The following is a 140,511-nucleotide window of genomic DNA, read 5'->3' on the forward strand; positions in this document are numbered from 1 at the left end:
GATAATGCCCTCAGCCACCATCAGTGGTAGCAGCTGGAAGAAAAGTGCTGTGGTGAAAACAGAACTTGGACAAATAAAAGGGAAACATCAGAGGCATGACCCAGAAAAGGAGGAGCTTGGTGGTGGTGATGAGGCGAGGTCTGTTTCTTCCTAGTTCTAATTAGTTGGTGCGGAGGGAGGGGGATGGGGAGGTGTGTTCATAATCCCATTAAATCTGGTGGGGGAGGGGTTGCTCTACAGGAGGATTTTCTGTGTATCAACTTGGAACACCCTTGAATTACATTCTAAAAATAATTTCAGAAATGTTATCCAAGTAATATGTGTGGTTAATTAAAACAACTTCTTCAATGCTTTATAAATAGTTCAAGCACCAGAGTCGTCACAACCCTCTAAGGATATCGACAACAGACCCGGTCTCTGTTTTTCAAAGAGAACACGGTGGTCAGTCCCACTCCTGACATCTCCCTCGCAGCCCCAAGCCGCCCCCACCCCGCACTCGCGTCTCTGGGACACCAGCCACCGGCCTTCCTTGCCTCGGGGCTTCCACGCAGCTGCCAGGGTGCTCTTTCTGGAAAGCACATTTGCCCACACCATTCTCTGAGCTCTCCTCCTTCCTGGGCCGTCCCACCAGATCGAGCAAATCCCTGAGCCCAGCACTTCAGATGAAACCTTCAGACACCGGTCCCCTCCTTCCAGGATTACCAGCTGGCCCCTCGCCCTGTGCCCTCTGGCATCAGCCACAGCAGCTGCTTCCAGCAGCCTCTCCTCCTCCACCCATGCTCTCCTCTCTCTGGAAGCCCTTCCTTCCATTTCTCAGCCTCCGTGACCCTATGTGTCCTCGGCCTCTAACACTATCTCACCGAAACCTTCCCTTTAAACTCCTCATGCAGCTGATGGTGAATTCCTCCAAGTGATCAGACTGTATTGTCATCACCGCTATTAATGTGACTTTTTTTTTTTTTCCATTTCTGTATTCCCTAAGAGAATGTGAATTTGTAAAATCTTTATCTGATTTGTTGGTTTTTAATTATTCCCAGTCCCAGGCTCTGTGCAAAGCAAAAAGTAAGCATTTGATACCTGTTTCTTGGATGAACAAATAAATGAATGAATGAATGGTACCTGATCAATGGTACCCTGCAGTTGCCAGAATGCTCCTTCTGGAAAGCAGATCTGATCATCACTCCCTGAGCTATATCCCTCCTCAGGTGATGAGGTTATAGAGGGAGCTAGTAATAAACAGGGGGAGAAGGCAATGGCACCCCACTCCAGTACTCTTGCCTGGAAAATCCCATGGACGGAGGAGCCTGGTAGGCTGCAGTCCATGAGGTCGCTAAGAGTAGGACACGACTGAGCGACTTCACTTTCACTTTTCATTTTCATGCATTGGAGAAGGAAATGGCAACCCACTCCATTGTTCTTGCCTGGAGAATTCCGGGGACGGGGGAGCCTGGTGGGCTGCCGTCTATGGGGTCGCACAGAGTCGGACACGACTGAAGCGACTTAGCAGCAGCAGTAATTAACAGGAGGAGCAGACAAGGGGGCAAGGGAGGAAGAGAGGAAGAGACAGGAGAAGAAATGGAGAGGGAGGGGAGGAGGAGGAGAATAGGAAGAAGTCTATGTGACTTTGACAAATTACTCATTTTCCCTGAGTTTCGGTTTCCTCATTTGTATGATAAAACGGAAGTGCTGGCCAGATTACCTTTGAAGGGATCTTCCAGTTATCAAATTCCAGCCCTCTGGACTCCCAACTAGTCCTGAGTCCCTGGCGGCTATAACCCTGGTTTTAGCGCCATCTAGTGGTAAACAGAAGCAGCAGTGAGGAGAAAGGCAGAGGGGCTCGGTCATGTCCGACTCTTTGTGACGCCCCCGTCGACCGTAGCCCACCATGTTCCTTTTCCATGGAATTTTCCAGGCAAGAATACTGGAGTGGGTTGCCATTTCCTACTCCAGGGCTTGAAGCCACAGCTTCTGCGGCTCCTGCATTGGCAGGTGGATTCTTTACCACAGAGCCACCTCAAACTTAATTATTTTATGAGGCAGCAAGAAATGAGATCAAGTGAAAGTCGCTCAGTCACGTCTGGCTCTTTGTGATCCCATGGACTACACAGTCCATGGAATCCTCCAGGCCAGAATACTGGAGTGGGTAGCCATCCCCTCTCCAGGGGATCTTCCCAACCCAGGTATGGAACCCAGGTCTCCCGCATTGCAGAAGGGTTCTTTACCAGCTGAACCACCAGGGAAGTTTAAGAATACTGGAGTGAGTAGCCTATCCCTTTGCCAGCGAATCTTCCCGACCCAGGAATCGAACTGGGGTTTCCTGCATTGCAGGCGGGTTCTTTACCAGCTGAGCTATCAGGGAAGGGTATTAACCAGGGAATTCCATTAACCTGGTAATGGAATAATTAATTAACCTCAGAAAATATATGAAGCAGCCAATTAGGAGGTCTGAAATGAAGACAGCAACAAAACAATTCCTGCGTACTCCTGTTTTCTTTTTTAAAATCAGTTTACTGCTTGCCATCCTGATTAAATCTTTACTTTGGGAGGAAACATACTTTTGAAGCACCTGTGGTGTGGAACTCTAATACCTCAATTAACCACATGCTAAATATTTAATTTAAACTGTACTTGTTTCAAATTTCTTTTTTTACCTTCACTGAAGTGTGATAAGAAATGTCAAAATCCAAATATTACCAATTGACACTGTAGAAAATATTAGGGACAATTCTGAGCAAGGCAGCAGAATAGCAAACTCCAGGGTCTAAATAATGCTCATGTGTAAGTTCCAATAAAATACACTGACCTAAAATTTTTATCAACCTGGTATTTGGTTTCTAAATTACTTTCTAGTTGCCACAAACAAGAATCAACCAACCAACTTGAACTAATACATAATTTTTTTTAATTGAGCATATATTGAAGAATGACACTGAATTTTTCTATAATCTATCCCCAGAGCTATGCTCCTGAAATGACTTTCTGGGCAAAGCAAACATTTAAAAGCGTAGGTATTTTATAGACTCTTAAGTACATCTTTGAGTGGGAAGGAGACAAATTGGTCCTACATTTAAACCATCTCTAAAAGGGAGATCCCACTGCAGTGTGTAATTAGCTTTGCGAGTAATACTAACCTATATCTGCAGAGCACATTACTTTATAAACCTGTTCCTATTCATCCTACCTTATTGTGGTCTGATAGAATCTTGCTAACTGTTGATGAATACAATACACATGCAGGAATTATTTTTGTGTAACCCCAGAAATGCATATAGTATGACACTGAAACTGAGCCATTGCACTGCACTGACTATATTTTCCAAACGAAAATTCAGGCTGCTTGGATTTGTTTTTAACTTTTTATTTTATATTGGAGTATAGCAGGTTAACAAAGCTGTGATAGATTCAGGTGGACCACAAAGGGACTCAGCCATACGTATACATGTATCCATTCTCCCCCAAACTCCCCTCCCATCCAGGCTGCTACATAACATTGAGCAGAGTTCTCTGTGCTGTACAAAGGCCACTTGTACTGACAAGAATGTATGTGCCCATGGAGATGGAGGTGAAACTGGAACTGCCAGTATGTATCACCTGCAGACTACTGCTTCCTTGAAAAATTTATAATCTAGAAGTGTTCGAAATGATAAAAGCTACAGAAGTAAAGTCGGGCAGTCTTTTTATGACTAGAATCAGAATCCAAGTCTCGGAGACAGCTTTGAAGAAAGGTATGACTCTGGGTATTATTAATAACAACATGAAAGAATGTAGTGAGTTATGGATGATGGACTTATGAGGCAGGTCTGTGCCTGACTTCTATATTTTATCTGCCATTACATATATGCCTTAACCTGTAAGCTTAAAGATGTACCTCGTTTATGCCTGACATAGTTACATAAAGGAGGATATGTTTTGTTTGGATAGGCTCAATTTATTTGACAAAGTCCAAGAGAGTTTCAAACATACAGAGTTAAAAAACAAACTTGCCAGAAACAAAATGCTAATAATGCTTAAATGCTTCCCTGGTGGTTCAGTGGTAAAGAATCCACCTGCCAATGCAGGAGATAGGGGGTGGGGGTTCAATCCCTGGGTTGGGAAGATCCCCAGGAGAAGGAAATAACGACCCACTCCAGTATTCTTGCCTGGAGAAGCCCATGGACAGAGGAATCTGGCAGACTATAATCCATGGGGTCGCTAAGAGTTGAACTCAACTGAGCAACTGAGTGCACACACACACAATGCTTAAATAAGTAGCCAGAACACTTGGGGAGAAGGCCCGTTAGCCCAGTGAAAAGTCATCAGCTCCACAGTCAAAGCCAAACAAGGAAAACACCTGCGATTCATTTCATGGTGATTTAAAGCATATTAGGTGATTGCAAACAACTACCTTCCTGAATAGGGCTTCCCTGGTGACTCAGTTGGTGAAGAATCCGCCTGCAATACAGGAAACCTGGAGTCAATCCCTGGGTTGGGAAGATCCCCTGAAAGAGGGCATGGCTCCACTCCAGTAACCTTGCCTGAAAAATCCCTATAGACAGAGAAGCCTGGCGGGCTACAGTCCATGGGGTCACAAAGAGTCGGACAGGACTGAATGACTAAACACACACACCCCTTCTGAACTGGCATCCATTGAAATGTAAATATTTCTCATTCTCCCCCCTCCCCATTATTTTCCATCCTGAAATTCCATTTGGAAATCGTATACCCATACATGTCACAGTCGTTGCCTCTTCTTCGTTGATAAGGATGCTCTGCTTAGAGGTTTTTATAAGTGTTATTTTTCCTGTAATGAATCCTCAGCAATTCAAGCCTGTCTTTTCAGCTTGCTGCATGTAAGTGTCCCTTGATTAATGGACCTGTCACCTCCACGAGCTGATATCCAACAACAAAGGCTCAGCTGAAAAACATCATTTCTTATCCTGGTTGCCCAAGCACTTCTGGTTTCCAAGCTTTGTGCATATAACATATGTCCCCAGTATTTCATTCTGGGTTCTGTTAATAATAAGGAAAGTTACATTCACACAGATAATTGAATTGTTTAATTCAATAGAAATAATTTCTTTTCTTCAAATTATGTGCTTCATATGATGGAGGTTTATTTCCCCCTTTCTGTTTTTTCACTACCATCAACTGAACTGTGACGTAGCCATTTAAATCAATGTATAGGTCAATATAAACATTTTTTTTTTGCTTGATTCCCTCTGGAGGTAAAAACTTGCAAGAATAGAATTGTTTGAGGTGGGGGTGGAAAGTAAGTCTGTAAATAAAAATATTTTGCCTTAGTAACAAAGGCATCAGTTCAGTTTAGTCACCCGGTCATGTCTGACTCTTTGCGATCCCATGAACTGCAACGCACCAGGCTTTCCTGTCCTTTGCCAACTCCTAGAGCTTGCTCAAACTCATGTCCATCGAGTTGGTAATGCCATCCAACCATCTCATCCTCGGTTGTCCCCTTCTCCTGCCTTCAATCTTTCCCAGCATCAGGGTCTTTTCCAAGGAGTCAATACTTCGCATCAGGTGGCCAAAGTATTGAAGCTTCAGCTTCAGCATCAGTCCTTCCAATGAATATTCAGGACTGATTTCCTTTACGATTGACTGGTTTGATCTCCTTGCTGTCCAAGGGACTCTCAAGAGTCTTCTCCAGCACCACAGTTTAAAAGCATCAGTTCTTCGGCGCTCAGCTTTCTTTATAGTCCAACTCTTACATCGATACTGACCACTGGAAAAACCATAGCTTTGACTATTCAGACCTTTGTCTGTAAAGTAAAGCAAAGGCACAGACTCAGTTAAAAGTGAAGGCTGTATGCTTAGCCCATTTTGCTTGTGTTTTATGTTGTCAGATTCCATTTCAGTGGAAGAATCAGAACTCTCAGATTATAAACAAGCAGAATCATGGGCTACACCAAGCTTCTAGATAGACAACATCCTGAAAAATGACAGAATTTGGGGGGTAGGATAGATATCAAGGGGATTACCAAGACAAGTGGCCCCAAAGTTATAAACCAATGGACTACCTCAAAAAATGTATTTCATGATGTGAATGAAAAAAAGAAAGGACAGAATGCCATGCTGAAGCTCACTGCAAGTAGGAAAATGAAAAACTTCTTTGAATGCCTGGGGGTGGAGGGAATATATATAAAATGCAGGCCTCAAAGAAAACAAGGACCGGAGTATAGGTCCATGCACATATCATTTCTGTAGCCATAAAATCCTAAAACGTTTTCTAATAATAAGAAAGGAGGACTTCCCTGGTGGTCTAGTGGTTAAGAATCTGCCTTGCAATGTAGGGGATGCAGGTTTGATCCCGGGTCAGGAAACTAAGGTCCCACATGCCAAGGAGCAACTAAGCCCATGATCTACAACTAGAATCCTCCCATCTCAACAAAAGATCTGGCATGACGCAACAGATTCCTCCCGGGTGCTGCAACTGAGCCCCCGACACAGCCAAATTAATTAACTTTAAAAAAAGAAAAGAAAAGGGATGTAAACCTGGAGCGCAGATGGCTGGACACAACATCCAGGGGAAAGGAAGCAGAGGCTGGCATTCCCAGGGCTGGCAGGCACGCAAGGACAAGAAGGCTAAGATGAAGCAGCGACGCCCAGGAACGCACACACCACACCTAAGCAATACTAAGACCAAAGGCCAAACACCCAAGAAAGAACCAGTGGCAACGCAGGGGGCACAAGCGTTCGAATGGCACTGAGGTCAGCAGCTGTGTGCTAAGTATGAGTAATAAGACACTCAACTGATCACAGTATAAGAACGCCCATTGAAGATCCCGGAAATATGCAGCTTACTAACACATGGGATACAAAAAGAATTAAGGAAGCTTTCAGCCGAAACCGAAGTTTGGGATGAAACAAAACATGAAAGAAACACATGCATTTTCTATAGCTGACCACTTCCTTATTTTGTTCTCTTTTTCCAAAAGAGTAAATTGCCTCTTCTGTTTGATGCTCTTCAGTAGTAACAAGAAATCGCTGAGTAGAACAACTCCAAATCCCCAAGCAATACATAGCTTTGGGTGGTTTGTTAGTTGTGTCATTCAACATCATATCATTAGCTGACGAATTAAGAGAAATACCCTTTTTTTTTTTCATATTGGCAATCTCATGCAGGTATTATTAGGGTTCTGCCATTAAACGTGTGTGTGGGGGGAGTTGCCCTTAGACTTCCTTCTAACCACGTGTGAGAAATGCTGATTCAACAAGCATTATTATTTGTTTCAGTTTCTTGTTTTCAGGGCTATTACTCATATCTGGAAGAACTACCCTAGACTGAAATGAATAATTCAAATCTGAATCACGCAAAGTTTCTAATCTCCTTTTTCAGTCTTCAAAAATTTCTTTTCCACAGTCATCATGTAGTGATCCAAAGGAGTAACATTAAAAAGGATCTACCTACATCCTTAGCCCTATCCTTTTAAGTACATTTAGACTCTGATAGTGACTGCAGCCATGAAATTAAAAGATGTTTACTCCTTGGAAGGAAAGTTATGACCAACCTAGATAGCATATTCAAAAGCAGAGACATTACTTTGCCAACAAAGGTCCATCTAGTCAAGGCTATGGTTTTTCCTGTGGTCATGTATGGATGTGAGAGTTGGACTGTGAAGAAGACTGAGTGCTGAAGAATTGATGCTTTTTAGCTGTGGTGTTGGAGAAGACTCTTGAGAGTCCCTTGGACTGCAAGGAGATCCAACCAGTCCATTGTGAAGGAGATCAGCCCTGGGATTTCTTTGGAAGGAATGATGCTAAAGCTGAAACTCCAGTACTTTGGCCACCTCATTTGAAGAGTTGACTCATTGGAAAAGACTCTGATGCTGGGAGGGATTGGGGGCAAGAGGAGAAGAGGACAACAGAGGATGAGATGGCTGGATGGCATCACTGACTCAGTGGATGTGAGTCTGGGTGAACTCCGGGAGTTGGTGATGGACAGGGAAGCCTGGCGTGCTGCGATTCATGGGGTCGCAAAGAGTTGGACACAACTGAGCGACTGAACTGAACTGACTGAGACTCTGATAGAATACAAAGTATTACTTTTAGTACAAACTTTTGTGGCCCTTACTCCTTCCTGATGGCTTTCTATCCTGGTGAGTGCTATTTTGTTTTTGTTTTGTTTTCAAATTTGCCCAGTCATTTAACATAGTATTGAAATGTGGTGCTGGAGAAGACTCTTGAGAGTCCCTTGGACTGTAAGATCAAACCAGTCAATCCTAAAGGAAATCAGCCCTGAATATTCATTGGAAGGACTGATGCTGAAGCTGAAGCTCCAATACTTTCCCACATGATGCAAAGAGCCCACTCACTGGAGAAGACCCTGATGCTGGGCAAGACTGAAGGCAGAAGGAGAAGGGGGTGGCAGAGGATGAGATGGTTGGATGGCATCACTGACTCAATGGATATAATTCTGAGAAAATTCCAGGAGATGGTGAAGGACAGGGGAGCCTGGTGTGTTGCAAAGAATTAAACATGACTTAACACTGACAACAACAACATCCTCAGTCTATTTTAAGTAAATTTAGATTCTGATGGAGTGCCAAGTGTTACTTTTGGGTACAAACTTTCGTGGCTCTTACTCCTTCCTGGCAACTTTCTTTCCTAGTGGGTTGTTTCCTAGTTGTTTGTTTGTTTGTTTTACAGATTTGCTTCCAAATCATTTAATATAGTATCCTCCATGGAATTCAGGTCAGTTTGATTTTAAAACCTTTCATCACGTACTTTAGGCTGATAACATGGAAGCTTTCAGTACGATAGGAATTATTCATTTGGACTATCTGGGAACACTTCATGTTCTTTTTTCCCCTTTATTAAAGGAGCAAAACACTTTGAGTTTCAGAAATCTGGAGGTGTGAAAGGTGGGGTTGACTACCCCACTCTACAGGCACGTTTTTATAGAGACTATGGGGGCTTCCCTGATGGCTCAGTGGTAAAGAACTTGCCTGCCACTGTAGGAGATATAAGAGATTCGGGTTCGATCTCTGGGTCAGGACGATCCCCTGGAGGAGGGCCTGGCAGCCCACTCCAGTATTCTTGCCTGGAGAATCTCATGGATAGAGGAGCCTGGTGGACTATAGTCCATGGGGTCACAAAGAGTCGGACACAAATGAAGTGACCTAGCACACACACACACACACACACACACGTAGGGAAATAAAGCTACTCTGAATTTCTCAGGGCTCCAGGAAAAGCCCTGACTCCTGAGACTCTTCACATACCAGGATACTTAGATCTGTAGCCATTTGTCTAGTTAATTGCCCTCCTCTGAAAGGATGATCAAGTTCTTCTTATCTCAGGGAGAGGCCAAAGAGCTCCAGTTGGCCCAGACACCAAAGTTAAGCCCCTAGGTGCCAGGAGACACCAGGGCCTTCTCCCCAGGTATTTACTTGAAAATGGACACGTTCCAGAACTTGGAGACTGTATTAGATGATAAAAGCAGACACTAAGGGCTGTCTAGCTCAAGGAAAGACTTTTGGTATACAAAATGGTTGGAGTTAGGTTTCAAGCCCATATAAGTTTTCCAAGGAGAGTTTCAAGGGAGGGGGATAATGACCTCCTTCCTTCTTCTTTTTTAAAGCACAGAAAAATGCCTTACCTGTGGCATGTCCCGCTACAAGTGTGGGACTGCTGATCCGTGGCCAGAGGGGAGGCCTGGAGTAAGTGGGAGCCATGTGCTTATTTTTGTTTGTTGTTGTTTTAGTCAGTAAGTCATGTCCAACTTTTTGTGACCCCATGGACTGTAGCTCACCAGGCTCCTCTGTATGGGATTTTCCAGGCGAGAATATAGGCGTGAGTTGCCATTTTCTTCTCCAAGGGATCTTCCTGACCCAGGGATTGAACCATCTTCTGCTTGGCAGGCAGATTCTTTACCACTGAGTTACCTATTTATGCATGCATGCTAAGTTGCTTCAGTCGTGTTCAACTCTGTGTGACCCTATGGACTGTAGCCTGCTAGGCTCTTCTGTCCATGGGATTCTCCAGGCAAGAATACTAGAGTGGGTTGCCATTTCCTCCTCCAGGGGATCTTCCCAACCTAGAGGTCGAAGCTGCAACTCTTGTGTCTCCTGCAGGCGGATTCTTTACCACTGGCGCCATGTGGGAAGTTCCTAAACCAAAGATAAATGTATTCAAAATATGTAAGGTAGCTCTTGTCACTCGGGAAAAGCTGAAGACCAGGCCAGGGAGTAACAAGAACCTGAACAATCTTAAGTATCCATCAATGGATGAATGGATAAAAACTTGTGCTACATACAAATTGAGGTTTTGTGGTAAATTTTCATCAAGCAAATCTATCAGCACCATTTTCCAGCTACATTTACTCACTTTATGTCTCTGTTACATTCTGGTAATTCTTGCAATATGTCAAACTTTTATTGTTATATTTATTATGGTAATTTGTGATCAATGATCTTTGATATTTTGTAATGGTTTTGACTTTTTAGCAATAAAGTATCTTTTAATTTAAAAAAATCTTGTGATAAATATGATATATATATTCCATATAATGATGTGGAATATTATTCAACCATAAAAAAAAAAAAACAAGGAAATCCGACCACAACATGGGTGGCCTCTGAAGGCATTGTGCGAAATGAAATGTCAGACAGAGAAAGACAAATACTGTAAGATCTCAACGACTGAAGTGACTTAGCATAGCATAGCATAGCATAGGGAAGTAATGTACAATGCAATGACTAGGACTAACACTACTGTATGATACATAGGAAAGTTAAGAGGGTAAATCCGAATTTCCTTTCCTCTTTTTTAAATTGTATCTATACGAGAAAATGCATGTTCAGTTCAGTTGCTCAGTCGTGTCCGACTCTTTGCAACCCCATGAATCGCAGCATGCCAGGCCCCCCGTCCATCACCAACTCCCAGAGTCTACTCAAACTCATGTCCATCAAGTCGGTGATGCCATCCAACCATCTCATCCTCTGTCATCTCCTTCTCCTCCTGCCTTCAATCTTTCCCAGCATCAGGGTCTTTTCAAATGAGTCAGCTCTTTGCATCAGCTGCCCAAAGTATTGGAGTTTCAGCTTCAACATCAGTCCCTCCAATGAACACCCAGGACTGATCTCCTTTAGATGGACTGGTTGGATCTCCTTCCAGTCCAAGGGACTCTCAAGAGTCTTCTCCAACACCACAGTTCAAAAGCATCAATTCTTCAGGGCTCAGCTTTCTTTACAGTTCAACTCTCACATCCATACATGACTACTGGAAAAACCATAGCCTTGACTAGACAGATCTTTGTTGACAAAGTAATGTCTCTGCTTTTTAATATGTTGTCTAGGTTGGTCATAACTTTCCTTCCAAGGAGTAAGTGTCTTTTTATTTTATGGCTGCAGTCACCATCTGCATGATTTTGGAGCCCAAAAAAATTAAGTCTGCCACTCTTTCTCCATCTATTTGCCATGAATTGATGGGACCGTATGCCACGATCTTTGTTTTCTTAATGTTGAGCTTTAAGCCAACTTTTTCACTCTCCTTTCACTTTGTTCAAGAAGCTCTTTAGTTCTTCTTCACTATCTGCCACAAGGGTGTTGTGATCTGCATATCTGAGGTTGTTGATATTCTCCCAGCAATCTTGATTCCAGCTTGTGCTTCATCCAGCCCAGCATTTCTCATGATGTACGGAGAAGGCGATGGCACCCCACTCCAGTACTCTTGCCTAGAAAATCCCATGGATGGAGGAGCCTGGTAGGCTGCAGTCCATGGGGTCGTGGAGAGTCGGACACGACTGAGTGACTTCACTTTCACTTTTCACTTTCATGCATTGGAGAAGGAAATGGAAACCCACTCCAGTGTTCTTGCCTGGAGAATCCCAGGGATGGGGGAGCCTGGTGGGCTGCTGTCTATGGGGTCGCACAGAGTTGGACATGACTGAAGTGACTTAGCAGCAGCAGCAGCAGCACTCTGCATATAAGTTAAATAAGCAGGGTGACAATATACAGCCTTGACATACTCGTTTTCCTATTTGGAACCAGTCTGTTGTTCCATGCCCAGTCCTGACTGTTGCTTCCTGACCTGCATGCAGATTTCTCAAGAGGCAGGTCAGGTGGTCTGGTATTCCCATCTCTTTCAGAATATTCTGAACTGAACTGAACTGATCAGCATTGCAAGGAAGAAAGAGGGACCAAAGCACAGGGTGGGGTTCCTTTATTAGGGTGCCTGCCCATCATCCTTCCCTGTATACTCGTTGGTTAGGTTTGGCCCCAGTGAGCACCTCCAGCTGCAGGGGAGGCTGAGAGAGTGAATGTCTGGCATAAAGTGTCTGAAGAGCAGTGATTAGCTTACATGGGGGGCTTCATCCCCTGAGGCTGGACATGTTGCTGCCCAAAACTAAATCAGGGTTCTGCTAGCAAGGAGGATGGGGCAATAGCCCTCAAGATTCAGATTCCTGGGTAAGAGTCAATGGGCCTAGCCTGGGTCATCCTGCTTGAGTCAGGAAACATGATTGAAAGGTAAGCTTTTGAAGGGGAAGCAGGAAGAAGAAGCAGGAAGCTGAGTACAGAAGAGACACAGCTCCATCTCCCTCCTCACAGGTCTTTTCAGATAGCAGGACAGCCTACATAAATTGTGGAGCCCAGTACAAATAAAAGTGTGAGCCCTCTTGTTTACAAATTATTAAGAATTTAAATATGCTGACAAGCACAGGTCCATGTGTGACCGCATGGGTCATGTGCCAATGAAGGCTGCCCAGAATGGAGTGACCATCCCAAGAGAATCAGCCTTGGTTGGGTCTGTTTTTGTATGAGATTGTATTAAAGATGTTCAGGGATGGCGGGGGAAGCTGTGGTTGACATTGTTATAATTCACATATATCCAGGCTGTTGTACAAACTATTAGTTAAAGAGCAAAGAAAGAGGTGATCACACCCCTTCTGCATGTGTAATAACCACAAGCAGTGGAAGAATTCAGACAATACAGAGTTCTGAGGGGGCTTCTGATCTATTCCAACTGTGGCTGGGCAAGGGGGGATGGCACATCGGCTTTATTTCTTGTGCCCATGCAGACTTGACCATGCCAGTTTATTATTTGATCGTCTCAGTGGCCCTGTGCAGCGCAATGTATTATCTCCATGAGGTCACCGGGGCTCACAGAGGTACACGGTCAAGCTGGGATTAGAAGCTAGGCAGTGTGAATCTAGAATTCATGTGTGTCAGCTCTCTGAAGTGTCAGCATTCAGTTCAGCTCAGTCGCTCAGTTGTGTCCGACTCTTTGCGACCCCATGAACCGCAGCACGCCAGGCCTCCCTGTCCAACACCAACTCCCAGAGTCCACCCAAACCCATGTCCATTCAGTTGGTGATGCCATCCAACCATCTCATCCTCTGTCATTCCCTTCTCCTCCTGCCCCCAATCCCTCCCAGCATCAGGGTCTTTTCAAATGAGTCAGCTCTTCACATCAGCTGCCCAAAGTATTGGAGTTTCAGCTTCAACATCAGTCCCTCCAATGAACACCCAGGACTGATCTCCTTTAGGATGGACTGGTTGGCTCTCCTTGCAGTCCAAGGGACTCTCAAGAGTCTTCTCCAACACCACAGTTCAAAAGCCTCAATTCTTCTGTGCTCAGCTTTCTTTATAGTCCAACTCTCACATCCATACATGACTACTGGAAAAACCACAGCCTTGACTAGACGAACCTTTGTTGGCAAAGTAATGTCTCTGCTTTTTAATATGCTGTCTATGTTGGTCGTAACTTTCCTTCCAAAGAGCAAGCCTCTTTCAATTTCATGGCTGCAATCACCATCTGCAGTGATTTTGGAGCCCAGAAAAATAAAGTCAGCCACAGTTTCCCCATATATTTGTCAGCATTAGAACACATCTAATGAGGTTGGAGAAATTGTAAGGAGTGGGCTGTGTAAGACTGGACATAAAAGGGCTGTTTTTGAGGGACTTCAACTACTAGGGGCAGTTTCATAAGGGATATCAGTCCAGCAACAGAAATACAGGATAGATTATAGCCCCAAGGATGTCCACAGGAGATCAACTAGGGAGACTGAGCTGGAAAATAAACTTCATTTTTCTCATAAAAGTGTCTGTCATACTTGGTCACTTTCTGAAACGAATCCACAAGCCAGGAACATTTGTCTAAATACTTTTAATTAAAATGCATTATAATAGGATAAAAGCCAGAGTGCAAACACAATATTCATGTTTACTAAGAAAATGAATGAAAATATTCCAGGGAGCCGAATACATTGGGATAATGAAACTGCAAACAGCTTCTTGGTTTTCATCTTATTTAAAATATTTACGTGGTTAAAAAAAAAATTGATGTTCATTTTCTACCAAAATGCAGGAAATGTTGAAACATTTTAAATTAGTAAAGACAACACATATAAGTAAAAGTCCTGTTTCAGCTGCAGAATAACAGTATTCCTGATCTGTATCATCTATATCTTGGCAATCAGCCCATCTCATTCTATTTGGAGAATAAGGTCAGCCTCAAATTCAATTTATCTAATATCCAAAGTTGGTGAAAGTATCAAGTTTTATGAGATTTCTCAGTGAAATTAAGACACTGCTGGTCTCATTTCAAAATCAATTTTCTTTCCAGGACAATTCTTGGAAACCTCAAAAATCTCTCGCTTTATATAATAAGCAGTATACACTCAAGGGTTGATATCTAAAAGAATAAGCACATTTATATAACAAAGACTCCTTAGTAAGTAGAAGATAACAGTGAAGGTGCCTTTGAAACTTTTTGCCATCTACTGAAAGGCAATAAGCTGATTGATATATCTGAAATACTTGGTAAAGATGGAAGTACTCTCTATGCTTGGGTCGTAGAACATATAGTTCAAATATGATAAAGAGGAATGGGGATGGTAAAGAAAAAAATTAGCCCAAGCCTCCAGACTTCTCCTATTTAAAAAGTATTTACCAGTGAAATGGTATCTGTACAGTATTTTTAACTGCAGCATTATTTTTAATAGCTTATGACTGGAAACAATGCAAATGGCCATCAATGGGAGAGAGGTGAAGTGTTACGGTGCGTGTACGTGTTCTCTGCCTCTTCAGTCGAGTCTGACTCTTTGCAACCCCACGGATTGTAGCCCGCCAGGCTCTTCAGTCCATGGGATTCTCCAGGCAAGAATATTGGAGTGGGTTGCCATGCCCTCCTCCAGGGGAACTTCCCAATCCAGGGATCAAACCTGCGTCTCTCCTGCATTTCAGGCGGATTCTTGACTGCTGAGTCACAGAGGAAGCCCCTAAGCGTTAGGCTACATCCATACAATGGGCTAGGTTGCAGTCCAGAAAAAATAAGCAAGCCCTTTATGTTCTGATAGGAAACAATCTCCAAAATAAATCAACTGAAAAGTAACAGCAGCTCTAGTATGTTACCATTTGGAGGTGGGTAGGGAGGGAAGGCGGAGAAGGCAATGGCAACTCACTCCAGTACTCTTGCCTGGAAAATCCCATGGATGGAGGAGCCTGGTAGGCTGCAGTCCATGGGGTCACTAAGAGTCGGACACAACTGAGCGACTTCACTTTCACTTTTCACTTTCATGCATTGGAGAAGGAGATGGCAGCCCACTCCAGTGTTCTTGCCTGGAGAATCCCAGGGACGGGGGAGCCTGGTGGGCTGCCGTCTATGGGGTCGCATAGAGTCGGACACGACTGAAGCGACTTAGCAGCAGCAGCAGGGAGGGAAGGAAGGAAATCAGAGTGAATTTACATATTTCCTCGTGCAAGCTTAAAAATATCTCTGAAAGAATAAACAAGAAACTGATAATCATGGTTGCTTCCAGGAAGGGGACCAAGGAGGTTGGGAATCTGGGGTGGGAGGGAGAATTTTTAATGACTATCCTTTGTACATATGTAAATATGGTATTGGCTTCCCAGGTGGCGCTAGTGGTAAAGAACCTGCCTGCCAATGCGGGAAACATAATGAGACAGGGGTTCGATCCCTGGGTTGGGAAAATCCCCTGGAGGAAGGCATGGCAATCCACTCCAGTATTCTTGCCTGGAGAATCCCATGAAAAGAGGAGCTTGGTGGGCTACAGTCCATAGGGTCACAGAGAGTTGGACACGACTGAAGTGACTTAGTAAATAGGTTATTACCTTTAAAAATAAATAGAAGCTTTTTGAAAGGTCAGTTAATAACACTGCTCATCGCTATATTCAATAGAAAGATTACTACGATCACATGATACGACAGGGACTAGGGGAATCTGTTTGTTACCCTGGGATTTAGCAATACTTAGGCCAGTCTGGGAATTCCCATATTGTTTACTCTTCACAGGGAAGTGAATGCTGTGCTTTCATTGGATGGATTAAGAACACAACTTTGCCAGCCTTCAAAGGCCCCTTTCTGTAGTTCACCTGGTTTCTGTAATTTTATATGAAATGGGCAGGACCTTTTGGAATGCCAGGTCTTTTTATTCATTGTTGCTGATAGAAACAAATGGCCCAATCCTAGTTTTTGTTTTTAATCACCCACACCCCACAAAGAGCCATTTGGTATGCAAATATAATCCTCTCAATAAATATTCATTTGACTGAGTGACTCTTTTTCCTGTTTTCATTATAAAAGCAACATGACTTGTTCTGGAGAAAGCTCAGAAATTTCAGTGGTTGTTAGTCATGAGACCCCACCTTCTAGGCTTAGTGGAAATTGCTACCATTATCTCTTAGGGCTTCCCAGGTGGCGCTAGTGGTAAAGAACTTATGTGCCAATGCAGGAGACATAAGCGACTTGGGTTTGATCTCTGGGTTGGAAAGACGATCCCTGGGAGGAGGGCATGGTAATCCACTCCAGTATTCTTGCCTGGAGAATCCCACAGAGAAACCTGGCAGGCTATGGTCCATGGGGTCGAAAAGAGTTGGACACGACTGAAGTGACTTAGCACACATCATCATCTCTACAGCAAGGGTGTCAAAAACAAGTAATGAGTTAATCCCTGATGAAGAGGATTAGGTAACTGGCAGAGTGGATGCTCAGAAACGCTCACAACCTCTTGCCAGTAAACCATTTCCATTATATCTATTCTAAGGAAACAGCATCGCTGGGCACAATGGGATAATGTCTGCAGAAGTACTAACTGTCCTCTGGAGCACTTCGTTCCTAATGTGACTGCCCAGTAGAGAGACAGCACCAGACCACGGGTCTGATGCGTGTGCTATCTCCACGTCGTCGAAAGAACAGCATAGCTGTCTCCCACTTCTGCCAGAAATGTTTTCTCTTCTTGAAATGAGGGGAAGACAAATTCCTGAGGGGAAAATCCAAACTTTCAACAGCTCTTTGTTTCTCCAACAAGGCTTCCCATGTACTGAAGCCCTACAGAAAAGTATTTTGTTCTTAAATATAATTACAGGTGCAGAGGAGGCAGGGTTCTCTAGTGACGGTGGGAACTCACCCAGCACAGACACTATGAAGTTTGTTAATTTCAATACCAGCCCCGCGAGATGGAGAAACTGATGTCAGATCAGGACCACCGGCCGAGCACTTGAGGCCACTATCGCGGACCAGCGTCTTGGCCTTTGGGGAGCGGAGGGTGCGGGGTGCAGGGGGAAGGAGGGGGCGGGGGCTCGAGGTGGGGTGCCGGGTGGTGGGGAGCGGGCACCTGCTGGGGCTGGGGGAGCGGGTAGTGCACTAACTGCCGCCTTACTCCTCCTCTTTCTCCTTCCTCGCCTCCTCCCCTTCCTCCTTTTCCTCTGTCTCCTCCTCCTTTTTCTCCTCCTCCTGCTTCTCAGGGACCTCCACCAACAGGATCTGTTCGCTGGGATCCGGGCCCAGGGTCACGTGGATCCGCACCGGGTGCTCCTCTGGCCGCACCGCGGCCTCCTTGTCTCCCTCCGGCCTCTCCTGGGAGGCAGGTGGTGGAGAGCTTGGGGCCGGGGCCTCTGGGGCGGGGGCCTCTGGGGCCAGGGGCTCTGGGGCCGGCGGCTCTGGAGCCGGAGGCTGTTCTGGGGCGGCCGATCCCTCCTCTCCCACGGCGGCGTCTTCCGAGCTCTTGGCCTGGAATCCAGAAAGAGTGACTAGTGAGGCAGAGGGGTCTTGGAGGGGTCTCGGACACTTTCCTCATCCTCGGACCCCTGAGAAGACCATGGCACTCCGCAGGTGAAATCTAACAGCTGTAATGTTGGACGGAGATGCATCAGGTATTTGGTAGAAACATATATCGTGGGGAAGTTTAAGGATTCAAAGTCTGGGCAGCGTTTGGTGAAGGTCTTTGGGATATTTTAGGTGTCTGGAGCCATAGGGCTGGAAGCTGGAGTGAGGATGCGGAATGAAGGGCAGAGCCCTGCACTGAACTGTTGAGGGAGGAGAGAGAGGCTGTGACCAGGAGGGACCACCACCAAGGCCTCTGCAAAGCTTAGACGGCCTGCCCTGCCCAGTTAGCCTGGATGTGTGTTCGCTGGAGTATGAGAAAAACTCTAAGCAAATAAGGTAAAGACTGAGAATTCCCTGGTGGTCCAGAAGTCAGGACTCTGCACTTCCCCTGCCAGGGCTGAGTTCAATTTCTGGTCAAGGAACTAAGATCCCACAAACCAGAGGGTGCAGTCAAAAAAAGAGAGAGAGAGAGAAAGAGAGATAAGTAAATATAAGGTAAAGGCTGCTGAGAGCAGAAGCAGTTGTGATCTGCACATTTCTCGAACGGTCTCTAAGGTTGAGACCCCCAGGGAAGAATGGGCTGGGTACCACTGGCATTAGGCTGAACTGAGCCCCTGTGTTTGTGGACTTGGTGGCTATCTCCAGTCTCCAGCCTGCGGGGTTCTAAGGGACCCAGGTTCCTATGGGTGTAATTAGGGAAGTGAGTGAAAATCCAAGCCTTTGTGGATACCACGGCCCCTCCTGCTGTCTGACCCCATCTTTGAGTCGGAAGAAGCTGGGGAGGGAACAGCCCCCAGAGGAGAAGGCCCGATGGTTCTTAGGGAGTTTCACATGAGAGCAGTCAGTGTGCTTATGGGGACTAGAGACCCCCTGAAGAGTACTCAAGTGAGAGGGTGCTGCAGGAAGGGAATTGGGTAAAGGTGAGGTTATCCAAGAAGCTCCTAGATACTAAGGCAGTTCTGGGACCTGCAGCTCCCTGTCTTGGTGTTTCTGCATCTTTTGATGTGCCTGTTTCACCTCACCACCCCCAAACTCTGACAACATACTTCCAGGGCAGGATGCCTAGTGGGGCCCCTTGTGAGATCCTGCTGTGAATGGAGCCAGAAGGATCATGGGAAGGTTGACCAAATGTTTCACCTTGTTTAACGTGCTTTTATACAAGTATCCAAGGAAGTATCCTGCTCCATCTCTGTCACGCCATGTGACAGCCAGGAGAAATCTGGGTCCCAGAATGTCCTGGAGGAGCTTCCCCAGGACACAGGGTGACAGAGACAGGGTTTGGACCTGTGTATTTAGGCTGCTGTTTTAGAGTTCTTGCACTCCACCCTTTTGCCCTGGTTGTTCTAAAACTGTCTTTCATGAGCACACGCATGCAAATTTAATGCACATCTTCAAGCTGCCTGGGTGAAGAGCTAACACTTAGAAGCAACAAATTGCTAACCCGTTTCAGATAAAACCTTTCACTGTGCTGAGAACACTGTCGGAGCTCACGTTCACTCACTCCACACACGAGCCAGCACATAAGAGCCCAGCTTTAAAAACCAGCTTGGCCCTGCCCTTAACAGTTTGTGAGCCAGACAGTCACATCTCTTCTCAGTCTGGGGCCATTGGTGGATGTATCTGGAGAATGTCTTGGAACCCTGGGTGATTTGGGTGTCATTCCCTGACTCCTGCTGTCAAATGACCTCTGAACAGGTCTCCTGGACTCTGACACCAGCCTGGATTGAGACTGAGTTCACCAGGCTCCTTTGAATTCTGTCATGTAGACTGCCATCCGCCCCCCCATCCCCGTCACTGAGCTTCTGCCTAACCCCATCCCCCGCCCCTTTCCAGCAGCCTTCCTAAAGGACAGTTATGAACAACCATAATTAGTGCAATCATTCTAATTGGCATTCTTGGCATTAGTCACAGAAAAAAGTCCCAGAACTAATTTAAAAATTCCCTTTAGACTTAGGGGGTGGGGACTGTTGGCACTATGCCTGTTTCAAATCCTTTAAATTGTCACAGACACAACATTAGATATGAGACCATCACTGTCTGGGGAGGGACATTCCCTGCCCACACCCACTGCTCCTACCTCTGCAGCAGCACCCGAACTTCCATCTGGGGGAACACTCCTCACCCCAACCCCTCCCCACTGTCAGTCCAGGGGTGGGCACATGAGCCGGTCCTCCCCAGAGAGCATCACTTGGTGCTCCACACATCAGGAATTGACATGATTCCACTCAATTCTGTCCAGTGACTATGAACCCTGGGACTCCTTGTTGGGACTGCTGGGAAAGAGGTACTTTCTGTGGCAGCTGCTCAGCCAGGAGGATGTAACCTTAGGGGGTGTCATCTCAAGCCCCTGGGGCCCTGCCTGGGAATGGAGCCTCCCGCCAGGGAAGCAGAGGTGACAGAATGGCAGATCTCATCCTGTTGGCATCATTTGAACGTGTAGATCCAGGCTTGCCTGAACCTTTCAATGACCCGCTCCAGTAAACTCCCCGTTTTCTCAAGCTGATTCGAGCTTGCACTGTCAGTTGCCTTTCTGTCACTTGCAACCAAACGAATCCAGACGGATACAAAGAAGGAAAAATAGTCCTACAGTGGAACGCCTGGGTCCTGAGGCCTTTTCCCTGGCACATGGTTAAAATGGCCCAGGTGGCTGGGTCTCCAACTGCATTACCTGTTCCAGCAACTGCTGCTGTCTGGCGGCTGCCTCCAGCGCAGCCAGCTCCTTGAGTCGAGCCCTGAGGAGGGCAAGCCTGCCACCTCTGCCTCCCTTGGCACCCATCTTTCCTGCTGCGGCCAGGGCGGCATTGAAGAGCTTGGGGGTGCCTGCCCGCGGAGGGAGAATAAGCACGCTCTTCTCCTTGGGCTTGTTGTTATTTCTCAGCATTCGCCTGAAAGAAAGCAGCATCCGCTAACATCACTGGCAAGCTCTGGGAGAGAACGAAGCCTCACTCATTCGGACAGAGCCCTTTAGTTGAGTTGTGTGATGCAGGCTGGGTTGGCTGACAGTTTTGAAGTCCTTTTCTGAGCCCAGCGCAGTGATGCTTGGGACATCACATCTCACTGAACGATCAGAACAATCATAATGATGTGGGGTCTTACTGCCTGTACTTAATAGATGAGGCTCAGAGGGGTTGAGTGACTTTTCTGAGGGTACACAGGAAATGATGCAGGATACTTTAATATAAGGAATCGGAAATAGGATGCCCAGAGGAAGAAGAGCCCGAGCTTCTTGCTTCTCCTTTGGCTTTATTGTCATTTTACCATCATCAACACTGAGTGTCTATATGTGTCAGGCTGTGTGCTCAGACCTTAACAGGCAGGGATTCTCTGGTGATCCCTGTGATCCCCCTTCCTGGTGTTCACACCTCTGTGTGACCCCAATCCTTTGAGTGTGGTGGGACATGTGACTTGGTTTCAACCAACGGAATACAACCAGATGTTTTTGTGAACATAGGTCAAATGTCGTTTTTGTGAACGTAGGTCACATCGGATTGTGGCCTCTGTCCTGCAAGAAGACTCTTCCCCTGCTGGCTTTGATGAAGTAAGCAGTCATGCTGGGGGAGGCCTAAACCTGAGGGCGGCCACTGGCCAATGACTCACTAGAAGCTGCCCCCAGTCCCACAGCCACGAGGAACGGAATTCAATCAACAACTGTGGGACCCTGGAAGAAGATTCTTCCCCAGTTGAGACTTGAGATAAGACCCAGCTCTGGCCCCCATCTTGATGACTGCCTTGTACTGGACGCACCTAAACTGTCCCCAGACTTCTGACCCCTAGAAACTCTGAGATAATCAATATGCGTGGTTTTAAGCCACTCCATTTGTGGTAACAATAGATAACTGACCCGCTCTCTGTTCTTATCAGAATAATCCTCACACTAATCCTCGCAGGAAGGTCCTATTAGTCTCCCTCATTTCAAATGAAGATATGGAAGCCCAGAGAGAGTGAGTAATTTTCCCAAGGCCACACAGCTGGGAAGTAGCAGAGTTGGAACTCAAACCCATGCCTTTGACCCCAGTACCCCATGTCTTAATGATTACAAAGGAATATCACATTAATTATCTTCTTGGATGCTGACAATACTCCACAGGGTAGGTGTGAGTTTGGGGATCCCACAGAGGCCTTGCTTCTGGCTGTGCCTGCAGTGTGCTGGCCAGAGGGATTATTATACCTAAAAGAACTGGGGAAACTGAGGTTCAGTATGAAATGAGTGACATGCCCAAGGTTGCAAGAGGTGGCAGAGACAGAATTACAACCCAGATCTCAATGCAATATACCACTCTGCTTCTCTAAATAAGGAAAGAATGTTCCATCAAAGAGAGCTCTGGCCTTTTCTAAGGAATTGTTAAGGCTGCTGATATGTGGTGAGTGGTTTGGCTCAAGAACAAATGAGTTTCGCCTGCAGTCCAGCGGGCCTAGGCGACTAATTGGCAAATTCATTCATCAGGGTTCCAGCAAAACTTGTTTGTTTAAAAATGAAGCCATTACTAGCTGCTTATCTAATCAGATGCAATGGATTTAAATAGTGCATATTGATATTAATTGCCCGAGACTTGCATTGTCTAGCTGGGGCTCCCCCGGGAGGCCGCAAACACAATAATCTTGAGGGGTCTCTTCCAGGCCTGGCATTGCCACCTGTGTTATCTGAGTCCATAATTCACAGCACGGCGGTCCGTGGGAAGGCTCAGCGTGGTACTCAAATGACATGGAGGCAGCAGCTATGGGACCTTTGCTGATTGCTAATGGCTGTCTCTGTTTTGAAACATTGAGCTAACTTCTGGGACGTTTCCAGATTAAGGAAATTTATCCTCATTTTCAGCTGACATGCATTTCTCTATAATTACTGTATAATTCACCCCTGGAGACAGCAGCATGCGTGAGACCCTGTTGCCTCGTTTCTTGGAGTGGCCGAGTCAGAGAGGGGAGCATCTCACATCTTTGTGGCCTTGGGTCCCCCATCTGTAAAGTGGGCAGCTTGGACAGAATCCCACGCAGGGCTCTCACCAACTCAGACATCCCCAGGCCCTGTGGTTCTCAGCCCCATCTCTCCTTGGGTGGGCAGAGTTCATCTGTGACCCCCTGCCTCTCTCCTGAAGCTTGCCTGTCCAGAGAAGCAGCCTCTGAAGAGCCATGTCACTGCCCCCTCTGTGTGGCATGGCCCACCAGCCCCTCCTCCTTCCTCTGGTTGCCTCTGGCCAGCACACTGCAGGCACAGCCAGGAGCGAGGCCTCTGTGGGACCCCCAAACCCACACCTAAGCCCGGTAGAGGGATGGGATGGCAGCTCTAAGTATGGCTTTTCTGAGCCATGCTCCTCTTGCAGGGGGCAGGAAGGGAAGGGGAGGGGGAACCTGGTGCCCGTTCTCAGACTTAAAGTCAGTTCTCATTATCCGCGGTAGTTAAGCCCTGTCAAGCGTCTGCAGACACAGAATTAGTGACTACTGAGCAATGGCTTTTGGGAAAATACAGGATTTGGTTACTGTGAGCCTCTCAACACAACATTTTCATTAACTGATCATTTTGTAACCTTGTCTTATGTGTGTGTGTGGTCTCTTTTAAAGACATCTTATTTAATATTGTTGATTCATTTACAACGAACGTGTGGCTCTGTGACTCAGGCCTGCACGTGGAAACATGAGGCCTCACTTCAGCACTACACCTGGGGCCATTTTAATAGTGAAATCACCAAAAAAATTCACAAAAATGTGAAAAATATGGTACGAAGTGGACCACAGAAAGACACTTGTTTACAATCTGAGCTGAAATAAGAAGGCAGAGTGTCACCTTCTTCAATTTAGCTAGAAAGTGCACTTCAATGACTCAAATTTTTGCCACTGGGCACACGTCTGCGAATAGGGCACACGTCCCTATAAGCCTTTGAGTATTGATTTGGGGGTTATGAATAAATTTAATGAGTAGGTGAATTGCACATACAGAATCCATGAATAATGAGGGTGGATTCTCCCTCAGGAGGGTAGGATGAAGCAGGCAGACTTGGCAAAATTTGAATATGCTACTTATATGTTAATTGACTTTATTTTTATTTCCTGTTTCTTTGGCGGAAGCTCAGGTAGACCAGCCATTGGAAGGGCCCGGTGGCTGCTCTGTGAGCAGCCAGGTAAAATGAGTTACGGGGCAGCTTCCTTCCCCAGGAGACCCCAGTGCCTTGTCTGTATTATGCTCTAAGGTTGACACTGCTTCCACTCATCTGGGAGCTGCCAAAGGCATTTCATTAAAAACTCAAGTCACAGCAAGTTATTCTGCAGTATAAAACCCTGCATAGCTCCCGTCTCCCCCAGAATAAAAACTAAAGCTATAGATGAGACTTCCCCTACAAGGCCCTACCCAATCTCACCCCTTCCACTCCTCCCACCCCATAACAACCTATGCTCATTTTGTTGCTGGCCTCTGTGTAACACCAAGTCTGTGCCTCCTCTGAACCTTCGCACATGCTGTTCCCTCCCCTTGGCATGCTTTTCCTTGTAGGCAGCTCACTCCTTCACTCTGGGCAGGTCTCCACCTAAGTCCCATGTCCTCAGAATGACTCTTCCTGACCAACTTATCTCACATAGCTCCCTCCATCACCTCTGTCTCCTCAGGTGGCTTTATATTTCCTTATGGCCTTTATCTCCAGGTGACATATCACATAGTCACTCATTTCTCCACTGTTGGTCTCCCCAGCTAGAACATAAGCTTTGTTTGGTCTCTGCTGTGTCCCCAGGGCCTCAACATATCAGCTCAACAAATTATTGTGCTGTATGAATGGATACTGGTGAGTTTTTCCCCTCGATCATGATCACTCTCGGTGTAGTTTATTCATGGTGACTGAAGTGGAAAATATGAATATATGATAAAAGCTATGGGAGGAAATACCAGATAGGTGGATTAAAAAGATATTATCCCATGGAAAATTATAGAGAAAATTCAATGGATAAAGAGGAACAATCATTATTATTAACATACGTTGAGCTCTCTTGTGTGCTGGGCCCCCTGCTGGAGACATTCACGGACACTTTTTATTTAATTGGCTCCACAACAAAGTGATCACTCTTGTTTTCCAGTGGAGAAACTGAGACCAGAAGGGAAAGCACCTTTTCCGAGGTCACACAGCCAGTACTGCACACAGACAGCATTTGAATCCTACCACTCTCCCAAGTCTGTTTTCTACCACATCAAGCTGCATCCATTGCTCAATTTAAAACCTGATCTTCTGGGTTTGAAAGCAAAACAACTGCTTTTCTTGCCTATTCCAGGGGATTCCCTAGCAGTCCAGTGGTTAGGATTTCAGGCTTTCACTGCCGGGGGCAGGGTTCAGTCCCTGGCTGAGAAACTAAGATCCCACAAGTTGCACAGCACAGCCACAAAAAAACCTACCAATCCCCCAACAATACAAAATACACATGCATGAGTTTATTCATTGCAGTACTATCTATAATTGAAAACTATTGGAACTAGCCTACATGCCCATTCATAGGAATGTTTTGCAGTTGTTAAAAGGAACGAGGACTGTCTGTAGACTCAGAGAATGTTTTCCGGGATTTATTGTCACATGAAAAAAGTCAAGCGAGGTGCAAAAGAGAATCTACAGTATGCTACCCTTTGTGTAAGACAGAAAGGAAAATAACGAAACGGTCACGAATCTTCCTATTTTTGCAAAGAGAAACACAGGAAGAAAAAAGCAGAAACTAATGAGATTAGGCTCCTATAGAGGGTGAGTGGCAACAAGTGCAGGTATTTGGGACTCTGAGTGTACTGTTTTGTAGACTTCTGCCATGTTAATGTTCTACATATTCCAAACACTTAAAATCAACCAAGATCAAAGTGGGGAAACACTAAAATGAAATGAAAAATGAAACATATGAACCTAGCTGTACCTCAAATGAACAGAACAATCACAGTAAAGGAAACAGAGAATCAATCCAAACAACTCTGAATACAACACGTATATCATAGGTACTCAGGCCAAAGAACTACTCTCTACTTAAGGCTTTCTTCTTTCCAATAGTGTGGGATAGGAATTCTGGTACTACATTATACTGTAGGACAGAACAAACGAATAAATGTAATGAGGATAAAGGGAGTCAAATTTCTCAGTGTTGACAAAGAAATTTACAAATCTGGAAAAGGAGATTAGAATGGACTCTGTGATACTGGATCGAAATTGTTAGATGGAAATAGAGATATAGATAGACACAGACAAAAAAAAATGTTGATGTTTATGTATATGATGTACATATATGTATATATTTGCATTTATACACAAAAATATACATGTGGGTACCTTTTCCAGCTGTACATGTGGGCATATTTCCCAGCTCTATCCACTGTGAAGGCCTAGTAGCAACCCAGTAGCAATGAGTGAGTGAGTGAAAGTCACTCAGTCATGTCATACTCTTTGTGACCCCATGGACTATTCAGTCCATGGAATTCTCCAGGCCAGAATACTGGAGTGAGTAGCTGTTCCCTTCTCCAGGGATATTCCCAACCCAGGGATAGAACCCAGGTCTCCAGCATTGCAGGCAGATTCTTTACCATCTGAGCCACCAGGGAAGCCCAAGAATACTGAAGTGGGTAGTCTATCCCTTCTCCAGGGGATCTTCCCAACCCAGGAATTGAACCGGGGTCTCCTCCATTGCAGACAGACTCTTTACCAGCTGAGCTACCAGGGACTATTCAGACCTTAGTTTCTGAAAACCATTCCCCTCTAAAAGGAATCAAGCCTCCTTGGAGAAATGACCCTATCCAGGGACACAGCAGGGAAAGTATAAGATGAATCTAGGGCAACTTATTATGTCTGTAAGCAAAAAAGCGCTAAAATATAACAGGGCCGTAACAAAAGTTCACTATACCCAGCCTGAAGAGGTGGCCAGTGGCCAGTCTGGAACAGCTGGAGCATCAAAACCATGATTGTAACAGGATATTCATGGAATAAAGCAAATCTGTATCTTTATAAATAGATAAATAAATAAATGGGAAAGAAAAGAAAGTTCTTCCATATAGTAGGACACTAGTTAAATGTAGAAGGCAGGATGGAGATAGAAAATCACCATTTGCAACCATCATGGCAATCATTGCAAGGAACCTTCATTGGAGGCTGAAAGTAGTGAGTGAAAGCAAGGTGAGGAACAGGAAATCTAAATCATCTTGACTTCTCACTCATTACTTACTAATTTCAAAGAGAAAAATAGTAACTTTAATGTGTGGAAAATTTAACCAGTGATCAGAGTAAAAATCATCAGTATAGTGAGAAAGCAGCGCCACGTGCCTCTCAATATGCTGTACTGAGAAGGACACAACATCACTTCTCAGTAATTTCTGCCTCAAACGCAGAGCCTGAAGATAATGATGAGAAAACATTAACATCACGTAAACTTAAATGGAGGGGACTTCCCTGGTGGCTCAGTGGTAAAGAGTCTGCCTGCCAATGCAGGGGATGTGGGTTCAATCCCTGGCCCACATGCCATTAGCAACTAAGCCTGTGTGCCACAACTCCTGAGCCAGCACTCCAGCCCACGCTCTACAAGAGAAGCCACTGCCATGAGAAGCCTGAGCACTGCAAGTAGAGAGAAGCCCCCGCTGGCCACAACCAGAGGAAGCACGTGTGCAGCAGTGAAGACCCAGCACAGCCATAAATAAATAAATAAATCTTTTCCCAAAAAACTTAATGGAGGGGTATTCTGCAAAATAACTGGCCTGTCCTCTTCAGAGAAGTTAAGATCAATAAAGATCTGGGACTCTGGTCCCAGATCAAAGGAGACTAACATGGCAATGTCGTGCAAAGGGGATCCAGGAAGAGAAGAAAAGAAAAGCTATAAAAGACCCTCTTGGAACAATTAGGAAATTTAGATTATGGATTAAAGGTGAAATAACAGTATTGTTTCAATCTCCAATTTCCTAATTTTGAGAAAGGTACTATGGTTATGTAAAAGAAAGTCTGAGTCCTTAAGAAAAGTGCATATTAAAGTCTACATGGATTTTAATTTAAAAAAAAAATGTACCTGGCCTTCTTGCGGAGCAACTTCTGAGACTCGGGATAATGCACCAGAATTTCATTCAGGTCCTTCTTATCCAGAATGAAGAGGTTGGTAAACCCATGGGCCACCACGTTAGCTGTGCGCCGGTTCCCGCCCCCTACAGCCAGCAAGCTGGGGCAGAGATGAGAGGGAGGTGAGGCCCTTCAAGGCTGTGGTTTTGATCACACCAGCATCTTCATTTTCACCCCTGCCTGGAGCACCATGATGGCCTCAGGTGGGTGAGAGCTGGGCCTGAGACAGGCTGGGACCTGGGGCCCTTTACTTCAGGGCTGCAATGCTTGCACCTGGACAAACGTCTCCTCCTTGATAGCCTAGCCACCCCTCTGGCCCAACCCCTGAACACACCCCTACCTTGAGCCCATATAAGTAACCAGCTCACCCCCCCACCCCACCTTAGGGAGCAAGTGAGCAAGGGAAACTTTTGCTTGTTCCTTCTCCCTCTTGTGCGGCTGGGGCCCCAATAAAGCCTTGCCTGATTTCTTCTCTGGCCTCCCCAATTTCTACACCCTGGTCGGTATCAGGCCCACCTCTCTCACATGCCAGCAAGTGCCGGTGCTGCCTGCACCGTGGCTTCCTCAGACCCACCAAAGGGCCCTTGAGGACGTGGTCCCCCCGACTGGTCACACCCCCTTCCCCAGCCTTTGCCCAGGGCCCTCATCTCACCCCACTCTGACCTTATTTCTCCGAACACAGATCCAGCCTTCAGCGTCACCAGCACGGATTTCCCATCCGGGCCACCCAAGACCTGCACCTGCCCCGCCTGGATGATGTACATTTCCCGGCCTATCTCCCCCTGAAACAGAGAAGGGGCGGTCCCCCTGTCATCACCAAAGGCGACCACAGAAGCAGCAGGGCTGGGCCTGGACACTGGTGGCACAGCTCTGTGGACCAGCCCTTCAGCTGACTTGGCATGTGGTTCCCCTCGGGGGCCTCAGTCTCTCCATCTGTGGATTGGGCAGAGTGACCACCCCCACCCTGCCAGCCTGCCTAATTGGCAGGATTATGGTAGGGACTTAGTGGTATGACAGAAAGTGCTAGATAAGGAGGCCCAGGTGTAGGGGTATTTGACAGATTCCCAATTGTGCATACCATGGAGGGCCCCGAGGCATGGAAAAGCCCATACTGTTCACACAGTCGGCCGATACCTGTGACTCCCCCACATCCTACCAGGTCCTTGGGAGGCATTTGCTAACTGACATGGGAATGATAGCATGAACGAGAATGGCCAGCATTTACCTATCTCTTTTCTGTGCCAGGTGCTGCTCTAAGTGCTTTGTGTGGCTGAGACCACTTAGTCCTCAACAGCCCTCGAGGTAGGAACTCTGCCCAAGGTCCCAAAGTTCAGCAAGGCAGAGCCGGGATTTGAACCCAGGCAGTCTGGTTCAGAGCTCATGGCTGTTACTTGTTGAACTGAGTGCCCCCACAAATTCATATGTCGCTGTCCTAGCACCCAGCTCCTCAGAATGTGGCCTTATTTGGAAAAAGGGTCATCAGAGGTGTAAAGAATTAAGTGAAGATGAGGTCGTGCTGGAGTTGGGGGAGCCCCTAACCCAATAGGACTGGTGTCCTCATAAAGGGGCCTTTGGGTACAAAGTCAGGCACACAGGGAAGGTGGTGTGAAGAGACACTGGGAGGAGACCGTCAGGAGATCCTTCGCTCACTGTTCTCAGAAGGCACCGACCCCACTGACACTTGGACCTTGGACTTCTGGCCTCCAGAACTGTGAGTCAATGCGTTTCTGTCGTGCAAGCCATTGTGTTTGTGGTACTTTGTTATGGCAGCCCTAGTAGACTGATACAATTTAGTCTTAGTCCCAAATTAAACCAAAGGAATGAATGAATGACTTGCTTCAGACTACAATCAGAAATAGCCAGTCTGCCAAGCACCTTCTAATCCCCATGCCCTCAGGGGCCATCACCCTGGCCAGCTACCTATTGGTCATACCTGGCGTGTTTAAGGAGAGACAGAGACCAAGGACAGGTAAGTGGCTTTTGCTTTCGATTCATTTGACAAATGTTTCTTGGGCATCTCACACATGCATGGCCTTCTTAACAAAAAAGAATAAACTCTCCTTCCCCTGTTTCGGAGTCCAATTTGAAAAGGTGCTGAAATATGAGGTGTCTAAAGCACTCACCCTCATCTCACTAAGCAGCCCCGGGGTGGCCCAGGGGGTGTGTCTCAGTGAGATTGTCACAGAACAAAACCTGTCAGCAGAGGGCGCCATTCACACATGTTCACCAAGTGTTCGGCTTCCTCTGCAAACTCCCCAACAATCTGATTCACTCTCATCCAAAGTCAAGTCTACATTACCCACGAGGATACTAGCTACAGCAATGGCACCAACTCTGCCAGCCATGGTGCCAGACTCCATATGCTCATATATTTTAATTCTCACAACCACCCCATGAGGGAGATACTATTAATATCCATACTTTACCTATGAAAAGAGTCAGATTCAGAGAGGGCAAGCTGCTTCCCCAAGGCTGCACAGCTAGGAAGTGGCTCCAATGTCAGACAAATCACTCTATTGCTCCCAAACCTCTCTTGGCCTCGAAGGCTGCAGCTTTGAATTCTCATCCATTTACAGCATCCTTGTCCCTCTTCCTTCAGCTCTTTGCTTCCAACTGTATGCTGTTGTGCAGCATACACCTTGGAGTCAGGGCTTCTGGGGCTGGGAGTTCCTGAGTCTTACAGGGGGGGTTTGAGCAATATTTCCACCTCTGTACACACACTAAGCCTTATTAACAGCTCTGAAATCTGGTTCCTGCTCCCCTACCCTGACCACTCAGTCACCAAGTGACCTCAGTCTCACCTTAAATCCCAAAAAATGGAGCAGAAGGGGCCTTAGAGACTGTCTAGCCCTGGGATTCAAATCCATATGTTCCCCAGGATCAGGTAGGTGACGTAAAGGAGAGAAGGGAGCCAGTAGGGCAGTCGGGAGTGGTGGGGCATGGGGCATCTCTTCAGAGCCATTCCCTTCTCCACTCCAGAGGACTCTTGCTATTTGGGAAAGTGGGGCTCAGTGCTGGCCAATTCTCTGTTTTCAGCCAGGAATCTGGATTTTTATGTGAAACCTTCCCCCTTTTTTTTTTTGGCTGTACTGCACAGCTAACAGGATCCTAGTTCCCTAACCAAGGATTGAACCTGGGTCACAGCAGTGGAAATACCACATGCTAACCACTGGACCACCAGGGAATTCCTGAAACCTTCCCATTTTTTACAGGTTGGAGACTAATTCAAAACTTTATTTTTAGATTAAACCGGGTGTGTGGGAAGGAAACAATCCATGAGACATTGTGGGCTGGCTCCTTGGCAAGGACCATCAGTTTGCAACCTCTGACCTATCCCTCCCCTGTCCAGCCCCGTTTTCCTGACAGGAAGACCAAGACCCTGGAAGCAGTTCCATGTACACAGTCAAGACCCCGACCCTCTTTTGGCTCCTCACTTTCCTCTTCTGTAAAGTGGGGTTCCTCATCCTGGTCCCCGTGGTACCGTGAGGAAGGAGCCAGGCTGAGACGCATCTGAGCTTGTGCCCGGAGCTCCTCCTGCCAAGCAAGCCGGGAGCCCTGGGGTCAGCTTGCCACCCGCCTCTCCTCCCAGCAATTCCGCTCTGCCTGCACCTGCAAACCTCATCACCTTCCCAGGGGCCCCCTCCAGCCCAGCTCTGATGGGCAGGGGCTGCGAAACCCAGACTGCCTTGCAGCCGCCCTGGCCACTCACCTTCTTGCACACGTAGTCATTGGGCAGGTAGACTACAGAGCGCAGCCTCTTCAGCATGTCAAAGATCATCTGCCGGTCACAGCCCTGGCCCCGAGAGGAGGGGAAGGAGCCATTTAGAGGAAGGCATGGGCTCGGGGCCTTCCAGAGTCCTGAGAGTGGGGCACTGGGCAGGCCATACCTGGAAGAGTGCCACTTTGCTGACGATGGAATAGTTCACGTCGATGGCGAGGTCCAGCCGCATCTTGTCTGGAAGCTGCACCATCAGCTCTGACTCATCTGCAAATGAGACCCTGCAAGGGTCAGAGGCACGGCCAGGCCCCTCCTTCACACACACAGTGCCGAGCCCACGCTGCACTGGCTGGGCACCCGGCGTGCCATTCCTCTGCCACTCAGAATCACCCCTGATCGGGAGGGTATGCTCTCTGCCTCCAGGCCTTTGCCCATGCCGTTCCCTTTGCTGGGAACAACCCCCTTTGCTTTCCTGGCTAATCCCTACTCATGCTTCAGAACCCAGCACTCATGTCACCTCCTCCAGGAAGCCTTCCCTTGACATCCTCCCACCCAGCTATTATGTTATCAGTCCCTGTCCCATAGCACGTATCACACCCTTTACTGCAGTTGCTTGCTGAGGATCTGTCTTCTCCACTTACATTATAAGAACGGCATTTGCAAGAACTAAAGTACCTGGAGGATGTACTATGTGCCAGGCACTGTTTTACAGAGTGCTTTACCAAGATGATTTCATTAACTTCTCCCAGCAGCCCAAGAGGTGCCCACTACTAAAACCCACCTCACAGACAAATAAAGGACAGCTCAGGAGGTCAGTGACTTGCCCACAGCCACACAGCTTGGGGATGGAATCAGGGCCCCACTCAGGCCCGGTGACTTCAGAACCTATCCTGGAAGAGCAGTATGTCTGTCTACCATGGTGTCCGTGCTCACAGTGGAGAGCCTGGCACAGAGTGAAGGTTGGTAACTGGAGACAGAGATGCACCCCAGGACCCCAGTCCCATGCTCTGCCCACTGTACATTAGCTTAGGGCTCAAGTGCTGGGTCTGTGCAACCCTGGGCAGGTCAGAGCCCTCTCTGGTCTTTACCATGTGCCCCTGTGAAAAGGGCCAATGATATTGAATTCACAGGCTGTCCCTGGGATGGAATGAGGCAGTGGAAGTGAACATGCCTTGGAAACTACTATGATTAAGTGCATTGTCCACAGACTTGACAAAAACCCCAGCTCAGGAGACTGTGGGCCTCAAGTACGGCTTCTTTGAGACCAGACAGAACCCCATGGAGGTGAAGGGGGGCCTTTTCATTTTGCTGAGGGCCTTGGGGGACTCTAAGGCACTGTGCCAGTGGTCCACAAGCTTTTGAGAGCCTTCCCAAATGATGCCTAGGCTCTGAAAACAAAACTGTGTGCATGTGTGTACGTGTGCTCAGTTGTACCTGACTCTTTGTGACCCTGTGGACTGTAGCCCACCAGGATCCTCTGTCCATGGGATTTTACAGGCAAGAATACTGTAAATGTAAGTGGAAAGCATACAGACAGATGCTTTAATAGTAGGGCCACCTGGGAAGCACAAAAACAAAATTACTAACTCGGGTGGTGTTAGTGGTAAAGAAATTCCCCTGCCAATGCAGAAGACACAAAAGATGCAGGTTCAATCCCTGGGTCAAGAAGATCTCCTGGAGAAGGGCATGGCGACCCACTCCAGTATCCTTGCCTGGAGAATCCCACTGACAGAGGAGCCTGGAGGGCTGTAGTCCATAAATTCACAAACAGTCCAACACAACTGAAGCAACTTAGCACAAAGATAAAAAGGAAACAGGGGGGACAAAGGTCAATTAACATATAATTAGCATGTCAAATTTCCTTAAGGATTCCATTCAGAATCCGTAAGAACTTCACTACATTTGGAAACAATTTATGGGTAAGATTCTCCCACTTTGCAAGAATTACTGAGCATACCTCATCGCTGACAAGAAAGCTGAACCACAGTGAATGAACATGTGTTGTTTTAGCCAATTTCAGAAGCAAAGCATGACAAACAACTATAAAATTATTGTGATAAACTATAATGGAAAATGATCTGAAAAGAAATTTTTTTTAATTTATAAAATATATATTGTATGTATAGATGTATATGTATACATGCTTCTCTGATGTATACAGGCTTCTCTGATGGCTCAGTGGTAAAGAATCTGCCTGCAATGCAGGAGACCTGGGTTCAAACCCTGGGTCAGAAAGATGCCCTGTAGAAGGAAATGGTAACACACTTCAGTATTCTTGCCTGAAAAATCCCACGGATGGAGGAACCTGGCAGGCTACAGTCCATGGGGTCACAAAAGAGTCAGACCCGACTTAGCAACTTCTTGTATATGGAGAGCAAGAAATGTGAGAGAGACAGAGACAGACTTCTTCCTTTCCTGGTTCCAACTGCACGTCCAACTTTGAATGGGCACCTCCCAAGGCCTCCCCAGGCATCTCTCACTTACATGTTGGGGCTGCAGCCCCGAGAGGCCCCCAAGCTCAGGGCCCCAAGGACAGAGGACAAGGGCGGGGCCCAGGAGGGCGGGGCCCAGGAGGGCGGGGCCCAGGAGGGCGGGGCCCAGGAGGGCGGGGCCCAGGAGGGCGGGGCCCAGGAGGGCGGGGCCCAGGAGGGCGGGGCCCAGGAGGGCGGGGCCCAGGAGGGCGGGGCCCAGGAGGGCGGGGCCCAGGAGGGCGGGGCCCAGGAGGGCGGGGCCCAGGAGGGCGGGGCCCAGGAGGGCGGGGCCCAGGAGGGCGGGGCCCAGGAGGGCGGGGCCCAGGAGGGCGGGGCCCAGGAGGGCGGGGCCCAGGAGGGCGGGGCCCAGGAGGGCGGGGCCCAGGAGGGGCGTGTCTTACCCAGCATGCCTTGGGAGTGCCAGGTGTATTCGTACCAGGTCTTGACCCGGTTCTGCACGGACCTGGGGATCTTGTAGAAGTTCATATACTTCACGGTGCTGTCCATGCAGCTGCGGTAGTAGGTCTGTCCCGCGGTGGCGGCCCCCACTACGTCTCTCATCTGGGGGCCAGGGGGGTGGTGGTCAGGGCGGCCACTGGGTCAGGGTGGGGCCGGGCTTCAGGGACATGGGTTGTGGGCACATTAATGTAACACAGGCGTCCAGGTGCACGCTTGCAGGGCTGTTAGGAGATCAGGAGAGAGGGGAAACCCATGTCCACACTTAAAAGGTTTCGCTGACCCAGGATGTTCTGCCTTCAGGGCAGACGTGGAGGAGCGAGGCTCCTGGCCCTTCAGGTGGGCTTAGGTCTCTGGGGCCACTCAAGAAGGGCTGGTCTCTCTGGGCTGGGCTGATTCTGGTGCCAGTGTGACCCCTCAGAGGCCACTTTGACCACCCGCACGAGGAAATGTGAGCCAGGTGCGCTGGTCCTTGGGGCAGAGCCCCTCAAAGGCAACACTGAGCACCCCTGGTGTCACCTCATACACTGCTACAAGGTGAGCCTCACGCCAGGGCCCAGCACATTAGAATCCACCATGGGCTTCTCTCCAAGCGAACAGCCCAAATTCTCAGCCTCTGCAGAAAGCCACTGGCCCCAGCTCTCCAGATACCCCAGAGACTGACATTTCAAACGAGAAGAACCTTCAGTGAGGAAGTGGGACCTACGCCTCCATCACCACCCCTTCACCTCACAGGTCCCAGAGCTCCAGGCTCCTGACTCTCTGCCCAGTGCTCTTTCCTGGGCTTGGTCTGGAAGGAAGGGGCACAGATGGTGATGTTCCTGGCAGCGGCGGGAGGGAGAGGGGCCCTGCAGGCAGGTGGGTCGGGACAGACTAGTGGCCCAGCTACCTGTCCGATCATCACGGAGAAAGCGAAGACGCCCGTGAAATAGTTTAGACCCTGGAAGACAATTTCAAAGAGCGTCCTGGGGTCGGGCAGGCCGCCGATGGTGATGAGGGTCTTCACAGCCCAGTAGTAACAGCGAATGTAACTGGGGAGAGAAGAGGAAGGGGACCTCAGTCATCAAAACTCAGCCTGTGGATCCTAGGCAATCTGGCTTGAATATAAAGCTTTATAGCTCATGAGTGCAAAAAAAAAAAAAAAAAAGGAAAAAAATCCTTCTCCCAACTGCAGCACCCTCTGCAGCGTACAGAGCATGTCTGCAGGTGCTGTGTGGTTTGGTCATGACTCTGCCCTGACGCTGTAGAGACATGCTGTCATCCCCATTTACAGATGTGGAAACTGAGGCTTCCGGAGATTGCTTGGAATACTTGGCAAGAGAATAAACCAGGGTTTTCCGGTTCCTGATGCCTGGGATCCTTCAGTTTCCCTCCGTATGTTTTCAATGTCCACAGTCTCTGCTTTGCTCTCCCATCATGAGGTTCAAGAACAAGCTTAAAACTGGAAAATATCTCGAGGGTCACCTTTTCTGACCCTCCCCTCTCCTGTCCACTAACCAGACAGTGAAACTGAGGGCCACAAAAGGAAAGGGAACACCCATGGTCACCAGCTGGCAAGTTCCAGGGCTGGGACTGGAAAACAGGTGTCACCTTCTCTCTAAGCTGTTACCCACCGTCAGTAACCCCTTGACACAGGCGCATGAGCCATCAGGAAGGGAGGTGGCCAATGGGGTCCTGCTGTGTGGTACAAGGCATAGGAAATGCCCAAGCTTGTGTAATCACACAAAGTAGCAAGAGTCCCTCCCTCACTATTTTGAGTTTTAAAGGTTTGCATGTTTATTAATAATTACAAGTTTGCATTATTCCAACAGAGCAGCCTCACTGTTCTAATTCCTAGCCATTAAGTCCTACAAAAATAAACTTAAGCTTTTACAATAACTTAATCGATACAGAAGTAAAACCTTTATAGCTATTTAAACGGATTTAATTACCAAGGTGCTTATGTTCAGACCTTCAGACTGTGCCCTCCAAGGGGTCAGCAAGGTTGAGGTCAGCAGGGCCTAAACTCAGGGCATTCTCAGCAGGCTTTCCTGTACTTTCTGTCATCCTACCAGGGCACAGGAACTGCCCAGAGCCTGCCCTGTCCCCAGTGTCCTGATACATCCATGCTGCCAGGGTCCCTGCTTAGCCGGGAAATGGAGAACATCATCCAACTGGCCAATCATCTGGTCTGAGATTGATCCCAAACTGGTCCCCCCCTGGGCTCCACTCACCAGCTATTTATGCAGTATTGTGGTTAGATCATGGGCTCTGGCACAGACTGCCTGGGCTCAAACCCAGTCCTGACACTTTCTCACTGCATAAGTAACCCATCTCGCCAAGCCCCGGGGTCCTTCTTCTGGAAGGGGCATGGCCATAGACCGTCCTTCACAGGGAGACCATGAGGATGATGTGAGGTGAAAAGAGCGCCTGGCCCATGGTGGGCCCTCAGGAAGTGTCAGCTACCAGCACCTTCACTGTCACTGGTTCCAGCAGTGGAGAACAATAGACTGGCCTGTGCCCTCAGGAAGTTCACTATCTAGGGGAGGCAGGCAAGTCAGTGTGCAATGAGTACTGGGGGAGGGGTGGAGAAGGGAGTTGGGTAGTGGGGGTCTTGGCCTCTGCAAGACCTAGGGCAGGGCTCTCCCTAGGCCTTCCAGGCCCTCATTACCACCTGGTCCAAGAAAATCTCAGACCCACGGGCCAGGCCTGCCCTGTCAATCCCCCATCATACCAGTTCTGGCCACCAGGGGGCATGCTAAGCAGCCTTTCAGTTCAATTCCCTTCTGTCGCTCAGTCGTGTTGGACTTTGCAACCCCATGGACTGCAGCACGCCAGGCTTCCCTGTCCATCACCAACTCTGGGAGCTTCCTCAAACTCATGTCCATTGAGTCAGTGATGCTATCCAACCATCTCATCCTCTGTCCTCCCCTTCTCCTGCCTTCAATCTTTCCCAGCATCAGGGTCTTTTCCAAGGAGTCTGTTCTTTGTATCAGGTGGCCGAAGTATTAGAGCTTCAGCTTCAGCATCAGTCCTTCCAATGAATATTCAGGACTGGTTTCCCTTAGGATGGACTGCTTTAATCTCCTTGCAGTCCAAGAGACTCTCAAGAGCCTTCTCTAACACCACAGTTCAAAAGCATCAATTCTTTGGTGCTCAGCTTTCTTTATAGTCCAACTCTCACATCCATACATGACTACTGGGAAATCCATAGTTTTGACTGGACAGACCTTTGTTGGCAAAGTAATGTCTCTGCTTTTTAATATGCTGCCTGGGTTGGTCATAGTTTTTCTTCCAAGGAGCAAGCGTCTTAATTTCATGGCTGTAGTCACCATCTGCAGTGATTTTGGAGCCCAAGAAAATAAAGTCTGTCACTATTTCCATTGTTTTCCCATCTATTTGCCATGAAGTGATGGGACCAGATGCCATGATCTTAGATTTTTGAATGTTGAGTTTTAATCCAGCTTTTAAACTCTCCTCTTTCACTTTCATCAAGAGGCTCTTTAGTTCTTCTTTGCTTTCTGCCATAAGGGTGGTGTCATCTGTATATCTGAGTTTATTGATATTTCTCCTGGAAATCTTGATTCCAGCTTGTGCTTCATCCAGCCTGGCATGTCACATGATGTACTCTGAATATAAGTTAAATAGGCAGGGTGACAATATACAGCCTTGACGTACTCCTTTCTCAATTTGGAACCAGTCTGTTGTTCCATGTCTGGTTCTAACTATTGCTTCTTGACCTGCATACAGGTGTCTCAGGAGGCATGTCAGGTGGTCTGGTAGTCCCATGTCTTGAAGAATTTTCCACCGTTTGCTGTGATCTACACAGTCAAAGGCTTTGGCGTAATCAATAAAGCAGAAGCTTTTCTGGAATTCTCTTGCCTTTTCTGTGATCTAACAGATGTTGGCAATTTGATCTCTGGTTCCTCTGCCTTTTCTAAATCCAGCTTGAACATCTGGAAGTGTATGGTTCACATACTGTTGAAGCCTGGCTTGGAGAATTTTGAGCATTACTTTGCTAGCATGTGAGATGAGTGCAACTGTGCAGTAGTTTGAACATTCTTTGGCCCTGCCCTTCTTTGAAATGAAAACTGACTTTTCCAGTCCTGTGGCCACTGTTGAGTTTTCCAGATTTGCTGGCATATTGAGTGCAGCACTTTTGCAGCATCATCTTTTAGGATTTGAAATAGCTCAGCTGGAATTCCATCCCCTCCACTAGCTTTGTTTGTAGCGATGCTTCCTAAGGCCCATTTGACTTTGCATTCCAGGATGTCTGGCTCCAGGTGAGTGATCACACTATCATGGTTATGTGGGTCATGAAGATCTTTTTTGTATAGTTCTTCTGTGTATTCTTGCCACCTCTTCTTAATATCTTGTGCTTCTGTTAGGTCCATACCATTTCTGTCCTTTATTGTGTCCATCTTTGCATGAAATGTTCCCTTGGTATCTCTAATTTTCTTGAGCGTTAAGAAAATCAAGTCCCCTTTAGGGGGACTGAGTTGGGCACTGCCTGGGTGCCGGGTGCTGCTGGGCCACCAGCAGAATGAAGATGAGTGATCCATATAGCTCTGGCTTTCCCTGAAGCCCTTCCTGACTAGAGAAGCCAGCTACTGGCATGGATGGCACATCTTAGGGGTCTCTTCAATATTCCATGTGACTAGACCTGTGGAGACCTCTGCATACTGCCCCAGACCTGGCCAATGCAAAGCAGGATGAAGAAACCAAATATATAGGAGCTTAGGTCCTTAGGCCCCTCGGCCTATAGCAGGCATTCAAGAAATGCTCACTATTTTGAAAGTTATTATTATGAATGATATTGGATTTTTAGAGGAATTCTCCTTCACTAGTTGTGCTTTTGCACATCTTGGGTTTCACTGTAGGGTTTTATTTGGAAAAGGGTGATGCTGCCAGAAAGTGTGCCTCTCCATGGCACAGGGAAGCCCCAGAGGGCTAGCCCTGTCTTCCCCGCTCTGCCTGCCATCCGTGCAGGCCTGCCTGTGATGGGTGCCAGGCCCCGCCCTGGGAAATGGCTTCTTAGCCAGGTGGGATACAAACCCCTCTGAGAATTTGAGGACAGTTAGGAAGCTTCTCCTCAGAAGTCAGCATGCTCCCAAAATTCAGTTCCGATTTCAAGGGGGGTTTGTGACCCTAGGTTAGGTTCCTGGTGTGCTGGCTTCCCCTTAAGAGTGACCACAGCTAGGAAGTGGGGTCACTGACTCCTGTCCACGCATGGGCTGGATGTGTTACACACGTTAATTTATTTATTTCTCATGAGAAATCTGTGTGATCCCACCCCCATTTTATAGATGAGAAAACTGAGTCTCAGAAAGGCTAACGGCCTTACCCAAAGTCACAGAGCAAGATTTAATGAATAGCTTCTGTTCTTCCCTTTGCACAGAAGGCCTGTGAGTCCTCTCTCTGCCCCCTTGTGAGGGGATGAATGAATGAACGAGTGAGTGAGTGAATGAATGGTCTAGTCATGGTCTCTGGACCGGGGCTGTAGGTGGGTTCAGCTAAGGGGAACAGGAGCAGGGTCAGTGGTGGTGTCAGGGGGTTGGGCCCTGATCCCACCCCCGACACACAGCACCCCACAGCGGATGTCAGGTTCCCCCTCCTGCATGCTGGGCTGCCTTGGACCCTCAGACTCTCCCGGTGAGCTCTCCTCAGGCCACAGGCCCATCTCAGAAGGCGAAGGGTCACTGTGGCCAAGTACTGAGGCATTTGGCCCGAGAAGGAGACATTCTGGACCAACAGCCACTCTAAAGAAGCTACCTTGGGACCTCCCTGCTGGTCCAGTGGTCAAAAATCTGCCTGCCAATGCAGGGGACCCAGGTTTGATCCCTGAACCAGGAAAGTCCCACATGCTACAGAGTAACTAAGCCCGAATGCCTAGAGCCTGTGCTCGGAAACGAGAGAAGCCACCACAATGAGAGCCCTGCTCACTGTGACTAGAAAGTAGCCTCCAACTCACCGCAACCAGGGAAAGCCCGTGTGCAGCAACGAAGACCCAGCACTACCAAAAGCAAATAAACAAACCTTAAAAAAAAAAAAAAAAGAAACCACCTTGGATGCAAGTGACCACCTGCTCTAGCTCAAGCTAGAAGCAAGTGTGAGGAGGAGGTCAAAGTGTTGACAAGCTGGATGGAGAGCATTTTGCATCACTTGTGGGCACAGCCCAGGGTGAGGCAGGGCCTGCCTGAGGGGACTCGCAGCCCCCTGGGCCTGAACTCTTCCTCTGCCTCTGTCACCACAGCTGACCAAGTGCCCACTGCGGCCTGGCACTGATTCCTTGGGAACGAGGTGACCCGGCAACATGGCGGCAGCGGGACTCCTCTCTAGGAGTCTTGGTGCTTTGAATTATTAAGACACAGGAGGAAGACTGCAGCTCACCTGTTTCCCACGCCATCATAAACCCAGTGAGTGGAGCCGAGGCCCTCATAGGCCGACGCCCAGTAATAGAGACATGAGTTCAGATGTAAGCTGTAGAGCAGGTAGGCTGTGGTCCTGATAACCCTGCAGAAGAAGGAAGGCACGAACGCAGCAGTCGAAAAGGTGGCGATGATATCTCAGCCCAGGGGTGGGGACTGCAGGAAACAAGCTAGTCCTCACCCTCCCCAGCACCCTCAGAGATCCCCGTATCGGAGCCGCAAGGCCCTGCCCAGCTGCCTGGTGCGACAGACACTTGGCCTATGGGAACCGGTGGCTATACTACGGGGCCTACTGGCTGCTCTGCTGAGACTTTGCTGGCTAGGAATGGTGATTCTCCAACAGAAAGTTGTCAAGACTGGGTCCCAGAATTGGCACAGAGCTACATGTGCAGACAATTCTGGGGAAGTGGAGAAGCTGAGGAGGGAATGCGTGGGGTGGGGGCGGGGGGCAAAGAAAGGACATGCATGCAGAGAAGCGCTGCCCCTGAGAGATATCAAGAGGAGCCCTGTCCCCCAGCGTGGCCTGGCTTGTCCTGTATTCCAAGCCTGGGCATCCGCAAGATGGCCCACTGTGTCCCTACAGCCCACCACCCATGTTTGAGTGTTTGGGGGTCAGTTTCCTGAGCTGAAACCAAATCGAGGCCCAGCTCCCTGGATATGCAGGGGAGCCACACACGTCAGCCTGCATGTGCCCTCCTCACAATTGGGGGAAACGGGACATTCCTGGATCTTTAAAAAAACAAACATCCCTTCAAAAAAGGATGAGGAAGAGGCCTGGCTTCCGGTGGGTGGTAGTGGCTAGGGGGCCTGGGAGCCGGGGGATGCTGAAAGGGGAAGGGATTGGGTAGAGAATGTCTTGCTCTGTTCTTACTGCAAATATCCTGGGACATGTGTGTGCACGTGTCGGGGGTCTCACCTGTAAACGTAGGCTTTGCTGAGGATGGATTCCAGGCGGTTGTTAAACTCAAAGAAGGCCATATACTGGGAGGAAGAGCAAGGCATCAGGGGTGGCCCACTGCCCTCCCCTCCCCACCCACTCCCCACAGCTTCCAGGACCGAGGGTTCTCTCTGCAGCCCCCCAGTGGGAGGGGGAGCCAGGATGGATCTGAATGTGTGGCCGGACTCCTACGTCACCCTAAGTTGTTGCTAGTACTAATAACCCTCACCTCATGGAATTGAGGAGGCAGCACTTGTAAAGCCTCCAGAACAATATCTAACACACAGCACAGCTAAGAAGCACTAACAATCGTAAGGAATTTCCCATCATTCCTTGCAGCCACCCTTTCCTGATGCCTCACCAGTGCTGCTTAGACCAGGCATCAAGATGTTGGTGCCAGTACAGAGCACCAGAGGAGCTGCAGGCCTTGGATGGGGAAGTCCACTCGTCTTACCTTCAAACAGCGGGGCAAGCGCAGGAGGGGATTCACACCGAATTTCAAGTAGAGTAAGTCCAAGGGCAAGAGGCAGAGCATGTCCATCTGAAATGCCAGCAGGACACCACAGTGTATAAAACAGCGTGTAACTCCCAGGGTTGTGGGATGGGGTGAGTGGTGGGGTTCTCCACCTTCAATGGAAAGGCGAGGTCAGGATGCCCATGGAGGGGCTAAAACTACGGCAGCAGGTATCCTACCAACAAGCTCCAGCCTGTGCTGGTCCTGTGGGGGAAGCCACATCACACTGGCCTCAAAACACCCAGGCCCCCAGAGACACAGCCTCCTGAGACCCCTGGCACACACCTTAAAGCGCTGAGATTTCACGTAATTGTTGCGCATCTCCTTTTTGTCCGTCTGGAATAAAATGGAATAATGACTGTGAAATGGCATGAGAGCTTCCCCCTGACCCCATCAGAGCAGTGATGCAAATTCCCACCCAACCTCGACCTTCCTGTCCAAGTAACAGCCCCATGGGTGCAGAGCCATTGAATGGACCACCGAAGCCTGGTGAAAGCCTACAGATGGGGAGATCGAGCTCCCCAAGATGGAGTGGGGGTGTGTCATCCAAGGTCACTCAGCTTGATTCCAGCTTCTTAGATGGAAAGCAGGGATGCTGACCTTACTCTCTCAGTACGTTAGCCTCACCTGGATCATTTGCAACCTTATTCACTGCTCTGATCAGACCAGGAAGGAGGTTGCCCAGGGAATTCTTCCTGTGAATTATTTTAGCAGCTCAACTTCAACTTGTCTGCACACAGAGGAGACCCAGCTCCACCTGCATGGAATTTTGAAAAATGACCTACATAGGGAGATGGGGAGTTTGCCACATCCCAGTCAGGATTTTGGTTTCCTCCCCAGAAAGTGCACCAGAATATGGACTCCCCAACTGGTCTGAGGAGTGTGCTTTTTGCAGGAACCGCCCCCCCCCCCCGACTCAGGAAATGTCGATTGTCAGCAGTTACCTGTGCTGAGCACTCTGCATACATCACCTCCATGGAGCCTCACAGCAATGGTAAGAGGTGAGAACAATTACTATCCCCATTTTAAAGATGAGAAAACTGAGGCTCTGAGAGGTGACACAGTTAGTTCTCATACAGCCAAGATTTGAACCAGGTCTGCCTACTCTAAAGACCATTCTCTGGACTACTTCTTCAACTCCATCAGGTGGTCCAGGGACCATTTTACCCACACATGAAGATGTGTGTAATTCGAATGTATCAAAGATGTGTGAAACAAACAACCATGCTGTTGAATAGGCACGAGTGGATGTCCTGAGATTTCCCTGTTCATTTAGCTTCTTGTCCATCCCAGCATCAGGGGCTCTGGCGGCAGGGTCTGCCCCCAGCCACCCCCCAACCCGGCTGTGACTCACAATGATGTCCCCGCCTCTGACAAACTGTAGGCGCATCTGGAACACGGTGATGTCCAGGAGGTAGATGAGGTCACACAGGTAATCCATCAGCAGCCAGAGGTGGATGTTGTCTGGCGTCTGATAGGGGAAGGCCCAGCGCACGGGAATCAGCCAGCAGTTCCAGTTCCAGGCCAGCACCACGAAGAAGAGCCACAAGATGTACATCAGGTCTGCAGGGGTGGGGGAGGGAAGGTGCTAGAACCTCAGCCGGAGAAGGGCCCCTCACCTCACCGTGTGATTGGAATGGGGCTTTCTTATTTCCACTTATCAATCTGCACTTTCTTAGCAGCTCTTAATGTGGCCCTTCTTGAGGGAAAGTCAAAGTGTTAATCATTCAGTTGTGTCCAATTCTTTACGACCCCGTGGACTACTATAGGCTACCAGGCTCCTCTGTCCATGGGATTCTCCAGACAAGAATACTGGAGTAGGTTGCCATTCCCTTCTCCAGGGGATCTTCCCAACCCAGGGATCGAACCTGGGTCTCCTGCATTGCAGGCAGTTTCTTTATAGACTGAGCCACCAGGGAAGCCTGGTCGGGGGGAGCATAAAAAACAATCTTTGATATAAAAATAAATCACAGCTAGGCCCTAACAAACGGAATACTCTCAGTAGGGGATGTGAGGTCATTATCAGTTCATAGACAGCTAACAGAAAACACTTTTGATCCACTCTGGTTGAATTTTTTCCAAAAATGTATTTCCTGCTTTCCTAAATACACAATAGTGAACAATGCATAGAAGATGGACAGATGGATACATGGACAGGTGTGTGGAAGGATGGATACTGTAGGTCACGTGGGCATTTTATTATTTATTTATTTACTTTTATTTTTCGGCCACATCCAGCAGTTTGTGGGATCTTAGTTCCTTGAACAGGGATCGAACTAGTGCCCCCTGCAGTGAATGTGCATCGGACTGGAAGGGAATTCCCCCCAACCTGGGCATTTTAAAGGACCCGTGGACACCAGGGTTGGAGTCCTGCCCCTCAGTGACTTTTTGTATGACCCTGGGAAAGTCCCTCTCTGGTCCCTGCTCTGTCCTCCTCAGAGAAGTCACAGAAGTCAGATTTAAAAAAGAAAAGAAAAGGCAGGGAAACCCTTTGTAAAGTGCTGTGCACATATGAAGGTTTGTTATTCCTGAAGAATATAAAGTGAGCTAAAGGGCAAGTGAGAGGCACTTCACTTGAGATGTTGGAAGAATTTTTCCCCTCCTCTGCTCAGAGCAGCAGATCTGGGAAAGCAGCCAGTAAGGGTAGAGTAGAAAAAAGACTTGGCCAAGAGTCAGGAGTCCTGAGTCTGCCGCTGACTAGTTGCGTCTTTAGGCCGGTTAACTCCTCTGTGCCTTAGTTTCCTTGCCTGTTAAGACGGGTGCCCTAGTCCTCCTTCCTAGTCCAGGGACTTCAGTTTGTTTGGGCCCCTCTCTGTCCCCGCCCCGCCCCGCCCCCTTCCATGACGTGTGGCCACGCCCACTGCCCTCCCAGGACTCACTGGTCAGCGGGTCGATGCTCTGGGGAAACTGGTACTTCTTCCAGGGGCGGCGTTTGAACTTGCAGCAGAGCATCTCACAGTAGTGTTCCTCTTCCACCTGCCCCGCTTCAGCTGGCTTCACTTCTGGGGCCGGCTCTGGGGCTTTTTTGGCTGGGGCTGTGGGATGACACTGGTGACCCTCTGACCTAGCCCCGGGGCTCAGGCTGAGGATGCAAAGACAAGGCACCCGACTGCAGATGCTGGAGCTGGAGCTGAGGGGACCCTGACAGCTCTCCACAACCAGCCACAAGCTCTGCGTGTTCTCCTGCAGCAAACCCCACATATCCTCTTAAATGGCAGCCTGAGCACCTGCTCTGAAACGCTTACCTACTACCAATAGGGGACCACTGCTCAGGAGCTGCCTAAAATGAGGTGTTTCTGGGAAAGTTGGGTGTTCAGTTGCATGTCTGCTTGTGTGTCAATGCTTGTTTGGACACCCTGGTTCTCTCTGGAGGTGGGGGGACATTGGTACCCAGAACTCCCACCCCCAGGAATCAGGAAAACATTGCCCTATGTTTTTCAGCACAGGAATCTTCGTCTCTAAAACAAGACACTGAATGGGATCACAGCCTCCCTCTGCATCTGTGGAGATGTTTGTTGGTGAACTAGAGATTGGCTCTCAAAGGTTCAATATGGCTATGTTTCTAGCTTTAGGATTATGAAGTCAGGCTCTGCTAGGTTCATTGTCGGTATTTTGAGTTCGAAGACACAAGCCTCCTTTGGAAAAACCTAGAAAACCTCCCTGGCAAGAGAGCGTGGTTCTTATTTCCTCCTGGTACTCTAAAAGAAGAAAACTTCCACATAAATATTGTAACCAAGGCCTTTGAAAACTAAGACTGCGTGGTTCCAGAGTGGGTTATGGTTACCATCTGAGTGTTAGACCATGACATATGCCCCAGGGTGGACCACCTACCTGCCTGCAAGCAGGAAAGGGACAGAAGGTCAACCAGGGAACTTGCCCTCTGGGAGACAGAGCTAAGTACAACTGGATCACCGGCCAGAACTCTGACCTTCTTTCCACCCCTGGACACGTAGCTAAAACTGTATACAAAGGATCTCGAATTCCAGAGAGTGGAGATCTGCGCTTCTCTCAAGCACCCCCACCATTTTCTTGGGGCTACCCTCCCTATGAGTTGAAAGAGGACTCCAGGAGCCCCACCACACCCTGGGTCCAGTGGACCATCACCAGCTCTGGACTCACAGGGCTTGGGGCTCTCCTCATCGGAGGTGACGTCAGGGTCGATGAGCTTCTCCTTCACCTTCTCCGTCCGCTCCTTGAAGAGCTTCACCAGCTCCTGGAGCCGGTCATTGATGATGGCACTGTTCTGGCTGGCTGTCGAGGTTGCACGGTCCTGGTCACTGTGGAAACAGCACCCAGAGCTGAGCGGACTGTGTGGGGAGGGACCCCTGTGCCCCCAGGCAAGGGCAGAATCTGTATCCCACCTGGCTGGAGGGGGTCAATCCTGCCCCAGTCTCCCTCTGGACATCAAAACATCAAACCCACCTTAATATCTCCTGGGAGGAAATTCAGCCTGGGAATTGCACCGGGATACCCAGCTTTTTAGGAAATGTACCATGCAGGCTCTGATTCAGATGGGCAATTCTGAAAAACTCTGGATTCCACTTGTAATTTAGGGGGCAACTCTTGGAACTCAGTTCAGGGCCGTTAGACTCAGTTTGGGGTTCACATGACATACAGGACTGATCAGAGAGGGGACAGCGGCTACTTTTTGAGGTTTAGGAAATAGCTGATTTTAAAAACAGTGCAGGAAATTCCCTGGCAGTCCTGAGGTTAGGACTCTGAGCTCTCATTGCCAAGGTCATGGGTTTGATCCCTGGTCAGGGAACTAAGATCCCACAAGCCATGCAGCATGGGCAAAATAAATTAATTAATTAGTTTAATTCAATTAAAATTTAAAAAAACATTATAGATACATTACAAATCCTTTTAATTTATAGGAATTTAAAATGTATGAACTTGCATCAAGAGAGACAGACATAGACAGAATGAATGAGAGTCTGCCTGACAGTCCCCTCAGCCTGGGTCCAGAGCTCTGGGTGAGTTGAGATGGGTGGCTGTGTGAATCAGCCTAGTTCCCTGTTCTTTGCTGAGTGGCCTGTGATCCTCTCGCTGAGCTGAGGATGATACTGGTGTTTACAGATCTATTGTTTTTTTCATACACTGAGGCACTGAAACTCAAGCCAGCTACTCTTCATGTGCTCAGCTGAGCTGGAGACAAGCAGTGTGGGGTCATAATGAGAGACGGCACCAGGGGTGGAGGAGACAGGAACTGCTCACCCACTTTGGGAAGCAGTCGCCACCCAGCCAGGGACCCCGTTGCCCACGTGTGGCCATGTCAGCTCTCTTCTGCGCACAAGCCTTGTGCAACTGCAGGCCTCCTTATGGAGAGCAGCCTGGCACTCTCCCTTTCCAGTCTGACCAGTGAGATCTTGAAAGCCGCAGAAAGATGGCAGAGCCACTGCTGGCTGGGTCCTTAAATGACTGCAGAGAGCAGAGTCTGCCACTGACCTGAAACACGCACCTGATGGCATGACTGACATGAACCATCTTGTTCCTTATGCGCTGAAACACTGAGGTCTATTTGCTATAGCATCTTAACCTACTAAGGGAATACCTAGGGCTCCATGCTGACCACCTTAAGAGCTTTTCTCCAATGGGAATTTTTATTATTCTACAGGATTTCTGCCTTATCTTCTGATATGAACCCTAACCCCGCCCTGATCCTATTGCATAAGATGAGACTCCCACTGTACACTAAAAACAATCACTGGATGATACATGAGGTTTGGGGTTTTTTCCTGCTTCTCTGGCTTTTCTGAACTTTCCGCAATACTGCTAAGCATAAACTCCGTAAAATTACAGGCAGAAAAAAAAAAGACTGGAAGGAAAGGCCGTGGTCTCCTGAGGTCACTCCAGGAGTATGGCTGGGGAGGAGGTGAGACGCCCAGGCCAGAGCCCAGGGCTGGGGGATTCGTTATCACTAGCCTACGTAGACCCTTCAGGAAAACATCTCCCACTGGCCCAGCCCTTGAGACAGGCAGATATCAGAGACACAGGCCCTGATGTCCTCAGAGTGGCCTTTAAACATTGTTCCATGGACCAGCTGCATTGGAATCACCTGAGGAGCTTATAAACACTTGGCTTCCCCAGGTCCACTCTCTGTGGCTCGGGACACAGGAGGCCCAGAGCCCCGGCCCATTCTGCAGACCAGATTTTGCACAACTGCTGGGCCAGCCAGAAGCAGCCAGGGCAGGGGACCCAGCCCTCCCTTACTGCTTGGAAACCACTGGCACAGTCTACCTTCAGGCAGAGTGTTCTAAAAACATCCATGCTGTCCCCAGCTCACCTCCCTTTGCTTGCCCATCCCCACCCAGACTTCTGACTCGTGAGACCCCAGAGGCAGCCCCCACTTACTCAGTGCCCTGTGGGCTGGTGGGGTCCGACCAGGCGACCACGGGGGATGCAGCCGGTGACAGCATCTTGAGCTCTTCAGCCTCATCATCTTGGGAAGGCAGCCTCTTCCTGCAAGAACACAGACATGGAAAGGGACTTCAGGGAGGCAGGAGCCACAGGCAGGGAGCCAACTTGGAGCCCTGCAGATCACCCAGAGCAAATCCTGGGTGGGAGGTGGGGGCAGAGGATGGTGCTGCCCGAGGGTCCTCGCTTGCCTGCAGGGAAACAAAAAGGGAGAAGAGGGGACACAGCCGGCCTCTGGACCTTAGTCTCTGCATCCATTCAGTGGCCTCATGTAAAAGTAACAGGATGGACTCAGCATCAGGCAAACCCAAGTTTGCTCCCCAGCCCTGCTTCTTCCCAATGTGTGACCTTGGCAAGTTAACTTAAACTCTCTGAGCTGCCTCAGCTTTCCCCTCTGTAAAATGGGACTGTGTGTGCTGTGCTTAGTTTCTCAGTCATGTCTGCCTCTTTGTGACCCCATGGACTGTAGCCCACCAGGCTCCTCTGTCCACGGGGATTCTCCAGCAAGAATACGGGAGTGGGTTGCCATGCCCTCCTCCAGGGGATCTTCCCAACCCAGGGATCAAACCCAGGTCTCCCTCATTGCAGGTGTATTCTTTACCAGCTGAGCTACCAGGGAAGCCCAAAATGGGACTAAATCTAACCAGCTCAATGAGGTGCTTATCACTCAATCAGGTCTCATTTTAAACATCCTTCTCCCCCCACCTCCCAGTCTGGCGGCACAGAGCTCCCCAGCCCACCCCCACCTCTTTCTCCACCACACCACCCTTCCAGCCTCCAATAAGGTGTGAGGGCTCCCATTCCATCCTGTTAACTCTCCTATGAGCTCAGCTTCCCTCCCTTAACAGATGTGCCCCTGATTGGAAAAACTGATACCCACAGGCCATGGAGTCTGGTCTCCTACACGTGGTGTGACCTGGGACAAGCCCCATCCCCTCCTGAAGCTCCCTCTTCCCTATCTGAAGGATGAAGACTAAACTATCCTGCGTCCCCACCATTCAGTCCAAGTCCACCAGTGTTGATTTTGGAACCACTGGTGTCTTGGCTGATGGTGTCTAGATCTGAACACATGTGGTACTTCTACCATCCCCCACCACCGTGACTCAGGATTCCACCATTAGGGCTTCTAGAGGGATACAGTCAGAGGGATGTGCAGCATTTGCTTTATTCCAGAAGCTCTGGAACGACCCTACTATGTTCTGTCAACTCAACTAAAATGGCAAGACTCATGGGTTCGCCTCTTTTACACTCTAGTTAAAAGGAGGCCTGCAGGGCACTTCCCTGGTGGTCCAGTGGCTAAAACTCTGCACTCCCAATGCAGGGGACCGGGCTCGACCCCTGGTCAGGGCGCTACATCCCACATGCCACAGCTAAGACCTGGCATAGTCAAATAGCCATCAGGGAAAAGACCCTGATGCTGGGAAAGATTGAAGGTGGGAGGAAAAGGGGACAACAGCAGATGAGATGGTTGGATGGCATCACTGACTCAATGGACATGAGGTTGAGCAAGCTCCGGGAATTGGTGATGGACAGGGAAGCCTGGCCTGCTGCAGTCCATGGGGCTGCAAAGAGTTGGACACGACTGAGCAACTGAACTGACTGGTAGCCAAATAAATATATAAATACTGAAAAAAAGGATGCCTGCACACAAGAATACTGGGGCAGTAATCTCACAACTAGGACTTAAACTCAGCCCTCCTGCCTTCATCCCAGTGCCTTCCGAGGATCTGGAGAGAGTCCAGAAAGTGGAAGTAAGTCAGAAGCTCTGTTCCCCCAGCACTGCCCAGTGCTTGGCCCTGTGCTAAGCACTTCACTTACAGGAGTTTGTTGAATTTTCACATGCCTAAGGTACAGGGAATGTTTCATCCCCATCTTATCATGGAAAGATGAAGGCCTAGGAAGATCAAATGACTTGCTTCAAGCCTCACATCTGGTAAGTGGTGACCTGGGATTCACTCCAAACCACAGCTCTGCGCTATGAGAAGGGCCTTGCCCACATGCCCCCCTCTACCCCTCTGTTTGGGTGGCTTCTCTGCTCCCATCAATTGCCCTGTGTTCATTCCATCCCTGACCACAGACAGCCCCATTGGTCTCTCACGTCAGGCATCAGAATTCCTTCTTGGGGGCAAGCTCAGGCTGAGGCTTCTCCAGTTTCTCACAGTCATGTTCTGCTTAGCAACTCCCTGGAGGAGTCTTGTGTGATTACTTGTTCACTATCTCCGTCGCACTAGAATATCAGTTCTATTAGGACAGGCAGAGGCTGGCACATAAAGATGTTCAAAAAATGTTTGCAAATGAATGATAACCAGAGGATCCTCACAGACCTAGCTCATAAGCAAAAGGTAGGAGCTTGGATTCTAGCCCCATGTGACCCTAGTCCCCTCATCGCTGCTCCCCAGTATCCATCTTTAATCCAACCTGTACAGTTTCTCCACCCTAATAAAGGGAATAGAGGGAGGTAGACCAGATGTCCACAGTCATGGTAGTGCCTTGTCTTCTGCTATATGTATTCTGTATATGATTCAATGAATTAGCCATAAGGACTGATGTGTCTGTGAGCTGTGTTCTGAGACCAGGTGAGATTATGCCTCTCTTCTCCACATTAAAATCTGGGAACCTCTGTTGACGACATCCAGCCATTTCTATCCCAGCAGGCGCCTGACTTCAGCTGAGAAATTACTCAAGAGCTCATGGATGAGAGCAAGAATTAATCAAGAAAAAAGAACCATCTCTCAATCCAGCCAGCAAAGGGAAGGCACTGGTGGCTCTTCTTTAATAACCACTTTAATAACCACTCACAAAGCACAGTACTGCACCTCACAGCCTGCCTATAGCTCTATACAGGAACGCTCTCAGCTACCTGGCTCAGGTTGTCCAAAACCACCTCTAACCATGCAGCAACTAACTTATCTCAAGAAGCACAAGTGTGTGCAACCCTGAGCAGGAATTTCACTTTCGAGAAAGGAGCCCAAGGACGAAGGCAGAGGACCAAAGAGATATCCATAGCACCTTCGTGTTCGTATTTAACAGGCAAGGATTGTTACGTCTGTTCTGACATGTGGAGCTGGAAGGTGTCAACACAGCATCATAGTGACAGTCTAGCAGTATGGAAAGGGGCTCAATAAATACGATGTGGTCTCAGATGAGATGTGATCCAATCCTACCTTCAATTAAAACCACTCAGAAGCCTGGGCCCACAAATAAGGTATGGAAGAGAGGGCAGAAAAATAAAACCACAACCTAACCTAGCGTGGTGGGATGAGGGATGGTTATTGTATCTAGAGTTCTTTGGTATTCCCATTGTAATTGTTAACAATAATTCCCTGTCACATCTATTACCCCCTTCAAACCATACACTCAAGGGTATTCTGGACAGGGCTTCCTCAGAGATCTCTTTCTAGAGCCTGAAACCAGGAATTAGGAGACCTGGAAAGAGGTGGGCCCATGGTCCCAATGCTGACGGCACCTCACTGAGTGACCTTGGGCCAGTTTCTTCCCCTCTCTGGCCCCAGTGTCCTCTTCTACCAAATGTACAGATGGCACAGTGCTACGAAACACCCAAGAGAAGCATAGACGGTGACCTGAGGCTCCCTGTGGCTGATCCTGGGACCGCAAGGGTGTCGGATTTGGCAGGAGACAGGGGCAGCTGCACGGGAGAGGGTGGGTTCTCCTCCGCGATGAGGGGGCGACTGTCAGCATCAGCGTCTTCCACCTGCACTTTGGGGTGCTCTTCCGTGGCAGGTACTGGGGAGGGGAAGGAGGACACAGCGTCAGAGAGGAGCCAGGTCCCCGGAGCCTTGCTGTGTTCTACGGGGAAGCCAGAGTGTGTGTGTCTGGAGGGGCCCGTGGCAGCCTTGCCTCCACACAGGGCCCACAGGAGAGCTCCATGCAGGGGACACAACGATGCGGTGTCCAGGGCCCTCCGAGGGCCATGCCCCTGGCGGCCATTGACCCAGGAGCCACGGGAGCAGCCGTGACGTCACAGGAGCTCCCGGACACAGCCTGGAGCCCAGCCTGGTTTCCCTGGGCCTGGAGAAGCAGCAAGGCCCTGGGGTGGGGGTTGGGGTGGCAGCGCTGAGAAAGGGCTTGGGGAGCCTGCCTGGGGGGCGCTGAGTCCTAGGGTCTGGCCTGGTGCAGTCTGGCTCAGCTGCTTCCTCTCCCAGGGCCTCAGTTTCCCCATCCCAAGGTAGGAATGATGAGGCTTTCCCAGGCCCGTGGGGGCAGCAGACATGGGGGTACAAGACCTCTTTTTTAAAATTTTTTATTAAAGCATAGTTAATTTACAATGTTGTGCCAATCTCTGCTGTACACCAAAGTGACTCAGTTATACACATATATTCTTTCTTTTCACATTCTTTTCCATTTTGGTTTACCACAGGATGTTGAATCTAGTTCCCTGTGCTATACCGCAGGACCTTGTTGTTTATCCACCCTATATATAATATTTTATATCCAGTCCCGCACTGCCAGTCCTTCCCTCCCCTATCTCCCTCCCCAGTGGCAGCCAGAAATCTGTGTCTCTTTCTGTTTTGAGACAGGTTCATTTGCACCATCTTTTAGATTCCACATATACTGACTGCATATGATATTTGTCTTTCTCTTTCTGACTTACTTCATTTAGTATGATAATCTCTAATTGCATCCATGCTGCTGCAAATGGCATGATTTCATTCTTTTTGTGGCTGAGTAGTATTCCATTTATACATGTACCACATCTTTATTCGTTCGTCTGTCAATGGGCATTTAGTTGTTTTCATGTTTTGACTATTGTAAACAGTGCTGCCATGAACATAGGGGTGATGTATCTTCTGAATTATAGCTTTGTCCAGGTATATGACCAGGAGTGGGATTTCTGGATCATCTGGTAATTCAATTTTTAGTTTTCTGAGGAACCTCCACACCGTTCTCCTCAGTGGCTGTACCAACTTACATTCCTACCAGCGGTGTAGGAGGGTTCCCTTTTCTCCATACCCTCTCCAACATTTGTTATTTGTAGACTTTTTCACGATGGTTATTCTGATCAATGTGAGGTGGTACCTTCTAGTTTGGATTTGCATTTCTCTAATAATCAATGCTGTTAGCATCTTTTCATGTGCTTACTGGTCATCTGTACATCTTCTTTGAAGAAATGCCTATTAAAGTCTTTTGCCCATTTTTCAATGGAGCTGTTCTGGTGGTGGTGGTGGTAGGAACTGTTTGTATATTTTGGAGACTAAGCCCTTGTCCATCAACTCATTTGCAAATATTTTCTCCCATTCCACAGGCTGTCTTTTCTTTCTTTCTCCCTTTTTCATGATTTCCTCTGCTGTGCAAAAGCTTGTAAAAGTTTGATTAGGTCCCATTTATTTATTTTTGTTTTTTATTTCTATTGCCTTGGGAGACTGAACTAAGAAAGCATTGGTACGATTTATGTCAGAGAATGTTTTGCCTATGTTCTCTTCTAGGAGTTTTACATGTCATGTCTTAGGTTTAAGTCTTCAAGCCATTTTATTTTTGTATATGGTGTGAGGGTATGTTCGAACTTCACTTATTTACATGCAGGTAACTTTCCCAGCACCACTTGCTAAAGAGACTGTCTTTTACCCATTTTATATTCTTGCCTCCTTTGTTGGAGATTAATTGGTCACAGGTGTATGGGTTTATTTCTAGGCTCTATTTTCACTGTTCCATAGATCTGCATGTCCATTTTTATACCCTTACAACCCTGTTTTGATTTTACTATAGCTTTGTAGTATTATCTGAAGTCTGGGAGAGTTATGCCTCTTGCTCCATGGCCCCCATCCCTAGGCCGCCTCACAGGATTGCTTTGGCAATTCTGGGTCTTTAATAGTCCTTATAAAAATTTTTTGATTCCTTGTTCTAGTTCTGTGAAAAATGTCTTGGGTATTTTGATAGGTATCATACTAAATTTGCACATTGCTTTGGATAAAATTGCCATTTTAACAATATTAATCCTTGCAATCCTCTTGGAAGGGAATGGGATATCTTTCCATTTCTTTGAATCCTCTTTAATTTGCTTTACTGATATTTTACAGTTTTCAGCATATTAGTCTTTCACCTCTTTGGTCAGGTTTATTCCTAGGTGTTTTGTGTTTTTTTTAATTTATTTTTGGTTGCACTGGGCCTTCGTTGCTGGGTGCAGGATTTTCTCCAGCTGTGGCAAGCAGGAGCTACTCTCTAGTTGCAGTGCGTGGGCTTCTCATTGCAGTAGCTTCTTTTGTTTTAGAGCGTGGGCTTCAGGAGTTGCAACATGCAGGCTCGGTAGTGGAAGCGCACAGGCTTAGTTGCTCCAAGGCATGTGGAATCCTCCCAAACCAGGGATCAAACCCATGTCCCCTACTTTGGCAGGCAGATTCTTAACCACTTTACCACTGGGTAAGTCCTTTTTTTTTTTTTTTTTTTGGTGCTATTTTTAAAGGGTTTCTTTTTTTTACATTCCTTTTCTGGTATTTCATTGTTATTATAAAGTGTTGCAACTCATTTTTTAATATTAATCTTGAATCCAGCTACTTCGCTAAATTCATTTATTAGAAGGCAATGGCACCCCACTCCAGTTCTCTTGTCTGGAAAATCCCATGGACGGAGGAGCCTGGTAGGCTGCAGTCCATGGGGTCGCTAAGAGTCAGACACGACTGAGCGACTTCCCTTTCACCTTTCACTTTCATGCATTGGAGAAGGAAATGGCAACCCACTCCAGTGTTCTTGCCTGGAGAATCCCAGGGACGGGGGAGCCTGGTGGGCTGCCATCTATGGGGCCGCGCAGAGTTGGACACGACTGAAGCGACGTAGCAGCAGCAGCAGCAGTGTTTGCGTGGAGTCTTTAGGGTTTCCTACGTATAGTATCATGTCATCTGCGTGTAGTGACAATTTTACCTCTTCAGGGCCTCACACTCTTGAAGGGCCTCGAATGGAGACATTTGGAAGCTTCCTACAATCAAGGGTGGCAGACTGTTTTTGTAATGCCTGTTACCCCTGTGACCTTTGGTACTTTCTTGTTTTTGCATCTGCCAAGAGCCCCCAGAAATAATCCCCTCAGCTCCTCTCCTGACTTCTGAGAGGCCTTGCATCCTGAGAATCAGATCCTCCCTGGGGAGACTGGGTGTGTCCCTGTTTTGGGCTTCATTACCCTCCCCCGGGACTGTGGGGACAGGTGTGCCCCTAGGCAGAGCTCAGAGGATGCTGAGGGGCTGGAAGGGTGCCCCCACTCCCCACTACACCTGGGCCAAGCCACGCAGTAGTAGCCAGGTGCAGGTCTGGGTACCAGCAAGGCAGGTGCACACCCCCAAAATGTGGAGGGGTGCATTTTGAAACATTTGGATATGTGAGCTTTTTTTAATGGCCACATGGGAAAAGCCAGCACATTATGAAAGTTGGTGGAGGGAACATAAGCAGACCTCAAGATTCTGGGGCATTTGTTGTACTAACCCTAAGCCCTCAGGAAAAGAGGATGAGCAGGACTTTTGCTAGACTCAACAGAGGTGCCCCAGGTTGTGCAAAGCAGGAGAGAGCCATGGGTTGGCAAGGACCTCCCCCTGCCTCCCACAGACCTCGGGAGAGGGGAGCTGGAGGTGGGCTGGGGGCATGGAGGCAGCCAGGACTAAGGCAGCTTCTCAGAAATGCTCAGGGCCCCAGGTGCTTCCAGAATGGCCCCCTGGCAGCAAAAAAACACGTGGCCTCAGCATCCATGAGGCTGTCCCAGGGAGCCTGGGAGGGACCACGTGGTCCCCTCACCCCCTACCTCACCCTGCATAAGACCGTACAAACTCAGTCTCTCTCAAAGGTAGGGGGACCTCCTAAACCCAATGTTTCATTTCCTGCCAGTATGACAGAGTAGGAACTCAAAACAGAAATCATATTTGTTTATATTATACTGATTTATAGAATAAGAATCTGTGACTAAGAACACAAAGAATAATATTGTATGCTTAAATTGGTTTAGAGAATAATAATATTTACTGTTAAGCACTTCCTATGTGCCTACTAGGCATTTGTTTCACTAAACTCTAAGTGCTTTATTTATATGTATATATAAACCCTTTCGTCATTCCCAGCCATTCTATGAGGTCATTGTTATCATTGTCCCCATTTTGTGGAGAAGGAAATGAAGCACAGAGAGGTTAAGAAACCCACAGCAGAGCCCAGATTTGGACCCAGGCATCCTGGCTCCAAAGCTAAAATTCTCAGCCCATCCTGAGGTTGGTGACCAGCATACATACAGACTTCTGTGCCACGCAGAACCACTGAAATGGAAATAATCTTGTCACTGCATGCTGTCATTGCCTCGGCCATACCATCTAAAATCATCGTGTGTCAATCACAGTTGGTTCAGACCACCGTCCCAATGTGTCACTGCGACTGTTTCTCAAAGTGTGGGGCTCCCAGGAACCAGAGAAGGCACGTGATGATTTTAGATGGCACAGCCAAGACAAAGGATGACACAGAATGAGACCACTGCCCCCTTTCCCGTTCTCTCTGGATCCAGCCTGGGCAGAGAGGAAACCTCAGGTTAGTGCTGCTATGGCCTCAACGCCTCCCAGACATGTCCTAGTTCCCTTCCGCAGACTCAGCTATGAGCCTTCAGCAGGCCCCCACCTCACCAGAAATTACCAACACGACCTAGTTCCCCATGTCTTTGTGGTTATTTCTATTTATGCCCTTCTATTTATGGCAGGCCAGGCTGGTTTTCCATTTGAATTATAATGTAAAACTTCCTATTTAAATACACTGAATTGAATGAAAAAGTGAGTAAGCAAATAAGTGCAGAGTTGGTGCATGGTTGCATGCATGCGTGCTAAGTCACTTCAGTCATGTCCGACTTTTTGTGATCCTATAAGCTGTAGCCCTCCAGGCTCCTCTGTCCATGGGATTCTCTAGGCAAGAATACTGGAGTGGGTTGCCACGCTCTCTTCCGGCAGAGTTGATACAGAATATACAAAAATCAAGAAGTGATGCAAGGGTGGAGGACATGCGGGACCCTTTGGAGTGAGATTTAGGGCTGGCCTGGGAGACTGAGCTTGGCGTGTCATCCCCAGTAGCTCATGTGGAGAACATCACCGGTCATGACGTCTATCCAGGAGCTCTGAGAGAGAGCCCTGAGCCACCCCGAGCCACCGCCACCCCCAACCCCAGGTGTTACGCTGTCCCTGCTAACCGAACAAGCCCTGAGGTCACTTGGCCAGGCGGGCTGATCTTACTCCACCTCACCCCCACTCTGCCCACCTCAAGACAGGAGGAGGGGAGAATAAGAGTGGATCTCTTCTCATGAAATGTTCAGCTTGACCTGCCTATGGATATCACAGACAACTTTGCCCAGGGTCATCCAGAAACAAACAGATGAATCAAAGGCAAAACGGGCAGGTCTGGTTTGAGTCAAGGCAGACTCAAAGTGACAGGGATTCGCCGCGAGGCACCAGTATGTCCCCCAGCTCTTTGTCAGCAGGCAGCAAATAGCAGGAGCCCGAAGGCCACTATGGGGACCCTGTCACAATTAAATGGGTCCAGACAGGCTCTCTCTCTGCACTGGTCCCTAAGGACACCTCTCCTCTGGGTCTGCCTGTCAACACCTGGGGGCCTCTCCTTTCCTGAAAGGGAATTTGCTGGGCAGACAGCCACAGTCCTCAGAAAGTCCAGCTCCCAGCAAACTCTCAAGGTCAGTAGATTCTGTCTGCAATGGACCTTCACCTCATCTCCTGGTCCATTTCCCTCTGATTATTCTTCCCCCTGACCCAGCTCCTTGATCCAAGCCTCTTCATTGGCCTGGAGATCTGAATGACTTCTCTAAACTAGGGTATGAGTGACTAACCCATATAAAAACTGATGACCTGCAAAATGCCACGTTTAACCCCCAAAAATGAATAGCTAATTGTGGAATTTTAGGCACAGAGAGAAGGGGACTATTATGCCTTAAATCACCACAAAGCAAGGCGAAGACACTGGTCAGCAGAGGAAAAAGGGGTGGTTTTCCAGGAGCCCAAATAGCAGTCCCACACCAAGACCACAGCACCCATGCAGAAAACAGCCCAAGCCATGCAGAAACACACAACACAGACACCAGCATGCTGGGTGGGCAGTTTCACGCTACCTAGACGACGGACTGAGCTCCTGGTCTCCTTGACGAAGCTGGAGTTGGATAAGTTTGTCCTCCGGGAGATGAGGACAGGGATGCGGGTGATGGGGGGGCGGTAGCTGGGCACATTGGGGAGGTGCTCCACCAGGTTGCGGGAGGCAAGCCTGGGGGTCACTTGGCCAGGCGACTGGTCCTGGACTAGGTGATTCAGCTCCATGTCCCGGCCTGGTTTAGCCATAATGCTGAGGCCAGGGGGTCTTAGGCAGAGGCAGGACCCTGGGGACTGCAATGAGGAGCAAAGAGTTGGGAGAGGCAGAGAAAGTGGGGCTCTTCCCCACCGGTGTCAACACAGACCAGCCCAGTGCCCACCTGCACTCGCAGGAGTGCACTCAGAGTCTGAAGCACCACTATTGTCCCTGGAGGGCAACACCAGTCGTGTTGCTGGTCCACCCACAGCTCTGAGAGACAGCTCTGAGCACCACCCAGTTCTGGCACTTTCTCTCCTTAACCAACCATCATAGCATTTCCTACTTTACAATCAAAGAACCTAGAACTCCTCAGGCTCTTAGGCTAACACTCAAACATTCTTAATCCGGTAGGATTTTCCATCCTAAAGAAACCCTGGAGCTCAATTAATTCCACTTCCAACCAGACACAATAACTTTTCCTAGGTTCCTGGTTCCCCAAATAGGCTGCATATTGGAATTGCCTAGGGAGGCCTGGAAATGCCTGATGCCCAGGCCCACCCCCAGAGATTCTGATTTAATGGTCTGAGGTGAGGACTGGCACCAGGATTTTTTAAAATCTCCCCCAAATGATTGCAATCGCAGTCATGAGAACCACGACTCAAGGCCACTGCCTCTCAAACACAAATGTGCAGAGAAACCTCCAGGGATCTTGTCACAGAGCAGTTTCTGCTTCAGCTGGGTGGTGTGGGGCCTGGATTCTGCATTCTGAAGCAGCTCCCAGGTGACACCAAAGCTGCTGGTTTGACAGCCACACTTTCAAGTGGCGGCAGACAGAGGGCCATGCCTCAGTGTTTCTCAAAGTGTGATTCTCAGGCCACCTGCTTCCAAATGACCTGGAGAAGGGCGTGGAACCAGCCCCATGGAACCCTAGTTTGCACCCCCTGATCCTGGTCTTGCTCATCTTTGTGGGGTGCAGACTTAGTAGGTTTCCAGTAGATTTGGGTTAAAGTTAACAGAGGATGTTTTTCAAAGACCAGGTGGGAAGCAGACTCAGGACACCTGGGTTAAGACAGCTGGGTCCATCCCATCTCCAACACTGGTTGCCTAGGAAACAGGCTCACGACCCCAATTATGGTCTCTTCCTTCAGGGCCAGGGATGCCTGGTCACCCTACTCTGCCCAACAACCCAGTGGGGTAGGTACTGTTACTGCCCCCTCTTCTTGACTTGGAAGCCACAGTTAAGAGAGGTCACAGACTGGCTCCAGGTCACACAGAAAGGAAGGGGGGGAGCCAGGAGTGACATGAAGGTCTGTGTCCTTGCTGCCCACACAAAGCCTCAGTTTTCTCATCTATAAAATGGTCTGTGTGCCTCCCAGGGTGTCTGGAGCACTACTAGTGCCTTGAGGATTGTGGAGGTTTGCAAGGCCTGGGTTCAGTGTCCAGCTGGCCTCACTCCCCTAGACTCTGGCCTGTCGTCCCTAAAGTTCTCAGGATTAGGAGTCGGAGTGACAAGTGACCAAACTTGTACCAAAGATCTCAGCAGTAAGGAAAAACTCAAAAGACACAGGGTCTAGGACATGCTTTTAGCAAGCTCTGGTCCCAATCTTCATTCAGGAATGATACCTTTGAGCCAAATTCTCACTGGTCTGTAGCCTAGAGAGTTGTGGACCCAATGAAGAGGTTGGCAGGAGGGATTAGCTAGGAGTAGGGTTTCCCTAGGCCTCCTGGGGTCCTGGGGTTTCCCAGGTGGTGTAGTGGAAAGGAACCCGCCTGTCAATGCAGGAGATGCAAGAAATGTGGGTTCGATCCCTGGGTTGGGAAGATTCCCCAGTAGGAAATGGCAACCTGCTCCAGTATTCTTGGCTGGAGAATCCCATGGACAGAAGAGCCTGGTGAGCTACAGTCCATGGGATTGCAGAGTCACACAGGACTGAGTGAGTGAGCATACACACACCTGGAGTCCTGGTGGGGTAGGGATGGGGGGAAGGTGGGGGGCAGGGTCTAAGGCAATTCCCTTGGGGCCCTTGAAATACATCATCAGACTCTGGTTATGTGGTCCTAAGATGCAGAAAATGGGTTTTGCCTGAGGATGGGATGAGTTGGGGAGGGGAAGGAATTGAGAGGCAGAGGGGGAGGGCTTGCCCCTGTGCCCCGGCTTCCCCCAGCCTCAAAAAAGCCTGGACATTCTTATGCAACCCCACCCCCACTGCACACCTACCTCCTGAGCTGTCGGCCAAGGCCTCTTCTTGCAGCTCCTGTGAAAGATAAAGCAGAAACCCAAGTGGTAACCATCCAACCATACCTGCCCTGGTCCAGCCCAGCCAGTGTCGGGGGATCTGCCCTCAGGCATCTTCATGGGCCCAAGTCTACTCCGAACCCTGCCCACTGGTCACACCTTCAGCCCACCTTCTGGAGCATCCAGTGCACACAGGAGCCCCAGGCCCCAACACCTGGGCCCGTCACATACCATGAGGGGAAATTCTCTGGCAACTCTCTGTGTGTGGAGACAAAGCAACTAAAGCAGCCCCCACGGCACTCTCCGCCTGGCACCACATTTCACAGCCTACAGCCGTGTACAAAACTCTGGAGAGAGGTTTTTAGCCCCATTTTACAGAGGTGACCACTGAGGCCCAAGGTAAGGTCTTACCTAGGGTCACATAGCCATATGAGGACTGGAGTCTAGGACCGCTGCTGCCCACTCATGGCCATGTCGCCAAGGCCCTTCTTGATGCCATCTGATCCCTGACACAAGCAGGGCCTTACGGCAACTACCATCCCACTCTTCTCTATTCAGTGGGCATCTCATCAGCTGAACCCTCACCCTCCGTAAACAAAGTGGACAAGGCCCCAGCCCCTTACACTGACTTAGGCCCAGGAATCCAAGGTAGCCGGGGCACGAGGCCTGACGCTGCTCCATACCTGGTGTGAGGTGCTCTGGTCCTGGGCTCCGCCTACTCCGTCCTGCTCCTGGGCTCCACCCACTTCGCCCTGGGCCTGGGCTCCGCCCACTTCACTCTGGTCCTGGTCTCCGCCCACTTCACTCTGGTCCTGGGTTTCACTTTCTTCACTCAGGGCCTGGGCTCCGCCCACTTCGTCCTGGGCCTGGGCTCCGCCCACTTCACTCTGGTCCTGGGTTTCACTTTCTTCACTCTGGTCCTCCTCGCTCTGTGGCACCAGATAACTATCCAGCAGGACACTGTGACTGCGAGGGGGCAGGAGGCAAGGTCTGGGGTTAGGGATATTAAATGTTTTCCCAGCTGTGCTGAGTGCCAGGCTCTGTGAGGAGCTGGGGCACAAAGATGCCTAAGGATCGGTCCTGGGCCTTCTGAAGCTCCCAGCACCGGGCAGGCGGCAGATACCACGTCCTATTAACAATCTCACAGTCTGTGTCATGTGCTGGAGCAAGCAGCTGTGAAGGACAAAGCCACAATTCTGCTAGGAAGGAGGGCTTCCCAGAGGAGATTGGGTTGGAAACAGGTGGGGAATGGTGTCCAGGAAACAAGAACAGCATGTGCGAAGAAAATTCTGGAGCACCGTGTTGAGGAAACATCCTCTCCAGCAGGGGAGACTAATGGGCACTGTATGGTGTTCAAAACCTATGCCCAGCATTTCCCCTCTTGGAGTCTCCAAACAACCTTAAAGATGGAGGCAGAGAAGGAGGTATGAGAAAAGTGAGGCCCAGAGAGGTCAATTGGCCTGACCAAAACCACACAGCATATTGTCCCACATCACACAAGACTGAGACACACACCCTGATTTCTTTGCATGCCATGAGATCAGAGCCACACTGCAACTGCTGAAGGTTTCAGGGGCCCCTGGCCCAGGCAAAGGCATACATGAGTGACAGGGGCCAGGGTTAGACTATAGGGAGCAGAGGAGAATATGGCAAATCAGAGAACACCTGCCCATCTGAATCAGCAACCCCATTCTGCTTGGAATGGGTGCCCCGCGGCCAGATCTGCTGATTTTCAAGAAAAGACTGAACTACATACACATTTGAATGTGGAATCTCCCCATCTTTAGAGGCTGATAATTAATCCAAACTAATATCTATATTAAAATCTGTATGATCTATATTTACATCTATATTAATATGTCAATATCTCAAAGAGCCTGTCTCCAGGCTAAATTGGGCCCTGAGATGCCTGTGTGCAATCTCTGGATTAAAATGATGACTTGGGACCAAGGGCTAATGTGATTTTTGTGGTTAGAATTAGATCCGGCCTCCTAGCAGCCTCAACCCACACCATGGACCATTGTCACCGAGGGGCTCACGGAGGATGCTCTTTAGCGTCTGCTGCCCAGAAAACCTGGATCCCCCATCCTCTACCCAAAGGGGCAAGTCTCAGCCTCTGAGGTGGGTGAGGAGATGGGGCCCAGTTGATTTGGAGACAGCAGCCTGGGAGAAGGAATCAGCCAGCAATCATATTATCACAGCAGTTCCCAAGGGCTGAGTGCCAGGCACAGGGCCAAGCACTTGTCCCACCAAATCCTCACCCAAATGACCCTAAGAGCCCAGCTGCTATTGATCCCATTTGAGCTTAGTAATTGGAGGCTCAGAGAGGTCAGATGGCCTGGCCAAGGTCACATACCCTGTACCAGGTGAACCTGGATAAAAGATGGGTATATCTGACCCCAGTGCCAAGTCCTTAATACTCCACTGCCAGCCTCTGAGTGTCTGCACAGCCCCAGGTGATGTGGATGAGTAACAGGAGTGTCTGGAGGATTCAAGCACCCAACTCATTTTCTTTCTCTTCATTGTATACATATTTCCATTGTGAGGGGCCTTGAGTTGTCAGATTCTATCCTGCCCAGGAAGAAACAGATTTTCTTAAAGAAAAAGGCATATTATGACTTTCACAGGGCTTGGCACTTCAGCCTACATGGGCCCCTTCCTCCATAAATATATTTTTAAAATTCTATTTTGTGACTGCATTTATATGAAGATTAACATGTTAATATTATATTTAAAATATTCTCTTCCATCTTAAAGTTCATTTGTTGGGTCTGCTTTTCAATGGCACCCCACTCTCACTTTTCACTTTCATGCATTGGAGAGGGAAATGGCAACTCACTCCAATGTTCTTGCCTGGAGAATCCCAGGGATGGGGGAGCCTGGTGGGCTGCCGTCTATGGGGTCGCACAGAGTCGGACACGACTGAAGTGACTTAGCAGTTGCATGCTAAGTCGCTTCAGTCGTGTCTGCGCTTTCTGACCCTATGGACTGTAACCTGCCAGGTTCCCCTGTCCTTGGGATTCTCCAGGCAAGAATATTGGAGTGGGTTGGTATGCCTTCCTCCAGGGGATCTTCCCGCCTCAAGGATCAAAGCTGTATCTCTTGTATCTCCTACACTGGCAGGTGGGTTCTTTACCACTAGCACCACTTGGGAAGCCCATGTTCTTGGAGGGCTTCTAAAAGTATTACAGAAACCATGCCCTCAAGCCTAACAGAGAAGAAGGCCCTGCCTGGAAGGGGTGGATGGGCTGGTGCTGCAAGAAGCTGACTTGACTCTCCTTCCCTGAAACAGATGCAGTGGCCTCCTCGGTTCTCAGAGCACGAAGGCCCAGGAAATGAACTTCCCACAGTCCCAGTCAGAGACTTGCTGGGGTCTTGCTTATTATAGAATCAGGCCTGGAAAGCAAGTCCCTGGGAAGCCTCCATTTGCTTATCAGTCAAATGGGTAGGCGGAGAAGGCAATGGCACCCCACTCCAGTACTCTTGCCTGGAAAATCCCATGGATGGAGGAGCCTGGTAGGCTGCAGTCCATGGGGTCGCTAAGAGTCGGACACAACTGAGCGACTTCTTTCACTTTTCACTTTCATGCATTGGAGAAGGAAATGGCAACACACTCCAGTGTTCTTGCCTGGAGAACCCCAGGGATGGGGGAGCCTGGTGGGCTGCTGTCTATGGGGTCACACAGAGTCGAACATGACTGAAGCGACTTAGCAGCAGCAGCAGCAGCAAATGGGTAGGACTTGTGCAGCCTCTACCATACAGCCTGGCCTTTTTTTTTGTTTTTTGGCCACACTGCATGGCATGTGGGATCTTAGTTCCCTGACCAGGGATCAGAGCCATAACCCTGCATTGGAAGCACAGAGTCCTAACCACTGGATTGCCAGGGAAGTCCCAGCCTGGCTTATTTGAGTGAGGTCAGAAGTGCCAGTAAGAAGCTAAGAGAAAAGTCAAAAAATCTCCCCCTGTCCAGAGTCATCTGGATTCTCCATCTCTAAACACAAGTAAGTTGAACCATTCCTTGTCTGCAGTACCAGATGTCTGCTTAAGACCCCAGCCTGACCTGGGACACAATCCCAGCTCTGCGCTTGCTGCCAGGGCACCCTGGATGTGTGGGCTGCTGTCTCTGGGCCTCAGTTCTCTCATCTGTGAAATGGGATTAGCAGTGGGAGCCCTGGCACAGCATGTGGCAGGGAACACAAGTGTTCATCAAATATTTGACAGCTGTTATTAAGACTGTTCCTGTCATAGTTATTATTAATCCCAGAGGAGGAGGCGATCTATGAATCACCCACGGAGATGGAGGAACATTTTACACAAACAACTCTAGCTATGGAGACACCATAACAGGCCCTACGGTGGCCCTGTCAGCCTCACCAGGGGCTGTTTGGGGACCCATGTACACAAAAATCTTATTGCCCCTGGTTGGGAGTGTTCCCACTGCCTGCCAAGGCCCCCTCCTGACCTGCCCAGAAGCAGCAGGCCATGAGCTTCTGGAAAGCTCCCAAATTCCTGGGATTTGCAAGCAGAGGCTCAGACAGACCGGCTGAGGCGGGGAACACAGAGATCCTGGCTCTCTGAGTTAAAGATGTGGGAAGTAGCAGCTATAGCCTCTGGCAAGAGTTTACCAGCCCATTGCTCCTCCCTCAAGTCACAAAGCAGGCCGTGTCCCCAGCTCAAGGATCTCACTGTAGACTCTTTGCCCAGCATCCCTCAACCCCGAAAGAACGGAGGGGAGCCCTTAGGGAGAATCAGGCACCTACTTGGGTCTTGCTGTCTTTGCCAACAGGGACGCCCATGATGCAGGAGCTCAGCTGGGGGCAATGACATTCATCCCAAGCCCCAGGTCGGTGCGTGCCAGTGGAGAATTGGGGAGCCCTGGCCCAGCCCTGAGTCTGCAAGGCGAACTCCAGAGCTAGTGTGACTTGAGTGGTGGATGAGCCTCCAATCCTTCCTGCTTCTAATCAGATTGAGGGGATGTGCGGGGAACTCTGCAGAAACGCCCCCAGGGAGACCAGGTGGGGACCAAAAGGCTGTGGTTGCTAGGAAAAGCCGAGCTGTTGCCAGCAGAGATCAGGTCGCTAGGCGACCATCTGCCCGTTACCAGGGCCTGCGCGTCATCAGTAACCCCTGTGTCTCCACAGAGCTGGCAAGAGCATCCTTCCCCAGGCAGCAACAGCCCAGCCGCCTGTCCCACGCCTGACAGCCTCTGGCATTGTGCCTGGGATCAGCCACTCTGTCATCACAAGACCCTTGTCCTTACTTGGGGCCCTAGGTCCCAAAGTTCCCTGAGTTTGAAGTTCTGGGCAAATATTTGTGTGATCAGGTACGTGCCTGGCAGTGTTTGTAGGTAACTGTATGCGTGTGCTTGTGTATAGTGTGGATACATGCAGGTGAGTGTACCTGTGCCTGTGTTACTTGTGCATGTCTGCAGGCTGTGTGTGGGTATAAGTGCCCTGACAACACGTAAGTGTGCACATAACCCAGCACATCTGTGTCTGTGTGCAGGTGTGTATGCACAGTGCAGATATGTGTGGAGTGCCCGTGTGTATTAGGCAGAGAACATACGTGTAGTTACTATGTGTGCCTGGGTGCACTGGCTCCCTGGCCTTCCAGTGGTGTTTAGTTCAAGAGCCATGGCATATAAAGGGATTTGTAGGCCTGAGTGTTGGGCATGTGTGTGTTCTGGCAGAACAGCTCAGGGCTCTGCACTATACCCAGAGGCAAGAGGAAAGAAGAGAGCAGATAGGACTGTACTAATGAAGACCCAGGCAGCACCTAAGGTCTTCACCTAAGGGAGTGAGAGCATCCTGGCTCTGGAGGGGCCTAGAGGGCAGAATTAGGACCAGGTTACAGAAGCCAAAAGGAAGCACTCTTAGTTTTGGCAGTAGACATAATTTTCTAAGTCAGAGGTATGTGTGGATGGAATCAATAGCCTTTAGAGGTTGTGAGCATCCCATTATTGGAGGCAAGCAAGTAGTTATGTGGCCTCCTGCTAAGGATGGAAAGATTATATGTGAACTGGGCAAGCGTGGACTCAGAGCAGATGAGACTAAGCAGGCTTCTAGCTCCCAAATCCTATGTGGTCTCATGATTTAACTGTTTCCTGACTGAGACTAAAAGCGACCCTTAGTAGAGATGAGAAGGTTGGTAGTTTTTGATGGACCGCATACTCCACACCAGGTCCTACTGCATCTGTTCCCAGCCAGCCCTCTGGCCACTCAGCAGGGGCTATTATCCCCACTGCCAGACCTCCCATTTTACAGATACAGAGGCAGAAGATCTATGCCCACCTGCTGCTCACCCGGGTCACTCTGCTGAGAGAAGCAAAGCTTGGGCTCCTAACACTCGCGGTGCTATCTTGCCTTAGGCCATAGCCAAAGGGACAGGGAGGCAGGGTGTGGGCCAAGGGGTACCACAGAGGGCAGAACGACAGGGACAGGGAACAATGCCAGGGGGGTGAATCAAGGGGAAAGACTAAATCACCCGGTCTGATCAGGGGAGAGATTAAATCACCCAGCCACCTGGATGCTCCTCCTGCTTCAATCTCTGCACAGTGCAGCTGCCAGCCTGCGTCACTCCCCTGCTCACAAACCTTCCGTGGCTCCCTATTGCTCCCAGGAAGTCAAGTTCAAGGCCTTCACAATCCAGCTCCTCTGAAGGATCATCTCCCCCACTTCAAGTTACACTGTCACTCTTCCTGGGCCACGCAGGCTGCTTGTGAGGCCGCAGTTCACTTCCGCCTCCTTGAAACACTTTCCAACTGGCCTCCAGGTCCCATACTCTTCTCATCTCCCTCTCCTCCTCCTTGGTCCTTTCTGGTTCCTCCTGAACTCTGATCTGGCCTTTGGGTCTCTCCTTCATCCATACTCACTCCCCGGGCACCTCCTCTAGCCCCACTTTCAATTCCGTCTACCAGACTAGACACCTGCCTTTACATCTCTGGTCCAGCCTCTTACCCCCTAACCCCACTCAGGCACCCAGCAGTCTGTGCGTCACCTCCACATGCATCCATCTCACCATCTGCCCTTCTGTCCAGCTCTCATGGTTCAGGATTCTCTCCCCAAAACCCCCTTCTTGTGGAAGTGCATTCTACATTTGTTTGCCCGTATAGGGGTGGGTGGGGTGGGGGTGGTTGTTGAGTGTTGGGTATTGTGAATCCCAAGGTCATTATGAGCCCAGTGGAGGTCTCCCAGCAGCCCCCTAGCCTCTCTGATCAGTGCTCAGTGGTTCAGCACACAGCACAGAACAAAGGGAGGAGCTCCCGTGAGCAGCAGAAAGCATTCCCACCCCAAAAGCCATGGCAGCCCCTCCCTGGGTCATCCCTAAGCCAGGCGCATAAGTGTCTTACTCCTGCTCCTCCTCTTCGTCTTCCTCCTCCTCTCTGCCTTCCACCTCCTCTTTCCCTCTGCCTTCTTCTTCCTCTTTCTCTCCACCTTCTTCTTCCTCTTTCCCTCTGCCTTCTTCCTCCTCTTTCTCTCTGCCTTCTTCATCTTCTTTCTCTCCACCTTCTTCCTCCTCTTTCTCTCTGCCTTCTTCCTCCTCTTTTTTTTCGCCTTCTTCCTCCTCTTTCTCTCTGCCTTTCTCCTCTTTTTCTTCACCTTCTTCCTCCTCTTTCTCTCTGCCTTCCTCTTCTTCCTCCTCTCCGTCTTCCTTCTCCTCCTCCTCATCTTCTTTCTCCTCTTGAATCCGAGGCAGCTCCCTGAGTTGAGGTCAGAGGCAAGAGGTGAGGTCATTTTTAGCTGTACCCCAAGTCCCCTTCCTGACCCAGTTCTCAGTAGGATGTCCTATAACCACAAGACTGCACCTGGGGAGCCCTGGCCTCTCTCTAGCAATGAAGGCTCCCTCCCTGCATCAGGGGCCTGTCTTGGCCCCCAACCGCCCTGGTGCCAACCCTAGGTCACCCCTCACACCCTGGTCCTCAGTTTCCCCATCTTTGCAATGTAGGTCATGGACCTATGGACCTGAGGCCTCCTGACTTGAGCGGCTAAGACTCCACAGGGACTGAACTGAGAAGCTCCTGTCCTTGCGGAGGGTGGCCTGGCCATCACTACCATGGTTACACACTCCTTTCCTTGATGACCCTGCAATTCCCTTCTGGAAATGTACCCTGCAGATATCCACATATGCACATTCAGGGACATGTAACAAGAGTGCTTGTGGCAGAATTATTTAAAATAATAAAAACGGCCATCAATAGTGGACAAGTTAAGTACATTCTGGCATATCCATACAATGAAATTCTATGCAGTTGTTGAAAAAAATGAGTATGATCTCCATGTTATCAACGCGGAAAGACCTCAAGGTACATTGTTGAATGAATGTAGTAAGATCAATGGATGTGATATGCTATCTTTTGTGCAAAAAATGAAGGGAATCCATGATCACATATGCTCAGATAGGCCCTGGAAAGTTACAGAAGAACCTTGGCAGCTGTTGTGCCCATGGGGAGAAAGATGTGTATCTGGTGGGAGGGAGAGGGAGGAGAAGGTAGGCTTGGTCCCAGCTCTCTGCCCTTTTGCATATGGGGATTCTGTACCATATGCCTGTTATCTTCCCAGACAATCTTTTTTTCAGGGCCTTCTCTGGCTCCCACCTGGGCGTCTGCTCCACCACCTCGCCCTTCTCTTCATCAGCTGGAGCTGCCTCTGAGGTCTGCGGGCTGGTGCTGGTGCTGCCCTCCTGGTGTTCATCTTCCTCCCAGTGAGGGTCAACCTCTTCTAGAATGAGATGCGACTCCTCTTGCTCTCCAGGGAGGATGCTGACTACAGGGGACACAGCATATGGGAGAGAGTGGGCCTGGGCCTCTGAGTCCCAGGGACCACACAGGGAGCCTTGGTCATCACCAGCCATGCGCCAGTTCTCAGCCAAGCAGCGGAAACAGCAGTTATCACTGGGACCACTGACAACCAGGCCAGTGCTAAAGAGATGGGCTGAAGCCCACAATAATTCACCCTGTCTCCTTCCATTAGTTCCCCCTCTCTTTTTCCTTTTGAGACAAGGCTTCTCTGGTGGCTCAGATGGTAAAGAATCTGCCTGCAATGCAGGAGACCCAGGTTCGATCCTTGGGTCAGGAAGATCTCATCTGGAGAAGGGAAGGGCAACCCACTCCGGTATTCTTGTCTGGAGAATCCTATGGAATGAGGAGCCGGACGGGCTATAGTCCATGGGGTCACAAAGAGTCGGACACAACTGAGCAACTGACACTGTCACTTTTCAATTATAGTTAGTCTTTGTTTCTCAGCAGGGCCTCCTTCCTGGAGGTCTGTACAGAAATGATGCTTCCAAACACAGAATTGCAGGTGATACCATGAGACCTATGCTCAAAGTCCACCCTGCCGTATCAAGGTGCAATGGCCTGGAATGTCCCGAGGGCTACAGAGAGAGCTTGTTCACTGCCTGTTCTCCAGATGCCACCCCTGCTGACAGCACACTTCCTGCCCATAATCTCGGAACCTGCCTCTGGAAGTCTAGAAAGATTTTCTCTTGAACTGGAGGCTCCAGCTCCAAGGGAACTTGACTTTCTCATGGACGTGATCTCACTTTCAACATTACTCCGTGGACTCTGGTCCCTGGCAGAGAAAGTGGGGCTGTGAGCGTGGCAGAAGTGGGTGCAGGGGAAGTTCATCAGGAGCTTGAGCCCACCCCCAGACAGGAGAAAGGGGAGAAAGGTGAAGATTACCTGGGAGCAGGTGGTCCCCAAAAGCTCCAGGGTTCTTGGTGGGCCTGAAGCCAGGTGTGAATTACTAATGGTGACTTTCAGTGGAAGCTGGCCTCAAGTCTTCTCCTCTGACTCTGGGAGTTATTGTTCATAGTGCAGGATAGTAACAACAATAGCACCAGCTACACTTATTGATCATTTACTATGTGCCAGGCCTGGTACTAAGTGACCTACATGGATTAACTCAATTAGTCCTCACATCAACCTTTTGAAGTGGGAATAACTATTATCCCCATTTTATTTTCCCTCTTGTATGTTTTATTCCCCATTTTACAGATGAGCAAACTGAGATGCAGATTAAGGCTTTCTTTTATAGGGTGTTTCCCTCACGCCAGGCTCAGGGGCAGTCTGCCTTCCAAGAGTTCTCACTCCCCACTCCTGCCTCCTGTCTTCTAGGTACGGATGTTATCCTGCTTCACAGAGGAGGTGCCCACCACATCCTGGACTACAGTCCTATCTCCCCTATCCCTCTAAGCACCCTGGATTCTGACCAGGGAAGACCCTCCCACTGTGGCCCTGAACCCAGTGGTGGGACATACAGGTCATAGGTGCTTGCTGTTCTATGTCGTCACCCAGCCTTGGTGTGGGGTCTTCATGCGGACCATGCCTTGAGGGTGCAAGTTCCTGCTTGACACCCAGGGGTCATCCATAGGACAGAATATCCCCTGACCCATGAGCTCATGAGCTTTCGCAGCAACCCTGCAGGGTAAGAACAGTCCTCTCCCCATTTTATAGACCAGAGAGGCTGAGTGACTTGTCTAAGGCCACACAGGATGCCAGAGGCAGGGCCAGGTCCCCTGACTCACTTCCCAGGTGCTATCCTAGGTGACAAGCATGCCCCAGAAGCACCTGCCCGGCACTGGCAGCCACCCCATGACAGGCGTTGGATGCCATCCTTGCTCACATCCTTGCTTTCCCTCTCATTAACCCTCTCTCTTTAGGTACTAATTAGTGAGTAGGCATTTTACAAGCATTTTCTCCTTTCATCTCCGTGCCAGGCCTGTCCCCATTTTATAGCCAAAGAAGAGGATGGTGCCTGAGATTACCAGTCAGAAAGGCAGGCAGGGGGTACCGATCCTGGGGCAGGGCCCTCCTGTCCCTGTAGCTGTAAGGTGGGACCCTCTCCGCAGGCATCTGACTCTCAGCTCTTTCGGCTTTTCCAGGGTCCGTCCAGGCACCCAGGTCACAGATGGAGCCACGAAGCGCTATGGATGCTCAAACTCACATGGAAACTGCTGCTCCATCCAGGGCTTAAACTTCACCCTGGAGTGCCTCAGGGCACACCCCTTCCTGTGCAGTATCCTCCCAGCCTAGGGTGGTCTTCAGGGCAGCCAAATGGGGTCCTGACTCCAGCAGCGCAGGTCGATAGCCCCATACAGGGAGAGAGCTATTGCTTCTAAGACCACTTGACAGGGAGCCCAGGGGCATGCATTCTAGGCCAAGGCGCCCACCCGGTCCCTGGGTTGCTGGCAAAGCCCTGGCCTGGACTTAAAACCCCCATCCTCCCTGGCACGACTGGGTCATGACACCCGTTCTCTCTGTCTCTCGCTAGCCCAGACCCGCATCTTCTGGCCCCTGAAGCACTAATTCCTCAGTAACTGGGTATTTCTCAAAGTGTGGTCCTCTTCACTACACCACCGTCAGAATCATCTAAGCAAGTGGGTGCTTCTTGAAAGTGCAGATTATCAGGCTCCCACTCTTTAAATTGGAAGGTCTGGGTGTGTGACATTCTTCATAGCCACCCCCAGATGTCACCTGAAGTTCAAGAACCCCTGCTTCAGTGGCCTTCTCTGCCTCCGATGCTTGCTTGGCCTCAGAGTAATCTCTGTGAAGTCACTGCCCTGCTCGACCACCTCCAACAGCTCCCCGTCACCTACAGCCTAGTCCTCTGACATCAGGCCCTGACTTTTCTAGTTTTCTGCATCAAGGACTCTGGGCTCCAGATTAGCTGAAGTGCCCAGCCCTCTCCCTGTACACTCTCACCGCCAGGCATATGTTCACCCTGTTCCCTCTACCAGCTTGCCCTCCCCTCGTTGCCAGTCTGAGACCTCGGGGGTCTCAAAACTCAAAGGCCTATGTAGCTGGGGAGATGAGAGTGGAGGGTGCCACCTGCTCTCAGGTGGCAGCTGCCACTCAGACTGTCCCCAACGCACAGTGTGGGACCATGACAGCCCGATATTCCCAGTTGTCAAGAGAAGCCAGGTTTTTCTGTGCCAAGCCACCTGATTTTTCAATGTTGACAACTAATGCCAATGTTTAAAATCCTCCTTGCCCAAAACAAAGACATCTTATGGGTCAGCTGGGACCCAGGGCAACTGGCTCAGGACCCCTGGCTGACTCCTTCCAACAACCCCAATATGCGGGCCATATTAATTCACCCACGTCTCAAGCCTAAGTACTCCCTTTAGCCTTACCCGGAGCAGTAACATCATGCAATCACAAGTTTGATGTACTACTATATGCTTTTTAATGTCAGTTAAAGCATGTGATGTCATCCACTAGTGGCCCCCAAATTTTGGAGGGGGAGAACATGGCCAAGCCTAAGGAGATCCTCTTTCGGGAAAAACTGTCCCGTGGGGGCGCTGAGTGCGTCAGGCACCATCCTGAGAACTGTGTGGGTGTCCTTTGAAAGCCATGCCCGTGGGTGTCCTTGCAGCCTTCTGGTGGGAGGTCTTCCCGCTGTCCAGCCTAAACCCTACAGGCTGCCGGGCTGGCCTTCCCCTTGCTCAGGTGGAAAAGGGCAGCCTTAGTCTCTGAGAGGCAGTTCTGGGACTGGCTCCCCGTCACCCTGCCTGGGATTGGTGGCGGGGGTGGGCAGCAGGGGGTTCAAGGAGGGTAGGGAGTTCAATGGCCACCTCATTCCCCTCCCCAGCAGGTCTTCTCTTCAGGGCACCCTTCTTTCCTTCCATCCATCTGTCCATGTGTCCATCTGCGCTCTCCCAGGCTCCCTTCCCTTTTGTTTCAGAGGCTTCCAGCTGCCACCACCCCTGAAACAAAGGAGAAGACAGAGGAGTGGGTGGCGGGGTGGACAGGCAGAGGGAGTGAATGAGCGAAAGGATGGGGGGATCTGGGAGACCGGGCAGGGGAGGGGTCACCCTTATCTGAACAGTGTTCACCCCAAGAAACTATATCCCAGTCCTAACCCCTGTTACCTGTGAGTGGGACCTTACTGGGAAGTGAGTTTTTGCAGGTATCACTAGTTAAAGATCTCAGGGTGAAGTGATGCTGGATTTAGAATGGGAGGGACCTAAACCCAATGACACCTCCTTATAGAAGACATGAGAGGGAGGTTTGGCGGACACAGAAAAGGCAGAGCTTGGAGGGCAGCTAGATGCCAAGGGACATCAAGGATGGCCAGCAGCCACTGGAGCCAGGAGAGAGGTGCGGCACGGTGCCCACCTCAGAGCCCCAGAGCCAACCCTACCAACACTTCAATTGTAGACTTCCAGCTTCCTGAACTGAGAGAGAATACATTTCTGCCGTTTGAGGGTATCCATTTCTGGTCTTTGTTATGGCAGCCCTAGGAAACTGACACACCCTAGTTTCATTCATGACCCACATGCTCCAGGCACACAGCTAGGTCCTGCCTGCAGCTGGCTTTCAGAGGATCAGGGAGCGGGTTCAGAGGGCAGATGGGGAGTGAGGGTCCATCCTCAGATCTCTCACTGGCCCCTGGGGGTGGAGGGGATGGGTCTCTGTTCCAGGGAAGGGCTTCCGGTCCTCTAACCTTGGCCTGGCTAAGCAGCTGCTGCTGGGCCCAAGGGACTCTAGTCACTGCTCTATGACAACTGCTCTGTGACCTTGGGCACATTTCTGCCCTTCTGCCCACCCCAATAGCTGTGGGCAGCCCTGTTCTGCACCCTTTAGTGTGGCCGTGAGCTCGAGACTGAGTGAACCCTGCTCTGAGCCTTCCCTTCAAGACACTACCCTGATTATACAAACCCCATCGCCTCCCATGCCTGAGCTCCACAATCAGCCAGTCTGCGCATGCTGCCCTGTGTCGGAGTGACCACGTGCGCTAAGTCGCTTCAGTCGTGTCCAACGCTGACCCCATAGACTGCAGCCCGCCAGCTCCTCTGTCCATGAGATTCTCCAGGCAAGAATACTGGAGTGGGTCATAAAGGCCACCATAGTGGGGCTGGGGCAGGCAGCTCTGGGACACCCAGGGCCCACATTCTGAGGGCCTGTGTCCAGGGTGAAAGAGGGCCACTGCCCTTGACCTGAACTCTGCTCCGCTCACCTCCAGCTCTCATCACAGGCCTGGCACAGAGCAGCCCTCCATGAGCATTTATGAACACATGAATGGATGTGTGGGTGCCCCATATCCCACATGCCTTTCCAGAGGCCATGACATGAAGGAAGAGCAGATTTTGGATCTCAGCCCTCCCCTCCAGGCCCCAGTCCTCCTGCAGGGCTGAGATAAAAAGCAATACATACCCCCCACAGGCAAGGGGATGCCCTCCCAGCTCAAGGCGTCCAGTACCCCCATAGAAAGCCCATCTCTCTCCTTTCACCCCATAACCAGGGACTCTGCTGAGCCAAACCCACTAGCCCAGGGGACCATGGGACACTCTCTCCAGGGCTTCCTCGCAGGAAGGGAGGCTCATCCGACTTGATCTCAGAATTATTTTTTCTGGATAGAAGCTGGCAGGCAGGCCAAGTTCCTGAATATGTGCCCATCCCCTCGGCTCCCCGGTCCCCAGGAGGGGGTCTCCAACCGCCTCTGATTCTGGGCCAGGCTCTGGCTACCCGGCCAGGCTGACCTGAAGTGTGGCCTGCAGAGCGTGGGCTCTCCCAGCTCCAGGTCTGGAGACTGGCTACCCCAGCCATCCCCATGTCCTTGCCTGGCCCATACGTACTCAGACCAAACAACCCCCACGGAGACGCACACAAGGACCCACTGAGGTGTCACTTACTGGTCTGCACGTCACATGTCACTGGGGCATCAGACTCCTGTATGGGGGGAGAAATGGGGAAACAGTTTCCGTGGGCTCCTTACCGGCCTTCCTGCTTCAGTCAGCACTCCTGGCGCGCCAGGAGTAAGAGGGTCTCCTCACAGCATCCGAGACACTCCCTTCCCCTTAGAGTGGCCCGCTGCACTCGTCATTCCCCTATCAGGCTCACCGCTTGCCTGGTCCCACCTCAGCTCCTTTGCCCAGGTGGGCACCTGCCTTGGTTGCCCTCTCTCTGGTTCTCTATGCATGAAAACCCTCTCCCATCCTCCCCTGAGGGTTCTCTCAAAGCTCCATCTGCACGCAGGCCTCTCCCCGCCAGCCCATCCTCAGAGACCCCCACTCAGTCAGTGCATCTTCACCCACTAATCATTCCTGCTGCTGGACACCCCCCATCCCTCCTCTTGGGGAGCTCCAAAGCTGTTCCTTCCTCTGCCGCCCACAGAGGGTGTGTAAACATGGAGCCTGAGGGGTCAGCCGGCAGGGAAGCAGTCCTGGAGCTTCCTGTCCACCTTCCACTACAGGGGGACTACCACCCAGGCCTCCCATTCCAGATGCTTCTATGAAAATGTTCAATTGTGTCCAAGGGAGAAAGGCCAGGCGGCGGGTTCTTGGAGAGGGCAAGGTAGGGTGCCCTGCTCCCCTCTCCAACCCATGTGGGAGCTCTAGATCGTCAGAAATGCACACAGGGCCTGGTGGCTTCCCACGAGCCCCACTTCTTCCTAGAAGATTCCGGGCCTTGCTTGTCTCTGGGCCTTTGCGCATACTGACCTCCTGCCTAAAGGACCCTTCCTACACCAGCCCCTTCATTTTCACCCACCCTCTTCTTACTCCTCCTTCAGGTCTCAGCTTGCAGGCCACCTCTACTAGGAAGTCCTCCTTGATGGTCCTGGGAGGCTCCTCCTCTGCATCCCACATCCTCCCTGCTCCCCCCATGGAAGCACCTCCCCAGTGACTATGACCAGCGGGCAGGCAGTCACTGTGGTTACAGTGACCAGAGAGTGTGTGTATGTGGAATGGACATGAGCCATGCAGACAGGCAGGCTAGGGGGGCTGAGTTCTTGTTGCAGGCTCCCATCTTCCGTCTGTGCCCTCCCCGACCAGGGACAATCTCACCCTTGTCTGAGCTCCCAGGACCCTCCCACCACCACGACCCAGGACCCCTACTCCCCCAGACAGCACCCACCTGCTCCCCACCCTTCCCACGGATCACTGGCTGTGGCAGGGCCATCTCCAGCCTGTGCAGGATCCATGCCATCAACCTGCAAGTGGGAGAGAGAGAAGGGGCCATGTCCAGGCAGGAGAACTCATAGGAAGACTGAGGCTAGAGTCAGACCCCTCCCCAAGGCAGGTAGCAACCCGCCAGAAGATGAACCAGAGCCCAAGTGCCCAGGCCTGAACACCGCTGCCCCATCCCTGGCCTCCCCAGGTGAGCCTCTGGTGACTGTTCAGACCCCAGCAAGTAACTCAGTCCCCCGCTACCCTCCACCCCACCTCTAAGATTCATTTCCAGCCCCTCACTCACTGCCAGGGTGGGAGCACTTAGCAGTACCTATCTTGATTTTATTTTTTTGGCCACATGGCATGAGGGATCTTAATTTCCCAACCAGAGATCAAACCTGTGTCCCCTGCACTGGAAGAGTGGAGTCCTAACTACTGGACCACCCGGGAAGTAGCCATCCTGATTTTAAATGCGTGTATCCTTTGAGCCAACAACTCCATTTCCTCTGATTCGCTTGCACATGAACGCGATGATGCCTGTACAAGTATATTATCTGTTCCAAGAGTGGAAACCCACCTAAATGTCCACCGAATGGTTAAATAAAAGCTGGTACATGGGTATAATGAAGTAGTATGCAGCTGCGGAAAGAGTGGAACTGACCTTTATGTGTAAAAACCACCTCTAAGATATATTTTTAGGTTAAAAAAAAGTGAGATGAACTGGAATCTACTACTAGAGTCTAGCGTATCTAGAGTTTGCTGCTGCCGGGTATGTACGTTTGCAGGAGAAATGTTCTCCGAGCTCGTCTGCATCTCGGAATTGTGCAGAAGCAGGAGAAGCTGCAGATGTGATGGCCCAGGGAGGGGGCGCTGCAAACCCGCTGGAATTTTCTCCCAGCTGCATGTGTTACTTTTCTAATTTAAAAGACTTGTTTTGGGGGGGCAGGGGGGTGGTGGGTGGGTGGGTGTGGTACTGGGCTGGGGCCAGGCACTGAGCCTGCTGCCTGTGGGAGCAGAGGTGTTTGAGGGGCTCACCTGGCAGAGTCCTGCGGGGGCGGCAGGGAGGAGGCTTGAATAGTGGGCTGGGGCTCTGGGATTGGTTCCTCCTCAGGCTCCGGGGGGCCAGGAGCTGGCAGGGAGGGGCTCTCCTGGGCCTGCGGCATGGGCTTGATCTCCAAGGTGGGTCCTGGGGGCTCTAAGTAACAGAGAGGAAGGGAGTAAGGATGACATGGCGGGGCTCCATGCAACCCCTAAGGGCATGGGATCCAGATTCGAGGTGCCAATGTGACTGAGTGGGGAGCCCTTCAGGACCATGTTAACTGCCCCCATCCTCAGACAGACATGGAGCTGAGGTGCAGGGCCTTGTCCAGGCCTTGACGAGGCCGTCCCCGGCTTCCCAGCCTGGACTAGGGAAGGGGTTTCAGAGTTCCCACAACAGCCAGTTCCCTGCAAGCTGAACCACTCCCCGAGCACCCTTGGAGCCCCATTTGTACCCCCAGCCCAGTCTGTGACTATCCCAGGCAGCCCCTCCCCAGGTCCCTTCCTTGTACCTGGACCCAAGGCAGCATCTGTAGGCTCATCGCTCCAGCCCTGGGTCAAAACAGGAAATGACATGACGGAGGAAGAGGTCAGGTGTGCTCAGGCCCTGGCCAGCCCCGCCCACTCTTCCCCTCCACCCATATCCCCTCTTGCAGCCACTCCTCCCCACTAAGGACCCTGCAGGGAGGAGAGCACCCGTCCCCCACCAAGGGTCCCAGGGGTAAGGAGCACTTGCTGGAGTAGGTGGGCCCTTCCTGGGTAGTCAGCTGCCTGCTCTCCCTTTTCTTCAACTCACCTCAGAGATTTTCGGGGGCTGAGGCAGCATTTTCTCCAGATTCTGTTCGAACCACCGGAGGAGCCAGGGCCCAGGCCTGCAGAGGGGCCAGCGGTCAGCTGAGCAAACTCAAGTGATCAGCCCTTCCCCGGCTCCTGTTCTGCACAGTGGGGACCTGGGACTGCATACTCTTAAAGGGCTTCCAGTGGTAGGGGACTTCCGCCAAACTGAAATTCTGACCCAAGGCTGGACAAGGCTCTGGAACCACAGGCCCAGCCTTGGCCTCCTGGGCAGCAGATGAGAGTTGGGGCTGCTTGTGGACATGAATGCAGCATGGGGGTGAGGGGTGCTCCCTGTGACTGGCACAGAGAAGTCTGGCTTCATGGGTATGTGAACAGTGTGGTCACACAGGGCCCCATACTTAGAAAGGCTCATGTTTGGTTTAATGCTCTATTGTCACCATCTTAATCCTGTATTTTCATTTTGCAGTGGGCCCCACTAATTACATAGCTGGCTCTGGGATAAACACTGGGTCCCCAGATCCATCTATTCCAGGCAGCCCCACTCTCTTCAGGGAAGCTCCATGCTCCCAGGGGAACCCATCTCCCAGGTGTGGCCCAAAAGAAAGCTGTCAAGTCCTCTGGATGCCTTCATCCTTAATGGCTTTACTGGTCTCACTAGTCTCCAGAGTAACCCTGGGGATCCATGACCTAGGCAGCCTCCAGGGGACAAAAGAAATAGAAAGAAAGCGGGAGCAATGAGTCAATGTATGAATGGTATGTGTGACTGTATATTCATTCATTCATCTCTTCTGTGCTCAGTCGGCTTTGTACAGCAGGCACTGTGCTGGTCACTAGGGGTTTGGCAGTGACCTAGACAAACACACCTGAGTTCAAGGACCCGACAGTCTAACAAGGCACAGGCAGGTGGAGCTCAGTGAGGCCCCTCCCAGGAGTAGGACATGGGCTCCCCCATTTGCCACAGTCACCACCCAGCCTGCCACCCTCTCAGTCAGTTCTGAGAAGTCAGAGCAACTGGAGCAAGAGTGTCAGTCGCTCAGTCGTGTCCAACTCTTGGTGACCCCATGGACTGTAGCCCACCAGGCTCGTCTCCAGGCAAGAATACCAGAGTGGGTTAGCTTTCCCGTCTCCAGGGGATCTTCCCAACCAAGGAATAGAACCCACGTCTGCATTGCAGGCAGATTCTTTACTGTCTGAGCCACCAGGGAAGCACCCTGAGAAGTCAGAAGCTGTGGCCAGCTGTGAGGCCAACTGGGCACCCTACTGTCCCCCATGGTGGCCCAGACCCTGCCTCTGGGCACCCACCTCCATGTGGCACCCACCTACACAAGGCCCACCCCTAAGCAGCTCACCCCTGCCTTGGCCCCTATCCGAGGATCTCCCAGTAATGAACACAAAAATCTATGAGCAGCACAGGGCCCATCATCCCCATACTGTGGATGACAAAAGTGAGGTCCAGAAAAGACGAGAGGCTTGTCCAAGGTCATACATAGAGGTAGGGGTGGACCCTGGGCTCTGGGCATGCTGAGCCCACCACACACACTACAATGGCGCTCGGGGACAGGGACGCACCCGGGGTCTTCGGCCCTGGAGGGTTCACTGGGTTCATCTGCAAAAGAAAAGAAGCCTGTCAGCAGCAAGAGGCCTGCCCAGAGCCCCCGGTCAACCCAACTCAAACCCAGGTTTGAACCAGGCCTGAGACAGATGAGCTCTGGCCCCATGGACTCTTTCCCCAGAGCTGGGCCCAACCCAGCAGCCCCTCAGTGCTCAGTTGCTCAGTCATGTCTGAATCTTTGTGACCCCATGGACTGTAGCCCTCCAGGCTCCTCTGTCCATGGGATTGTCCAGGCAAGAATACTGGAGTGGGTTACCATTTCCTTCTTCAGGGGATCTTCCCAAGCCAGGGATTGAACCTGCATTTCCTGCATTGGCAGGCGGACTCCTTACCACTGAGCCACTAGCGAAGTCCTAGCAGCCTCTAAAGCCACCACTATAATGCCATCCGGCCTCCTGTCCTTACCTGAGCCCCCAGTGCCGCACTGCCCAAGGATCTGTGCTCCTGCCTGCTGAGAAAGACAGACAGACAGACGTGGGCAAAGGATACAGGTGCGCTGACCTCCGTCCCGCCCCTTACCCGCTGACCCACCGCAGCTCCCAACCCCAGCAGTACCTGATCTGGACTCTCCAGGCCTGCAGCAATGTTCTGGGAGGGCCTGCTGCTGTGGGCGGGCTGCGGGACAACCTTCTCCACACCCTTCCTGAGCCAGGTCAGCACCCAGCCTCTGGGACCGCTGAGGGACAGAGAGACTGGCCTGCCCTCAACGCCCCCAACCCCTCCCTGGTCAGCATGGCAGTCCACAGCATCCTAAAGAACTTGGTTTGAACCCCAAGCCTCTATCTCCCACTGTGATTCTTCAGACACATCAACTCCCTTCAAGAGCCTCGTGTTCATCTCTGGAAAATGGGGGACACCAATGCTTGGCGAGGCCAGGCCTGCCCCATGCCATTTGAAGCCCACCCTGCTGAGATACTCAGTAAAACATCAGCCAATTATCCTTGTGCCCAGTTAGCCTGGCTCCAGGGGGCCCCTCCTGCACTTGGCTCGTGTCTTGTGTTCTGGAAGGGTTGAGGGTTTCCTGTGGGGTGTTGTGACAGAAGCTTGTGAGCCCAGACAGAATCACAGACTCACCATCTGAAGCCAACCACCCACCCCCCACCACACACATGCTCACTGGGGCAACCACCCAGGGTCTAAAATGTGACCTTTTTGGGAGATTTCGTGGGAAAGTCTGGATTTCTGTCTTCATGGGGAAAATCAGAAGCTCTGGCCACACCAAATCTGCATTTCACCTGAGCACTGAGAAATCTCTGGTCCCCAGCCTCCATTTCTCTTGTTCATATGGTCGATTTGGCCCAGGAGAACCCCCTCCTCTGCCCGAGGCTCCCCTCAGCCAATTCCTAAGGTCACCTGGGCCTTTGCTTGGGAATAACTGCAGACCAAAGAGCAGTGGCCATCCCCGCCCCCTCAGTGGCTCCCTAGCTTGGGTGGGGGGCTGGCCCTGAGGAGAGGGGAGGGTGCTGTAGTACCTGTGAGCTTCGGGAGCCACAGAGACCTGAGCCTGGAGGGATGTGGGCGGAGTGAGAGCAGTCTCCTGGGTTCCTGGAAAGAGTCCCTCTGACTTTAGGACTAGACCCTCTCAGAGGCCAGTTTCTACCTGCTGGGGAGGTCAAGTCAGAGGCAGAGGAGAGGGGAGGGGAGAACCCTGAGGGAGTTGGAAGCCTGCAGTCCTACCTCAGCTCAGCTAGAAAGTCCCCAGGAGTCTGCCCTTAGCTTCCTGAGCCTCAGTTTCTTCATCTGTGAAATGGGTCTGCCAGCCTCATGGGCTGCTGCAGGGCTCTAAGCGGAGGATACAGCCCTTCTCCCTCCCCTCCCTCCCCCCACCCACCGGCCAGGGCTTCCAGCACTCACCCTGAGGACCCAGAGTAACCGCAGCCACTTCCTTCCCCACGCAGGGCTCCTCTGGTGGCTGGAGGGGTCAAACAGGGCCATGTGAGCCCCCAGTGATGCCAGCCCTGGTACAGGCGGAGCAGCCCTTGACCCACCCATGACCGAGCCCCAACAGGAACAAACAGCTCTATTCTCACAATGGTCTCTGAAATCCTAGGGCCTCACCTCCCACCTGGGACAAAGTGTCTCCCAGGTCTACCACCTGGCCCAGAAAGCTGCCCCACTCAAGTGTGCAAACACTTACATTTGCATATAGACCCAGACACAGATATTTGTTTGTACACATGTACATGTATATGCCAGTCACATAAACATACACACACACATATATAGGCGTATACAAATATACTTGTGGTTTTGCACTGACACACAAATATGTACTCATAAACACATTATTTCAGGTCTATTAACACACAAATACACACAGAGGTGTGCATACATGCACAGGTGCACAAAATATGTACATAAATCTAGAGCTGTCCCAGATGTGGACCAGGAACCAGTGGCAGTCTGCAAACTGTTACTGGTCCACAATGTTTAAGAGGTTTGCAGCAGTGTGTATATCAACACACTGCTTCCTTTAAGGAGAAAGTCATACTGCAAAACAATACCAGCTGAACTAAGCAGTGTGCTTAATATATAGTAGGTTTATCTCTGGCAAGCTCCTGGTCTCCTCCTGGACTAGCAACAAATGGTTCAGGGCCTGGCTACTTTGATTAGGTCTGTTTTAGACTCTAGAGGTTAGAAAACAATGGCCAGTGGGCCAAATCCAGCCTAGTGATTGTTTTTGCAAATAAAGTTTTATTGGAACACAGCCACCATGTTCATTCATTTATATATTGTCCATGGCTGTTCTCACACTACAGTGGCAGAATTGAGTAATTAACAGAGATAGCGTGACCTACAAAGCATAAAATGTTTACTATCTGGCTGATTACAGAACCAGGATACCCCCACCCCCCACGTTTCACTTTGGCCCCAACTTTCTCTGTTCTGGAAGCTGGGTGGGGGCAACTGATCCAAGCTGGGGATTCTCTGAGCAGCGAGGCCAGCGTGACCTTCCTGGCCCTTCAGTTCTTACCAGGGACACTTCCTCTAGCTCAGTCTCCTCGGGAGCTGTTTCAGGCTTCGGCTCCAACTCTGGCTCTGGTTCTGTCCCCTCCTCCTCTTGCTTGGTCTTCTGAGGGGTCCCTGGGGGCTGAGGCAGCACCCTCTGGACCCAGCCCAGCATCCTGACACCTGCAGGGGACAAAAAGTCCTTCAGTATCCCCTGAGAGCTCGCGGTTGCTGCCACCTTTCATGGGCTGCTTTTGTGAGTCACATGTTTCCCTTTTCACTCACCATCTTTAAAGTACATTTTTGCAGTTATACTTCCAGGTATTTTCCTTATAGAAGCATTCAAGCCCACACATATATGTGTAAAGAGGTGGGTCATGATTGTGTTAGAGAAAAAGATGAAAAATATCCACATATCCATCCGTGTGTTGTGTAGTCACTTAAGTCGTGTCTGACTCTTTTGTGAGCCCATGAACTGTAACCACCAGGCTCCTCTGTCCACAGGATTTCCCAGGAAAGAATACTGGAGTGGGTAGCCATTTCCTTCTCCAGGGCATCTTCCCAACCCAGGGATTGAACCCGTGTCTCCTGCACTGCAGGCAGATTCTTTACTGCTGAGCCACCAGGGAAGCCTGTAGGAGGCTGGTTATTGGGAAGTACCTAATTGTTCATCTGTAAGCAGAGCACAGACTAAATAAATATCCAATAATGGAATATTATGGAGCCATTGATTTTAAATAGATCTATTTGAACTAACATGGAAAGACCTACATGCTCCGGACTCCAGTCATGAGCAAATCGAGTAAATGCTCTATGCCTCAGTTTGCTTGTCTATAAAATGGGGACGTGAATAGTAGCTATCTTGTGGAGATAATCGTGAGGATAAAACAAACTGATGAGAGTGACTGGCACATGATGAGAGCTTAATAAATGTTGGCTGTGACTATTATTGGATGTCAAGCAAAAATGCTAATTTTAGATTATCATGTTCAGCAGAACCCCATTATAAATTTTTTAAAATACATGATGAGCAGCATGTGAATGGAAAATAACTTTTTTGTTTAATATATTATAAAAATTAGTATATTTTCATGATTTAGAAAATTTTAAGATAAAATAACAGGCACCCTTTTTCGTGGTTTACTGCGATAGCTACCTTACATGGGTTCTGATTCTGGCTTTATACATCTTTAGGGAATGGGCAGCCCTGACCTTATGATTACACCCCCACAGGATGGCCCAGCCCAGCGAGTATCACACAGATCAATATATGCAAACTCCCAGCCCTTATAGGACCTTTTTGAGGCTGTGCTGGCATGGTGTGGCCTCCTTCCCCTGGCCATGGGCAGCCAAGGTATTAGAGTGCTTCTCTGTCCCTCCATTGCCAAGGACCCTGGTCCAGGGCTGCAAAGGGCAATCACAGGCCCAGGATCCCTGCCCCAGGGCCCAGCTCCACACTGCCTGCCCTTCTGCTCATAGCCCCGACTTCTGTCTCCACTCTGGCATCAGCGGCCCAACTCCTCCTAAGTGAAGCTATGGTTTGGGGACACCGCTCTTAGTGAGGGGGTCAGATCCCTGGCTCAGCTGCCAACAATGTGAACCTGGGCCAGACACGACATCTCTGGTCTTCCCTTTCCTTGTTGGGTGTGGGGGTGTCGACACTGATTTCCAAGGTTGGCAGAACCCCACATGGCATGTTTAGGATGGCAGATTTCACCACCCCAGCCAGGCACAGGCAGCTCCATAAGCCACGATCATTCATCCTTGTTCTCACCTCCGCCTCCTCCTCAGCCTCAGGAAAATAAGCATTTTTTCATCACCGCTTTATAGCTAAGGAAATGGAGGCACAGAGAGATCAGGAGACCTGCCCAAAGTAACACAGCCAGTAAGTGACCCAGCTGCGCTTATGCTCAGTCTGGCCTGATTCCAAGTGTCCTACGTCTACCTGGAGGTGCTGACATTTGCCCAGGATTGGCTGCTTCTGCACCCCAGTGCTACGAGCCATTTCCCAGCAGGCAGCAATTCTGGCTTGTGTTTCTGAACCTTTTGGAAATGACTAGGGGAGCCTTCCCCACTCCAATTTTCCTTCTTTCCCCAGCCATTTCCTCCTGGATAGAAACACGTGCAGGTCCCTCCCGTCTTTTTGCCCTGTTGCTGCTGATTTCACATTGATGAGGGAGGCATAGGCAGGAAGGGGGCCTGGGAGTGATACTCAGAGCAACAATGGTACCTGGACCACCAGCCTTTCACAATCTTCCAGGGAAGCTGGGGGGATACAGATTCCTAGGCCCCTGTAAACACTCTGCAGGACCTGGAATCCATATTTCACAAGCTGCCTTGGAGATTCACTAAGGTTTGAGCCTCACAGGGAAAAATAGAAGCCTCAGGTTTCTAGCCTTGCCAGATTCTCCATATCTAAATGCCTTGCTGGGAGAAGAGCATGGAAGGGGTCCCACAGAGCTGCCACCTCACCCTGAGTTACCTGCTCGGATGCCGTCCACCAGCCAGGACTTGCCTTCTTCCTGCTTCTCTCGGATGGCCTCTCAGACACAGCGGGGATTAATTGGCAGCAGCAGGGCCGTGTGCAAAGGATTAGGAGACTCTAGAGAGGGTGGGGAGGTGGTGGTGGAAGAGAGGCGATCGATGCCAAGGGAGCTGTCAGCAACCCCCCAGGGGCCAGCAGGGATCTGGGCCTCAGGGAAGGAGCTCTACGCGACCCTGGTTGGGGCATCATGATTCCCCATAGACCTTGGCCAACCCACCTAGTGATGGTAGGAGAATAACTGCTTACAGCCCCCAGGGGACCCTGGGAGACTCCTCAAGGTGACAGGGGCTCATCAATCTCAGTCAGCAGTGGCAGCAGGCACATCCCAGCTCTCCAGCCCTAATGGAGGGACTCAAGCAGGGTCTTTCTGTCCCAGAATCTTCTGTAGCTTGGGCAGGGTCTCAGCACCCCTGCCTTGGGATCCATCAGAATGGCTGTAGTCCCAGGGCTGGGCCTTTAGGGAGGATCAAAGGACTGACTGCATTCAAGCCAGCCTCCTGAACTGAAGTCATACCCTAGAGGGGAGATGGTGATCTCAGGGGAGAAGGGGAGAGGAACAGAGACCCAGTGCAAAGGGGTTCAGTGAGGTGACAGGACCTGGGTGGGGGGCAGGGCGGTGGGCTGTTTAGCAAAAGGCAGGGGACTTAAAAAGCAGAGATATCACTTTGCCAACAATTTGTAGAGTCGAAGCTATGGTTTTTCCTGTAGTCATATACGGATGTGAGAGTTGGATCATAAAGAAGGCTGAGCACTGAAAAACTGATGCTTTCAAATTTTGCTGGAGAAGACTCTTGAGAGGCCCTTGGACTGCAAGAAGGTCAAACCAGTCAATCCTAAAGAAATCAACCCTGAATATTCATTGGAAGGAATGATGCTGAAGCTGAAGCTCCAATACTTTGGCCACCTGATGGGAAAAGCCCACTCATTGGAAAAGACCCTGATGCTGGGAAAGATTGAAGGCAAGAGGAGAAGAGGGCAAAAGATGAGTCCACTGACTCAATGGACATGAGTTTGAGCAAGCTCCAGGAGATAATGGAGGACAGAGGAGCCTGGTGTACTGCAGTGCACAGACTCACAGAGAATCAGACATGACTTAGCGACTGAACAACAGGGGACTTGACTTGATTATCTACAACATTTCTCAACCTTGCCTGTGTGCCAGGCAGTGTGCCAGCCCCTGCACACTGAGAAAGATAGAAATCGGACCTGCCCTCACAGAGCTTCTGTTCCAACGGAAGATTCAGAAATAAAAAAATTAAAGATGAATTTAAAAATATTGCAGATATGCTGAGTGCCATGAAAGAAACACACAGAAAAGAGACGTGTATGAGGTGGGGGTGGGCATAGGTGCCTCTACGCAGAGGCAAATATTTGAGCTGAGACGTAAGATTTAAGTGAAAGGTGTTTCAGATAGAGGACACTGGAAGGGTGAATAGAGGTCCTGAGGCTGAAATAAGCTTGGATGCCCCTGAGGGACAAAGTGGGACTGGGGGCTTAGTGGGGGCAGGGGAGAGTGGTAGGAGATGAGGTCCAGCACAAATCACGTAGGGCCTGTAAGCCACAGTCAGACGCTTGGGTTTTAGCTGATGGCCCATGGAAGCCCACGATGGTTCAGTTTAGAACAGGGGCCGGACACAATCTGTGAAGTTGCTCTCTGGTGGGCAGGTGTGGAAGCAAGAAACTAGTCAGGAGGTAGTGGAGGAGCAAGCCACTTTGTGACTGGATGACCCATGGGCTCTCCTTCTTATGCTAAAACTCAGATATGCAACTCACCCGCAAGGCAACTGGTATCAGAGAATGCTCTTTCTGTCAGCAAGGTTGGACACCAATGGCAGACCTCAAGGTGGCCCCGGCCGTGCTTTGTCAATACCTGGCTGCTGGGGATCAGCGCTCCTCCCCCAGGCATCTCCAGCCAGACCCCTTCTAGGAAGAGCCAGCTCTCCTACTCTTTCTGGGTGCCCAAGTGATGGCCTATATCATCGGTGACACCTCCTCAACAGAGGCCAGGGCAGAGGTGATGAGGCTTGGACTAGGGTGGCAGGAGAGAGAAAAGAGGAGAGGAGGGAAGAGGGTGGTATTGAGGGTGTTCAGCTTGGGAAGAGTTTTGGGGGAAAGTCATGAGCTCCACTTGGTTACAATGTCTGAGAGACATCCGAGTGGAAGTGTGCAGTGGGTAGCAAGAGGTTGTGTGAGTGTTGCAGTGGTGGCAGGGGTGGGGAGTGGGGTGGGGTTGGAGTTTAGGAGAGCCTGGAGATAGAAATTTTGGAGGCATCAGCTCAGCTTGTAAATGACAGTTAAAGTTGCAGGACTGATTGAATCCATTGTAAAGAAGAGAAGGACCAAAGATGATGCCTGGAGCACACTGGCTTGGTGTGATTTGGGGAAAAGGAAGAGGGGCTGGGAAAGGAAACTGAAGGAGCCGCTGGGGAGGGAGTGGGAGGACCAAGAAGTGGAGTGTGCTGCAGCCAAGACAGGTGAGTGTATTGGGAAGAGGAGTGGTCTCCTGGGACCACCAGGTGAGCAGAGGCTGAGCTGTGCCCCCAGGCGGGGCAACCTGGAGCATGAAGCGTGGGCAGTGGGCAGAGTCAGGTGGGCCTGGCTGAAGAGTAATGGGCTCTAGGGTGAGGAAAGTGAATGGGGCTCAGCCACACCCCCATTGGATGACTCTCCTAAAAATATACACAGATAGTAAAAAGCCAGACTCAAAAGATCCCAATGGTTTGTGCATACAAAGCTCAGAAAGAGCATTATCAGCCTGTCTTGTCTATATGGCTGCAAACGTAGATAGTGAAACTACAAAGAGAAGCAGAGGGGGTCTTCCCTGGTAGTCCAGTGGTTAAGACTTCACCTTCCAATGCAGGGGGTGTGGGTTTGATCCCTGGTAGGGGAACTAAGATCTGCATGCCTCAGGGCCAAAAAACATAAGACAGAAGCAACATTGTAACAAATGCAATAAAGACTTTAAAAATGGTCCACATTGAAAAAAATCTTAGGAATGAAAAAAAGAAAAGCAGTGGTTATGCTACTCAGCCACCAGACTGGTTACTTCTTTCAGGAGGTGGGATTGGAAAAGGGGCTGTGGAAGCTCCTAGGGATTGGCAGGGCTCTAACATGTTTTCTTTAGCTGACCTCAATTTTTAAAAACATTATCGTAGTATAACTTGTATGCCATAAAATTCACCCATTTTAAGTGTACAGCTCAATGATTTTTAGTAAATTGACTGGACAATGCCACATCTACTTTCAAAAAATAAACTACTTCAGAGCATTTCCATCACCCCCAATAAGATCCTTCATGCTCATCGCTACTGATGCTGCTAAGTCGCTTCAGTCATGTCCGACGACCCCATAGACAGCAGCCCACTAGGCTCCCCCATCCCTGGGGTTCTCCAGGCAAGAACACTGGAGTGGGTTGCCATTTCCTTCACACGAAATGGCACGAAAGTGAAAAGGGAAAGTGAAGTCGCTCAGTCATGTCCGACTCTTAGCGACCCCATGGACTGCAGCCTACCAGGCTCCTCCATCCATGGGATTTTCCAGGCAAGAGTACTGGAGTGGGGTGCCATTGCCTCCGTCATGCTCATTAGTCACTCCCCATTCCCACCCCCAGGCCCAGGCAACCACTAAAGTGTTTTCTGTCTCTAAAGATGTGCCTTTTCTAGACATCACACACAGATGGACTGTATTATGTGTAGAGTGTTTTTGTATTTGGTTTCTTTCATTTAATATAATGTTCTGATGGTCGTTCACAGTGTGGCATGTATTCATAATTCTTACCTTTTTCATTCCCAAGAGTATTCCATGGTATAGATATATCACAGTCTGTTTATCTATTCATTAGTCAACTTAAATTGTTTCCATATTTTGGCTATTATAATGAATGCTTCTATGAACATCTGCATGCGAGTCTTTGTGTGGACATATATTTCTCCTGGGAAGATTCTTAGGGGTAGAATTTCAGGGTCATATGGTAAATTTAAGGCTTCCCGGGCGGTGCTAATGGTAAAGAACCCACCTGCCAATGCAGGAGATGCAAGAGATGAAGGGTTCCATCCCTGGGTCGGGAAGATCCCCTGGAGAAGGAAATGGTAACCCACTCCAGTATTCTTGCCGGGAGAATCCCATGGGTGGAGGAAACTGGAGGGCTACAGTCCATGGTGTCACAAAGAGTCAGACACGACTAAAGCGAGTTAGCACACACACACACTCATGGTAAATCTATGTTTCATGTTTCAAGAGACTGCTACACTGTTTTGCCAAGTAGTACCCCTCAACTGGTGGTTACAAGTCTCACTTTTTCAGTCATGTCCGACTCTTTGCAACCCGGTGGACTGTAGCCCACCAGGCTCCTCATTCCATGGGATTTCCCAGGCAAGAATACTGGAGTGGGTTGCCATTTCCTTCTCCAGGGGATCTTCCCGACCCAGGGATCAAAGCTGGGTCTCCCACATTTCAGGCAGATGCTTTACACTCTGAGCCACCAGGGAAGTCCAGTAATTATGAGTTATATTACATATTTAAGCACTTTTTAGATTTTGTTATTTTTTAAGATTTTTTTAACGTGGACCATTTTTAAAGTCTTTATTGAATTTGTTACAGTATTGTTTCTTCTTTTTTTTTTTATGTTTTGTTTTTTGGCTGGGAGGCATGCGGGATCTTAGCTCCCCAACCAGGGACTGAACCCACACCCCTTGCATTGGAAGCGCAGAGTCTTAATGACTGGACCGTCAAGGAACCCCTGGATTTTGTTATATTTTTAACTTTAAAAGAGTGAAAAATTTTCAATGAGGTGGTGAATGAAGTCAACTCTAGGAAATTTTTCTCTAAGGGGTGGAACTTGGAGATGCTGCTCTGGAGGCTGGATGGAACACTACACTTGAGGAGGAGCAGCTAGGGAGCCAAATCCTACAGGAATCTCACAGCAGGGGTCCCACAGACCATTAGGCTCAGCAAGTGGACAGGTGTATGCAAAGCACATGCCAAGATATGCAAATAAGTTAGTGTCTCCACAGGGTTCCCTCATGGGGCTGGAAGGATTTCCCACTTTCAGTAATTCTTTTTTTTTTTTGGCTTCACTATGTAATCTGCAAAGATCTTAATCCCCCGAACAGAGACTGAACCCAGGTCCACAGCAGTGAAAGCGCTGAGTCGTAACCACTGGGCTGCCCAGGGATCTCCCGCAGTGGTTCTGACCACTTCAGGGTGCTTGGCTTAGGCCCTCATGACCTCGCTTGGGGAAGGTGGGAGGGAAGCTGCAGGCCTACAGGGGGCTGGCCGTGGAGTATCACCTGCTAATCCCTGTCGTGCTGAGGCCACCAATCTCACTGATCCCCTTATGCTGACCCTGGATCCTGGCAGCCACTAATCTCCACCTCTGGAGCCTCAAGGACTGGCAGGCAGGGCAGTGCCCTCTTCTCTGAGGTTTGCAAGGAGAGAAACACCCTGCCAGTTCAGATACCCCTCCTGACAGGGCCCAGGACCCTTGCTTAACACAGATGGGAACTTTGAGGCCCAGAGAGAGACAGTGACTAGTCTAAGGTCACACAGCCTGCCCTGGCCAGCCCTACCATGGTTACCCCCAGGAAGCCCCAGCTCCTTGTCTGATTTTCTCAACATGCCCATCCTGTGTGAGCCCCAGAGACAAGCAACCTTCAGGCAGGCTGAACAAGGGGGCCAGTGTAAGGACCCAAGAGGGCAGCAGGCTCTTCTCCTCGGAGCCTGTGGTTGCCACGGTTGCCAAGGAGCTGGTGCCCTCACAATGAGCCTACAATGGGCATTGTCTCTGCAGAATGTCCCTTGATTCTCCCGTCTCATAAGGCACTTGGGCCTGGCCCATCTCTCTACCTCTCTTCCCCACTGAGCAGGCAAGGGAGGAGAAATTCTCTATAAGCTTGTGCACCTGTGGCTGGTGGCCTGCAGGTGAGGTACTGTAAAGGTGGATAGGGGGCAAGGGGTCGCCCTCCCCCTCCTCTCACTGCTCCTGTTCCCTGTCCCTCCTTTCAAAGGCCCAGCCCCTGGAGCAGCTTCCCCATCCCGTCGTCATGCCCTCTCCCCACTAAAGGTCCTCTCTCCTCCTATCCACCTCCCTGTTGCCCTCCTCCATCTCTCACCTCCCACTAGGGTCAGAAAGGAAGCAACCGGACTCAACAAATTCTGACTGAAGTTTAAATGACTCAAAGGCTCTGGGAATATCTGCTTTTTAAAAGGGAGCGCTGGAGAACCAGCCATATTTTTTCTACTTCATATCCATTATGTTTCTCCCCTTATTTAAAACTTCCCCATGTCTCCCTGTAGAATGTTGAGTAAATGCCAGGTACCTGAGCTAATGCCAGAAATCCATAATTAATTACCCAGAGGCAGGCTGAGCTCACTTCTGAACCCACTTGCTGCTGTTGCTTCCTGCTCATTATTGCAGAATAGACACAAATAGCATCTCTTTTAGACAATTCCCTGAAAGCCCCAGCCCCAGCCTCCCTCCACACACCCCCTCCTGTACGGACCTCTGCCAGAGCCCTTAGCACATGCTCTGTGAGTGTGTGTGTATCTGTGTGTGTCTGTGTGTTTCTGAGTGTCCCTGACCCCACCACAGCTCCTGGCTCACAGTAGGTGCTCAATACCTGTTGGATGACAAGTCAGCACTGGCCAAGTTTGTGTTCCCATACAGAAGGGTGTCTGCTTCAGGTGTCTCCGCCACCCAGCCATGGCCCGCATCATCGACCTGGTGCCCTGGGAGGATGGCTCCACCCACGTGTATGCATCCCCAGCCATCCTACTCCCCATGCCCCGGCGGCGCAACCAGCTGGCCGGCGTGAAACAGCAGCTCTACCACCCGGCCCTGCCCAGCCTGCGCCGCATGGACATGGACTCTGTCAAGGCCTGCCTTTCCGACGAGCACTGCCAGTCCACCACCTACTGCCGCAAAGGTTGGGCCACCTGGCCGCTGCGGTGGCCCCTCGGGGCCTTAGGGGAAGGTGTGGATGGTTTGGAGGAGAAAGATCTCAGAGGGAGAAGCCAGGAGTGGCAGATGAAAGGCTTAGAGGGACTAGTCCCAGCTCTGCTCCTCCTTGCCTGAGAATCCTCCGGGTCTGAGCCTCTGTTTCCCTATCAGTAAAATGGGAACTCTAACAGGGTGGCCTCTCAGGGCTATTGGGAGATTGTTGTTGTTCAGTCGATAAGTCAGGAATGACTTTTTACAACCCTGTGGGGGTCCTCCACTACCTCCTGGAGTTTGTTCAAATTCTTGTTCATTGAGTCGATGATGCTATCTAACCATCTCATCATCGGCTGCTCCCTTCTCCTATGCCTTCAGTCTTTCCCAGCATCAGGATCTTTTCCAATGAGTGATGTCTTCGTAGCTGGTGGCCAAAGTATTGGAGCTTTAACTTCAGCATCAGTCCTTCCAATGAATATTCAGGACTGATTTCCTTTAGGATCAACTGGTTTGAGATTAACTTTGTGAGATTAAATTGTGAGATTAAAGTGAGATAAGGCATGAGAAGTCCTTAGAGTAGTGCCTGGCACATACTATGTGTTCAACAATAATGTTATTATTCATGGAGAGAGAACAGCAGAGGTCAGCAGTGCAGGAAGAGGAAGAATAATAACAGCAGTAATAATTTCTGCCCAGTTATCTCTCCCTTTGAAAAAGGAAGAGAAAGATACCTGTCATGAAAGAGAGGGGAACATGGAAGCCTCTGGGGTTAAGGACTACACGGGGCTAAGGAAGAACTCTTCACTGGCTGAGAAGCTTGGGCACTGAGATAGGGGTGTCACACAGATGCCCACATGCATGCATTTCAGCACATTTATTCATTGCCCTCTTTGTACTTGAGTCTGTACTTGAGTTTGTACTTTGTACAAAGGCCTTCTAGCTAGAGGGAGCAGCAGATACCGAGGCCTGGAGGGGAAAAGCTGCTCAAGGTGTTGGTGAACTTGAGGGATTTGGTTGGGCCCAAGGACAAAGTACATGGGGGCAGCAGGAGCTGTGGCTTGTGGTGTGGGGAACACAGCTCAGGGAGGGCCCTGTCATTGAGCTCAGCAATCTGGACTTTCTTGGGAGGTAGATAAGAACCCCTGAAGACTTTAAATAGGAAAGAGGTCTGAGCATTGGGGTGTCAGGAAGGGGGTGACCGAGAGGGACTAGAAGTGGATAATAGGGAGGGGTTAGTGGTTAGGACACTGGGAGGGACCACAGCCTTCAGGAGGTAGTGACTATGTCTTGGACATGGGGGAGGGATTTGGAAGGTATTTAGGAGATAAAGGAATAGGACTTGGTACCAGTGTAAGTAGAGGGGTAAGAGTGGGGAGTCCAGGGTGACACCCAGGTTCAGGCTTGGGTGACAGATGGAGTGAGCCTGTCAGAGAGGATAGGGGGCTCTCCAGAGGTCCCACAGAGACCCCTGCAGGGCCAAGAGGGAAAACACAAATAGGGGAAGTGGGTAGGGAAGCATTGGGGGGTGGGGTGAAAGTGAGGTGGGGCCCCCTCACCCGCCCCTCTATAAAGGGGAGCAGCTATAGGGTCCCCCCTGACTGCTGTGTGGGAAGGGTCAGCACAGGTCTACCAATTTCCTAGTTCCCAGGAGAAGCCAGGAATCTAGATTTATAGGGAGAGCTCTTGATTTAGATATGCATTTTATTGCAAGTAAGTTTTAATCAAAGCAATGGAGCCACAGGTTCAAAATGTTATAACAATGCACTTTTTAAAAATTCTTGCTGCTCCTCATTCCCCTCATTCTCACTTACAGGTAACCACTCTGAGTTCCTGGTGTATCTTTTCATTCTTTACTATGGCAAATACAAATCTGTTCTTTTCCTCTCCAACTTTTTTTTTATTACGAACATATTCAAACATAGAGGAAAGTTGAAAGACTAATATTTTGAACATTTATTACCTTCTACCTGCTTCAATTAATGTTTTGCCATATTTATTTTCTCTCTCTCTCTCATACACACACACACACACACACACACACACACTCACACACACTTTAGCAATCAGTTTCCAGTGATAAAAACAACTTCCTACATGACTCCCTACTATTATCACATTTAGGAAAGTTAAAGATAATTCCCTAACATCCAATATTCAGTCCATATTAAAATGTCCCCAATTATCCCCAAAGATGTCTTTTACAACTGTTAAAACATTTTTGGAACCAGGATTTGATCTAGGATTGTGCCTTGCAATTGCTTGTCACGTCTCTTGCGCCTTAGTCTAGAACCAATCTAACCACTTTCCATTTTTCCCTCATAATATCGACTTTTTAAGAAATCCAAAACAGTTGTGTTGTAGACAAGTCTTACATCGTGAATTTGAGTAGTTCTTTCCTTACAGTGTTGTTTACCTTGATAGTCTAGTTTCTGTAAACCAGGAATTAGGTGTAGAGGCTTGACTGTAAAAGCTTTCACAAGTTTTGAATGCCATATTTGCCATGATGGCTCGGCAGGGGGCGCTTAACATCAAACAGACGATTAGTGGTGCTGTTTGATGACGTGGTTAGGTGATGACCTAAATGCATATTCTTGTTTGCCTCCAATCGTCTCAATTTTAGTCTTTAAAGACAAAGGTAGCACATGGCATATACTCTTCTGTACCTTGGAAGTTCTTGAATCAAGAACTTTATTTGTAATCAAGGCATAGTGAGGATGCATGATGGTTTATTTAACTAGTCGTTTAATGACAGACACTTGGGTTTTTTCCAGTCATTTTCTATTATAATACAAACAACGCTGAAATGAGTAAACTTTATACCCACATCATTTCCCAGTTGTGCAAAATATAAAATAGAATAAATTCCCAGAAGTAGGAGTATAGGGTCAAAATATATGTGTATTTATAGTTCTGATAGATAATGCCAATTTCTTTCCATAGGCTCAAATTAATTTATTATCCCCTCTGGCAATGTATGGCAATGACCCTGTTTCTGATAACTGCACTAACTCCTCTCCCTTTCTCTCTCTCCTTCAGATGACTTTGATAATGCCTACTTCACACTTCTCGGTGTCCCCAACAAACCCCTGCAGTGCTTGGTGAGCGTCCTTTTTCCCTGGTTTGCCCTGGAGAGAGGACCAGAAGGTCCTCTGTGCACCCAGCACCAAGCACCTCCGGTCCCAATCTCCATTCCGCTCACTTTCTCAGCTACCTCTCTGGGACCCTACCCTGCCCTTCCCATCTCTTTGAGGGGCTTCGGGAGCCCCCTGGGTCAGATGGTTCGAGTGCGCCCGGCTCCCTGACTTCCTTCCTCCTGGCAGGACATCACGGAGACCGGCCAGAGGCTCCGAAACAGGTACCACGAGGGAAAGCTGGCTCCCATAGCACCGGGCATCAACAGGGTCGACTGGCCCTGCTTCACGCGCGCCATCGAGGACTGGTCCCGATTCGTGTCCTCCGCGGGAGAGTTTAAGCTGCCCTGCGCGAGCAAGAAGGGTCAGTCTAACCGCGCGGAGGATGCCCTAGGGCGGGAGAGACAACTGAGCCGCTGGGTCCATAGAGCTGGGACCCCGAGCGCTGACCAAAGAAGAGCAGGGGGCTTCCTGGGTGAAATCTGAAAAAGACAGGGGACTAGCAGCAGCCGCGGCACTCAGAGGTGCTGCACGCGGACCGGTTGAGGTTTACAGAGGCGGGGCTTATATTGGGGAGGGGGCGGTGCCAGGTCCGAGCAGTGGGAGCCAGTGGGGCGGAGGTGGAGGGCAGGCGGAACAAAGTCCGGAGGTGGGACTGGTTCCTCGAGCGGGCGTGAGGCGTGGCTTGACCTAGGGGCGGGGATCAGGTAAGAGCCGGGGCGCGGGCTTGCTCAGGGCGGGTGTGGGGCCGGAGACCAGCGGTCTTTTCGCAGTCGAGAGCTTCAGCGGCTATGCGGTGCGGTACTTGAAGCCGGAGGTGACCCAGAGCTGGCGGGTAGGAAGGGCTGCTCGCCGACCGGTCCCTGAGGACGCCGGGGTGGAGGAGGAGCTGCTAACACGGGGGTCGGGGAGGGGGAGAAGAGACCCGGACTAAGGTCTCCGACAGCCCAGAAGGCCAAGATCTCCGGCAGTCAGCAATGTTTGGGGCGTCGGAGAGGGGCGATGTCCGTGTCCCCCCCTCCTCAGTAGACACCCCCATCCCTCTGGCCCGCCCCAGTTCTGTCTTAACCAGAATCCCAGTCTGGACCGCTATGGACAGAAGCCCCTGCCTTTCGACTCCCTGTAAGTGACCCCGCACAGACCCCGGGGGACCCCATACCTGGGAAGGAGGCTGGGGTCTTGGCAGCTTTCACCAGCACATACCAAGTGGCCCTTGAAAATGTGAGACCTCGAAAGCATCGATTGGCTCCAAAATACCACAAGAAAATTGCAATTTCAAAATGAGTAAATGTTTAATTCCTACCAAACGGAGCATCTTGTCATCCAGTCCCTAGCAACTCCACCCTTTCAGAGTGGAGGCGTTTGGGTGGGGCGAAGGTGCAGTGTAATTCTGGTGGGATGGCACCTCCCGACGTGGCGGTTCCCAGAGAGGATCACTCTTCTCCGCCTCGGCCTCACCCTTCTCTATTTCAGGAATGCTTTCCGACGTTTCGGCTCCAACTACAGGTAAGGCCCCAACTGCAGGAGGCGGGGAATGACCCCGTCCCGCCCAGCCCCATCTGGCCACGCCTCCGGTGGGACGGCGCTTGGCGTCCACAGTCCTCAGGCCATGCTCAGATCCCTCTCCACTCGTAGAGCCTCTTGTGGGAGTTCCCGGGGTATTTGTACCCTCCTGGGTGATGTCAAGAGGATTCGAAGGGCTTCCCCCTAGAGAGATCCTCTCCAAGCAAAAGTGCAGCCTATTGGGAGGTGGAGGGAGCAGTTATCAGCCCCTCAGTCGTGTCCGACTCTTTGCGACGACCCCGTAGACTGCAGCACGCCAGGTTTCCCTGTCCTTCACCATCTCCCGGAGTTTGCTCAAACTCATGTCCACTCGATTTGGCCCAGTCAGGACAAAAGACAAAGATGGGGAGTAGCGGGGTGGGGGTTTACCGGGACAAAGAGCAGGGGCGGAAAGAGTAGAGATGTATAAGGAATATGTTGGAAAAAGCCAAGAATTTGCCTTCCAGGAGGCAGGTAAGGTGGTAGGGACTGGGACTAGTGTTCCCAATAGGAGAATTCGAGATACTCAAGCACCTTCATAACTTGGCTCCCACCTCTCCAGTCCCATTCCCTACACTTCAGCGGTACCAGACTCCTGGGGGCAACCCAAACCACCCACACAATGGAGCACTCCACATCTTTGCTTGTGCTGTTTCAGCGCCTAGATGATCCTTCCATCTCTACCTGGAAAACTCCTCCTTACTCTTTAAAGCCCAACTCAGATGTCCCATCCTTCTTGAAGTCTTCTCTGACCTTCTGCCCCTCCCCTCCAACTCAAACCACCCCCCTCCAGAGGGTCACCTCATGTGCATCCCTCTCTATTTTGGAGCACACAGACTATTGCATTATAATGCCACATTGATGAAAGTTTCTCTTCTCTCACCTACCCTTGCACATAGAAGGGAATGCTATCTATTTTTATACTAGTATATAATGCCTCCCAGAGTAGGTTCACTAAATGATTGAAAAATGAGTCAGATTCACAGGAGATAAGAATGAGGCAAATTGGAAATGGGGCTTTAAAATCAAAGGGATGAGCCAAAAATATATGAAAGGAAATAGGGAGCCAGTGAAGGCTCTTGAGCCGTAAGAGACAGGATGGAAGCTGTTTTCAGAACCTTGAAGGCAGGTAGATAGGTTTTGTGAGGAATACCTAGAGAAAGACAACCTGATTTTTTTCCCCAGGACACCCTGGAGGCCCCCATCTCACCCATGTTTCTTTTCACAGTCGTGTCAACTATCTGACCCCCTGGCATTAATCTGTGAAAAGGAGGCTGACACCTGGGCTGCCTAACTGTGCCACTCGCGTTCCCCAGCAGGACAAGGGTATATGGTGGCCATACCCATTTCCCTAAGTAGAAATAAACCTTACACTCCACAGGGAGGCACCCAACCCCTGTGTGTGTGTGTGTGTGTGTGTTGCAAAGGCTGGGGGAGGATCAGGACCTCAGGATGATGATATTTACCCTAACCTGCCTCCTGCCAGCTCCTCGAGGACTGATGGGGTCTAGGAAAGATGTATCTGGTGACCCCAGGCAGAGAGTCAGGGTCTAAGCCCCAAGCCCCAGCTGGGGATGAGGTGCAAACTCAGGCTAGGAATTAGGTTCTCTCTGTGCCCCTGTCCACTGCTTATAGGCCTGCAGGCAAGCCCCTTCCGCCTCAGACTCTGAACTTGAGTCAAAAAGAGAAAAGAGAGGGCACAAAAGGGATTTAAGACCCCTCTCTCAGAAGCCCTTGCCATACCAATATATGCTGGGGGGCTTCCCTGGGCCTGGGTCCCCTTGAAGAAGTGGAGTCAGGCCCTGGAGGTTTGGCCTAGGGCCTCGATTCATGGTGAAGCAACACAGTGTAACCCTCCTCATCACCTGCAGTGTAGAAGTAAGGCGAGGTGCCTGAGGCCACTCAGAGAAGGTTTCCTCTGCCCAGAGCATTGCCAATGAACATACCATAGAAACAAAAGTTATTTGCTCTGTCCACAAAGCTTCAGGACTAGTTCTGATTGCCTACCAACCTACAGAAAGGAGGTCTGATGCCCTGCAGACAGCCATGGGTGTTCCTGTGCCAAGTCCAAAATAACCCTGCTCAAAGGGGGAAAGAAGAATGTCTCGGCGTGGCTGGGGTTAGAGCAGCCATCCTCGGCACTTAGCTCCAGGATCTTCCAAAGACCAAGCCACCTGTGGCCAGTCTGCAAGGACAGACCCAAATCAGGGTCAGTAGCCACCAGGCTCACGAGGTATTTGAACAGGACTTCTGACACTATTATGATCTGGGACTTCAGGGATCCACAAACCTTCCGAAATCATGTGCAAAGCCATGGGTCCACTCACATGTGCATTTTCCATGGAAAATCTCCTTGTTTTCACTTGATTCTCAGGAGAGTCAGTGCCCGCAAAGGTTAGGAAACCCTGACTTACATCCTCCTCATCACCTGCAGGTTGAAAAATCCCGAGAGATGGAGAGAGGCCACTGAGCCTGAGCCATTGCCTCTATCTCTGCCTTTAAGTCCCCTCAGTCCCAGGGGGCTCTTTGCTCCTCATAGAGAGATTACTTTAGAAATCCTCCCTGTGGCCATTGACTTGGGGACAGCCCAGCTTCCATGGTCTCACCTCTAGGCCTTTCTGGCCTGACCCCAAGCCACAACCCAGGCCCTGGGCCTCAATGCACTACCCAGCCCAAACCCCATCACCAGTCTCCTTGCTGTTCCAAACACTCAGACTCTTGCCTGCCTCCTAACCCTTGGTCAAAGCCTTCCTTCCACGTGAAATGCTTTCGCCATCTCTTCCTACCCAAATCTCATCCTTTCTTCCAGGCAGGCCTCTCCCCAGTCTTCCCTTCTGCCCAGTTCTTCCCCAAGATTATGAGGACAGGAATCGTAGCCTCTGGCCCACAGTAGGCTCTTGGGAAATACTGTATTTGCTGGCCGCCTCTCATCTATCCAGTAGGATCCAGGACTCAGGAAGGGGGCCTGGGGCCTCCCAGAACCAACACAAGACCTGGATGAAATGAAACAACTCCTACAAAGTAATAGTTGTGTTTATTACAGAGTAACACACAGACACATCCTCTCACCCTGGGCCTGGCAATGGGGAGGATCGGGGATGGAAGAAGGGTCCTGGTTGAGGGAGGGTGGTGGGAGGGTCAAGGAGGACTCTTGCAGGCAGTATTTTGTACTGTATTCCAGCAGCTTTGATATTTTTGACCCTATCTTTTGATATACATGAAAACCTCAAAACTCTCTCATCCTAAGTCCTACCTTCGTGCCCAGTTGCACCAGCTCAGGGCCTGGCAAACAGCAGGTGTTCAGTGATGCTTACAGATGAACAAAGGCAGGAACGCAGACCCAGAATGGGGATGGACACGCACGCAGAGTGAAGAGGGAGATCCCACAAGCCCTGGCCCACCCCTACCCCTCCCCTCGACCTCCTTTTCAAGGCCCTGTGAGGAGGACTGGACATTCCTGCCAGAATCTTTGTAGATCTACGAAAATCAATAGCGGCCAAGGCTTTTCCTAGAGGCATGACCTTCAAGGAACAAAGAAAGCACCGGCTTGAGGATGGGATGTGGAGCTTATCACAGGCGAGTCTGGGCCAGGCAATTAGGCCCCAGGCAACTCTCCAAGGTTTGAGCAGTTGTGGTCCTCGGCTAGGGCCTGCTCTGGAGAAGGGATGAAGTTGGGGGCTGGGAGGTCAGGCAAAGGCTCTCTATGGAGCTGTCTCTGCACAGATGGGAAGATGCAGAACGGTGGCTCCAATCCCTCAAGGAGTTGAGAGCAGGCCAGAGGGCTGGCGACACCACGCTCCCCACCTCCACTGCTGGTTGAAGAGCTCTCCTGCTCCCCTGGCCAGCCCGGGTGCCAGCACCAGTCCCGGCCATTGTTCCCAGCTTCCTGGCCAGCAAAGAGTAGGTTGGAACCAGAGCCCCGAGCTCCAGTGGCTGGAGGTGGAGACCTGTGAGGTTCAGAGCCTAGGACGGTCCTGCCCAACTGCCTATCCCCTGCCTGGCCCACCTGGCCCGCCCCCACAATTCCAGGCGTCTCTCATCACAAACTATCTGACTTTGGGAAGCCTCTGGACTTCTCAAGGGTCAACACAAAGCAGATCCTCAGGTCTGCCCGGCCCGTCTCATGGAGATGATATGAGGCTCCAACCAACTGGTAGATAGGAAAGTGACGGTGGGTCGGGGGGGTGGCGGGGAAAGGTAAAGAGAACCCTGACACTCGGATGGGAGAGCGAGGCTGGCTCCCTTCTGCCTCAGACCTCCCAGTCCTCTGCTTTCCTGAGTGACTGCTACATGTCCAATACTCCACATGGGTCATTTCATGGGACCCTCATCCTAAGCCCAGAAGAGAGTGTTACTGGCTCCATTTCACAGATGAGGAATAAGGCCCATAAAGATTCAAAGACCTTCCCAAACCTTTGGTGCTTATGAGTGGCAGAGGCAGGACTCCAGTCGGGCTTGACTGGGGTGCTCTTAACCACAAGAGCACAGCAGGGCCACAACGGTTCACGGGCACAGGCTCCACTCCTGGACAGCAGGGTCCCCTCCCACTGCCCCGCTGAGGGGCTGAGCACAGAGCCGGCCACACAAAGTCAGCAAGATGGTGGGCTCCCTGGGAAAGTTGTCTCTGATGATCCAGCCTGCCCTGGCAATGACTTTGAGGACCCAAGAGAATGTACACCCACCCAAGCCACGCAGGGGGAATTATTAACTCCAAAGTGTGAAATTTATGTTAGTGTTTCTTTTTGGCTGAGCCTCGAAGCAAGCAGGATCCTCGACCAGGGATCAAACCCACGACCCCTGCTGCCAGTGTAAGTGCAACAAACTACTGGACTACCAGGGAAGTCCCTATGTTAGCCTCTCCCTCTCAGTCCTCTGGCTCTCATCCAGATGTCACCCCTCACCCCAAGGGACCACCCTGTCCCTATGCTGTCAGTGGTTGGGGCAGAGAGAATGATAAGCCTCTGACTTTGGGAAGACTAGAGAAGATAGTGTCTGGGACTTCCCTGGTGGTCCGGTGGCTAAGACTCTGCACTCCCAGTGCAGGGGGTCCAGGGTTCAATCCCTGGCCGGGGAACTACATGCCACATGCCACGACTAAGATCCAGCAAAGTCAAATAAAACAAATAAATGTATTTTTTAAGAAAGAAGAAGACAGTGCTAGTTTGTACCCCTAGCCATAATGTTGGACATTCGCCCATGAAAATTCCATGCTCTAAGGATGGAGTTATGGAGCACAGGAAACCGGGGTTCCTGGTAGGTAGGTGGGAGTGGTTATCTGTGCGTGGTCAGGTACAGTGAAAGGCCGCTGCTTAAGCCAGTTTATGCTGTTTCTGACACAAACCAAGAGACCAAAATGAGGCAGGTGGAGACCAGACTGGAGGTCCGGAGAGGCAGGGAGGGGAAAGGGGGCCACAGGTCGATCCTATCACCTTCCCAGATTCAGGTCTCTTAGGAGCCTCAGAGATCGGAGTCAACACCTCCACTTCAGATGGAACTGAGGTCCTGAGAGGAGCAGAGCCTGCCTGGGACCACCTGCAATCAGAGCTCTAAGACCTGAACCCCCAGGCCAGGGCTCCATTTACTGCCCTGGTTTTGGCCCAAGTTGGAGCCCAGAGGCTGAGGGCCAGGTGGGAGCCCCACTGCTTTGTGAGAGATGGAGTGGGAAAAGAAGAAAGAAAAAGTCATTGCAGTCTATGTTAGATCTGCCAGGGCTCCTCCTGCCCCTGGCACACACAGACCATCGTCTGTCCAGGAAGGGCAACCTGAAGCTATAAAGCACCAAACACATGCCAGTGCTTTCTAGGAGTTTCTGCAAGGTGGGTGGGCTTTGCCTAAGGTCATTCAGCTAGAAAGGAAGCCAGAATTCGAGCCTAGCAGACGCACAAGGCACCCTGGGCATCATTGCTGAGAGGCAGATGCCTGCAGGAAGGAACCACCCAACTTCTCAAGGGCAGGTCCCCCATGGCCACACATGGAGAGAAGCATGGTGTCCTGGTCACATCTGGGGTCCTCCAGCCTCTCCACTAAGCCTTCTGCAGCATTTTGAGTCCCCTGCAGCGGGGGCAGCTTCTGGTCCTCTTTCTACCCTCATCTCCATCCCACCTTCAGGGCAGGGATCCCTGCTGACCACACTCCACTAGCTCTCAGACCCCAGGCAGAGGTAGTTGCTTCTCCCCACCTCCACCCTTGCCTGTGAGAAGCAGAAGGAGCCCAAGTTGCAGTTGGCTCCCTGGGGGACACAGGGATGGGGGCAGAAGAGGGGTTCAGATAGGCTGAGATGGAAGTGGCTGGGTTGGACATGCGAAAGGATCACCCTGTGACATGGTGAGTGGAAATGAAGCCAGAACAGGCCATCCTTGGGGGTGGGGCCCACAGGCTGCTCCAGGAAGGCCCTGGTTTTCCACTGGAGCCAAGCAAGCTCTCCTGCTTACCAGGCTCAGGCCCCAGCTTCTGACCATCTATGAGCTGCTGGTCCCTCAGTCCAGCTCCCTCTACAGTGGCTGCAGCAAAACCCCATAGAGGTCAAGAGGTTGCAGCCTGAGGGTTCCAGCATCGTCACAACATCCCCCCTGGGGAAGCTCCATATGCAACTCCACTTAACTCTCAAAAGAACCAAACAAGGCAAGTGTTAATCTCCGTATTTTATAGACGAGGCAACTGAGGGCTTGACCGAAGTCACATGACCAGAGTGTTCCAGACTCAGGATTGGAACCCAGCTTTAGATCCCAGTCCCCAGCCTGGCCCCCCTAGCCTGCACACCACCCCCTCTCCACGGCTCAACATCCGTCTGTGGAAGAATGACCAGAAGAAGCTGTGCTTTGGTCTGTGAAGGTCAATGTCTTTACTTCTAAAGCATACATTGGACTCACTATATATTAACATCAAAAAGGGCTATCTAAAATGGAGTCTTTCTTTTTAAAAACTCAAATCCTCACATTTTTAGATAAGATCCAAAATGACATGAAATTTAAACTATACAATGTTATGAACAGTATAACAACTGCTTTTAGAAAGCAAAATGAAAGGAAAAAAAAAGAAAATGAGCACTTGGGACTGTTGTCAGCCTGGGTTCCATGTCTTTTGAGGCATTGTGACTAAAGCCAGCACCGAGGGGAAGGACTGCCCCTCTCTGCAGGCACAGGAAGGGAATCCAGTCAGAGGAGGTGGATGTGGGCTTTTCAGACTTCGGAAGGTGACAGTGGGACAAGGCGGGTCTCCCTGCTCCTCTGGGATTTGGGGGTGGGCACTGATTAAAGTCTCCTTTTACCACAAGCTTGGAGGTGGGTAGGGAGAGGGCGGGGGCAGAGCTGGGTTCAGAAGAATCATTTTGACAGTCAACGTCTTCTGGCCTTCTTGAGAAGAGCCCCAGCCATCAAGTGGTAACAGCTGACTCCATCTACCTGCTGGTTTCCTTAACAACACTCTTCCCCTGCCCACTCCCTATCCAGGACACCCAAGGCTCCATGAGCCCTGTGGGTAGCCGGAGACCTAGGGGTACCCTAAAAGGACCCGAGGGAGAACACTCTGGTCTTGGAAATAGCTGGATGTTGTCCAGAGCATCTTGGCAGCACAAGACCCCTGGAGTACAGGCCAGCAGCCAGACTGATGGGGGAGGGGGCCCAGGGGCTGGGAGGGCACTGTGGGGTCAGAGGCATTCCCACCCTCTTTTTACCTCTTCTGCTCCGGGCACCCAGGCATGGTCTTGGCCCTGAGGCAGGGCTGGGGTGAGCTGATTAGGGCCACACCCTTGAGGCTTTGGTTCACACGATTTGATTTGAGTGAGGGAGTGACACTTGTTCCCATCCACTAGGAAGATGAAGGGCTTGGCCCTTCCTCCTCCTGGGCACCAGGGGGTCTAACAGTCCCCTTCTTTCACATCAGCAGTTCTGTCTGGCTGAGGGCACGTTCCCCACCTGCGCTTGGAACTCTGTGGCAAAGGTGGGAGGGGCGCTTCCAAAACGCTGGGATGAGCCCTCCGTGCAAAGGCTGCCTTTCCTCCTTTCCCTGGGGACAGCACTGTTTCTGACTGAGCCTGTTGTGGAAGAACTTCCCTGCCTCCTCCCTTCTGGCTGGGCCAATTGCTCTCCAAGAGACCCGGCCCACAGGTGTGCAGCACTCCTGTGTGTCTCGCCTGTCAGAACCCTGGGGGGCGGGTTGCCCCTGGCTGAAGTTGCTTCCTGGCCCCAGGATTCCCTCCTGGAGTTAGCCTTCCCCCTCAAACAGCAACCTGAAGGGGGCCACCCTGCACCCAGGCCCTCCCGTGACCCTTCTCTTTCCTAACCTATCTGTTTTCTCTAGTGAGGCTGAAACGTTTGGGAAGGTTGGGCTAGCACCACCCCCTCCTTGGGGTGGAGAGAGGCCAGTTCAACTTCCAGCCTGGTTCCATTGAGAAAAGGGAGGCTGAGGTCTCTCAAGAGAGCGAATCCTGTAAGGGGAAAGAGGTTTGCAGGATCAAGACCAGCCACAGCCATCTGCCCCCCCCCAACCCCACCTCCTCCAGGCCGGTACCAGGGGTGCCTGGCACCTACACCCTCCACCTGCCCGGGTGCCCTTTCATCCTCACACCCAGGGCCAGGTCCGGGGATGGGCGCAGGGAGGCCGGGCCGGGCCGTGCCGGGGCCGCAGCGGGGACTCAGGGCAGGCAGGCAGCTACCTGGTAGGCGCCCTCGGCCGCAGCGGCTGCGGCGCTGTGCTGCGCGCTGTGCTCCTGCAGCAGGGCCACGTCCAGGAAACGCTCACCGCACCACACACACTTGAACTGCTGCTCACGGGCGTGCACACCCTGGTGCTTGTTGAGGTGCTCGCGCTGCTTGAAGGCCTTGTCGCAGTTGGGGCACTTGTAGGGCTTCTCGCCCGTGTGCACCCTCCGGTGCCGCTGCAGGTCGGAGGCGTACTTGAAGCGCTTGTCGCAGTCCGGGCACTTGAGCGGCTTCTCGCGGGCCGGGTCGCAGCGGTGCTGCACGAACTCGGAGGACGAGAAGAAGCGGCGCTCACACAGGGTGCAGCGCAGGGGCTTCTCGGCCGCCGAGCAGTGGGCCAGCTGGTGCTTCTGCAGGGCCGAGGCCCGCTTGTAGGCCTTGTGGCACACTGGGCACTTGAAAGGCCGCTCGGCCGCACCCGGCAGGCACTTATGCCGCAGCAGCTCGGCCGACTGGTCGAAGCCCTTCTGGCACACGGGGCACTTGAAGAGGGTCTCGAGGGTGTGCACATGCTGGTGGTAGAGCAGGTGGCTGGGCTGCCCGAAGCCCTTCTCACACAGGCCGCACTTGAAGGGCTCCTCGGCCTTGTGCGTGCGCCGGTGCCGCATGAGCGCGTACTGCTGCTTGAAGCCCATCGGGCACAGGTCGCACTTGAAGGGCCGCTCGGCGCTGTGCGTGCGCTCGTGCTGCCGCAGGTCCGACGGCCGCTTGAAGGCCTTCTGGCACTCACCGCAGCGGAAGGGCCGCTCCCCGCTCGGCGTGCATGGGTGCTGCAGCAGCTCCGACGACTCCTTGAAGTGCAGCTCACACACGTTGCAGCGGAACAGGTGGTGCTCGCCCGAATGCGCGTACATGTGGCGCACCAGGTGCGAGCGGTGCTTGAAGGTCTTCTCGCACACCGCGCACTTGTACGGCCGCTCCGAGCTGTGCGTGCGCTTGTGATGCACCAGGTGCGACGACTGGCTGAAGCTCTTGTCGCACAGCGTGCACTTGTAGGGCTTCTCGCCCGTGTGGATGCGCTCGTGCCGCGAGAGCTCCGACAGGTGCTTGAAGGGCTTCTGGCAGATGGGGCAGCTGTAGGGCTTGTCGGCCGACTCCGCTGGGGCTACAGCAGGCGGAGGCGGGGGTGCCGGGGGCAGGGAGGGGGCGGCGGTGGCCTCGGGCTCGGCCGCCTCGGCGGGCTTGTAGGTCTTCTCGCAGATGGAACATTTCACAAGGCCGCCGGTGCCGCTGTGGGCGCTGTGGTGCTGCGCCAGCGACGTGAGCAGTGAGAAGCCCATCTTGCAGACGCCGCAGACGAAAGGTTTCTGCTCGGCCTGCACGCACTGGTGCTCCAGCAGGTCGGTAGCCTGGTGGAAGATTTTAAGACACTGCGTGCACTGGAATGAGCGATCATGGCCCGCCAGGCACTGGTGCTCATGTGGGCTGGACAGGTGCGCCAGGTCATGACCACACACGCCACACTTGGGGCCCGGCTCCCCCGCGGCCTGCAGGGGCACGTGCTGCGGGGGCTGCAGGCCGGGCTCAGGCTGCAGGAGGATGCCATAGACCGCGCAGCCCAGGGGGTTCTCAGCCGTGCCTGGGGGCAGCGTGTGCTCCGCCAGGGCCGGCGGGGGTTCAGCATGGTGCTGCGGCTGTGGGGGCTGAGGCTGCTGCGGCTGCGTCTGCGGCGGCTGCTGCCAGCTCTCCGACATGCTTGGGAAGATGAAACAGGGTTTGGAGAGTAATGGCTTCAGTTTCCCTGCTTAAGGTGACCCACACCAAAGAGAGAAGCTGCCCAGGATCAGGGATGGACGAGGACCTCGGACAAGGCACGGAGCAGGACTGGTCAGGCGGTCCAAGTCATTCACCAAGACAGACTACAAGGCTGTGCCTACAGGACTGGGGTCTTCGGGCAGGGTGCCAGGAGTGGCAGGGAGGCTCTGCAGAGAAGAAAGAAATTGTGAGCTTGAGGCAGGGACACACAGCTGTTCCCGGGGCCTCTCCCTGATCTGCCTGCACTCGCCACATTGACATTAAACACATCAGGGAAGTGAAGGGGGCTCTGGGCTGGGAGATCTTCACTTTCTGGCAGCGCAACTCCTCTAGTAAAGGGGATGGTGGCTGTCTCCAGGCCCACCCATCCTCAGTTCCCCATCCCTTGGCCAGGCATCCCAGTCTCCCAGCTTACTGCCAACCCATTTCCATTAGCTGTCTCACAAGTGACAGTCTGGGGTGATCTGCCCACAATACAAAGAAGTCACAAGTTCTGTTCATGCTCCCAGGAAAGAAGGAGGGAAAGACTGACCGGTGAGGGCCTTGGTGCACAAAACAAGAATTTTAAAAACATAACCTTTTTTTATGTGTGTGCAAAACACTTCTTATTTGGAAGCCTAATACAGAAGACAGATAAAAGCATAGAGGCTCCGGTTGAGGCCTCCCTGTAGACCTGCCAGCTCCTCTCCTGTCGCTGCCCTGAATTTCGACCCAGGACACAACTGCTCATAAGAACAGACTGTAGAGCTAAAGGGCCAGACCTCCCAGATCTGAAGGCCCCTCAGTCAACCGATATTTAAAACACCTGCATGGAATGGAGGCCCATCTCAGAAAACTTCTCCTGTGAGGGGCTGGCCCATACCTCTCTCAATTGTCCCCAGGTCCTCCCCCTTGACTGTGTGCCTATTCTCTCTTCATTCAATAAGGGGGATGGTTTTGCAGGGACCTGAGCCAATGCCTGATAAGGATGAGATCCACAGACCCACACAGCCTTGATGGCTACTCCGCAGAAGTTCCCCAGGCTAGTCATCTCCCAGAGCACCAAAAAAAAAAAAAAAAAAAAAAGCCTTAAATCCTCTTAATATGATAGTGTCAAGGCCTGCAGGAAATGTAAGCAATTTTGAGTTTGCCTCTGCAATGTGGGATGTAGCATGCTAACCATCCCTGTCACCTTTCCGGAGACAACCCTGTTTCCTTGCTCCAAGTCTGTAACACTGGATAATCCATGGAAGGTAAAGACCACCCAGCCCAGGCAAATCTCTAACTCACCACTTTGTGGCAGCATAAGGTAATGACAGCGAGAGGGAGGAACTTTTAGAATCAGATGCAACCCGCTTTCAGGTTCCCAGCTCCTCCGCTTCTAACATTGAAAAGTTTCTAAGTTTTCTCCCGATGAAAAGAGAAGGAAGGGGATGCCTTCACAAGCCAGCCGGGCTTCTAACTGTTCTGCTAAAGAAACGTAAGAGTCAGGCTAAAAACTGTCAGCCTCAGCATCTTTCCGGGAAGGGAAGAAGTGAAGAAGCCGCTGCTCCGAGTGGAGGCAGCAGGTTGCATGAGCCAGCAGGTACCGAAGCCTCCCCAGGAAAGAGGGAAGCAGGACTACTCTGAGCCAGGTCTAGGTCAGACTGCGCCAACCCAACTGTTTTTTGTTTTTGTTTTTTTTCTCCTGGCATGAATGGCTGCCAGACCCAGGGTCCCCAGCCCCGGGCCCCCAGGTCCGCTGACCATTCCGGCCCCCCCCTCCAGGAAGGTGCGGTCAGGAGGCCTCTGATCACCCAGCAAAGAGGATGAGAGACTAGGGTTAGGGAGGCAAGGGGAGGCCCCCACCTGCGCCCCACCCCAGCCCTTCCTCTTCCTTGGGAAACCAACCGAATGAAAGCCGATCACCTCCCCGCCGGCACTGCCCGCCGGCCCAGCTGGGCTGCCTCCTGTCAGCCCTCGCCGGGAAATGGCCAGGACGCTGCGGCCCCGGCGCCGGACCTGAGGGCGAGTGGGCCCGAGAAAGGGCCCAGGGCTGCAGGCCGGACCCGGGAGGTAGCTGCGTGTCGAGGTCGGCCTGGGCCGCCCAAGAGCTCAGGAGGCCGCCGGGTCGGGCCGGAGGTGGGGTTGGGGGGGGTACTGCCGGACCAGCTGGGGAAGGGGTGCGGCGGGCGCGGGAGTGGCCCCCAGACGCGGCCCCGGGCGCCCCGCCGCTCACCTGCTCCGGGCCGCCCGCGGGGTCAGGCGCGGGGCGAGTGGCGACTGGCTGCTCTCTCAGCCGCCCCTTTATTCCGACTCCATCCGCGGCAGCGCGGCCTACGCGCGCTGCCAATCCCCGGCCTCGCGTAGCGGCGGCTGCCGGCCCGGGGGCGGGGAACGGGCTAGCGGCGGCCGGAATCGAGGAAGCGACGTGCGCGGCCGGGATAGCGGGGCCGGGGCGGAGGAGCGCTGGGAGGGCGGGCGGACGGAACGATGGCCTTGCAGAGACCGGCGGACAGGCGGGCGGCGCGGGGGCCAGGGAGGCGGGGCCGGGGGAGGAGCGGCAGCCCGGGCGGCGGCGGCTGCGGGAGGAGCGGGCGGCACGGAGCGAGGCCGCCCCCTGCCGGGGACCCCGCGGCCGGGCCGGGTCGGACAGCCGGACGCGCTGGGTGGCTCTCCGGTCGCTCGGCCGGCACGTCTCAGCTGACCCAGGAAGGGCGCTCTGCTTCCGACCACCCTACTCGGCCTTAGGGGAGCGAGTTCCCAGGGCCCGGCCCACGGCCCGACCCCTGAGCCTGAGAGGAGAGCCCTCCTAGACCCTCTGATCTTCTGAAACGGACCCGCCTCTGACTCTTCAGCTCGTTCTTAGGGAAGGGGGCCCCCCGGAGCTCGGACTTTGGGCGGGGCTTGGGGAAGGGGCCCCGGGACCTCTGACCCCAGTCCGGACGGCTAGGGCAAGGATCTCCGCTGGGTCTAGTGCTCTGACCTCTGACCCAGAGACCATCGGCTGCCGGGAGGTCCCAAGTTGCTGCAGACTGAGCAGCGGACAGAGAGAAAGGTCAGGACCCAGAGCGATCTCTGAAATGGGCACACGGAGGATGGCCGTGCCAGGAGGCTCCAAGGGAGCGGTCAAAGCGAGGCGAGCGGGCACGCAGCGTGGTCTGGGTGGGTACAATCTTTGCTCCGGTCCTGCCGGGCCCCGCCCCCGCACCCCGCCCCGAGGCGGTGCTAATTTGTGCCCCGCCCCCGGGAGAGCACTTCCGGCACAGAGGAATTCCGGGTGGGGTGAGATTGCCTGCCGGCTGTCTGTGCGGTCTTGAAGGTGGGTGCGGGGGTGCCTCATGAGTTCGGCGCCCCTCGTGGGCTACAGCAGCAGCGGCTCCGAAGATGAGGCCGAGGCCGGGGCCCGGGTTCGGCCGGGGGCTGAAGGCCGCAGTCGGTGAGGAGCGAGGAAGTCTTTCTGGGGAAGGGTGATTGGAGAGGGTCCGGGGCTGCTCGCGAGGGAAAGAAAAGGGGCACGGGGTGGGGGGAAGGAGGACCAGACAGAGCCTCGGTGTGCCCCCACCTGGCTGGGTCAAGGTTAGGAGGCAGGAAACGGGGTGGGTTTGGGTCCAGCCTCGGGCACCGGCCCACTCTGTCTCCTGGTACGCACCACTGTACCACCATAGGTCTGTTTCCTCATTTGGAAAGTGTTTCTTTAATCTAATAAATATTCATGAAGTACTCGCTCTGCGCCAGGCTGGGAACTGGGGACTCAGCAGTGAGCAAAGTAGGAAGTCTCCTACTTTGTGGAGGAGCTTCGGTTGTTAATTGCCAGGCCTGGTACCTGCTGAGTGCTTTTCAAGCAGCACTTTCGTTCATCCCACTTTATGGATGAGGAAACGGGAGGTCCACAGAGAGCATATTACTTGCCTAAGACCACAGAGCTAGGAAGCGTCACTCTGGCTCAGGCCTGTCCAGTTCAGTTCAGTTCAGTTCACTTGCTCAGTCGTGTCCGACTCTTTGCAACCCCATGAATCGCAGCACGCCAGGCCTCCCTATCCATCACCAACTCTCAGGATTTACCCAAACTCATATCTGTTGAGTCGGTGATGCCATCCGGCCATCTCATCCTCTGTCGTCCCCTTCTCCTCCTGCCCCCAATCTCTCCACATATCGCCACCTGCTCCTTTGTTTCCGATGGGGACCAGGTTCCTAGAAAGTCTGCTTCCAGGAGTTGTTCACTGAGTCGTGTCCCATGCTTTACAATCCCATGGACTGCAGCACCCCAGGCTTCCCTGTCCTTCACTATCTCCCCAAGCTCGCTCAAACTCATGTCCATTGAGTCGGTGATGCCATCCAACCAACTCATCCTCTGTCATCCCCTTCTCCTCCCACCCTCAATCTTTCCCAGCATCAGGGTCTTTTTCAATGAATCAGCTCTTCACATCAGGTGGCCATAGTGTTGGAACTTTAGCTTCAGCATTAGTCCTTCCAATGAATATTCAGGGTTGATTTCCTTTAGGATTGGCTGGTTTTATCTCCTTGCAGTCCAGGAGACTTTCAGGAGTCTTCTCCAGCACCACAGTTTGAAAGCATCAATTCTTCGGCACTCAGCCTTCTTTAATGTCCAACTCTCACATCTGTACATGACTACTGGAAAAATCTGGGAGACACCAATGAAAGAGTGTTGGGGAAAGAGCTTTGTGGTTATCTAATGGCACTTGGTGAGAAATAGACATGCAGAGTCACCCTGTACAAGGGGTTACAACTTTCCTCATGTGTACAGGCAGAGAAAGTAGGAAGCTAACTGGGCTTATTTTCTTCTTTCCTCTTGCAGGGGCCAGAGCCCCCTTCCCGGCCAGAGGTTGCCAGTACCCGACAGTGTGCTGCACATGTTCCCCAGCACTGAGGAGGGGCCTGTGGATGATAGTGCAAAACACGGGGGCCGGGTGCGCACCTTTCCCCATGAGCGTGGCAACTGGGCCACCCACGTCTACGTACCTTGTAAGTAATGCCTGAGAGACATGTGGCTGACACTGACAAGGTGCCTCTTATGGGAGGAAGCTGGCCCCAACCAGGAGGAAGCCAGAAACCTCAAGTTCTGACACTGGTAGTGAGAAAGAGATCAACTCAGCAGAGAGAGGGCAAGCTCTGGCTTCAAGTCCCACCCCACCCTAACCCTGATGAGTGAGTGGCAGGCAGAAAAAGCCCAGGCTTCAGAGTCTGACCTCACTCCACTACCCATTACTCTGGGTGCCCTTAGTTAAGTTGCTAGACTTCTCAGATGCTTATTTCCCCAGCTTTTTTCAGTGTTGTGCCAATATATATATTTTATTTGTTAGAAAAGATGAGGGCATGCAGTTCTTCCTGAGCTTTCTCCATATGACACTACATGTTGGACAGCCTTCCTCTCATTACAGAAGGCAAGCTCATGATTTTGGCTCCACAGTAACCCATCCTTGTGGAGAAGGCAATGGCACCCCACTCCAGTACTCTTGCCTGGCAAATCCCATGGACGGAGGAGCCTGGTAGGCTGCAGTCCACGGGGTTGCTAAGAGTCGGACACGCCTGAGCGACTTCACTTTCACTTTTCACTTTCATGCATTGGAAAGGGAAATGGCAACCCACTCCAGTGTTCTTGCCTGGAGAGTCCCAGGGACAGGGGAGCCTGGTGGGCTGACGTCTATGGGGTCGTACAGAGTCGGACACGACTGAAGTGACTTAGCAGGTAGCAGTGGTCTTGAAAGTGGGGTATGTGCCCTGAGGGAGAGATCAAGGTGACCTCTTAGAAAGAAAAGCATTAAGACTTTTTAATGTATTTCTCTTTATCTCATCTTTTTGAGTTTCTACTCTTCAGAGTGTACATTTTATAACATAATTTTGCAGTGGAGCACATGTTTGTAATTTATTAATAAATGTACATTGACTGTAGGTATGTGTGCAAGCTCGTTTGACTAATGGCACGTGTGATCACAGTAGTTTGGATATCCCTGCTTTAGATGTGGACTTTGAGGACCCCTGCTTTCTCTGTCACATATTTCTCTTTTTACTCGAATTCTTTTCAAAAAGCATATGTATGTATATGTATCAGTTCAGTTCAGTTGCTCAGTCATGTCCACCACTTTGCAACCCCATGGACTGCAGCACACCAGGCCTCCCTGTCCATCACCAGCTCCTGGAGCTTACTCCATTGAGTCAATGATGCTATCCAACCATCTCATCTTCTTTTGTCCCTTTCTCCTCCTGCCTTCAATCTCTGCCAGCATCAGGGTCTTTTCAAATGAGTCAGTTCTTTGCAACAGGTAGCCAAAGTATTGGAGTTTCAGCTTCCGCATCAGTCCTTCCAATGAATATTCAGGGTTGATTTCCTTTAGGGTGAACTGGTTGGATGTCCTTGCAGTCCAGGAGACTCTCAAGAGTCTTCTCCAGCACCACAGTTCAAAAGCATCAGTTCTTTGGCACTCAGCTTTCTTTATAGTCCAAGTCTCACATCCATACATGACTACTGGAAAAACCATAGCTTTGACTAGACGGACCTTTGTTGGCAAAGTAATGTTCCTGCTTTTTAATATGCTGTCTAGGTGGTTGTAACTTTTCTTCCAAGGAACAAGCTATATGTGTATTCTATAACCATAAACACATATTAAAATATGATTAGAATACATAGACATTGGCTGAGCTTCCCAGGTGGCTCAGTGGTAAAGAATCCACCTGCCAGTGCATGAGACGCAGGTTGGATCCCTGGGTCGGGAAGATCCCCTGGAGAAGGAAATGGCAACCTGCTCCAGTAGTCTTGCCTGGAAAATTCCACGGACAGAGGAGCCTGGCAGGCTACAGTCCATGGAGTTGAAAAGAGTCGGATGCGACTTAGCGACTAAACAACAACAAGATGCTGGCTGCTCTCAGAGTAACTTTCTCCTAAAACCTAGAGTAACAAAAGCCTTTCTCTGCTCCTGGCCATCATGTGGCCATCCTGCTAAGAGAATGGCCCACCCACTCCACTCTTCCTCTCCAGACGAAGCCCGGGAGGAGTTCCTGGACCTGCTTGACGCACTGCTGTGCCACGCGCAGACATACGTCCCCCGGCTGGTGAGGATGGAAGCCTTCCACCTCAGCCTGTCCCAGAGCGTGGTTCTGCGCCACCACTGGATCCTCCCCTTCGTGCAGGCTCTGAAAGACCGAGTGGCCTCCTTCCACAGGTGAGTGTCCCATGCTTCTGTCTGCCTCTCCTCTCCTTCCCCTCCAAGTTCCCATGGGGATGGACCTGTGGGATGGTGTTACCCCAGCAAGCAGGCCAGACCTAAAGGCTAGCACACGGAGTATCTCCTAGCGCTGTGCCCTGTACATGTCATCCCGTGTGACTTTGATGTATGAAACAGAACCCGTAAGACGTATATAGATAAGAAGAGATTTATTACAGGTGTTGGCTTATGCAGTTATGGAGGCCAAGAAGCCCACTATCTGCCATCTACAAGGAGAGAACCAGAAGAGCTGGTTGTGTAATTCAGTTTGATTTCAAAGTCCTAAAATAACAGGGGACTGGTGATGTAAGTCCTGATATGAGCCTGAAAGCCTGAAAACCAGGAGTGCGGATGTCAGAGGGTAGGAGAAAATGGATGTCTCGACTCATGCAGGGAAGGGGAGTTTGTCCTTCCTCGGCCTTTCTGTTCCGTTCAGGCCCTCAGCACCTTGGATAACACCCACCCGTTGAGGAAGGCCGTTTGCTTTACCCAGTTCATCAGTTCAAATGTTAATCTTTCCAGAAACACCCTCACAGACAAACCCCAAGATAATGGCTTACCAGCTCTCTGGGCATCCCTTAGATCAGTCAGGTTAACACATAAAATTAACCATCACCAGTCTATCCCTTCTTGACTTGACACTTACATGCATCTTCTTAAACCACACTTAATCTCTAAATTAACACTACAACAAGGCCATAACTCTGCCTAACATAATACAGCGTCCATTGTGCTCCTGAAAATGCACTAATCCCTTTCCCAGAAGCGGGGGTAAGGTTCTTGAGCAATGTTTTTGCTCTTCTAATCACCCCTAACTTGAATGCGTGCATGCGTGCTCAGTCATGTCCAACTCTTTGTAACCCTGTGGACTATAGCCTGCCAGGCTCCTCTCTACATGGCATTTCCCAGGCAAGAATACTGGAATGGGTTGCCATTTCCTCCTCCAGGGGATCTTCCCAACCCAGGGATCAAACCCATGTCTCCTGCATTGGCAGGTGGATTATTTTACCCCTGAGCCACCTAGGAAGCCCATAACTTGAATACCAATTAGCAACACTTAAATGCTAAAATAAAGTCATTCCATCTTATGTGATAAGGGAGTAAGAGAAGAAAACAAAGATATTTGCTTAATATATGTACAGGCAAATCTTGTTTTTTATGTTTCACCGATACAGCATTTTTTAATAAACTGAAGGTTTGTGGCAACCCTGCATTGAGCAAGTCTGTCAGCATCATGTTCCAGCATTTGCTCTTGTGTTAGTCATATTTCGGTAATTCTTGCAATATTTCAAACTTTCTCATTATCCTTATATTTGTCATAGTGATATTTGACATTATTATTGTAATTGTTTTGGGGTGCCAGGAGCCACACCCATATAAGAGGGCAGACAATTGATAAATGTGAATGTTCTGACCGCTCCACCGACCAGCCATTCCTCCGCATCTCTCTCCCCTTAGGCCTCCCTATTCCCTGAGATACAACAGTATTGAAATTAATAACCCTACACTAGCCTCTTAAGTGTTCAAGTAAAAGGAAGGGTCACACGTCTCTCACTTCAAATCAAAAGCTAAAAATGATTAAGTGAGGAAGGCATGTCAAAAGTGGAAGGAAACTGGAAGCTAGGCCTCTTGTCCCTGTTAGCCAAGTTGTGACTGAAAAGGGAAAGTTCTTGAAGGAAATCAGAAGTACTCCTCCAGCGAATGCAGGAATGGTAAAGCAAAAGAGCCTGGAGAAAGTTTTAGTGGTCTGGACAGATGATGAAACCAGTCACAGCATTCCCTTCAGCCAAAGCCTGATTCAGAGCAAGGCCCTAACTCTTCAATTCTGTGAAGGCTGAGAGGGGAGGAATCTGCAGAAAAGTCTGAAGCTGGCAGAGGTCGGTTCATGAAGTTTAATGTAAGAAGCCGCCTCCATAACATGAAAGTGTGAGATGAAGCTGCAAGTACTGATGTAGATGCTGCCGCAAATTACCCAGAAGATCTAGCTAAGATCATTAATGAAGGTGGCCACACCAAGCAACAGATTTTTCAGTGTAGCTGAAACAGCCTTCTATTGGAAGAAGATGCCAGCTAGGATTTTCATAGCCTGAAAGGGGGTGTCAGGGCTTAGCTTCACAGCTTCATAGAACAGGCTAATTCTCTCGTTAGGGGCTAATACAGCTGTTGATTTTAAGTTTAACCCAATGCTCATTTGCTATTTCAAAAATCCTAGGGCCCTTAAGAATTATGCTAAATCTACTCTGCTGATGCTCTATTAATGTAACAACAAAGCCTGGATGACAGCACATCTGTTGACAGCTTGGTTTACTGAATATTTCAAGCCCATTGTTGAGACAGCCAGCTCAGAAGAAAGATTCCTATCAAAATATTACTGCTCAGTAACAATGCACCAGGAGACCCAAGAGCTCTGATGGAGATGGACAGATGGGGTCAGTGTCGTTTCTCTGTTGCTAACACAACATCCATTCTGCAGTCCATGGATCAAGGGCTAAATTTCAACCCTCAAGTCTTATTTAAGAAATATGTTTCATTTAGGTTATAGCTGCCAAAGGTAATAATTCCGCTGATGGATCTGGGCAAAGTCAATTGAAAACCTCTGGAAAGGATTCACCATTCTAGATGCCATTAAGAACATTTGTGATTCATAGGAAAAGGTCAAAATACCAACATACACGGGAGTTTGGAAGAAGTTGATTCCAGTCCTCATGGGTGACTTTGAAGAGGGCAAGACTTCAGTGGAGGAAGTAACTGCAGATGTGATGGAAGAAGCAAGACAGCTAGAATTAGAAGTGGAGCCTCACGATGGGAGTGAGTTGCTGCCATCTCATGATAAAACTTTAATGGCTGAGGAGCTTCTTACGGCTGAGCAGAGAACGTGGCTTCTTGAGACGGAATCTACTCCTGGTGAAGATGCTATGAAGATGGTTGAAATGACGACCAAGGATTTAGAATATTACATAAACTTAGTTGATAAAGCAGTGGCAGGGTTTGAGAGGATTGATTCCAATTTTGAAAGAAGCTCTCCTGTGGATAAAGTGCCACTAAACAGCATTGCATTGCATGCTACAGAATAATTGTTCATGGAAGGAAAAGAAGGTTGATGGAGCAAACTTCATCGTTTGCCTTATTGTCTTATTCTAAGAAATTGCCTTCACCACCCCAGTCTTCAGCAACCACCACCTTGACCAGTCAGCAGCCATGTACACTGAGCCAGGACCCTCCACTAGCAAAGAGATTATGACTCACTGAATGCGCAAATGATGGTTAGCAGGTTTTAGTAATAAAGTATTTAAAAAATGAAGTATGTAGATTGTTTCTTTAGACATAATGCCTTTGCATGCTTAGTTGACTGCAGTGTAGTATAGACATAACTCTTATATGCACTGAAAAGCCAAAAAATTGTGACTCACTTTATTGCTGCTACTGCTAAGTTGCTTCAGTCGTGACCGACCCCATAGACAGCAGCCCACTAGGCTCCTCTGTCCCTGGGATTCTCCAGGCAAGAGTACTGGAGTGGGTTGCCATTTCCTTCTCCAATGTGTGAAAGTGAAGTTGCTAAGTCGTGCCAGGCTCTTAACGACCCCATGGACTGCAGCCTACCAGGCTCCTCCCTCCATGGGATTTTCCAGGCAAGAGTACTGGAGTGGGTGCCATCGCCTTCTCCGTACTTTATTGCAGTATTCACTTTATTGCCGTGTTCTAGATCCAAACTCACAGTGTCCCCGAGGTGTCCGGTATTTATACTCACAGATGTATTCATAAAATAAGGAAATTCTCATGATAATTACAGTCCTCATTTCTGTAACTGGTCACGTGGTCACAGCTGATATTTACAGCTACCTTCCACTTCCTAGCTCTCTATTCCCTTTGCCTTTGGCAAGCACCTCAGGTGGTTATGGTTCTTTACCTGGGGTGGTGACCCAAACCTTTATTCCTGAAGGATCGGGGCCATTACTAGTCCTGCCCGGGTTGGTTGGTGTACTTTTCCGCTGGCCTGAGTCAGTGGGCATGGTTAATACTAAAAGATCTAACAGCAGGTCTTCTGTATCCCAGGCACCCTCTGCCTTATCTCCATCATGGAGTTCTAGTCCAGTTTCCCCTTGGTAGTCAGGATCAAGGACCCCAGCCAACACGGGAACTCTTTGTTGATTCAAAGGTACAGGAGCCCAAAGTGGCAAGTCTTTTTTTTTTTTTAATATTATTTATTTGGCTGTACCGTGTCTTAGTTGCAGCATGTAGGATTAGTTCCCCAACCAGGGATCAAACCCTGGCTCCCTGCATTGGGAGTATGAAGTCTTAGCCACTGGACCACCAAGGTGGCAAGTCTCAACTTCCAGTTCAATGAAAGCACTATGTCTCCTATGGGAAGTATTCCTCCCTCTGGAACTGAGACCTCTGGGCTACCAGAGCATGAAGTTGTGGGAACAGAAAGTAAACATTTTGCTAATAGATCACTCATATTAGCGGTTCCACTCCCATTTCCACCCCTTGATTCCTGGCCCTGTGAATCCTGGCTACGGGAGAATCAGCACCAAATATGTCTGTTGATTCAGAGCAGATACAGATAGCGTGGGTTCTGTTATAGAATAAAGTACATGAAAAGTGTTAATCACTCAGTTGTGGTTGACTCTTTTCAACCCCATGGACTGTAGCCTGCTAGGCTCCTCTGTCCATGGAATTTTCCAGCAAGAATATCAGAGTGGGTTACCATTCCTTTCTCCAGGGGATCTTCCCAATCCAGGAGTCAAAGCCGGGTCTCCCGAGTTGCAGGTGGATTCTTTACCATCTAAGCAACCAGGGAAGCCCAAGAATACTGGAGTGGGTAGCCTATCTCTTCTCCAGGGGATCGTCCCAACCCAGGAATCTAACCCAGGTTTCCCGCATTACAGGCAGCTTCTTTACCATCTGAGCTACGTGGGAAGCCCCCTGTTGTTGCTTAGCCGGGGTCAGAATTGTCTTTTTTTTTAACCTACAAGGAAAAAATTGGCCCTTAAGTCATCTATTAACACCAACCTGATGATGTCTTTCTCAGTTCCCATCAGTAAAGCTGAAATAGTCTCAAATTGCTTATCAAAATCAACTGTTCTTAATAAAGTAAAATTTTTACTAGCATCTGAATGAAGCTCTGGGTTACCTGGACTCAGCGATTATTTAAGCTCTTGTATTCTAGGATTGAGTTTACCACCTGTATAACAGGGCAACAGTACTACACGTGAAATGAGTTAACTATAGTTTCAAAGTGATGTTTCTTTAATATAAACTGTTTTCTCTAAAAATATTTTCCTTATCATTTTTCCTGAAATGTGGTTCTTCTGAATTTCAGATTCTGCTTTACCACCGACCAGGTAAAGATTTACACCAATCAAGAGAAAACCAGGTGGGTCTCCCTGCTCTGCCCCCAGTTGTTCCCAGAAGAGGATTCTTTGCAGTAAAGACTTGAGGAGGCCTTGTCTGTCTCATTTTTTGGTTTGTTTGTGTTTTAACCAGCTCTATGACTACCAAGGCAGTTGTCCCCAAATCTGAACCTTTCATTAAGAAAAATAACTCCGGGAGCATAAGAGGAGGAGCAGAGGTAGAGAATAACATCTTGGTTTAGTGGGGAAAGCCTGAGACAAAAAAACCCTGGTTGCCTGCCCAGCTGTCTCCAATTTAACGTTGAGCTCATACCTTCAACCTCTGTGACCTGCCATTTCCAAGCTGTCACAGGCATGCCCTGACACATCTATCAGTGGGCAGTTGTGAGGCTCAAATGAACTGAACGAGTTTTATAAAAGCATTCAAGGATGAGATGAACAAAAGAAATTGTTATTAACAAGGCTTCAAAGCAAACGTCCTTGTCAGATCCACTCACTGAGTTGCCTTCTGCTCTCAGCACCTCTGAGAGGACAGCTCATTCCTTCATTCTGCAAAATTGGTTCAGCACGTCCTGGTGCCAGAGACTTGCTGTACACTGCAGGTCAGCAATGAAAAGGTCAGCACAGTCCTTGCTCTTTGGGGTCTCACGTTCTGCAGGGGGAGATAAACGAGGAAATGAGACTCTTAGAAACTACTGTGATATGAGTCTGGATCATGCAGCCAAGGACGCCCCTAGGGAGCTGGCATTTGCCAGTGACCTAAGGATGAAAAGTAATGAGCCTTGGGAAACGCTACTGAGAGAGCCTCCAAGCAGAGGACACAGCCGAGGAGGTGGTCTAAGGAGGAAGGAGCCTGGCTTGTTTGAGGAGGCCAATGAAGCGGAACCCAGGGAGCAAGTGGGAGAGTGGGAGGAGATGAGTCAGTCTGGGTTAGCTCCTACCAGGCCTTCAAGGTCAGGGTCAGGAGTTTTCAGGGTCACGGAAGCCACTGGAGGGATCTGCACAGAGACGTGATCCAACTTACATTTGTAACTGCCGGTCTGGCCCAATCGTGTCTGTGGCTCCCACATGGAGACAAGATGTAAAGGAGGTTGGATGCAGGGAGAGAGAGAGGAGACAGGTGTCACCATCCAGGTGAGGCGCCGAGGGTGTCCTGACTCAGGGTGATGGCAGTGCAAGGGCCAAGAAGCAGACGTATTCCTGATACGCTGCAGAGAGAATCAACCAGAATCATCAGTGAGTCGGATCTATGCACAGTAAGGGGAAGAACCAAAGTAGATGCCTGGACTTGGGGTTTGAACAGCTGGGTAAATAAATGGTCCCACTTCCCGAGTTTGGAAACACCTGTGGGAGGAAAATCGGTTTTGCTTTGTTCCCAGTAAACGTTGCCACTGATGATATCCCCGGGTACCCATGGGTGGAAGAGGTACATACACAGTCAAGCAGACAGGAGAGGTGCCAGCCAGAGATGGAAATGTGGGAGCCATCGGGCTGTGTGATACTGAAACCAGGGCTGGGGTGGGGGCCAGGGCACACAGAGCACATCAAAGGCCTGAGGGCTGGGCTCTGCAACCCTTGACCATTTAGAGGCTGGAAAGAACAGAGGGCAGCAGAGGAGACTGAACCGGAGGCCAGAGGCAGGGTCACACCAGGACTGTGTAGTGGGTGGTCTCTTGGAGCCAAGAGGAAAAAAATGGGTTTCAGGGAGAGAGGAACCAGCTGTGTCAGACCCTGCTGAGAGGCCAAGGTGAGGCCGGAGAAGTGTCCATCAAGTGCAGTAACCCGGAGGTGGGCGGCAGCTTTGATGCGAGCTGGCTGAAGATGGCGGGGCGGGACAGACAGCGGAGGGAGACAGAGCATCTGAACATCAAGTCTAACTGAGGATGGAATGAAGACTGGCTGAGAACTCGGGTTCAAAGGAGGGGTTTTAAGGATGAGAGAGTCCAGTGGTTAAGACACTGAAGTTCCACTGCAGGAGGCACAGGTTTGATCTCCAGTGGGGGGAACTAAGATCCCACATGCTGTGCTGCGGGGCCAAAAATAAATAAGAGAATAAAGATGAGAGTGTGCTACTGGGAGGGAGTCAGTGCCAGAGAGGGAAGCCCTGGAGAAGGACCCACCTGGGAGCGATGATGGTGAGCCTGGCTACAGAAGCATTGGGTCCGTAGACTTGGCAGCGGCAGATGATGATGGTCCTTCAGGGGATCTTAGACCCTAGGGAAAGAGGGGAGGTGTGTGGTTAGAGCTAGGGGAGGATGGGAGAGCCAGCTGGGAGAGCAGAGTAGTGAACTGAGTTCATGACCCAGACCTCCCGGCTTCCTTCTGTCACATCCTCTGCCCTCCTCACGGCTGGTTTACATTCTCAGCGGCCGTGTCTCACACCGGTGTTGTCTCCACTGCTGTCTCCCCCCAGGACCTTTGTTGGGCTCGAGGTCACCTCAGGGCACGCCCACTTCCTGGACCTGGTTGCAGAGGTAGACAGGGTCATGGAGGAGTTTGACCTCAGCACTTTCTACCAGGTAATCAACGGGTGTCATTTTTCCTCTCCACCAACCCATCTCTAATGGCAATAAATCCAGCCTTAAAGAAACCCTTGCAGAGCCCTCCAGAACTTTCCCAGGGGAAGCGTCCATTCGGCTGGCCCTCAGATGACCCACACCCCTGGGGAGTTGAGGGTCTGATGTTGGGTCAGATATTGCCCTGCCAAAGTCCAGCATTTCTTACAAATCTTCTGTTATCTCTTCAGTATGCTCGATGAGATCTATGCCTTTGATTCTGATGTATCCATGCTTATCTTTATATTTTTTAAGAAGTAGCTTTCCCTAGTATTTTTTAGTCACATCGACACTCCAGATAGAGTCAAAGCTTCACATCCCTTCCTGTGCCTTACCCCATGCCCTCCAGGGGAACTTGAACCTACCCAAGTTGAATGTTATGGCTTTAAAGGGCTGGTGGTTTTGCTTGATATATTCTTTTAAAGTCATGCTGTTATATAGAAGTATGAATTTGAATGGAGATAATTTACAGTTTAATCATAATTTTAGATATTTCAGGTTTTGTTCACCTTAAAAAGTATGTCATCTATTGAAATGTTTCACATCAGAAAACATTAAATCTGGGACATGGGTTCTCTTCCATGTCCCAGATGTAAGGACTCAATGTTATGACATGTAAAGGAGAGCCTCTGAGAACAGGACTGTCTTAGCTCAGGCTGCCATAGCCAGATACCAGAGACTGGATGACTTAAACAATAGAACTTTATTTTCTCGCAATTCTGGAGCCTAGAAGCCTGAAACCAAGGTGCCATCATGGTCAGTTTCTGGTGAGGCCTCTTTTCTTGGCTTTTCGATGGCCATCTTCCCATCATGTCCTCATTCGATGGAAGGAGAGAGGGAGGAGCCATCTGCCGCCTCTTACGTGGGCACTAACCCCCTCACGAGGGCTCCACCTTCATGACCTCAGCTAAACCCAGTTATCTCCCAAGGGCCCCTTCTCCAAATACCATCACCTTGGGGATTAAGACTTTAATATATGAATTGGGATGGGGGGGAGGGGAACACACAATTCAGTCCATAGCAAGGACTAGCCCAGGGCTATTGTATCTATCCGTGGAGGCACCTGGGATCAACACCAAGGATCTAGTCTCCGTGGATCAGGTCAGGGATCCAGTAGGGATACTGGGACAACTCTCGTCGCGGAGCTCTTGTGACATCTGCCACGGCATCCAGGTGACCACCTGCCTCCCTGCTGTTCCTCTGCAGGACCCCTCCTTCCACATCAGCCTGGCCTGGTGTGTGGGTGACGCGCGTCTCCAGATGGAAGGGCCGTGCCTGCAGGAACTACAGGTGAATTCCTGGCACGAGAGCCGGGCAGGTGCTGAACTCCGGAAGTAAAGCTGTGGAAGGTGGGGGATGGGAAGGGGGCTGACAAACCCTGAGGATTAGACCCACAAACTGGAATCCCTGGGAGATAACTGGCCTGGCCAGAGACCCACACCTCCTGCTCCTCCTCTCAGCGCAGTCTCAGACCAGCGGCAGGGCACCACCTGGGAGCTTATTAGCGACACCCACTCTCTCGCCCCAACCCAGACCTAAGGAGTCAGAAGTTAACAAGATGTCTGGGGATTTGTGTGCACGTTAAAACTGGAGACGCCCTGCCGGAGAACACTGATCTCAGAGGACGCTGCCAACTTCCCTTCAAGTCCACAGCCCCTCACCCAGAGGTCAAAGGCTCGGGTGCTCACAGGGGCCCGGCAGGGGCTGGAAATGAGTGAAATGTGCCAGGTGTCCAGAACGTCCATCCTCACAGCCTTTCTCATCTTGTGATAAGTAGGGGGTAACTTTCACTTTCCCGTCAGTGCCCTCAGAGGAGCTGATACCTCTCGGAAAGGAGACGGTGGGGAGTTGCTGTGTAGGAATGTGGACCTTGTGTTGCAAGCACTTGTTTTTCAAGAAAAGCCAGAAACCTAGATTTTTTTTTTTTTTTTATGTGTAATCACCCTATTTTCAAATGTTGGCCACCAGTATGTATTTTTTAAGAAAATATTGTTTGAGCCAAAGGAAACACATGCAGGCAGGAGACAGCCCCTGGACCATTATCAGGTAGCCACGTCTGTTCTTGGCCTGATCACGCTGGAGGCGGCAAGGAGCTCTGGGCTCCGGCTCCAGCAGACCCAGGTCCCAAGCCTGGTTTTATTGGATTCGATGATCCAGGACTCTGAGCATCCATTTCCTCGTCTGCCAAGGTGGGATGATAGTACTGACCTCACAGAATAGCAGAGCTGATTAGACAAGGTAGCCTAACCTGTGAAGGATTTCGGTAGGCTGGCTTTGTTCGCAGTGCCGTCTGGGTCCCTGATTCCTCTTAACGCAACTGTCCTCTCCTGGCTCCTGCTTTTAAGGGAATCGTGGATGAGTTTGAAGACTCCGAGATGCTGCTGCGTGCATACGCTGAGCAGATTCGCTGCAAGTCTGGGAACAAATTCTTCTCGATGCCTTTGAAGTGAGCACCAGAGGCCCTCATTGTCTTGGGCCCCTCTGCAGCCAGACAGAGATGGAAGAACCCACTCAGATCGCTGGGGATGCTGCCAGCCCTCCACTGGGGGGCCTGGCCGGAGGAGGCACAGCTGCTCTGGGTGCTCTCCGGGAGCTGGTTCTCTTGGCCCCTTTGAGTTGCAGGTCAGGTACCACTGCATTGTAGTCTTTCCCAGAAATCACCAGTAGAGGGCAGCCTGGGCTTCCTAGTTCTAGGTCTGTGGTGGTTATGCAAAAAAGCAAAACAAAACAAAAAATGGGGGTCACCTGGTGAGCCCACCCGTACTCAGCCAGTACCCCCATGGTAGTCCCGCCAACAAATGGCCCCTCCCCCACACCCCCTTGGGCTGTCTGCATTTGGATGCCATTGGCCCCCAGACAAGGGCTTTTTGAAGCCATCATGCCCTGTCTCATCTCTGCTCAGGCCTGACAAAGGGTGCTTCCACGGGCCTGTCATGCTCCCTCCTTGAAGCGGTGTCGCTTTTATTTATTTATTTTTAGTCTCACCCCCTCCTATGCCAGTGGAGGCCATCTCAGGGCCAAGGCCCAGGGTGCTAATTTGCGGTTTAGCATCAGTTTTCTCCATTCCTTCCTCCCACTCACCCCCAGCCAGGTGCCTGGGAGACTTGAGCAGATGTTTCATCTTGGCCTGACTGGTGGCTTTAAGCCAGGCCTCCAACGCTCTGACCTCTGGCTTCCCATCAGCTTCCCAAAGAAACCAAGAGGCGCCTTCCTGAGGCAGAGCTCTCTTTCTGCCGCCTCCGGCTGCCTGCTGCGGCCTGCGGGCGTTCCGGGGGCACTCAGAGGAAGGGCCAGGGCTTGCACAGGGGTTTTTGTTTTCCTTGAGCCCTCAGCAGAGCCAAGGGCCAGTCCTCTCTCCAGCGGCCACCTGGATTTCTAGTGATGGCGGAAGAGACACTTTTATGTTTTAGTTCTAAATTATGTTCAGCAAATAAAACTTAGGATTTTTATTTTGGACTCTGTTTTGGACTGCTTCTGTTCAACCAGGTGCAAAGATGACTTTCCTCTGCCCCCATCTTCTCTAGCCTGCTTCATGGTGGGAATGCACTCTTGGGAGTCTCCCTTATGACCTCTTAAGGTGGCCATGAGAAGCCTTGACGATGCATCAATACAGGGTGCGGGCACCTGGCCTGCCAGGACTGCTCGCCAGAGCGGGGTACCTGGACCAAGATATAAGCACAGACATCTAGACACGAACCTGCTGTGACACTTCCGGAGTCCTTTCTAGAACCCTCTCATCTCTTCCTCCCAGGAACCCCCTGGAGAGTAAACCAGGTAGGAGTGATTATTCTGCTTTTCCAGAAAAGCAGGTTCCATGAATTGTCACATGAGAAGTCAGACAAGGCCCTAACCTTAGTGCTGTCCTTTGCAGCCTGCCAGGCCTGCTCTCCCTGCTCCAGCCCAGACCACCCCCTCTCCCCTGGGAAGGATGTGGGGAGAAGGGGGCCTGTGGCTCTGGTTCCCACTCTCCTTCCTACACCTCTGAACCTCTCTCCTGGCCTCTTCGTGAGGCCAGCTCCCAATCACCACCCTGGAGAGACCCAGGAAATCACATTCTGTGCCTTCTTCCCCAAGCCCTCTGCATGGAGCTGCTGATTCAACCAGGATTGGCCAGTCAGGTCTGCTGGCTTTTGAGGTCACACGGGCTGGAGAGGGAGATGCAGGCCAGCCTTCCTGGCAATTCCGCTGTGCAGCCAGCGCTTACTGACACCTGCTCTGTGCCAGCCCCTGACCTGGGCAGCTAAATGAATCAGCCTCCTGCAACCCACTGGATGCTAATGAGGGGGTGGGGCTGACACGGTGCAGAGAATACCCATTCCCATCTGGGAGATGCAAGCAAAACCACCCAATTTCCTGCAGGTTCCAATTTCAGGATAGTGACCAGCATCTCACAAGGCAGGTATTGAGGGCGTGGACCACCTGATCCTCCTCATCAGGGCCCTGGAGCCTCCATCTCAGGCACTCCTTCTTCCTGGGAGGGCCCCCCTCAGCCCCCACCCTCACCCCCCATGTCATGTAGCATCACCATTAACAAACCCAGGGGGACTGATTGACCGACCGGCCCCCTGGGGGAGGATGTGGTGCAAGGATGGAATTAGAGTGCGGCATCTTTGAGAGATGGGCCAAGATCAATAACCGGCTCTTCCAGGGAGAATGGAGGTAGTGATGGAGGAAGCAGGAGATTCACCGAGGGGGGAGGGGTGGCGGGCGGCAGGGCTTGGCGGGCTCCCAGACGCTGAGCGCGCCGCTGGAGAGGCTACGATCGGGCGCCGCGCTGACAGTGCAGAAGCAGCTTTGGCTCTTCCATAAGAGGAGATGTGTTCAGGAGACAGGAGGCGAGACCAGAGCCAGCTGGGGTCCACCCCTCAGCAGGCCGGCTCGGAATAAAGATACGCTCTCGAGGGGGGGTTTATCACACCAGGGAGGGTGCAAAATCAACACATCTGTCCTTAGATGTTCCCCACAGGGCAGGGAAATCATCATCTCCTGGCCTGTTTGGCCCCCTTCCACCTGGCACTCTCCGGTCTCTCCACACGCCTCTCCAGACCACCCCAGCTTTGTTTCCAAGGAAGAGGGAAATTACCCCAGCTTGTTTGTTTATTCCCGGTCTCGGTACCAGGAGCCCCGAGGGGCCTGCAGCAGGGCGGCCTGGGGTTGGGGGTGGGGGGCTCCGGGCCTGCCTCCAACCCACCCTGCCTTTCCTTTACTGAAGGAGGGGTCTTGGCCTCTACCTGAACCAGAACCTGCCTTTTACAAATAAGGAGGTTGACCCCAAAAGGGGAGATCACCTGCTCAAGATGGCCCAGTAAATAAATAAAAAGTTTTAAGAAGGTTGCCCAGTAAGTAAATTTGTGCTGGGCCGGAACCCCTGGCCTGGCTTTGGATCCAGAGCTATTTGTATAACCTCTCACACTCCAGCAGGGTCTCAGAATGAAACTGTGCTGTGAAATGAGGTGTCTGGGATTTAATTAAAAAAGACTCCGGGACAAAAATGAGGGGAGGGTTAGGGGCTAGATGAAAAGATTGAGGCAAGATATGGGTGGTGTTTCAAAGCTGGGTGACTGAGAATAGATAGATGTATATATATAACTGAGTCACTTTGCTGTGCACCTGAAATTAACATGACACTGTTAATCAACTATACTCCAATTAAAAAAAAAAAAAACAACTGGGTGACTGAAAGGTTGGAGTTCACAGGGCTCAGTCCCACTGGTCCCCTCAGGCCTCGGGGTCTGGCCAGAGCCACAGAACTGCAGACCCCTGTTATGGGTGCAGGTACAAACCCACCTTGGAGCCCTGAGGTACCTGTAGGGGCCAAAACCAGTCACTAGAGAGAAAACAGCAACCAGCCCTGTCTGACTGTGGGTAAGCAGACAGCACTGCTTACGGTTCCTGGGCTCCCATCCTTACTAGGTACCCCTAAAAGCAAGCCTTTTTTTTTTTATTTTGCCAATTGTGAATAAATATTATGAAAGATTGCAGTGCAATCAGTTAAATGGAGACAACCCTGTTGTCCATTTCTGATGACTACGCTACATTTCCCAGAAGGAAATTTCAAAGTGAAAACTTTAGAAATCCATTTCCCAAATGAGGGGCCCCACACAAAAGGTCGTGGAAATGGATGAAATTGTCCCCTTTGTCCAAACCTCGACTTCTTTTCCCTCAGGATGCTCTGTTCAACACCAGGTAATGTCCACCGTCGGTGCTGACCAAGATTCGGTGCTTGACCAAACTTCAGTCACGTTCTCCTGAACCCTCTCCCTAACAAGGAACAGAGACTGAGTTAGAACCCCAGGTTTCTCTGTTTGTAAATGGAAAGGCACCATGTTCGAGAACATAGGGGCTTCTTGGGACTTCCCTGGGGATCCGGTGGCTGAGACTCCGCGTTCCCAACGCTGGGGTCCTGGGTTCCATCCCTGATCAGGGAACTAGATCCCACATGCCACATCTAAGAATGAAGATGGACGGTCTCAACCGCCACAACTAAGACCCGGTGCAGCCAAATTAATTAATTTTTTTTAAAAAAAGCATTAGTTAAAAAAAAATAAACATGGGGGCTTGTTGATTGACTGAAACTGTCTTCATATTTCTGTGGACCACACACTTCTATGGCCCTAGTACTGTCTGTTTTCACTGATAATACTTTACCCGAAACTCTAGAGCTAACACAGCCCCTCTTGGGGTTCCTGGAATCTGTTCAAATTAGTCTACCTAAGGGGAAGCCCTAGGGCAAAACAGAACTCAAATATCTGATGCACAATGGTCCACTTTTTTCACTTGCTATGAAGAAGCCAAAAAGCAGCTGATTCAAACTATTGAAGTTCTTCAACAATGTCTTCGGAAAATATTTTCTGACCCAGTAAACCCCATAGACCCCTTTACAGTGCCCGAGTCCCCCCTCCCAGCTATGACATCTGTCCTTCTCCCCAAAATGTCCTTCACCAGCAGCGGACATGGGTTTGATCCCTGGTCCGGGAAGATTCCACATGCGATGGGGCAAATAAGCCCATGCGCCACAACTACCAAAGCCTGTGTGCCAAGAGCCCACATCCCACAATAAGAGAAGCCACGGCAATGAGAAGCCTGTGTGCCAAGAGCCCACACCCCACAATAAGAGAAGCCACGGCAGTGAGAAGCCTGTGCACCAGGAGTAGAGAGTAGCCACCGCTTGCCACAACTAGACAAAGTCTATGCATAGCAAGGAATACCCAGTGCAGCCAAAAATAAATAATGTTGTTTTTTGTTTTTTAACTTTCCTGATCTGCCGAATGAAAAGGGAAAAATTTATTGAAGAACTGAAGACTGTCCTGGGAGCATACTCTCCGGATTCCCCAACTGATGTCAACTTATCCCCCTACCAGTTGACCCTAGGGATGCTGCCCTTTGGTTTGGAAGGCCAAAGGGAACCCCATTTCTGAAGACCCTCAAGAGTCTCAGATGACCCTGATTCCCACAGGAGAATGAGGGAAGTAAGAGAAAAGTCACCAGGAGCCATTCCACCAAAACGGAGGGGTCCTGTATTCAAAATTGTAAACAGCAAAGAGATGAGCTGTGGCTGCCCATCTAATTGATGGCCATCTCCATCAATTAGAAACAACGCAGTCAGGGCTGGACCTGACCTCCCTAACAGCCTCTGCTCTGACCACAAGCTTTGTAAATGGCCTCAGGCCAGAGCTCCATGACACATTACAGAGAAATAGTATTAATGGGCAAAATGCAAACTTGTCTAACTCTAGGCATTAGCCCAGCATTATGAAGATGGTATTTCCAGAAAATTGCAAGCTTAAGGCACTGCAGTTAAAACAGCTAGAAGGACCTGAAAATTTTAATCTATGGCAAGCTCCAAAATCATGGTCCCCTCCTTCTGAAATTGTAAGAAAGAAGGACTTGAGTCTAGGAGTGGCCAGACCTCGAGAAGAGGGGAAAGCTACCCCTTAAGATAGAAATGGATCTTTCCATGCCCCTGCCTAGGATTCCCGAATAGCACTGAAAGCCAGAAGGTCTTGAGGGGCCCTGACTGATAATCCAAGGTATATTAGAAAGGAAATGCTCAGCCCCTACTTCTAATCCATGCATGACTCCCATTTGGGCCATCAAAACCCACAATGGGCAAAGAGGTTAGTTAGTCCAGATCTGAGATTTATTAAAATCATCAAACTCAGATTTGCCCTGCTGCCCAATCCTAGCACTATCCCATCTGCTGTTCCTCCCAACACCCAATACTTTCAGCCCTCAACTTGTGTTCTGCCTTGTTGAAGGCTTCCCAGGTGGCTCAAACGGTAAAGCATCTGCCCACGGTGCAGGAGACCTGGGTTCGATCCCTGGGTTGGGAAGATCCCCTGGAGAAGGAAATGGCAACCCACTCCAGTACTTTTGCCTGGAAAATTCCATGGACTGAGAGGCTCCTCAGAGCCTGGTAGGCTATAGTCCGTGGGGTCACAAAGAGTCGGACACGACTGAGAGACTTCACTTTACTTTATTTTTTTATTTTTTATTTTTTTTGCCTGTCTATTGTAGTTAGTGCAAGATTCAAATATGACTGCCAGGGAAGTCTCATGTATTTCTTATTATATCACAGGATCACACATTATAATTTTTAAAACCAAAGTAGTGTTTTGATTTAAATTATATAAGCTTATCACTCTAGGAAAATTTGAAGATATTAGGGAAGAAAATGAACATTTGATTATTACTAGATGCCAGACAGAAAAGGGTGTTTTATAAACCTCAGAACCACCTTGTAAGGAAGGTTATAAGTTGTTCATATTTTTTTTTTTTTTAAAGTTTCAATGAGTCACCAGCATTTTATTTTATTTTATTTTTTTTATAAGTTATGTATAATATCACCCTTTACCCATTAATGTTTCAATGTGTATATCCTAAGAATTAGGATACTCTCTTACATAATCAATATGAAATGTTTAACTCTTAGATATCTATTAACCATATTGCAGTTTTATCAACGGATGGAACAAAGGCCTATGTAGCATTTTTTCATTAAGTACAGGATCCAGTCTAGGGTCACACACAATACACTTAATATTCAGACTTCTTGAATTTCCTTTAATCTGAAATAATTTCTCGGCTTTTCTTTATCTTTTATGACATTGACATTTTTTAAACAGTACATACATCCTTCCTCCCTTTCCTTCTCAGTAGAAAGATCATCATTTGGAGCTTCTCTACTGTTTCCTCATGATTGGATTAAAATTCTTAATATAAATATTATTCAAGTAATTTTATGTCCTTTCCAGGGTATCATATACAGTGGCACATGATGTCCATCTGCCCTTCATTGTTGATGTCAACTCTGATCTCCTGGCCAAGTTATGGTCCAGTTACATGGTCACGTGGTCACTATTTTTTTCTCTTGCAGCTAAGAAGCAATCTGTCAGGAGATACTTTTCTTTTTTTTTTTTTTTAATTTTTCAGCACTTTATTATTATTTTTTTTTAATTTGATAAATTTAATGCCTTTTATTGCCATACCTCATTTTACTGTGCTTTGCTTTAGTGAACTTTATAGATACATGTTTTTTTTTTTTTCTTGTTAATTTTCTGTTTAGTTGATCTATCCATAAGTGTGAGTGGGGTATTAAAGTCTCCCACTATTATTGTGTTATTGTTAATTTCTCCTTTCATACTTGTTAGGATTTGTCTTACATACTGCGGTGCTCCCATGTTGGGTGGATATATATTTATATATATATATTGGGGTTCCAGAAGAAGAAGACAAAAAGAAAGACCATGAGAAAATACTTGAGGAGATAATAGTTGAAAACTTCCCTAAAATGGGGAAGGAAATAATCACCCAAGTCCAAGAAACCCAGAGAGTCCCAAACAGGATAAACCCAAGGAGAAACACCCCAAGACACATATTAATCAAATTAACAAAGATCAAACACAAAGAACAAATATTAAAAGCAGCAAGGGAAAAACAACAAATAACACACAAGGGAATTCCCATAAGGATAACAGCTGATCTTTCAATAGAAACTCTTCAAGCCAGGAGGGAATGGCAAGACATACTTAAAATGATGAAAGAAAATAACCTACAGCCCAGATTATTGTACCCAGCAAGGATCTCATTCAAGTATGAAGGAGAAATCAAAAGCTTTTCAGATAAGCAAAAGCTGAGAGAATTCTGCACCACCAAACCAGCTCTCCAACAAATACTAAAGGATATTCTCTAGACAGGAAACACAAAAATGGTGTATAAACTCGAACCCAAAACAATAAAGTAAATGGCAACGGGATCATACTTATTAGTAATTACCTTAAACGTAAATGGGTTGAATGCCCCAACCAAAAGACAAAGACTGGCTGAATGGATACAAAAACAAGACCCCTACATATGTTGTCTACAAGAGACCCACCTCAAAACAGGGGACACATACAGACTGAAAGTGAAGGGCTGGAAAAAGATTTTCCATGCAAATTGGGACCAAAAGAAAGCAGGAGTCACAATACTCGTATCAGATAAATTAGACTTTAAAACAAAGGCTGTGAAAAGAGACAAAGAAGGTCACTACATAATGATCAAAGGATCAATCCAAGAAGAAGATATAACAATTATAAATATATATTCACTTTACTTTACTTTCACCTGGGATAACCAATAACACACTTGGACTGTTATGCCCCAGGGATTACTGAGGCTCCCACTTTCTTCTCACACATCCTGAATGTCATTTCCAGGGACTTAAAATTCCCGGGAGACCCCACCACAATCCAACAAGGCAGATGACCTCCTTCTATGTTCTGGCAGTCGTGACAGCCCCTTTTGGATGCTGAAGACCTTTCGAAGGCATTCGCAAGAAAGGGCCGCGAGGAGGCTAGAGACGAATTTCAGCTATGCTCTCTGTGTGTCTGCTATCTGGGTCATGATATTTCAGCTGCAGGGAAAACCATCTCCCCAGACTCTGCTATTCAACATTTTTCCTCTCCCTGAAAGAAAAGGACAACTGACAGGGTTTGGGGGTCCTGCGGGATATTATAGGCCATGGAAACCTCATTTTTTTAAGTATTTTTATCTTTTTTAAATTATTTTTGGCCATGCTGGGTCTTTGTTGCTGCGTGGGCTTTCTCTAGTTGCAGCGAGCAGGGCAGGGGCTCCTCTCTGACTGTGGTGCGCAGGCTTCTCATGGAGGGGGCTTCTCTTGCGGCAGAGCACAGGCTGCAGGGCAAGCAGGCTTCAAGAGTTGCGGCACACTTAGTTGTTCCAAGGCATGTGGACCAGGGATCGCCCCTCTGTCCCCTGCACTGGCAGGCGGATTCTTAACCACTGGACCACCAGGGGAATCCCATAATTTCTCTATGATTGCCTCACCCCTCTATGCCATGACTGGGGAGGCACCCCTAGTCCCAGTAGTTCAGAACCCCCTTTCCAAAGATGCTTTCCAAGAACCTCAAGGGCTCTCTGCTTTCACTTCCCACCCTTGAACTTTCCAAGGACTCCCTGCCTTTTTCTTGTCTGTGCATAAATAAGAGGGTCATGCCCTCAGTGTTATCCTAGAAGTGTAATGGACACCCAAGACCTCTGGGATAGTATAGTTTGACCTTTGACCCAGCAGCTATGGCATATCCCCATGCCTGTGAGCCATGGCTACAACCACCACGCTTGTCTGAGCTACCCCCAATTTAGTATTAGGTCATCCGCTTGATATATATGTCCCTTGTGCTCCACAGACCCTGTCACCTAATGAAAATATACAGTACTTTTCTTCATCTTGACTTACCTCTCATGAAAGGTACTGTCTCTCTACTACTCTCTCTCCTCATGTTAGTATACATCAAAGTCAAAACCTTAACCCTGCTCCCTTGCTTCCTTTACCCACTGATGGGACATCCCTTGATTGCGTCAGTAACGCTAGATCATTGTTCTATCCCAAACTAAATTTATCAGAAAAGCCCCTCCCCCTAGTTGACCTCACTCTTCAGAGGTTAATGGCTCCTACCTCTTCCAGGCTGCACAGGCCATCACTGATCAACATAAACCTCTAGAATATCGAGGCTTGCCAAACATCAGTTCAGCCCACGTAGCTGAGTTAATTGCTCTTACCTGGGCTTGCCTAAGAGCAGAAGGAATGAAGGTTAACATCTATGCTGATAGCCACTACACCTTGGGTTAATGGATGCTTTTGGTATATGCTAGAAACAGAAGATTCATGACAGTAGCTGGTACCCTGGTCAAAAGTGGGCCCCAAATAGCAGAACTTCTAAAGGTATTGTTATTACCCCAGCAGATCATGACAGTTAAAACTGAAAGACATAGCACAAAAAAATCCAGATAAAGTCCAATAAATACAATAAATTAGTAGCATCTTCCCCAACCACCCAAAAAATCTAAGCAGTTTCCATGCTTTGGGATGGAGCCCCCTGCATCCCTCTTTGAGGCCCTAGACTCCAGTGGGATTACTCACCTACCTTCGAGGGAAAGCACTAATTTAGAAGGACTCCTGGGACTTCCCTGGTGGTCCTGCAGCTAAGACTCCGTGCTCCCAAAGCAGGGGGTCCGGGTTCGATCCCTGGTTGGGGAACTGGGTTCCACATGCCACAAGTGATCCTGCATGCCACAACAAAAATTGAAGATCCCTCCTGCTGCAAGTCAGACCCAGTGCAGCCAAATTAATTAGTTTTTAAAAAAGAATGAGTCCTAAGAAAATCATAAAAGAGGTCCACGTGGCCCAGATAACAGCTTCAGACTCAGAAAGAATTGGATGGGAAAAAGCTGTCTGTTCAAGCCATTCAGATGGACTTTGGCATCACCAAGATGTCTATTTGGTAGCCCTTAATATCTCTCTCGAGTCGTTTGGTGTGGTTCACACAACATGACTCATACAGAAAGGACAGGATGCAGGATATATTAGGCAAAAGGTAGTTTGGACCATTTGGCTTTTATTTGGTTCAAGCAGTTCACTTGCCTCAATTGCCAGAAATATAAGTAAAAGTGGGGCAGGAAGGGAGGCAGCTCCCCCTCAGAACTTTCTTCACTGGCAAGTAGATTTTATCCAGGCACCAAAAGCATGAGGCTACCAATATGTTCTCACCGCTGTCTGCCTGTTTTCTAAATGGGAAGAGGCTTTCCCCTGCCCAAATGCCTCAGCAATATCAGTTGCCAAAGGGTTGCTGCAACAAATCTTCCCCACCTGTGGCATCCCCTCTACCATCTCTAGCAACAGGGGATCACATTTCATTGGTAAAATTATACAGGGAATGGAAAAGGCAGCACAATTGTCAAAGACTTCACTGTCCTTAGCATCCTCAGCCATAGAGTGCCATAGAAAAAACATAGAAACACCATCATCAAGGCTAGACTGGCTCCACTGTCCAGGACTGGGCTTACACGCCCACAAGCCCTGCCTCTTGCTCTCAGGACTCTCACATTGTCACCCCTATCTTCAGGCAAGCTATCTCCCTTTTAAAAAAATATTTATTATTTTTAACTATTTATTTATTCAACGGTGCCGGGATTCAGTCACGTGGTTTCTTTAGCTGTGGCAATATCTTTCAGTGGTGGCATGTGGGATCCTTAGTTGTGAGGCATATGGGATCTAGTTTCCTGACCAGAGATTGAACCCAGGCCCCCTGCACTGGGAGGACAGAGTCCTAGCCACTGGACCACCAGGGAAGTCCCAAGCTATCCCCTTATGAAACAATCACAGGAAGGCTCATGGGGACGCCTTATTCATCTTGACTAGTGGAAGATTCTAACTTTATTCAATGTGACATCCTTAGATACTGTCAAGAATCAACAAAACACACTTGATCCTAAATCAACAAGTCAAGGTTCCGTTGACTGCCTTCCCTTTAGAACTTCCTGATTATCCTTCATGTGACTACAATAAGCAATCTGCTGCTGCTGCTGCTGCTGCTAAGTCACTTCAGTCGTGTCTGACTCTGTGCGACCCCATAGATGGCAGCCCACCAGGCTCCCCTGTCCCTGGGATTCTCCAGGCAAGAACACTGGAGTGGGTTGCCATTTCCTTCTCCAATGCATGAAAGTGAAAAGTGAAAAAAGTCGCTCAGTTGTGTCCGACTCTTAGCGACCCCATGGACTGCAGCCTACCAGGCTTCTCTGTCCATGGGATTTTCCAGGCAAGAGTTCTGGAGTGGGGTGCCATTGCCTTCTCCTACAATAAGCAATCTAGTGTTCTAGAAATGCCACTGTCAAAAAACCAATCTTGAGCCTAGAAGGCTCAAGATTATTATACCACTTTACTCATCGCTAACACTGCTGTCAAATCACTGGGTGTTCAACACTGGAGTTGTGTTTCATAACTAAAGAAATAAGAGTCAATATAAGCAGCTCATATAACAACATCAAAAACACAAACAACCTGATTTTTTTTAATGGACAGAAGAACTGAATAGACATTTTTTCCAAAGAGGAAATGCAGATGGCCAATAGGCACATGAAAAGATGCTCAATATCGCTAATCATCAGGGAAATGTAAACCAAACTCACAATGAAAAGGACTTCCCTCGTGGTCCAGTGGACCAGAACCCACCTGCCAACGCAGGGGACACAAGTTTGATCCCTGGTCTGGGAAGATTCCACAGGCCAAGGGCAATTAAGCCCACATAACACAACTACTGAGCCCGCACTCCAGAGCCCGCAAGCCACAGCTAACGAGCCGCTGTGTTGCAAGTACTGAAGTCCACGTGCCTAGAGCCCATGCTCTGCAACAAGAGAAGCCACTACAGTGAGAAGCCACGCACTGCAACTAGAGAAAAGTCTGAGCAGCAATGAAGACCCAGCACAGCCAAAAATAAATGATTTTTAAAAGACAATGAAAAAAACAAGGGAGGAGTTCCCTGGTGGTTCAGTGGTTAGGATTCAGCACTTTCACTGCCAGGGCCTGGTACAACTACTGATCAGGGAGCTATGATCCCACAAGCCATGTGACACAGCCAAAAAGAAAAAAAAAAGGTAAGAAAACCACAATGAGGTATCACCTCACACTGGTCAGAACGACTGTCATCAAAAAGAACACTGAGAACAAATGTTGGCAAGGATGCAGAGAAAAGGGAACACTTGCACACTGTTGGGGGAAATGTAAATTGGTACAGCCATTAGGAAAAATGGCATGGAAGTTTCTCAAAAGTCTAAAAATAGAACTGCCATATGACCCAGCAATTCCACTCCTGGGTATATACCTGAAAAAAAAAAAAAAAAAACACTTATCTGAAAAGATATGTGCACCCCAATGTTCATAGCAGCATTTTTTACAATAGCCAAAGACAGGGAAGCAACCTAGATATCTACCAACAGACGAAAGGATAAAGAAAATGTGATATATATATTTAATGGAATGCCACTAAGCCATAAGAAAGAATGAAATTTTGCTATTTCAGCAACATGGATGGATTTGGAGGGTATTATGCTAAGTGAAATAAATCAGACAGACTAAGACAAACACTGTATATCACTCACATGTGAAATCTAAAAAAATACAACAAACTAGTGATATAACAAAAAGGATGCAAATTCACAGATAAAGAGAACAAATTAGTGGTTATGGGGCAGGGGGAGAGGAAAGGGGGAAGGGCAATATACAGGTAGGGGTACACACTATTAGGTATCAAATAAGCTGCAAGGATATGCTGTACAGCATAAACCCCCAAGCCAGTCCAGGAACTCTGCACATCCCTCATACAAGTGGAAACAGACCCAGATCAACCACAGGAGGACCACCTTCAAACAAATCCTTTCTCCACCCAAACTAAGCATCCTTTGGTTACCTTCAGCCATCAGATAACTATCTCTATAGCCACTACCTAACTCCAGATGATTCTTATTTTGTCCATGGAACCCATGCTTTATTGGCTGTTACATTCCATCTGGGCCAGATACTGGTTACCTTGACAATCTCACCCATCCCCTCATTTTACTCAATTTCCCATGATCTCCTTCCTCTCTCAAACTATCTCTAAACAGTCATCACTCCTTCAGTTTAATTTCCTCCCACTATAAGAACAAAAGGTATTCAGGACATCATCTACATCACCATCTACAAATACCCTTGTAGATAATCTTGGTTCCTGGGGAGCAATTTAGAAAAAAAAAAAAAAAAACAGTTATAGAATTGGGCCTACATTCCATCCACGACCTCACTGCTATTTGGGAGCAAAGGTTTGTCACCTTTTGGGTACCATTCCCAGGAATCTATCATCTGGCTCAAGAGGTTAGACTCAACAACAGAATCACCTGCTCATTGCTGAAGCAATTCACCTTGTCCTCAGATAACATCGCCATTGGCCTCAAATCAGTGACTCACCAAGGATGAGAAACCCAGCTCGCTGTTCTCCATAACTGCATCAGTCTCGATATGACCCAAAAAGGGGGCACGTGCGCAGTGGTCAGAAGCAACTGCTGCATCTTTGTCCTTGGCAATCTACATGAAATCTCTGCCTTAACCAGGAAGGTTCGAGACATGAATGAAGAGGTGTGTGCAGTACTTCCATCACCACCCACTGAGGAGGGACAACAGGTCTGGGGACTTCTTCTGGAGGCTCCCTGAAGGTTTACGAAGTTGGGCACAGGACCAATTCGGCCTCTAGTCTTCATCTTTCTATTTATCTTCAAGGTATTCCTCTCATCAAATGTCTGTGGATCCCACAGCATAGCAATTATCAACCCTCATCAAGTCTCAACAGATGATTCAGCTGGTTCTAAATGAATAAAAAGCAACCAAATGAAAAATGAATGTATTAATATATTGATCAGAGGAAAGAAGAATGCCTCTGCGTTCTTCCCTTTGTCAGAGGGAACTGACAAAGACTCTCTGCTTAACCCAACGTTAGTCAGGCTCCCTTGAATCTTCTCCCCAGCAAGGCCCATCCCTGTACTTCCTTATAGAATCCAGTTTTAGCAAGAATCTTGCTAAGTCAATTTAGCTGAATACCCTACCCTTGACACCTGATCAAACTCAGCATCCCCACTATACCCTGGGAATATGTGATCACCCTTACCTACCTTCAGCCAGAATTGCCCCCAAAGACTTGATAACTCTTCTTAG

The 140,511-nt window shown here is 50.1% G+C and overlaps 4 protein-coding genes and 2 long non-coding RNA genes across 12 annotated transcripts in view; 3 read left to right on the forward strand and 3 right to left on the reverse strand.

The window, feature by feature from the left end:
* LOC133230234 (uncharacterized) overlaps nt 1–2,150 on the reverse strand; it is a 9,923-nt gene extending 7,773 nt beyond the window's left edge. Inside the window, exon 1 of the long non-coding RNA XR_009730797.1 lies at nt 1,700–2,150. This is a non-coding gene — a long non-coding RNA (uncharacterized LOC133230234). The remainder of the gene's footprint in view (nt 1–1,699) is intronic.
* An 11,931-nt stretch (nt 2,151–14,081) lies between these two features.
* CNGB1 (cyclic nucleotide gated channel subunit beta 1) lies at nt 14,082–86,483 on the reverse strand. Its single transcript, XM_061387344.1, has 33 exons — nt 86,281–86,483; nt 83,824–83,981; nt 82,704–82,761; nt 82,322–82,394; nt 81,405–81,525; nt 81,255–81,300; nt 80,807–80,843; nt 79,236–79,311; nt 78,952–78,991; nt 78,437–78,596; nt 77,367–77,442; nt 76,145–76,181; nt 70,104–70,272; nt 68,859–69,209; nt 62,194–62,476; nt 61,493–61,529; nt 52,602–52,764; nt 48,958–49,065; nt 46,723–46,880; nt 45,483–45,638; nt 43,958–44,166; nt 42,889–42,939; nt 42,544–42,630; nt 42,069–42,133; nt 41,115–41,237; nt 35,635–35,776; nt 34,691–34,850; nt 31,988–32,085; nt 31,810–31,893; nt 28,764–28,882; nt 28,054–28,200; nt 20,729–20,945; nt 14,082–17,964 (listed from the first exon to the last, which is right to left on the reverse strand). Exons 2-33 carry the CDS (start codon nt 83,971–83,973, stop codon nt 17,611–17,613), a joined length of 4,155 nt encoding a protein of 1,384 aa, XP_061243328.1. The 5' UTR covers nt 83,974–83,981; nt 86,281–86,483; the 3' UTR covers nt 14,082–17,610.
* Nucleotides 44,079–47,446, forward strand: LOC133230236 (uncharacterized). Its single transcript, XR_009730798.1, has 2 exons — nt 44,079–44,164; nt 46,045–47,446. It is a non-coding gene; the product is annotated as an uncharacterized LOC133230236 (long non-coding RNA).
* Nucleotides 86,484–92,114: 5,631 nt separating the features above from the next.
* Nucleotides 92,115–99,325, forward strand: SPMIP8 (sperm microtubule inner protein 8). Of its 3 annotated transcripts, none has more exons than XM_061387354.1 (8): nt 92,115–92,267; nt 93,008–93,266; nt 96,311–96,372; nt 96,595–96,769; nt 97,179–97,240; nt 97,463–97,527; nt 97,879–97,911; nt 99,176–99,325. In XM_061387354.1, the coding sequence occupies exons 2-8, from the start codon at nt 93,044–93,046 to the stop codon at nt 99,204–99,206; spliced, it is 651 nt and encodes a 216-aa protein (XP_061243338.1). In that variant the 5' UTR covers nt 92,115–92,267; nt 93,008–93,043; the 3' UTR covers nt 99,207–99,325. The 3 variants fall into 3 exon arrangements, with proteins under 3 accessions (XP_061243338.1, XP_061243336.1, XP_061243337.1); XM_061387352.1 differs by having other exon boundaries at nt 92,115–92,262; XM_061387353.1 differs by having other exon boundaries at nt 92,115–92,262; nt 93,025–93,266.
* A 5,245-nt stretch (nt 99,326–104,570) lies between these two features.
* On the reverse strand, nt 104,571–110,687 carry ZNF319 (zinc finger protein 319). Of its 3 annotated transcripts, XM_061387347.1 has the most exons (3): nt 110,599–110,687; nt 106,601–108,568; nt 104,571–106,372 (listed from the first exon to the last, which is right to left on the reverse strand). In XM_061387347.1, the coding sequence occupies exons 2-3, from the start codon at nt 108,338–108,340 to the stop codon at nt 106,358–106,360; spliced, it is 1,755 nt and encodes a 584-aa protein (XP_061243331.1). In that variant the 5' UTR covers nt 108,341–108,568; nt 110,599–110,687; the 3' UTR covers nt 104,571–106,357. The 3 variants fall into 3 exon arrangements, with proteins under 3 accessions (XP_061243331.1, XP_061243329.1, XP_061243330.1); XM_061387345.1 differs by having other exon boundaries at nt 104,571–108,568; XM_061387346.1 differs by lacking the exon at nt 110,599–110,687 and adding an exon at nt 109,671–110,215 and having other exon boundaries at nt 104,571–108,568.
* A 763-nt stretch (nt 110,688–111,450) lies between these two features.
* USB1 (U6 snRNA biogenesis phosphodiesterase 1) lies at nt 111,451–126,947 on the forward strand. Of its 3 annotated transcripts, none has more exons than XM_061387351.1 (7): nt 111,451–111,524; nt 113,179–113,345; nt 115,357–115,540; nt 120,906–120,959; nt 123,350–123,455; nt 124,698–124,781; nt 125,837–126,947. In XM_061387351.1, the coding sequence occupies exons 2-7, from the start codon at nt 113,234–113,236 to the stop codon at nt 125,939–125,941; spliced, it is 645 nt and encodes a 214-aa protein (XP_061243335.1). In that variant the 5' UTR covers nt 111,451–111,524; nt 113,179–113,233; the 3' UTR covers nt 125,942–126,947. The 3 variants fall into 3 exon arrangements, with proteins under 3 accessions (XP_061243335.1, XP_061243333.1, XP_061243334.1); XM_061387349.1 differs by lacking the exon at nt 111,451–111,524 and adding an exon at nt 111,584–111,798; XM_061387350.1 differs by lacking the exons at nt 111,451–111,524; nt 125,837–126,947 and adding exons at nt 111,593–111,798; nt 125,025–125,830.
* The last annotated feature ends 13,564 nt before the right edge of the window (nt 126,948–140,511 follow it).

Source organism: Bos javanicus, chromosome 18, assembly GCF_032452875.1.
Source record: "Bos javanicus breed banteng chromosome 18, ARS-OSU_banteng_1.0, whole genome shotgun sequence".
NCBI classification, from domain to species: Eukaryota; Metazoa; Chordata; class Mammalia; order Artiodactyla; family Bovidae; genus Bos; species Bos javanicus.

What these genes read in the sequence shown, in the direction of transcription:
- SPMIP8 (XM_061387354.1), top strand. Translation starts at nt 93,044, where the DNA reads ATGGCCCGCATCATCGACCTGGTGCCCTGGGAGGATGGCTCCACCCAC. An exon ending in AGGTGACCCAGAGCTGGCGG is followed by an intron (nt 97,241 to 97,462) that starts GTAGGAAGGGCT and finishes GGCCCGCCCCAG; the next exon opens with TTCTGTCTTAACCAGAATCC. An exon ending in CGTTTCGGCTCCAACTACAG is followed by an intron (nt 97,912 to 99,175) that starts GTAAGGCCCCAA and finishes TTCTTTTCACAG; the next exon opens with TCGTGTCAACTATCTGACCC.
- ZNF319 (XM_061387345.1), bottom strand. Translation starts at nt 108,340, where the DNA reads ATGTCGGAGAGCTGGCAGCAGCCGCCGCAGACGCAGCCGCAGCAGCCT.
- CNGB1 (XM_061387344.1), bottom strand. Translation starts at nt 83,973, where the DNA reads ATGCTGGGCTGGGTCCAGAGGGTGCTGCCTCAGCCCCCAGGGACCCCT. An exon ending in AGCTAGAGGAAGTGTCCCTG is followed by an intron (nt 82,762 to 83,823) that starts GTAAGAACTGAA and finishes TGACCCCTCCAG; the next exon opens with CCACCAGAGGAGCCCTGCGT. An exon ending in TCAGCCACAGGGAGCCTCAG is followed by an intron (nt 49,066 to 52,601) that starts GTCACCGTCTAT and finishes GTGTTCTTGCAG; the next exon opens with GAAGAGGCTGCCTTCCCAAG.
- USB1 (XM_061387349.1), top strand. Translation starts at nt 111,701, where the DNA reads ATGAGTTCGGCGCCCCTCGTGGGCTACAGCAGCAGCGGCTCCGAAGAT. An exon ending in GGGGCTGAAGGCCGCAGTCG is followed by an intron (nt 111,799 to 113,178) that starts GTGAGGAGCGAG and finishes TTCCTCTTGCAG; the next exon opens with GGGCCAGAGCCCCCTTCCCG. An exon ending in CGTGCCTGCAGGAACTACAG is followed by an intron (nt 124,782 to 125,836) that starts GTGAATTCCTGG and finishes CCTGCTTTTAAG; the next exon opens with GGAATCGTGGATGAGTTTGA.